Source organism: Ochotona princeps, chromosome 2 (genome assembly GCF_030435755.1).
Source record: "Ochotona princeps isolate mOchPri1 chromosome 2, mOchPri1.hap1, whole genome shotgun sequence".
In the NCBI taxonomy this organism is placed as follows: domain Eukaryota; kingdom Metazoa; phylum Chordata; class Mammalia; order Lagomorpha; family Ochotonidae; genus Ochotona; species Ochotona princeps.
Window position 1 is genome coordinate 8,217,935 of NC_080833.1, and position 141,535 is coordinate 8,359,469.

Consider the following 141,535-nt stretch of genomic DNA (forward strand, 5'->3'; position numbering starts at 1 on the left):
GTGGAGGATCAATGAGAGTCCATGAGATATACCTAGAATCCCAGAACCCAGCAGGAAGTAGGGCCTCCTACCATTCAGGGAATTTGGAATCTGATAGAGGCAAGGAGGGAGAGAGGCTGACGTCCAAGGCCTCTGCGTTCTCCTCAAGCCCCCACTGCTTTTTGCGCTCTGAGAACTGCTGTTTCAGCAAAACTGCTGCCCAGTGAGTGTTGGCTGAAACCACCGAACAGGCTGTGGCCTGTGGCCTGTGATGATGTCATTACAATAAAATGACCATGACTGATGCTCCCGCTGTGGTTGTGCACCTGATGCCAGGATACCTCTGAGACTTCCAAAGAAACTATAAGCAGTATTCAAACCCCACCTTTGATGAATATTCAATTAAACTCCATCCCAGACACCAGCCCCCCATGCCTTCAGCTCTCATAAAGAGATGATCTCAGACTTGTTGGGTAAGTTCACTCCCACTTTTCCAATGATGAATCTTAACTCTTCTGGTAATCTTTACCTATGTCTCACCCTTGAACCTTTCTTGCATCAGAGATAAAAATCCAGACCCGCCCATCCCAGAACAAATCTACTTACACTCTCATTGGCAACGCACTGCAAATTCCCTAATCTCAGTTGTGAAATCTTTTATCCTTCGAGTCATCCAGCTGCTATGCCAGTAGAAGCTCTGTGGGTCCGATCACAATCATACACACCACGTCTTGTCCACCACACATCTGCTTATCTATGCATGTGAAGAGAGCCAGGGAGAAGACTTTTTTCCTCCCCATTAAAGCTACCTGCTGAGCGTTGTGCCAGACACCGCTCCGGATGTTGGGATGTTGTGGTTGTAACAGCATTCCTGTGTCTGGGTATAAAACTGGCCAGCTGTCCCAGGCGTAACCATGCAGAGTGCCACCCATGCTGCACAACTAGGCAAACAGCCCATTTCACACTTTCATCTCCTGATGCAGAAATAGCCCTTGAGATGTGATGAAAATGCTTCTAATTTGTCCTCTCATCCTTCAGCAACAGAGTTCACCCTTTCAAAGAAGCGAAACAGTAATATTTAGCATACCATGCAGATAATAAACTCTCATGGAATGGCACTGTAGTCTTGATGGTTCTTGTATATATTTTAAAAAGACGAATGCACTTATTTATTGGAAAGGCAGAGCTGCAGAGAGGTAGAACAAGAGGCTGTCCATCTGATGGTTCACTCCCTCAAGTGCCCAGATCACTCCCCAACAGCCAGATCTGGGTCAGTCTGACGTCGGGAGACAGGAGCTTCTTCTGGGTTTCCCATGCAGCTGCAGGGTCCCAAGGGCTTGAGCCATCTTCCTCTGCTTTCCCAGGCCATAAGCAGAGGGTTGGATTGAAAGTGAAGCAGCCAGAACGTAACCCTGAGCCCAAATGGGATGCTGGTGGCACAAGCCAGAGGATCAGCCCGCTGCACCACCATATCAGTCACTTTTTAAAGGCTTGATAAAACCTACTCTGAAGAGGATGCTTGCATTTGCTCACTAGTTTACCGTCTCTTTGCATAACATGCTGATATAACCTCTTTTAGAGTAAACTATATTTGCATACACATATACTTCCGGTCCTTCCTAAGGACCAGTATACACCATCTACTTGTTGGGGTATTGGATCCTTTTTATAGGGGGCTGATGGCACCCATTTCATTAAGATACTTCCAGACTCCATTCTTAGAAGATAGCTTTTCTTGATGAGGTCACGGCTTCAGTGGGTGGCAAGGCCACCTTCTCTCATCTCTGGCCTGCACCTGTGGTCCAGTCTCCTCTGCAGTTGGCTTGCTGGTCATCAACGGCCGTTGTTGCCAAAGTCTTCAGGGGGACATCCCCATCACAACGTTTATCTTCCCGTGCTACCCATGGTGGTCCTCACCACCTTTCTGCTCCGCCTTCTGAAGTAGTCCCAGAAGCAAAACTATTCCTGGATACAAATGGCACCATCTATTTCAGGTGTTGCCAGATAACCAGGCTCAAGCCAAACTGCTCAGAGGAAAGCTATAGCTGTAAACGAAAGTGCCCAGGTGCTATTCCCTAAAAGAAGCAGTTTGTCTGGCAAGGGTTAAGAGTGTGTCCAAGATGAAGAAAAAAAGGCCCTTTCTTCTTGTACCCTGCATTTTTACATTGCAGGGTCAAAATTCTGCCTCACAGGGGTCCCTTGCAGCTCGTCTCCAGTGAGGTCGTCTGTCTCCTGTCAGCACAGGTGGCAAGTTGAGCTTTTCTGGACTCTTCTCTGAAAAATCGCACTCAAGCTAATATTGATTCAGATCTGCACACCTGCAGGAGCCTCCTCTGGCCAGAACCCGCTGTCCCCTCAAATCCCCTGCCAGGCTGTCTCCGGGGTGTCACCTGGAGTCCCCCTAGGCACAGCGTGCACAGCCGGTCCAGGTCTCTGGTGGTGAGGCTGCACTGGTCCTTCTGACAGAAGCCAAGAAGGCATAGGTAGGGACTGTATTTATTTACCCGACGGGTCCTTAATGACCTCCACGGTGAGGCCCCTCGCCCCCCTTTTGAAACGCTGAGGACCCTCAGTGGCCGTAAATCCCGCAGGATCACACAGGCGGGCGCCATGGGGTCCGCGAGGGCGACCGCGCGCGGCCCTGTCAGGCCCCCTGGAGGCGCGCCTCTGAGGGGTGACGGCGTCGCCTTGACCCGGGAGACCGCGGCCCTCCGTCAGGGAGGGCCGGCGTTCGGGAAGGCCGCGTTCCTCGGGGTTGTGCCCGGCGGAGGGGCCGGGAGGCCGGGGTCCCGCAAGGCCCACAGGCCGCGGCCGCGCCGCCCGACGTCACTTCCGACCGGAGCCATGATGGCGGCGGCGCGGCCGCGGGCGCCGGGGCGGGCGGAACGGCGGCGGCTCTCGGCGCTGTGAGGCGCGGGGCGCGGCGGGCGCAGGTGAGAAGCGGCGTGGCACGGACGGCCTCGGGGCCGGAGCCGGGACGCTGGGCCCGCCCAGCGAGGAGCGCGGGGCCGCCGGCGGCGGGCGGGCACCGGGCGCCCCGGGGCAGCCCGGCGGGCGCGCCCCCTCAGGGATCCCGGGCGTCGGGGCGGGAGCGGCCGGCGGGGGGCCCGGGGGCGAGGCGACGGTCGCCCAGGAGGTGGTGGCCTCGCGGGTGGGTGTCGGCGCGGGTCCCTCCGTGCCGGCCTTGGGGTCCCCGCGGCGAAGTTTGGGGTTCGCTTTGTGGCCGTGGCGAGCCGGCTACTGGGCCGCCCGGGACCCCACGTGGGCTCCGGGCCGTCACAGGTGTCAAGCCGCCCGTGCCTTTTTTTGTGTGTGTGCTGAGCGTGTCCTGCCCATTTGCCTTCCTGGTTTGTTTTGTGTCTTGAGTCTTTGTGTTTTCTAAATAGTTATTTTTTTTCGTGTGTGTGTGTGTGGTCGAAACCTGGAAATTGTGTCCCCGATGTCCCCATAGACCCTACAGCCCCCAGTGTGTGTGACAGAAGTGCCTGGCTCCCTCGCGAATTTTGCCACTAAAGCCAGCAGGAGCCACGTTTTGACTGGCGAGAGAGATAGGAAGTAACCCTGACAGGTCGGCGTTCCGCCTGGTTCCCTGGGATCCACGCGGGAAGGTCCCACGTATTTGAAGCCCTGAGCTATGGGGCAGCCCGCTCACAGCTGGAAGGAATTTCCAAGCCCCAGAGATGAGCTTCCCACTGGTCCCCTACTTTGCATTTTAGGGATGCGCGGAGGTTTAGGGTTTATTTGAGACCTGCGGTGCCTTTTGCGAAATCTTTAGATCCCTTTAGTCAAACACTGTGAAAGACTGTGCCTGCAGTCATTGTCCCCCCAAGGCTACAAAAACGTGTTTTCAACTTTTGTTTACTCTAGGCTTTGTTGCCAAAAGTGACCGCGGGATTTCACCACAAACAGGTCCTTTTGCTGATTCTTCCACCCAGCAAAGCACGCAGTTGGCTTTATTGTGATCACTTGTGTTCATAGTGTTAGAAAAAAGAAGATGGGGAATTTGGTGTGTGACTGTCGAGGAGGAGGAATGGAGAGGCATCGCTGAATTAAACGTCCTGTTTCAGGTGGGTTCTGTGATTTTGAGGTGGTACCCAGCCGCGTGGTCGCTCTGTCACCGGCTCCTAACACACACTTATTTGGCCCGATTCTCTCCTGTGCAGAAGCACAGTTTAGCCTCAATCTTCCAAGATCATCTAATTAATCCCTCACTCATGTCACCCTATGGCCACTGAGACCAAAATTCGTGGTAGGAACAGGTTCTCAATTCTATTCCTATTATTCAAAGCTCTTTTTAAAAATCGTCTTGTTTTAAGTGCTTAAAGAAGTCCCAGCATGGAATCATAGGGCTTCCTAGATGCTTGCTTTTGTTTATTTTGGAAGTGGTCTCTTTATGTGAAAAGTTGGTATATTCCTCCCCCTGCCCCACCCTCCCCTCCTTTCAAGGACAGCTCCTGAAACAAATCCATTTAAATGTGTAAGAATGTATTAGTTCTGAAAGTACAAGTGTAACAAAGCGAGCTCCACACAGTAGAACAATTGTGGAGTAGAGAAAAGCACAAAGAAGCGATAGAAACGGGTAGACCCTTCCCCGGCTTCACCGCACCATTGTTAACACTGTCAGTCCTCCCCACCCCCCTCGTGTTTCTTCACTTATGTAGCTACGTAGTTGCAGAATGTATTCACTTCTGTGTGTTTGCATTTTGAGCAGGCTTGATGCCACACCGGCTACACTGTTTGCGACCTGTCCTCCCTTGTGATATTCTGGGCGTACCTCTGTGTCCTAACCGTTCTAAGTGATGTTCCATAGCCCTCTGATATGGAGATGTGCTATCCTTTATCAATCATTTCCATATTGATTTCTATGGTTTCTAAACCCTGAGGTTTTTTTTTTACATTAAGATGTGTTTCAGATTTTTTTTTTCTGTCATAAGTATTTAGGTGCTGTAGTCTTTTAAGATATAGGAAAAATGTAAATTCTACTTTTGGGTTTCTAACTATTTATTTTCCTTGCCGACATAGTGGTAAGAAATAACTAGATTTCTCCTCCATTTCAGCTCCTTTCTTCTCAGCCAGGTCCATGCAGTTATGTACACAGATCTGCACACATACGTCTTTGATGATTATTTCACATTAGATGTTTATTTATTCATGGAACTGTTTCCTTAAGCTGCTGATCTCTTTTCAACTTCCGGCTCTGATTTACAAACCTTTTAAGTCCTGCTAAATCATAGACTTTCCGGGCTGGAAAGCACCGTGGGTTATTCACTATCTTCATGGCTTCTGACTAGCCTTTCATGTTATTTTTAGTGCCCAGGCAGAAAGAAAACCAAAAACTGCGGGCTTCCACCAGAAAACACCATGGTGGGGAGTGATAGAGGAGGGTGGATACAATCCGGGGACCTTTGTCACACTTGCATAGTAGTGGGCTTCAGATGCCAGGGGCCCTAACTGATGGTCCCTGTACCATTATGTCTGACAAGTGTCCAGGGCATCGTGGTGGGTGTGCCACCCATCAAGCTTTGGGGCCTGAGTTTGTGTGCCCATGCTCCTTATGCGATTAGCAGTTTAGAGGCAGAGCTGTGGGAAGTTGTCCTGCTGGAGCATCTGAAAGCTATGGGTTCCTTTAATCCTGAAAGTGATATTTCACCTCCCTTAAAACCCCTTCAGCTTGTGGTTGAGTAACTGTGATGCAGGGCTCTCCTGCACACTGCGAGGCATTGAGCAGCAGCCCTGTACCTGTCGGATGCCAGTGTGACGCCCCATGATGTCTCTGGATATTTCCAAATGTCCCATCAGAAGATGGTGTGGTTCTTTACTGCTGCTGTGTTACAGGAAGAAGCCTCATCTCACTGTGTGGTTAAATTACTGGCACCCGAAGTCAAAGCCTCAGAATGGATTATCAGACTTGTGTCTTAAAACCAGGCAGCCGACTCTGTTTTGTCCAGAGGGCCGCTGTGTGACCTCTGGATTTGTTGCCCTCTGTTCTTGTGGCAGTAAAGCAGCGTGAGGTGTTCTGGAGATCGGGAAGTTTTCATGATACGAGATCACCATTCCCAGTATGCAGATTAAGTTATTAAGGAGTTTAAATAAATTTGCATAGAGTTGATTCATGGTGAATAATTAAAGCATGTGGCGCATTATACTGGATAGCATGGAAATAACTGTCTTTTTCTCTCAGAAAATGGGCCTTGGTTGAAGCAACCCCTTGAAGGTTGATGGTAGAAGCCAAACTATAGTTGTCTAAAGATTTTCTTTCTGAAACTAGCAGTTTAGGGTTATGTACAGAAATGATGAATTTCTCTTGAGGTTCGCTTTTTCAGATGCTTACCTAACTTTGAGTCATTGCAGTTTAAAGATAGCTTATTGATCTTTACGGAAAATACGCGTTCTTAATACAATTTTCCCTGGAAGGAAAATATGTATGTTGCTGAATGTTCAGAAGTATAGCTCATGTAGATTGAAGTTTTCTTATGGAGGAATTTAATGATTAATAAAACACAGAGAGACACGTGCTGTTGGTCCCACACTTGGGAGAAGCAGTCTGCATCGTTTCTCTTGGAATGAGTATGTGTGCCAGTGAAATATTCTCTCTCAAGAGAACGCCTCTCCTCATCACCCCTGCCCCCCTGAAACATGACTTAGGAGTTATTGCATGCAGTATATTTAGTTTATTTGGAGTGAAATATGGTTAGAATACTTTTCTTGGTACTCTGTAGTATCTACTGTAGAATCTTTGCTCATGTTCTATCTGCACCGTGTTTTCATTTATTAGTCCTTTGGAACATGCAATAAAGAAAGTTTCACTGAATACTTACACATTGTCCAGCCATTTTGGAGAAAAGAATATTTTGTAGCTCTTGCAATCAATCATAGGCTATGTTGTGCTTTCAAAGAGCTGAATTACTTCTTGGCACAGCTGGCCTGACATATCTAAAGCTAAGTGCAACTGTTGGTTTGATTACAGCTGGCAGCCTGTCTGGAAATGAGGGGAATCCCCATATTTCACATGTGCTTGTGTGTGGTTCTGCTGGGACTGTGTTAGGCTCTGCTGGGACGATCCTGTGCCACTGTCAACTAATTTAAATGATGCCACCGACATTTGAAAAGTGTTGGTAGATTCTCCAAGTCCCTGTACATTTGCGTAGGAATCTTGTGTGAGACACTGCCACTGAGGCCTCATGGGGGTATCAGAGAGAACATTCCATGGGTTCTCACTCTGGGAGACTCCTGCCAGGAACCTGACTCAATTCTGAAAGGTCTAGTTTTTATTTATTTATTTATTTTTATTGGAAAGGCAGGTTTTTAAAAAAATTTTATTGGAAAGGCAGATAATACAGAGAGGAGAAGAGACAGAGAGGAGGATCTTCCATCCAGTGGTTCACTCCCCAAGCAGCCTCAATGGCTGGAGCTGAGCCAATCCGAAGCCAGGAGCCAGGAGCTTCTTCTGGGTCTCCCATGTGGGAGCAGGGTCCCAAAGCTTTGGGCCGTCCTTGACTGATTTCTCAGGCTACAGGCAGGGAGCTGGATGGGAAGTGGGGCTGCTGGAATTAGAACCTGTGCCTATATGGGATCCTGGTGCATTCAAGGTGAGGACTTTAACCCCTATGCTATTGTGCCAGGCCCTGGAAAGGCAGATTTTATAGAGAGAGTGAAAGACAGAAAGATTTTTTCTGTCGGCTGATTTATTCCCCAAATGGCTGTAACGGCCAGAGTTGAGCCATTTTGAAGCCAGGAGCCAGAAGCTTCTTCTGGTTCTCCCACGCAGGTGCAAGTTCCCAAGGCTTTGGGCCATCCTCCACTACTTTCCTAGGCCACAAGCAGGGAGCTGGATGGGAAATGGAGCAGCCAGGACACAAACCAACGTCCACATGGACCCTGGTGCTTGCAAGGCAGAGTTAGCCACTTGAGCCATTGTACCAGACCCATGATTCAGCTTTAAAGTACATCTGAAAGTAGGAATTTTCAGTAAGAGTGTTTTTGGGATAAATTTGTATTATTTGTGGCACAGTCTCACTACTTATGAGGGGCATGGAGCAGGGAGAATGCTACCCGAGAGCAGTGTTGAGTGACTCTCAAGTCTGGGTCAGAGGCAGGGCAGCACAGAATGACCCGGTCTGGTCCAGGCTGGCCACTCACCAAGCTCACCTGCAACGTCAGCATCCCATATGAGTGCCAGTTCGAGTCCTGGTGCCTCAGTTGCCTGTGAATACACCTTGGAAGGCAGTGGAAGGTGGCTTAAGCGTCTGGGTCCCTGACACTCATGTGGGAGACCCAGATGGAGTTCCTGGCTCCTGGCTTCAGCCTGGTCTAGCCTTGGGTATTGTGAGTGAAGCAGAATAGACATTTGTGGGGTGGTGAATCAATATACAGCAAGTCTTTCTCTGTAATTGTGCCTTTCAAATAAGTAAATAAATCAATCTGTAAACAAGGAATTTGCAAGCAGTTTGAAATACTTGAGATTTTTGTACTAGCCCTGCTCAGTTGCTGATAATACTGCAGTCTGGATAAAGTATGAAGAGGGAGGTTGATTTTGGCTTACAGTTCTGGAGCTGCAAGGTGGAGGGGCCTCATCTGGGGGCGTTCTTGCTGGCAGTGCTGTGTGTCACTTGCATATGTGTGTGTTACCTGGTCGGTGTCTCATAAACCCATCAGAGTTCCTTAGGTCCTTTGTGACCTATCTGTTCCTCCACATTCCGGGCACCTGCCTGCGGACTCCACGCCACTGCGTGATACCTGCGTGCTACCTCCCTGCGGTTCTCAAATCCAGTGTGAGTTTCCCAACCGAAGTGGCTTTTCAGAAACATGAATAGCACCTTTGTGGTCTCCCAGTGTGGTGGGTCCTGGGAGATAATGTGGCTCAATTCTTGTTGAAGGAAGCCCAGGTTTGTGACATCATGGTCACCAAGCATGGTGGAGGCAAGGGCGACTTTCCAGCTGCTTCCATGCCTTCCCAGAGCCAGATCCTGGGTCGCTTTCTCTTCTGTCTGGATGTTCCTGCCTGAGCTGCCTTTCCTGAGCTGCCTTTCCTGAGCTACCTCTGGGACTGAGGGCCTCTAACTCTCCATCAGTAACCTCACGGCCTGTCCCGGCTGGAGCCTGCTTTTCCATATTGCTGGCGTAGCTTCAAATAGGCATGTCTGGTCTCTGTTGAGATGCTCCAAAATGGAGCTCACCCCTTTCCTTAAGCTCTGCCCTCACTCCTGCCTGCTGTCTCCGTGCAAATACAGTCAGGCGGTTGTTCTTCCCAAGGTGCCAGCTTTGATGTCGAGCTCATCTTCACCCTCTCTTTGGCCTCCTCTTCACCACTCAGCTCAACCATGCTTCCTCGGTGGTGCCTGTAACATTCTTTGTTTCCTTTCAGCTGCTACCTATGGTTCCGATCCTAATTTTAGGTATCCTGGATTGGCAGCTGGCTTGCCTGCTCCTGCTCTCCAGCTGCCTCCCCTTCTCCCACTCTCTGGTTCTAGCTTTGCTGTCAGTGGAGACACAGAGCACCTGGAGCTGGCCCCATGCGTTCATTTTTGTTCCGTACTGATCCTTGAGCTGCGCTAGTTACAAACGCTGCAGGTGCACTTCGGGAGAGTCTGTTGTCTCTCTCATCCTGTACTTAGACATCTGTCTTTCTACTTTCAAATAAGAAGTGCTAACCCTATAGGTCTGCAGACAGTTGGCGTTGCTTGAGAACAGAAGTAGTTGCCTGTTTAGGGGGCTAAAACCTGGGCCTCAGATTATTTAAGCTAGAAGGGCTGTTATTTAAGCTAGAAGGGCTGTTCCTTGCCAAAATAAACTGCTACCTATAGGATCTGTGGGATGTCAGCGTGCCTGGCACTGCAGTGAATCTGAGTTACAGTTCCTCTGGTGTCACAGTTCCACTGTGAATTCTGGAAGCCTCTCCCTTAGCAGATGAACTGTGTCACAGCGTAGGAGAAGCCAAGCCTCCCAAGCAGCCATTTGTAAGATGGCTACGTTAGTACTTGGCATCTTTATGTCTGAGAAGCGAGTACTCGGTGGCGGGACTGGTATGGCCACTCTGTGGGAGCTTTCCTCCACAATTTAGGAAATGCACAGATAGTTTCCAAAGTTTTCTGAACAGTTTCAACTTTAAAGGTTTGATCACAAGAATAACATTTGCATTGTCAGCCCCCGTGGGAGAGCAGAGACTCACAGCAGTTCAGGAGAGGGCCTTTTCTTTTGAGAATTGTGCAGTGTATCACTTGGCATCTTGCTTTAGAAGTGTTGGGGTGGAAGCTTGGCATTTGAGTGCTAGCAAAGCATTGACTTTTCTTTGTGTAAGCATGTGAAGCTTTAATGTGTCTGACACAGGGGAGGTGTTCGAAAATTGTCTTTGTATCAGGACTTTGATTTCAGTGCTGCTGTGTGGAACAGTCAACAGTTGGTCGCCTAGTATGTTCCATGAGAGCTGTAATGATGACGCGATTCTTTGTAGTTCCCATCAGAGAGCAATACCCAGCCTCCCACCTTCTCCTTTGGTTTCTGCATCTGTAGTTTTGGGCAGTTAGCTTTGACAACAAGGAAAGGAAATTAACTTTTTAATCCAAGGATGTTTTGCTTGGATAGAATTACCTCGTTCAGGAAAACTGACAATGATTCTTGTGTGTTCTGAACCATGGAGAGGAATATTCCTGCCGTAGAGAGAGGTGTAATGCTTTGTTTTAGTTTCTTGGGAGAAACTAGGAATTTTTAATTAGGACATCATAGGCAATTACTGTGAAACCCTAAGCAATGCCTGAGATTGATGATGTAATGAGTTACATATTCATTGCAGTACACCGCAGCACAAGTGTGTAAGTTTAGTCAAAAGAATAAGGTGGAGTATTATATTAATTAAGACCTATCCGTGGCATCGGCCAGGTCAGCAGACGCCATGCAGCTGTTTTTTGAACTAGTTCTTTAGAATCAGATGCTTGGAGCAGTGGCTTTGAAAAATTTCCCCCCTAATTTCTTTCTTTTCTTTCTTTCTTTTTTTTTTTTTAAGAGAAGCAATATGCTGGGGTTGCAAATGCTCCAGAGTGCCAGTGCAAGCGTGTGCTTCCCTAACTTGGCAGCCGGTCTCATTGGACACTTTACCAGGTACTGTTTCAGTGCTCAGGGTTCCTGGGAGCCGCAGGGCTGTTGACTTCAGAGCTCTGTAGCTTACAGGTTTCAGACACAAGCTCTCAGCTCTCCTGGTTTTTTCCTTGGAGCGCTGCACCTCCCATTGCACCACAGCCCCTGTGTTTCTCCAGCCTGTCAAACCGCAGCTGCTGTCACTGTTAGATTCTTCCATCTGGAGCAGAAGTCCTTAGTTAGGTTTGTGCCAAGGCTGTCTCTGCTCCCTGCATCCGGGGACGCAGGAATTGTGGTGGGCCGGGCCTTTTTCATGGGCGAAATGGCTGGTTGGTTTGGAGCAGAGCATCTGGTTGTTTGTATCTCTCCCCGTGGGGAGATTCCCCCAGGTGGGGAGCTCCTCTGCCTTACCACATTGGAGAGAGAGCTTTAGGGATGAGAGAACCCTGAGTGTTTCCAAACAGAAAGAGCCTACACCCTCTGAGTCAGCACTTTGCCAAATCCTTGCTGTATTTCTGGTCTCTCTCCCTCCTTCTCTTCCTTCCCACTGCCACACGCTCTTGCCTTATTCCTAAAATGATGGTCACATCGGTTGGATGTTTCAGTTTAGTTTGGTAATATAGTCTGCATTTTCAAGGGGAGGTTGGGTCGTTAGTGGGAAACTAGACGATAATGCTTTTTCTGTTGCATTATTTTTAGCAAGGGGAAATGGATGATTTTTTTCATTAGCAGATTCAATATTAGTGCTTGTGCTGAAGCTAACAAAGCAGCTTCTCCATGCTTTTTGCATCGATTTTTTTTTTTTTTTGGATTTGCAGATGGCCAGTTTGGCAATTCCACTGTTTTGTTAAGAATTGTAAATGGTAGTTTTCTATGACAATGAGTACCTTAATAGTGATTGTAAAATAATAAAAATTACTGTTTGAGAAGTTGCATAGTTCAGATATTTTTATTTTCTTAGAAGTTTCTGGATTGCAAGAGTCTTTTAGGCATGTGCCGTGCCTAACGCTGGCCTCCGAGCAGTGTCAGGTGTGCCGCATCTACTCTGCAGATCTAGCTGTCCCTGTATTTGCTTCTCTGACATTTATTTTCTCTGAGCACTACTTGATGTGCTGATCAGTTTTCTATATTTTTCTTTTCTTCACCATCAGCTTTTCTAAGAAAATGGAACCTTAAGTTTTTCTTGTACCTACTCTTTATTGCATTTTTGGTCTTTTAAATTTGATATAACCATACTGGTTCCATTACTTTTTTCTGCTTTTACTTTTAGTTTATACAGCTCTTAAGTTTCTGATTTTTGGTGTTACAGTGTGGAACTTTTTGTGATTAAGAAAAGTAGCTATAAAATAATTGCACCATTAATGACCTCTAATTAGCATTGCCAAATTAATCCTTTTTCAGTTAGCCTCCAGATTATAGTATAAACATATATATTATCCTAAAGAATAATTACAAAATGATATCAGTGACTTACAGATGCATTACAAGTCAAGTATTTTTCCAGTTCCATTTTTTCCTGTTCAGACTTAAGCTAATCTTAGGACTCCTCTGAGAAAAAAAAATCAGCTATTTCTTTTACTATGCCTCTGACATAACTTTGTAGATTTTGAAGTAGCATATGTTAGGGTTATTTCATGAACATCTTAAGCTTCAGGGGATTGGTGCTGAAGCTGGGGTTGGGGCTGCAGGGCTGAACCGACTCAGAATAGGCGGCACCTTGGAGGTCGCCTTTCTCATGACCTCTGGCTCCAATGCTTACAGCTCAATTGTCATTGGGGTTGTCTTGACTCTTTAGGGGACCAGCATTTTAATAAATACCCTGATTATTTTATTGTTGCCGTATTGATAGTGATCATTTATAATTAAATCATTCTTATGATATTGATGATTTCTATAGCTTTTAAATTTAATTTAATTTTACTTGAAAGAGTTACAGAGAGAAGCAGCAGCAGCAGAAAGACAGATCTTCCATCCTCTGGTTCATTCCCCAAATAGCCACAACGGCCAGAGCTAGGCTGATCTGAAGCCAGGAGCCAGGAGCTTCTTCTGGGTCTCCCATATAGGTACAGGGGCCTAAGGCTTTGGACCATTCTCTGCTGCTTTGCAAGGCCATTAGCAGGAAGCTGTATTGGAAGTGGAGCAACTGGGACTCACACCAGTTCCCATATGGATTGCCAGCACCACAGGCAGACAATTATAAAAGGATTTGTTTATTTGGAAGGTGGAGTGACAGCGGGAGAGAGAAAAGAAAGAGATCTTTGTTCAGCTGGTTCGTTTCCCAAATGACTGTAAGAGCCAGGTATGGGCTAGGCTGAAGCCAGGAGCCAGGACTTCCGTCTGTAGGTCCCACATGGGCTCAAGTACCTGGGATATCTTCTGTTGTCTTCTGAAGTGCATTAGCAAGAAAGCTAGATGTGAAGTGGAACAGACGGGACTCGGTGCAGTGTTGCAGGCAGCAGCTTTCCACTGCACCACAGTACCAGCCGCTAGACATTATGTATGTAAGGATGATTTATCCTAGAATTTCACAGCGATAGCTTGAAAATGTAAGTGCATATATACTGTTAGCATCATAGACTATTATTATTATTCAGTTCGTTTGAGTATGAATACTTTAAAAATTAATGTAAAAGTAAAATTAAAAGGTGAGTTTATTATCTTGGGAACCTTTGAAGCGCCCTCATGGAGATCAGATTCGCAGGTGGTAATAATGTACGTGCTCGAAGTCCGTATGTTCGACCGACGTACTTTATATCCTGCTTCAAGGACTGAGAAGTATCAGCAAGGTAGAATAGGAAGGCTGTGGAAATCCAGCAAACTGAGGCAGAAGCCAGGGTCAGAGAAGTCCTAAGGGTTTCAAGATTTTCTGTGTCCTACCAAAGACTCTTAATTGCTGAGCATTCTTTAGGAAGCTTTTGGTGGGATTTGGCAAGGCTTCAGTGATGGTCAGGCAAAGATTGTCCCCTGCCTCTGCACTGACAGGATGGGTGCTCGGCTCCTCTCGTTGGACCTGTTGTGTTAAGCTGAGTGTGACAGCAGTGTGGCTGCAGGATGGGAGCTCTGCAGGATCGCCACGGTGTTTCTGCAGCAGTGCGGGGGAGCTCCGAGTCTGTGATGGCTTTAAAACACAAGATCACCTGTAGCTGGTTGCCTGAACAGCGCAGAGGTTCCCAGCTGGGGCTGTGAGCAGAGGTTGCAGGCCTTGTGGCACAGAGTGCTCGGGGCAGCCGTGAGGAACGGGGCAGTCTCATGGAAGAGGACGTGCCCAGCACAAGATGCTGTGTTCCCTGGCAGAGATCACCTGAGCTTTAACCTCCCTTGTTTTTAGCATAGTTTAATAAATAATTTAATTTAAAAAGCATCGCTTGAGGGGTGGTTGGTCAGAAGTCTCCTGGGATATCCGTGCCCGCATGGGAGTGTCTGGGTTTGAGTCCTGGCTCGGCTCCTGACTCTGGCTTCCTGCTGATGTCCACATCCTGGCGGGCACTGGGGATGGCTTAGGTACTCCGGCCCCTGCCAGTGTCTCATGGCGGGGGACCTGAATGAAGTTCCTAATTCGAGTTTTTGGCCTGGCCTAGCCCAGCCTGGCTGGTGTGGGCATTTGGGGGAATCAGTCTGTCATTCTTTGCATTTTAAATACATTTAATTATTATTATTATTAAATTCTATTGGAAAAGAGCAGAGTGAGCCCTGGGATGGCTGCCGACTGAGCTGGAAGGAAGGTAAGGGGGGAGTCAGCGATGGCTCCAGGTCTCTGTCCTCAGTGCTGGGGGATGGAGCTGCTGTTGTCTGAAATGCTGCCTTCTTTCCATCTGCTTTTCATCTGTACTCCCTTCTGTAATTGACACTTTTCGCCTTCCCCTTTCCTCACCCTTTGTAGTTGCCGACTCAAGCTCAGTTCAGATGACTGTGTCATCCCCATGTCTGGTGCCAGATAACCTAACTAGTGCAACGCTGAACAAGGCTCAGCCTTGCTTATCACAGCGGATCTCAGCTTTTTCATGAAGAAAACCACAATATGTTGCAGATTATTGCATGACTGGTAGTGTTGCTTCTACACTACCTGTTGCCTAATTGTACCCATTGGAATACACTCAATGTCCCTTTCCAAAGAAAAGATCCATCTTTCTCGTTTTACGTTCTGGGGTAGGGGCCCTGCACTAATACTGCTTGCCAAATAACCAGCATTTCCTCTCTCCCTCGACTCAGAGGATACAGATCTGATGTTGACTTCTCAAACTAGAAATACGAACAGGGAGAACTCCATCCACTGGTTCACTGCCTTGCAGCGTCCCTACTTGCTTTGCTGCCACCTCTTCCCATTGCCTCTCTGAGCCAGCTGTTGGATCTGCAGGCGTCGAGATAAGAGCCGGTGCTCAGAGTCCCTCTGCCTTGCACCTGTGTGGTTTTCTCGGAAGCACGTTTATTTTATGACGACTGCCCAGCTTGGTTTTGTGGTGTTTTTGTAGGTCTTCTCCTCCAAGAAGGGCAATAGAGTCTTCCTTCTTGTCACTGCCCGGGACCTGAGCTCCAGCGGTAGGAGGTGCTCCAAGCGAGGCAAGGGGACACTTGGTCTAGTTTTTGGAATGAAATGTGGCTTAATCCTAGAATAGAAATTAAAGCCATTTAAGATCCTAAAAGTCAACTGCTATAGTCTTGCTCTTGGGCAAGAGGAAATATTCAGAAGTGGCAGGTCTGTCAAGGCAGAAAGTGGGTTAGTAATGGTCTTGCACTGAGGATGGGTATTAGAAGGGAGTGGAGCATGACTGTTGAAGGTTTCTTATGTGTTGAGAATGTTCTAAAATAAGTGATGATGATAGCTAGCTGCACAAATCTGTGAGTACAGCCTATACTTTTGAATTGTATTCTTAGAATGAGTCAGGTATTGGGGCCGATGTGCAGGTTAGTTCTCCACTGTGTGGCGCCAACATCCCATATGAGCACAGTTGGTGTCTTAGCTGCTCCACATCTGATCCAGCTCTCTGCTTATGGCCTTGGAAAGAGGCCCAAATCCTTGGGCCCCTGCGCTCACATGGGAGACCTGGAAGAAGCTCTTGACTCCAAGCTTTGGATCAGCTCAGCTCTAGCTGTTGAGACCATTTGGAGTGAACCAAGCTGGGAGACCTTCTCTCACTGTCTCTCCTCTCTCTATAAAATCTGCTTTTCAACTAAAAATAAATCTTTTTAAAATGTCAATTGTATGATATATGAATATGTCAATAAAGCTGCTGAAATGTGAAAAAAATCCTCACAAGAACAAAAATGGTGAAATATGGGGGTAAGAGGCAAACCCTGGTCATGAGAGCTTGGCCAAGCTGTCTTTAGCTGCTTGGATCTGTCTTTTGCTTTTGAGGATGCTAGGGCCTGCCTTGGTAGAGATGACTGGGCTAATTCATGTGAGGGCAGCCTAGTGCCCTAGTCCATGGAGGGAGCTTTACAAACAGGAGTTAGACTGGTATTGCTACTGATAGTCCCTGTGAGAGGGAGAAGGCAATGCCAGGAGATGGGGTTGGTGGCCTTTGTTGATATGGTTACTTCTTACTACAAGCTTTTCTTCTGTTTCTCAGTTGTTAATGAATCTACCTAGAAAAGCTTACTAAGAGGACAGGTGAATCCTAACCTCTTATCTACCAGGGGCACAAAGTGTCACGATGGCTCTTGTGGGCAGTTATGATGGGGGAGTTAGGGGTACACACCTTGGGCTCAACTGACTTTATTACTGTTTGACATGCATACTTTTTTCTATTTTAAAAGCTTTATTTATTTCTTATTGGAAATTCAGATATACGGAGAGGAGGAGAGACAGAGGGATAGATGTTCCATCACTGGTCCAGTCCCCAAGTGGCCTCAACAGCCGGAGCTGAGCTGATCCAAAGCCAGGAGCCTCCCCCAGGTCTCCCACATGGATGCAGGCTCCCAAGGCTTTGAACCATCCTCTACTGCTTTCCCAGGCCACAAGCAGGGGGCTGGAAGGGAAGTAGAGCAGCTGGGACATGAACCCGCGCCCATATGGGATGCTGGCAGATGCAAGGCAAGGGCTCTAGCCACCAAGCTGTTGTGTCAGGCCCCATACCTTTTTCTTTTTTAAAGATTTATTTATGTTTAGTTGAAAGGTAGATTTACACAGAGGATGAGGTGGGAGAGAAGGAGAGAGAGAGAGATCTTCCACCTGCTGGTTCATTCCCCAAATCACAATGGTCAGAGCTGAGCCAATCTGAAGCCAGGAGCTTCCTCTGTTTCTTCCATGTGAGTGCAAGGTCCCAAGGATTTGAACCACACTCTGCTGTTCTCCTAGTTCATAAGCAGAGAGCTGGATTGGGAAGTGGGACAGCCAGGATGCAAACCAATGCCCATATGGAATTCTGACATTGCAAGTGGAGGATTAGCCATAGCACCATGCTGAACCGTTCCTTCCCCGCTTCCTCTCTCCCTCCCTCCTTCTTCCTCTGACCTTCCTGCTTCCTCCTTTCTTCTTCTTCTTTAAAGATTTATGTATGTATTCTGAAAGTCAGAGTTACAGAGATGGGGAGAGAGAGAGATGTTCCATTCACTGTTTTGTTTCCCAAGTGGTCACAATGGCTGGGATCGTGTAAAGCCAAGATCAGGAACTTCGTTGGGATTTCCCACCTGAGAGCGAGGGCCCAAAGAGCTGGATCCTCTTCTGCTGTTTTTCTTAGGCACAAAACTGGGAGCTGGGTCAGAAGTGGAACAGCCAGGATGCCAGAATTTCAGGTGGCAGCTTAACCCATGTGCCAGCTACAGTGCTGGCCACCCAAGTATCCCTTTTTTTTTTCTTTTAACATAACGACATCATCCAGATGAACTGATTGTGTTTAACCTATGAGGCAAACAAAGGAAGGACCTGTAAAATTTGTGTGAGAGATAATGTCTGATGTTTATTCACCGAATACCTACCTACTGAGGGTTTATGTTGGTTTGGCAAGCATTGAGCTCTAGCAAGATGCAGTGTTTCAGAATATGTTTTCCGTGCCGGTTATGAGTGAGAAGTACTTGAGCTGCTTGGGCCCTAACTTACGTAGTGCCTTTTTACAGTGAAGAGTGGTTAGATAGTTTAAGTAATGGCAAAAGAAAACACCCAGCAGCCCGTATTAAAAAAAAAAACAAAACGAAAATGGAATGTAAAAGAACATTCTTTATGATGGTGGGTAGGCAATGTGTTCTTCCAGGATGCAGAATACCACTCAATTATGCATTTCTTGAGTCATTAACAATTAAGACATTCAGTTAGAATGTAATCAGAGTCTTGTGGCCCAGGACCGGAAGCAGCGTGCATGGAAAGGTGGAATGGGGCTGACTGGTGTGTGGCTGGCCATGTGCCGGAGACCTTCAGGCTGTTACGGTGGGAATTCTTAAGGTGGTGTGCTTTGTAAATGAGATCTGGTGACTCCTCAGGTGAGCGCTGCAGAAGGCAAAAAGTGAGTCTCCTGTTTTCACAAAAAGGATTTTGTCTTCTCTTTATTTTTCTGTACTGTGAATATATTGAGCACAAATTTTTAAGCAATAATTATAGCTCTTTGCAAACATCTTTTATTAAGCCATTTGCCTTTGATTGCAAGGTTTTTGTTGTGTTCCTTAAAGAAAACTCTCAGTGGCCAATGCTGGCGAATCTACCTTTCTGCTCCAGGAACTTGGAAAACAGCATGATGGAGTGGGGTCGAATTGTGTTGGCATTCTGCACATGGACATAAAAGGAAAGTCTTGATATCATCCGCAGGACACAGCACCATGCGACAAGCCACTCAGCAGCGCTTTGTTTCTGGCTATTAACAAAGCTAATTTGTTTCTTAGCAAAGGAGTAATTCCAAAGCAGAAATTTGATGTCGTTCTAAGGAGTCTGCTTTCACTGTAGTGTACTCATGCCATGAAGCCCTAGTAAGCAATCTGTTTTATTGTAGATAATCAATCCGAGAAGTGGACCATCAGCATAGATGGATCCAGCATGGAGTGGCGTGGTGAACGGCCCTTTGAGCAAATGCTAGGGTTCTGTGTGTGGTTTTAAATCACTGTAAATTTGTAGGCAGGAACATATTACATTTGTCTGTTTTTCTTTTTAGGGCTCATGTAATCAAAGAAGTTTCTTTGTTGTGTGTATCTTTACAGAACACAACAGGAATTGAAAATGAATCAGGTGAGTTTAAAGTAAGAATTTATACCAATACATGGCCTGGATGTCAGAGCGGCTCTTGGCGCGTGGAAGGTAGTACCGCGCGCCTTCATTCTCCCAGTGTTTCATTTTGTTTCCCAGCATCATTTGTGGCTTCACTGCTTTCACAGCGTGCCTCTGTGCGTGGAGTGGAGTGTGTGTGGCTTTGGTGCGGGTGGGCATTTCTGTGCCCCCTCAGTGCAGGTCTCATTATTAGGAGTTTTACCTCAGGCTTGTTTCTGCTCTCTCTCCCCGCCATTCCCTAGAGTGAGAGTTTTCTGGTTTTTTTCCCCCCATGTTTGAAGCTTGTTTTGATGTTTCGTTGTTAATAGGTTTTACTTTGTAATTATCCGTTGGTTGAAAAGGAAGAAGGAAAGTTATTTTTAGAGCCCATGATGATCGAAGGGGAAATGTTAACCATTTTACCTTTGAAAAACTTGCTCACAGAGTAAAACCAAGAGGGCAGATGTGACATGCAGGGTGGAGTTCTCTTTGCAGGAGGGAGTGAGGTCACCTGGAGAGGTAGCTGTTCTGCCAGGAATGTTTCTGTAGCCGTGAGGCTGTTCTGATCAAGAGAAGCAGTTAGGAGTTCGTAACAGATTCTAGAGTAGGGATTCTTATTGTCTGCTGCCAAGATTTTTTTCACTTGCATTTAATAAAAATTTATGGGTATCAGGAAAGTTTTCTCTTTAAAAATCTTCATAATATATATATATTTTAAGCGAACAAAGCCTAAAAATGTGAGGCATGTGATTCAGTTTTTGATTTTTAACTGGAAACTCTGAAACTTGAAAACATTTTACAACTCCCATTAACTGAAATCATGGATGCCTTTTTACCATGTGCTGGTCTTTCTGACCAAGGATCGCAAGTCCAGTTTCATTAGATGGTCACATTTAATAAATTCAGTCCCATGTTGCACTGTGAGCTGTGAAATTTTCGTTATGGATTTTTAATTTCATTTCATTACTTTTTTAAAAATCAGAAATAGGTTTATTTTAATGCAGGGGACTGTACATCATAAAAAGCGAATCTGTTGAACACATGGGACACGTGGTTCCTATTATCCTAAAACTTGTGGATTTACTAACATGCTTTTGAAGGCAAATTATTTTTCAGATGGTGGGGTGGGGGAGGGAGAAGGGAACAGGGCCGGTTTTCGCAGTCCTCGTCCATCAGAGTTCTGCGCACACGTGTGTCGTAGATTGCATTTGTCTTCCTGTTCTGTGACTGTTGGCGTGAAGCCGGTCACCCAAAGGAGCAAGCCTTTCTGTTGCTGGAACCGGTAGAGCCAAGCTCCTGGGTCAGAAGGAACTTGAACGCCTCCGAGGTAGAAGCTAAATATTGACACTGTACTTGCTATTCACCGTTCAGTAATCATTTACTGACATACCTGCCACTTTCCCTTGTGCCTTAATTCCTCTGCCATGGCGGGCTGGGCATATTTCTAATGTGTTTAGACTTGCTTCGCATCTCACCTTTGGCTTTAGTATTTCATTTATATCACACTAACTTATGTCTGCAAAAAAGTCTGTGAGCCATCCAAGAGAACGGTAGTAGTAGTTGTTCTTTTTTTTTTTGGCTCTTTCATAATTTATTTGTGACAATTTTTGATATTAGGTCCATAGAGGGCTGTCTTTGATGCGTCAAGCCAAGTTTTGGCAAGAAAGTGGCCTCTTCTGGGTCTAATGGTTACCACGTTTCTGATTTGGATGGAATTTAAGTGGTCTGGAAGTAATGAAATTTTTATTTGGATTATAAAAATTGTCCACTTTTTATGAGTAAGATTTTTGACATTTTCTTGTTTAAAGGATGGGAAAGGTCTTCTAAAAGTTTATGAAAAGTAGATATTATAAAAAAGCTGTGTGTGAATTTAAGACTTTTCACACCAAAATAAGCTCATCTTTCCATTTTATTTTTCCACAAGCTTTTAGCAGTATTACTTGCTGTTTAGACCTGATTATAAATTCACTGAAACCTGTTGGTATTTTTTTGTTGACAGCCATCCCAATCATTTCAGAAGTTTAGAATTATATAGGATAGTTGGTGGTTTTCCTTTTGTGTTTAGTTCTTTCATTTTTAACCATTGAAAATGGGCAGTAAATGCCTTGGAAACTTCAAAATAGCTCTCTACAACCATTCTGATGTAATAAAAAGTGTTTGAACTTAAACAAAATAGACTTACAGTTAAAATCTGAATGATTATTTTAGCGTTAGCAGTTCTGCCCAGGAGCTGATCAGTATGGCTTCTTCAGGCATCCCTGGCCTGTCTGTTGTGATGGACGTAGTGTCTACTGCAATAACAAGGGACTGTTCAATCCTTTTTTTTTTTAAAAAAAGATTTATTTATTTTATTACAAAGTCAGATATACATAGAGGAGGAGAGACAGAGAGGAAGATCTTCCATCTGATGATTCACTCCCCAAGTGATTGCAACAGCCGGTGCTGCACCGATCCGAAGCCGGGAACCTGGAACCTCTTCCGGGTCTCCCACGCAGGTGCAGGGTCCCAAAGCTTTGGGCCGTCCTCGACTGCTTTTCCCAGGCCACAAGCAGGGAGCTGGATGGGAAGTGGAGCTGCCGGGATTAGAACCGGCGCCCATATGGGATCCCGGGGTGTTCAAGACGAGGACTTTAGCCGCTAGGCCATGCCGCCGGGCCCTGTCCAATCCTTTTTTAAAATTTGTTTATTTATTTGAAAATAAGAGTTACAGGGAGAGAGTGTGAAATGAGGTGCCTATAATTTTTTGAGAGAGGGAGATCTTCCACCAGCTAGCTCACTGCTCAGATGGCCGGGAGTTTCATCAGGGGTCACCATGTAGGTGTCAGGGACACAAGTACTCGGGCCATCTTCCACTGCTTTTCCCAGTTCATTAGCAGGGAGCTGGATTGAAAATAGAGCAGCTGGGACATTAGCAGCATCCATACAGGATGGCCAGCATCCGTACAGGGTGCTGGTCAGCTGCAACACGAACCACTACCCACACGGGATGCTGGTCATCTGGGACACAAACCAGCACCCATATGGAATGCTGGTCAGCTGGGACATGAACCAGTGCCCACATGGGATGCTGTCAGCTGGGACACGAACCAATGCCCACATGGGTTGCTGGTCAGCTGGGACACGAACCAGTGCCCACATGGGATGCTGGTATCGTGGGCAGCTCCTGTTCATTCTTGTACACCTGCATTTAAGTGCTAGCGACTGAGTTTGCAGGTGATTCCTTGTGTGGCAGTGGTGGAGTCCAGGACTTGTTTGGGTCTGGAGAATGACGGTTGAGTGGTTTGAGCTGTCCTGCTCAGGCACGGCCTTGCTTGTGTGGTGGCCAGCTCCAGGGCCCCAGGAAGCCCCCAGACCACACATTCTTGTCCTTTTTCTTCTGTCTGTTCTGTCTCAGCACTCATCCCTCTCTACGCATCTCTTACTCTCTCCATGTAGAGTTTGCTTGCTTTACCTGTGGGTCTTTGTTTCATCTGAGGCTATGGCCAGTTGGGAGCCAGGGGGTAGGGGTAGAGGGTGAGGGATACTCACTGTATCCTCCCCTTCTCCCCTCGCAATTTTCTTCTTTCTCTGCCTTCAGGTCATAAAGAGCTTTTCTTTGCTCCTCAAGTCTTCCACACAATCACAGTATTTAACTTTGAAATGTTCTATTGTTTTTTCCCTCATTTTTGTGCTTTTACCAAGAAAAATCTATAACTCTGTGGCTCTCATTGAATAAAGAGGTTGGGAGGTTTTACTTTATAGAATTTCCACGGCTAGCCAACCTCTGTAAAGCAGATAGGCTCAGAGTAGCTTAGAGTTTACTGTCCCTTGGTACTCACTGAATGGCTTCACCAGGGTGCCGGGCTGAGCATGATGCAAGCATTCTCTCCTTCAGTCTTTCTTGGTCACCACTATGTGGTGATCAGGTGTCATTCACTGTGTACCTGCAGACTTGGAGTCCCAGACAGGTGGCTGTGGCTTTCCGTGATCACTCAGTAAGTGAAAGAGCTCTGGTTCAGACACAGGCCTGTGGGATTCCGTCCCAGTTGCGTATTAATCAAGGTAAGCTGGGTTCTGCTGAAAGAACACCCAGCTCCAGGATTTTACTGGCTTAACACCACAGTTCAGTTATTTGTAAAGATTTATGTATATGAAAGGTGGGGCGGCAGTGAAAGACAGAGATACCTTCCATCTGTTGCTTCACTCCCCTGATGGCCAAATGGCCAGCGCTGGGCCAAGGTGAAGCCAGGAGACCAGAAATCCTGACCTGCCATGTGGGTGGCAGAGGCCCAAGATGCAGACCATCTTGTGATGTTTTCCACTAGGCACATTATGAGGGAGCTTGCGTAGAAGCAGGGCAACTGGGATTTGAACTGCCACTCACATGGGATGCTGTTATCACAGTCAGTGGCTTTACTTACTTTGCTACAATGCCAGGCCTAGCAGTTGATTTCTTGTTCTTTCCGCACAATGGGGACATGTGTGGACCCTGCTGGCATAGGCACTCAGGAGTCAGGCTTGATGGAGGCTTTATCTCAGGACCTGACACTTGTTTGCCTGAAAATGACCTGCCTCACTGACAGTCACATGGAACCTGGAGCCGAAACTGGGATCCGAGAGCAGTGCTGTCCATTAGGATTGGCTGGGGCAGAGGACAATGGAGACAGCTGGGGACAGTTCTCATGACTTGCTACCTATGCCTTGATTACTGATTATTACCTAGATTTTTCTTTGAAAGAGTCTTTTCATAGCTAGAATTGTTGTTAAGGTTTGCAATTTTTTTTTTTTTTTTTTTTTTTTTTTGTCAGTTGAGTAGGTTTTGCTTGCTTGATCTCCTGATCAGCGATCTGTGTCGGTGCAGTTTACTGTAGGCAACCAGTTTAGCCTTTTAAGATTTTTGTTTTATTTTTAAATTTACAGTTAGAGAAAAAGAGAGAGAGAGATCTTTCATCCATTGGTACTCCATCCATTTGTATATCCAGTGTTCCATCTGTTGGTATACTGCCCAGATGATCCTAATGACCAACACTGGGCCATGCTGAAGAGCCTGGAGCTTCATCCTGGTCTCCCATACAGGTGACATGGATTCAGACACTTAGATCATCTTTACTGTTTGATAAGACCATTAACAGGGAGCTGGATTGGAAGTAATGTAGTGATGTGATGAATCGGTACCCATGTGGGATGTTGGCTTAGTAGACCATGGCTTTACCAGGCCACAGTGCTGTCTTCTGCCCTGCACACACCCTCCCACAAGCTTGTTTTAAAGATCAATAAATAACAAAAGAAACTTTGAGATCTTGAGAGTTGCTGGCTACCCGCCCCCCAGCTGTCCTGAAACTCGCAGTTCCCTCACTTGCCCTCTGCCTGCATCGCTTCAGCGTGCTCTCCGTTGTCACTGAACTAGGAGACTGAGAGGACTCGGCACTGTAACATGCCTGTGCAGGAAGACGGGTCACTTCCTGTAGTGAACACTGCTGTCAAGACATCCGTGAAGCCAGGTGCTGTGCTGAGGAGTGGTGGCTGAAGGAGGGGGAGTTTCTCTGGGTTCCCTAGCCAGAAAAGCTGATTCTGAAAAGATGATCAGTAATAGAACTGACTCAGGTTAGAAGCCACACGGATGCAATCTGGGAAAAGGAAGTGTAGGTAGGTGAACATACGCAGTGTAAGAATGGCCGTGACGTAAGAATGAACTTGGTGTTCAAGGATCAGAGAACAAGCCAGAGGTTGGGTGCTGTCACCACCAGCTACTGTGGGACACGATGGTGATCAAGATGGTATGAGGGGCAGTGGACAGATTAGCAGGGCTTCTTGGACCATGGGAAGGTATGTCTGTTTGGTTCCAAGAGCTGGGAGGAGGGAGGAGAGCACTGCCGAGACGGGCACAGTCTGTGGCTTTTATAATCCCACTGTCACGATGCCGTGGGTTGCAGGAAGGGGGCAGGGGTGTGGTATCTGTTCGTTCATGACGGGCACTGCCATCATGTTCAGGACATTTTCTTCAGTTGGGTGATTTAACGGCCTGCTGGCTCTTTGAAAGAGGGAGCTCTTTTGTATTTCAGAACCAGTTTGACTGCTGCTCTTTTCCAAGGTGGTGTGTCAGATCTTCTTGTCCTGTGTCCCCATCTGTTTATTGTTACTGCAATCATACTCATTCCTTAACCCAATACAATTTAAGGCTGTTTTGGTAAGCTGAGGTTTTATATGATTTCGCCCTCCTTGCCGTTTTCTGACCTAGTTTGCAAATATGAAGAAGCAAGAGTTGTTTGTTCAAGTTTAGACTGCTTCAGTACTTTCAGGGTTCTTACATGTCTTTTGCTCGTCACAGTTGTGTGGGTAGTTTTTATTACTCTGTTCTAAGACAGCATACACCTTGGTGTGAGTATTCGGTGGAGTGCTGTTGCGATTCAGTGTTGCTGAATGCTTTACCTACTGTGATCTGCCTCTACTGTTGCTTTCCCGTGTTACCACTGGTCAAGCCATATTTAAGAAACCAGCTGCTCTAATGAAATAGATTAAAACTGTTGTGATAGGGCTGGCAGTGTAATACAGTGGGCTCAGCTTCTGCTTGCTGAATCCCATATGGGCACTGGTTCAAGTCCTGGATACTCTACTTCTGATCCAGCTTCCTGCTTCTGGCCTGGAAAAGCAGAGGAGGATGGCTCAAGTTCTTGGGCCTCTGCACCCATGTGGGAGATGCGCAGGAAGCCGCAGGTTTCTGGCTTTGGATCAGCTCAGCTCCATTGCAACCATTTGGGGGATGAATACAGCAGGTGGAAGATTTCTCTCTTTTTCTCTCCTCTTGGTAATTTTGCATTTCAAATAAAATCTTTGCGTTTGAAAAAAAAATCCTTACACTTATGTCTGATAATTGGGCAAAGTATAGAAAAGGAGGTACTCTTATACGTTTAAATGAAATAACAGTAAAAATTGCATATAATTGTACTTATAAAAAGCTAGCATGTCTTACCTGTGTAAGATGGCCCCTGTAACCTTCAGTGACAGCAGTCATTGCCAGTGTTCGGTTGTGCAGTAGCTCCCTGCCCGGTGCAGGCACAGGTGGTGGCGACAGAGGCTATGGGAAGGAAGCAGAACCAGGAGGGAGGCTGAGCCACAGCAGGTGGAGTCAGTTTCATGGGCGTCTGAGGACCAGAGAAGTCCCTGCCCAGGAATGTGGGGTGAGGTAGGGGTCCTGTGGCAAGTTTTGAGTAGAGGAATGTTTGAATTAGCTAAAAAAAAAAAAAGTAAGAAAAAAGTAAGAAAGGTTGTCGGTTTTTTTTTTTTTAATGTCATAGGTGACTGAGGATTTTTTGAGTGGGGGAGAGAGGGAAAGGACCAAGGTGGAGGGTGGGACAGAGGAAGAGAGAGACTTTCCATCTGTTGGTTCAGCTCCCAAATACCTGCAGCAACTTTCTTGGTCCAGGAGGAAGCCAGGATTCTGGAGCTCTCTCCAGGCTCCCTGCATGGGTGGCAGAGACTCAGCACTTGGACCATCCTCCACTGCTTTCCTAGGTGTGTTAGCAGGGAGTCAGATTGGAAGCAGAGCAGCTGGGGCCTCAAACTGGTACTCATATGAAATGTGGGTGTCACAGGGCACGGCTGAGCTCACCGTACCACAGCGCTGGTTCCTATTCTTAGAGTGCCAAGTTTGATTTTGCAGCAAAGATGTCAATGTAGGATTTATTTATTTAATGTATTTATTGGAGTAGTTGGATGATGTGCTAGCAAGCACCTGCATTCCAACTGGGCACCGGTTCATGTCCCAGCTACTCTACTTCCCATCCAGCTTTCTGCTTGTGGCCTGGGAAAGCAGTAGAGGATGGTCCAAAGTCTTGGGACCCTGCACCCACATAGGAGATCTAGAAGGAACCCGTCTCCTGGCTCCTGGCTGAGGATCGACTCAGCTCTGACAGTTGTAACCATTTAGGAAGTGAAGACAAGTGGATGGATGATCTTTGTGTCTGTGCTCTGGGTCGTGTTTCCCTGAACAAGCCCTGCTGTGGTGGCTATCCCACTGCTCTCCCCTGCAGTGAGCTTGTTGTCCTGGCCTCCTGGCTGTGAGGGACCCAGTGCCGGCTGGCCCCATACCTCTCCTGCTCATGTGAATCTAGCTGCTGTGTTTCTTCATGTGCCAGCTCTGCTCAGTCCAACACTTAGTCCAGTCTCATCTCTCAAGTCCAGGTCCTTGTACACTTTCCTCCTGCTGCTGTCTTGTTTGGACAAGTTATGTTGCTGACACACTGGGGACACTCACAGGCTCCCTGGCCTTTCTGTGGCCGCAGCTGGCCAGGGCCGGCCTCTCCTCCTCGTTGCTGCTGTATGAGGGCAGTGCAATGCTAGCACATGCGGTACCCCCTGCCTACCGCGGAGCCAACAGGGAGCCGTGCCCCAGGCCTCTTGGCAGTTGGCCATCCTGCCAGCAAGGGCTCACACACAGATGCAGGCTGCCACCAGTGCTGAGGCCGAGCCCCAGGTGAGGTCTTGCCAACATGGCCCAGTGGAGACTGCTGGTGGCGCAAGCGCTGGGATGTAAGCGCTGCTTGGCTCTTAGGATCTGCTTTGCCAGGACCAAAATGGAGAGAGACTGTAAGAGGAAGAGAGGCAGAGACAGCAAGAGTGCGCGAGAGTGGGAGATGGAGGGAGGTTGGTTGGTTCTGAGATTCTACCTGCCGAGTTACTGCCCTAGTGCCTGTAACAGCCAGGACTGGCCAGGCCTCAGCTCAAGACGGGAACACCATGCAGGTCCACCATGAGGGTCGTAAGGACCTAAATACTTGGGCCATCTTCTGCTTCTTTCCCAGGCAGTTAGGATAGAGCTGGATGTGCAGCAGAGTAGCCGGGACTCGACACAGCATGCGCGGGATGGCAGCATTGCTGGCAGTAGCTCAGGCCACTGCACCATGAACTTGGCCCTGATACTTTAGAGTTTTAAAGTGAAGGGCAGGCACTCTCTCTGGCTTTTCCTTCCTATCCTTGCACAAGCTCAAACTGGGGCCTTGATGGTAAGTGATTGTCTGTAACTCTGTACTCTGAAGCCGTTGCCACTTATTCCAGTTTATTCTGGTATATGGTGCTTATCTTCCAGAATCTAGCAGGGAAACCTTTCATGTGAAGAAGGCCCTTGTGCCTGTTTTGGGGGCACAGCCTTTGCTATTCTCAGGAAGAGGCTCCGTGGGGGTGCCTGGGCCCCAGTCTCGGTTGGCTTGGTCTCCTGTGTCGTTTGGCCTCTGCTCCTCAGACTGGACTGAGAGGACCAGAGCTGGCCCCGTCTCACCACATTGGCTGCTCTCTCGCTTTTTGGTGGTGCTTGTTCAACTGGGAATGTTGCCATGTTAGAAATGAAGAAACAGTTTTAAGCTTTTTATTTAGAATGAAGGAAGTTGGAGCCATTGCCTAGTCCTGTGTCATCTTCACTCACTTCCCTAGTGGTAGCGTCTCACTTAGCGGTAGCACCAGAGCCAGGCCAGTGACCAGGTGCAGTAATGTCAGGCTACAGGTCTTATTCATATATCAGAAAATGCAGAAAGAGAAAATTAAATGCTGATGTATTTCAGTGGTTGACATCATCACACATCAGAGCCTTCTGGAAAACTGAGTAAGACAGGCCGGTGACATCTCAGTATTGTCATCACGGTATCTCTGGCCTGGTGAATTCCTGAAAGGAGCCTCCCAGCATCAGACTGGGAAGAGGCCCTGCAGGCTGAGGCGTGGCTCCGCTAACTGTCAAGCTTTGTGACTGTTGCCAGCTGCTCTGTGGCTGGTGCTTGGATCCGGAACCTGATGCCCACGGTCTGGCTCATAATCCCGAGCTGAGTTTGTGTGTGAAATGGTGATGATGCAAGCACCTCCAGCGGAGGGCAGTGTGGGTGTTGAAGGAGGTGATGCACAGAGCTTGCAGTGCCACCTGACATGACCTGAACCGCTGTCTGTGCTGGTTATCATTGTCGGTGCTGCTTATGAATTGCTGGTCAGCACTGGGTCCCAGAGGAAGGAGCGTGGGTCAGGCTGCCCACCTGCCTGACACGGGATGGCCGTGCAGAGACCTTGCTGAGGCTCTTCTGCCAGACCAGCGCTATTGAAGCCAGCTCCGTCGAGGTCTCTCTCTTGGGCAGAGGGAACAGAGGGGTTTGTCTGATGCCTGGGTTTCCTGAGGGGACTCATCACCTTCAGTGGCTGTTGTGTCCACACCCCCTGGCACAGGGCTGGCAGGAGTGGGCACTTCAGGCTTTGGTTAATGATTGAATGATGTCCTGAGTGGGCAGTGAGGCTAGTGGCCATTAACTGGGAAAGGGAAGGAATATTGATTCTCTTAGAGTTTGAGGAAGTAGGGAACACAAGGTTAGTGAGTAGAATTAATAGTTAATAGTAAGTGAGTTATTAAGCTAAATTAAGCTGTACATATTGAATCCAATGCCTGTCGTTCGAGATCCATGCAAAACCACATTTGGAGATTGTGCTTTGTTAAGCAATGAAATAGGTCTCATGGAGGTGTACATGTAGGAACGCAGAGAAATCCTTGAACATTTCTGAGTTTTATCCAAGTGTTAAAAATCCCTAATAGGCTGGTGTTGTGGGTTAAGCTGCCACCTGTGACACTGGCATCCCAGATGAGCACCAGTTAGAACCCAGATACCATTGCCCCCCCCCCCCCCCATTTAAGGTTCTTGACTTTGACCTCGGCCAGTTTTTGCTGTTGTGGCCATCTGGGGAATGAACTAGCAAATGGAAAAGCTCTTTGTCTCACTTATCAATATGCCTTTCAGACAACTAAAAATAATTATCTTTAAAAAAGTAATAAAAGTCCCTGACATAGGAAAGTGCCTTCCTTCTGGGGACAGCTAGGACAGATGCCAGGGCACAGGTGACCTCCAAGGGCGGGATCCTGGACCCCTCATGGCAGGAGCAGGGTCGGGTTGGGGACAGCTAGGACAGACGCCAGGGCACAGGTGACCTCCAAGAGCGGGATCCTGGACCCCTCATGGCAGGAGCAGGGTCGGGTTGCTTACTGAGCACACATCTGGCCGAGAGGTTGATGGCCTGCAGGACTGTTCCCCTTACCCCCAGCCTCTGCTCACGTGCTTCTCATGTGCCATGCCCTGGACACTCTGAGGCTTTTGTGGGGCAGCTTCCTGGGCACAGGGGCTGCCTCCCATCTCAGGAGGGGTTTCTGTGTTCCTTTCCCCAACGTGTCCCCCTGCCGCCTGCCAGCGTATGGCCCCTGATCCCAGCAGCCCTGAGCATTGACAGCCGCCTGCGCTTGCCTTGCTGCTGGATGTCTCCCCTGCCCGTCACACCCATGTGCCTTTGGCTTGTCTGCCTTCCTCACCAGAGTACGTGTAGGCCTGGGGGATACTCAGCATGTCACGCAGCCCCCCGCCAGGAGGAATTCAGGAATATTCCAGTGCATCACTGCAGAGTGGTTTCTTTTAGACACGCTCAGTGTGGGAAACAACTCCTGGATAAAATGTGATCCTTAAGGTAGAGCTGGTGTGCCCCTGTGTAGAACATGTGTTGCGTCTGGTAACACCACGGTTTGGATGAGCGGGGCAGCAGGGTTGGAAGTGGCCTTTTGAACATTCTCTTGTTGCAAAGATTTCCCTGGCCTGGGCTTGAGAGCCTATCACATTTTCTTAAAAAGATTTGTGTCTGGCAGCCCTCTCAATCCATGTTGTGTCTGTGGATTCAGCCAAGTAGGAATTGAAAATATTGGAACAAAAAATTAGCATCTGTACTGGGCTTGTACAGACTTTTTTTGTTGTTGTTATTTCCTAAACAACGCACCGTGACGGCTGTTGATGCTGCGTTTCCCTTGTGTCAGGTTTGTGAGGGCTCTAGAGGGGAACCCAAGGGTGCCAGTGCGCAGGTTTCATGCAGAGACCGTGTCACGTGGGTGTCTGTGGGGTTCCCGGGATCTGTCCCCCTAGTGCTGAGGGGCACCCATGATCACCCAAAGGAGTGCTTGCCTCCGATTCCAGAACTCCCTGCGCACGTGGAGAAATGATCCTGCCATTTTCTTTGTCTCTCTTTTCTGAAAATAAGTTTCAAGTAGCTTCCAAGGAATCGTGTACCCATTCAAGTATCTGCGTGACAACAGACATTTCAGATCCACTGCCGAGTGCTGGGAGTGCAGCACCGTCTGTCTTCTCTGCAGTCTCACAGGGGAGGCACTGATTCAGCACATAATTGTACAAATAGTTATTAAAGGCCATGGTACAGCTGTGAAGGGAAACAAGGAGGGAGAGGACAGGCCACCCGACACATCTGTGGCTTCTGCTTGTTCAGTGACTAACTTTTGACTGGACAGTAAGATGCTGGACTCTATGTTTGGTATATGCTTGCAATGGGGGAATCTCAACTGAACTTGAACTGTGGTTATGCAACAAGGTGGAGGAATCCACCATGGTGGGAGGGTTTGGGGAGGGGTGGGGAGAATCCAAGTACCTATGAAACTGTGTCACATAATACAATGTAATTAATGAATTAAAAATAATAAATAAACAAACAAACAAATGAATAAATAAATAAAAGTGTCCCAGGTTGCTTGCAGCCAGAGCCGTTGGTGCTCAGACTCCACAGGTAGGACGTGGGAGGAGGGGCTGGGCTGGCCAGTCTGGAATGGCTTGCTGTGCGCTGAGGGCCTCCCTGGCTTAGTTCATCAGAAGATGCAGTAAGAACTTAGCAGAACGGCTCTTCTGTTCTGTGACGGCACCTGCACCTGCATCCCAAATCATGGTCTGATCTGAAGCAGCTCAGCAGTGGCGGAGGGCTTGCTGGCTCTGCTGAGGTCCTTCATGCTCATGTGGACACATCGTGTCTCAGCTTAGTCTCAGGGAGTTCCTGTGGGAGTGGCCTTTGCAGCGCCCTCCTCCCCCCCCCGCCCCCCGTGCCATCTCCTGCCGGTGTGGCTCAGGGCGTCTAGGGCTTTTAGGGCAGAGGCTCTTCTCAGTTGAGGTTCCTGCACAATTTTATCTGGAAGCCACATAGTTATTACATGTGGGGGCTCTGGAGTCAGAAAATCAAGGGTTCAAATCCAGGCTACGAACCACTTGGGCCCCTCCCCTAAGGTATGGTTTCTTCCTGTGTCTGTGTGTGGGGGGAAACTTTAGGGTCAGACACTGACTTAATTCTCTGGCTCTTTGGGGTAACCCTGACCTAGCAGGTAAGATGGGCAACAGCGTTTGTGCCGAGGTGTGTCAGGTGAGGTCAGAGGGCACTGGCTTGCACAGGTGCTCCTGGGCAATAAATGATGTTGAATCCTGGTCCTGGGGTCACAGCTCAGAGAGGGGGAGAAAACTCCATGTGCTGGCGCTGAAAGGACCCCTCTCTCTCTGCTGGCATTTCGACCAGTACTACAGAACAGTCATCATGTAACCTAGGAGACCAACTTCGGAAAAAACTTACATTTTCAAAAATTCAGCTTCTAGAATAAAATTTCAGAAGTGAGTTATATTTAGAAGTGAAAATGTTAAATTTCTTTGCATTGCAGCTAACTCAGAGCCTCCTAAAACCTGGGGTGAATTGATTCTCTTGTGTTTAGGAAGGTGTGTGAGGGATACTGTCTGGAAGCAGCCCAGACCTTGGCAGTGACTGTGGGGTTCCTTTCTCGTGAAGCAGCCTATTGCTTTAAAACAAACAAACAGAAAATGAAATGCTGGGAGTACACACATTTGGATGGCATTCTTCTCTTGGCACTGCCATTCTGAAAAACCACAAGAGCTTCATTGTGTGAAAAATTAATCTTTAGCTTAAAGTTTGCTCTCTGGTTACGTTGTTTCCTTTGAAAGTCCTTGAGCAATGTGTCCATTTGCAGTGAAATGCAGCTTGCTGGGGGCGTTCTCAGAGGTGTTGTGACTCACGCAGCCGTGTCCCCTGGGGACCGGACACCTGGTTTCCTTTGATTCAAGGGTTACTTCTAAAACAGCAGTCACCATTCTACATTCTACATTCTTATCTAATAGTAACCCGGCATGCTAAGATGATGAATCCCAGCCTGTGCTTTGGTCGGGATTGTGTGACATTCTCTCTTTCTTAGTAGCTGCCTTGAGCTGTCGCTGTGACCATTCACGTCAGTTACTTGATAACAAGACCACACGTCTCCCAGTAGGATGCGGTGTACTTCTGGGTAGAATAGTCGAGTCGCGGTCGAGCTAGGAGTGGTTACTGGGTGGATGTGTGGGTGGGGTGGGCCTGGGCAGCGTAGCCTCCACGGTGTGTGCTGCATTCATCTGAATGCCTGCTGTTGGTTTGAAATGTGGTAACCTGCTGTTGGTAGCCTTTGGTGTAAAGGTGAGCCGGAGCCGTACTTTGCTGCCAGATCTTTCAGGCGTTTAAAGCAGTTATGGTGCTAAAGATGGACCTAGTCTGCACATGGTTGCAGGTGGATAGAGCAAAACAGATCATCACCAACGCGCTCCAAGGTCACGGGGTTTTCTTTGGAGTCTTGTCAGCAAGCAGCAGAGCGAGTGGTGAGAGGCTTGACATCAGTTTTTGGTCTGATCTGCCAGCTTCCGGTTTCAGTTACATTTTCTGCATGTTTGTTTATTGAACCAGAAAAACAAAACAAAAAACAAACCACAACTTGGGTTTTCTTCCTTTTGCTCTGATCTGTCTGTTTCCTGACTTGCAGAACACTGCTGAGCCTGTGGCAGCCACGGAGTCCCTGGCTGAGGTGCCGGAACACGTGTTGCGAGGACTTCCTGAGGAAGTGAGGCTCTGCCCATCTGCTGTGGACAAGAGCCGGATTGGTGAGTCTGTGGTCACGGCGCCCAGCAGGTGGTGAGGAGCAGGTGGCAGCGAGGCTCCCTGGGGGGCATGAAGGGTAGGCAGCAGATTGACCCTTGACCAGAAGCCTGTGTGTTTACTGTAAAAGAAGACACACACACACACCCTTCATTGCCCCATGGAGTGGCCTTCCCTGCTCCCCACAGCTCGGCTGATCATGTTCCTCTAGTTGTTGCATTGCTTTGGGGTCATGCTTTCCTTCCCGTTTGTCTTTAAGATTTTGGGGGCCATTGGTAGATAGTTGTACAGGTGATGCCTCCTGAGTGTCTGCGACTTCTGGCTGGAGTTTTGCTGAATGAAAGGCGAGCTTGTGTGTGGGCTTGTTTGGGGGCCTCATCTTTTGACAGAAGGCTGAGAATATAAATTATAAACCTTTGGTCAAAATACAGCCTTGGAATATCTCATGTTTGTGCCCCCCCTTTTTTTAAATGTCCTTCTGATAGTCCAGTTTATAAGGATATGTGTGAATAAATTTCTAAAATAAATTCATTTCCTTATTTCTTTGAAATTATTCTCCTGTTTATTTATATCATTTATCTAAATGTCATTGATTTCGTAGCCCGCCTGAATTGGTTTGTTAGTGGTGTAATCAAATGCAATTCATCACAAGCTTACCAAAATCTAAACAAGACTGGTCCAGTCTTCAATCCCATTCTGTTTGCATGAGGAGCAGGAGGCCAGGAGGGGAGGGACACCATTCCAACTGACCCTATGTGCCGGTTCCCATGGCTCCGGGTGGCGCACCGCACCTGCCCCATTCCTGGCTGCTGCTCCGTCTGCCTGTTTAATTTATAGTCGGTGCATGAGTAATGGAAGCAGTCCTGTGAGTGCCATGGTTGGTCATATCTTCTGGTCATTGTCATCTCTGGAATGTTGAGGACAGGGTTTTCTAACTGGGAGCAAGTGACCTTTAGAAATATTTGTTCACTTGTTCACCCAGCTGTACTCCTTCCGCCTTTTTTTAAAGATTTTTTTTTCTTTCTTTTAATTGGAAAAGTAGATTTACAGAGAGAGGGAGAGAGAGAGAGAGGAAGATCTTATATCTGCTAACTCACTCCCCAAATGGCTGCAATGTTTGGAGCTAAGCTGATCCAAAGTCAAGAGCCAGAATCCCCCTCCAGGTCTCCCAAGCAGATGCAGAATCCCAGGGCTTTTGGATCATCCTCGACTGCCTTCCCAGGCCATAAGCAGGGAGCTAATGGGACATGGTGCAGTCGGGACACGGGCTGGTGCTCATATTGGATGGCAGGCGCTTACAGTAGAATTGGCCAGTTGATCCCTTGTCGGGCCCCCCAACAGTATTCCTAAGGCTCTTTACAAATAGCTCATGTCCACTGGAGACGGGCTGAAGTCTCCAGAAACATGCAACGAGGGGCTTAAAAGTTGTTTGAGCTTCACTTCATTCTGATTTTTTTCTTCAACTATGTGTTTTTCAAATATTTGTGATTATTCAGTATGGATGGTTTTACATGTAGATTTAAAGACAAATGTAGAACTTTATTTTCCAGCCATGGAGTACTAGAATAATATAGGTTGTTTACAGATAATCTGGAAAATACAGAAGTGCATAAAGAGGAAAAGTAAAATTCCTTTGAAGAACCAGGTGGGGTTCGACCTTATCTCATTGATTTAACATCATCTTGCTTTTAGGCAATTTAGTTTTTAAACTATTTTGTGAAACTGCTGATTTTAATGCTTTTAATCCTTCAGGTAAACACAATACGTTGAAATGTTGGTTTTATTTTCTAGGTGTCTGGGCCACTAAGCCAATTTTGAAGGGCAAAAAGTTTGGGCCATTTGTTGGTGATAAGAAAAAAAGATCTCAGGTTAAGAATAATGTATACATGTGGGAGGTAAGAGTGGATCATGGCTTCTTGTTTATTCGAGTTCTGAATAGTTTGAAGAAATTATGATCTTGTTCACTCAGAATTTGACATTTTAAAATAAGCCTCCATTTTGATATGTTCTTTAAAAGCATGGGTCTTTTTTTAGTAAAGGGAAAATGGTTTTGTATTTTCAAACTGTGTGACTACCTCAACAGCGAATGTCAAGTCCATCTTTATGTTGCCATGTCCATGGTGTTTCACTCCACAGCTGAGACCTGGACGCCTGGCTCTCACACTTGCAGTTACTCAGCCTGCAAGCAAGCTGCAGACACAGCTAGGCCCTTCCTTGTGATGATTAAGGCAGTTTCTCTGTGTGTGGAATATTCAGGGTTGGATATATTTAGCACACAGCACACTTCCATGGGACTTTCCATTTTCAGAGGCTTTCCATTCTATGGATTTTACGTTCTCCCAAAGCTCCTGCAGGACGGGCCAGGGCCCTGGCCTCCTCCACTTGGAGGTCAAGTGAGCTGAGCTGGCCTTCCGTGGGCCCTGTTAGAGAGGGGTGCAGGTGCAGGACTGGGATCTGTCACTCTGACAGTTGTGAACCTGTAAGAAACTTCTCACCTCACGCTTCCAACTCTGTGACTGAGCAAGGGCCCCTCTCCCTCCAGGCAATGGAATTCTCAATTTGAAAAATAGGGCTAATGATGATATCTCATTGGAATAGTTGTGAAAATAAGTCATGTTTTTCCCTTCAGCATCCCTTGCTGAATGAGGTTGGTGCCTTCTACAAGTTCCCCATGGTCTTAGAGGAACTCCGAGGTGTGGCCCTCTGAAGGAAGAGCATTCCTGTAAGATGACCTTAAATGACCTTCCATCTGCCCTTCACACATTAACATAGAAAAGCCTAAAAATCAGACGTGGCCGGGCAGCGCAGGGTTCTCTCCATCAGGGAGTTCTGGGGCACTTGTACATTGCAATGACATTGCTGTTTTTGTCAATGCTCGGACCTGTGTTTCTTAACTTGAACATGTTAGGCTAATAGTAATTCGGAACTTCTGTTTCTTGTAACTTTCTAGTAATCCAGGGGGCTTTAGGAAACAAGGATTTACCAGGCAGAGCATTGCACTGTGTTATGTCACTTAGCTGCTTTTGAAGAGAAAGGGCTCTGTATTTGTGGAAAAAGATGATAGAAATTACTGAACAGAATGCCTGCATCGTTAAAAGTGTTGTAACCACAAAATTATGTTCCAAAATAAACAGCATTTTTTGATTCCGTAAGTTTCCCAAGAAAAGTAAATAATATTTTCTATCCGGTTAGCACTAATCTTGGTATAGTAATGTCAAGTGACCAGATAATGCTTACTATAGTTCTGTGTGGTTAATGCTGAGCTTGGCCAAATACCATTAATATTAAAGCTAAATCTGTACTGTGTAAATCTGTACTTTGTCCAGCATAGTCATTGAGCGTTGTTGGGAATATTGTATAAATTATTAATAGCATCTGGAGTCAATTAAGCTTTTCACATTGAAATTTATGCATTGTATGGCTTCATAATAGCTTGTTGAAAAATTATCATTTGAAACTTTGTCATGGGCTTGATTTTCCACTCTTAAGTTTCTTCTCACACAGAAACACACACATGTAGAAAGATTATACTCTATGTGCTGTAGTATATATGCACATGTAACTTACACATTCACATGCATTGCTGCAGTTTACAAATGCTTATGGTGTTGCAAGTTCTTTTTAGTCAGTCTTAAAGGTTCAGTTGCTATCAGAGTTGATTCTTTCTTCCTGTAGTTAGAAAAAAATTCTGCATCTCAGAGTAGTTCTGGATCAATCATTCAATTAATCTAATTGTATGTATGGCAGAGTACAGAAGTTATAAAGTACACATTTCTGCTAAAGAAGAAAATTAAAATCAGTTAGCATTAAGTATGTCATTAATTTATTCCATCCCTGGTCTTCATCCATCGGATTGCTGCAAGAAGGCAAGTGACAGAGCAGGAGTAAAAGAGAGGGCGCACTGAGCGTGTGCCTGTCCCGTCTGCTGGTTCTCTCCTCAGATGCCCAGGGGGCTGGGGCAGGCCAAAGCCTGGGCCACAAGCTCAGTGCCGGTCCTTGCATGTGAGTGCAGGGTCTCAAGTGCTTTGACTATCGTCTGTTGCCTCCCAAGATCCGTTAGCGGGAAACTGGATCCAAAGTGGAGAAGCCAAGACTCCAAGCTGCATTCTGGGAGGGCTGCAGGCCTCCTTAGTGACAGCCTCACCACTTCTACAGTGTTTCCTGTCTGCAGTAATTACTTTGTGGAAGACTGACAGTAACAATTTCCATGTAGCTGTTCCATCCCTCGTACAGCCCAGCCTCTCAGAATCTTGCATCAGAGGAATGAGTTCTGTGTGATCCGCGAACCTGTGCTGACCCATCCTGGTCACCCAAAGGATCTAGTTTTCATCAGTTATTTTTGGTGTTTTCTTGTAGATTCTCACAAATCTCTCTCTCTCTCTCTCTCTCTCTCTCTCGCTCGCTCGCTCTCTCTCCTCCCCCCCCCCACTCTCACTCTCAGTCTCTCTCTTTTTTGTGGGAGAGTCAGGACTCGAATTGGCACCTATATGGGATGCCTATATCGTAGGTAGTGGTTTAACCACTCACCACAATGCCAGTTTTTGGTGTAGAGATCTTTTACCTTTTTATTTATGTTCTTTTTAAAAATATTTTTTATTTTGATAATCTTACATAGTTGATTAGGACACAAAGGGTCAAGGGCTACAAGAAAGTGGGTAAGACCATTGTTTCCACACTAATATCATTTTTCGCCATGTATCTAGAGTCAGGGGAGAAACAAAGGGAGAAGCCCCACCCAGCCTCCCACCCATCCCAGGTCCCCGATCTGAGGCATGCTCCGAGGGTCCTGCTGAAGCAGTTTTGATAGTTCAACAGTTCTGAATTGCTGCCAATATCACCGTTCCAGGCACGATGAAATCTCTTCAGAATGCACTGGCTGACTTAGTCTCTTCATGGTTGGGGTTCTGAGATCAGCAGTACAGTTGGAAGAGCTCCAAAGAAACTTTGTCTGAGGTGATCCCAGACCTGATTCTTGTGTGTGCTTCCCAGTATAAGGTCTGGCACCATCTCTTGCCCCAGTCAGCTTATGCACATGCTGGTTGTTTCAATTGCTCAGTCAGTTCTGTTTCCAGCCCTGTCTTCCACGTGAACTGATGGGTGTTGCTGTCCAGCCCACTTCTGCCCACCTCATACTTGGCCCTCACACAAACCAGGGAGCTGCAGCCTAGTCAGGGTGATTCCGCATAACCCCTACCAGACCTTCCCCCTACCCTGGTTCCCATGCTTGCCAGTATGTACTGCAGACTTGTCCAGTCTGTCCCACATCCCATTTAGCTCTCATACATGTCAATGGGCATTGAAGCCTAGTTCAACCCAACCAGCCCTACTATCCAGTCCACACACATACTGGCAGGTGCCTTTCTGTCTAGCCACCCCTGCCCCTGTCCTGGTTCTCTCTCCCAAGAGAGAGGAGCCCACTATTTCCCTGCTAGGCCACTCCCACTCCTGGATTATGCACTCTCCAGGTGGTTCTGGAGTTTAACTTGACAGATTCAGCCCCCAGTGCCAGCCTCTGCCAGCTAATGGTGTGGTAAAGCCCAACCAACCCTCACCCACTCTAATTTATGCTTGCACCAGTCAGAACAGTCAGCCCAACCTGAGTTTTGCCTGATCTAGCTCACCTGAGGCCCACAGGTGTTGTAGCACTGCCTGGTCTTGTCTGCCCCCATCGCAATTCACTTTCTAGTGGGAGTGGTTGTCCAGCAGGGGAGCCCACATTCCCCCTGCCGGCTTTGCCCCCTCTCTCCCTGGTTCTCACATGTACCGTTTGGGTGCTGCGGCCACATCTGGTACGGCTCACCTCACCTTGGCTTTCCATAATGTGCACTGGTATGTGTTGCAACCGAACCTGGCCTGACCCACACTCTTCTGGTGCTTGGTTTCGCCAGCGGTTGATGTGAATTGATTCAGCCTGGTCTGCGCTGACTTATGTCAAGTGTATGCTAGTGGGTATCTTTCTCTTGCCTGCTTTGGGTTGCTCCCTATCATAGTTCTTGTATTCACTTGCAGGGACTGTGTCCCGACAGATGAGTTTCCCAAGCTCCTGTTGCACATACTGGTGGGTCCATGGACTAGCCCTACTTAGTCCACCTCCTGTCCTGGTAGGAACCATGGCCTTTCCTTGCTGGTGTTCAATTCATTCTTGTTCTTACTATTGGATATTTCAGCCCATCCAGGGCTTGTCCATACCCAGACACTGCTCAACATGGCTCAGTAGGGGCAGAGACCCAGCCTACTCTGTCCTACATCTACCCAGGTTCTCCAGAGCCCCAGATGGTGCTGGAGTCTATCCCGGTTAGGTGCACCCAGCCTCAGTTCACACTTGTGCCAAGGGAGATTGCAGAAATATCCAGACCAGAACACAGCCCCCACTCTGGCCCCCGCACTCACCAGTGGGAACCCCAACCCAACCAGGTCTGTTCCCAGCCCTAGATAATGCACGTGCCAGTGGTTGCTCTGAGCAAGTTGGCTTAGTCCCTCACCTGTCTCAGCCTTTGCTTTGATATTGTGGCCTAGTATCCCTGGCTCATGCAGACTAGTTGGTGTAAGATCCTAGTTCGGCATGACCTGTGCTCCATCCTGATTTCTGTTCTTCCTTATGAGTTAAAGTTTGCTTGGCCCTGCCCAGTCTGCCCCCTTCCAGTTACAGCTTGGCACACCCCACATCCTGTTTTAGGATGCACATTTGGGTACTGCTGCCTTGGCCTGCCCAGATTTGTCAGTTCCTTTACCTGTAAGTGATGGCTGGTTCCATGGTTACACCTGGCTCAGCCCATCACCACCCCAACTTGTGAGCTAACCAGCAGGATTTGTATTTCCACAGGGTTGGGCCCACACTTGCCCCACAGAATCTACCCCCGCACCTGGTTCTCGCGCGTGCCGGTTAGTGCCTTGATCCTGCCTAATGTGACCGGTCCCCTGTTCCACCAGTCAGGTACTGGTAGCTAGCCCTGCCAGACAGGCCTCCAGCCATAGCTTTTCATGTGGACTGACAGTCAGTGATGCTCTACACTAACAGCCCTGTCTCAGGATTCCCATGTGGGCTGGTGAATCAGTCTGGCCCAAACCCCAGGACTCTCCCCTCCAAACCACCAGGTCTCAGTCCCCATGCTTGCCAGAACGTTCCATGACCCCATTGCTGAGATTCACCCAGGATTCATCCTTCACCTACACTCATACTGGCCTTGTCCATGGATGTCCCTAGGCAGCAATTACATACTCTAAAGATCCCAGAGTTCACTACTGGGCTGCCAGCAGGCAGAGCCTGGTGCGAACACCCAAAGCCTAGGACTTGGTCGTCACTTGGCAGCAGTAACCATGGCCCGAATCTCCAACATTGGGTCCAGCCTGGCTCAGACACCCCCTGCAGCAGCCATGCTGCAGGAGGTGCCTTCAACCCAGCCAACTTCTCACACATCTCTTAAAAAAGTTTCAAAGTAATATATACTTATTTAGAGTAATATTATTTATATACAAACACGTGAACAAGAAATTTCAGGATCAAGTAAACGCCTACCATCTGGGCATAACCACTGGGAGTGCCTTTGTCATCTTCATGAACATGCTGTGACCTCATCGTCTCTACCTTTTTCTTCTGTCACCCGCACTAGCACATCTACCGTATAAAGCAATGTGTGCAGTCTGAAAGTATCTGTGCTAACTACTTTTTTACGTCGTCATTCCATATGGCTACGTAGAATTCCATTGTTTGCCAGGCCTCTGTTGCATATTTCAATAGTTTTATCGTGATTATTAATAATTCTTCTAAGTATAAAGCTCACTTTATAGACATAGGTGTCAACTTGTCTGATTTTCCTTTTTTAGATAGGAGGACTTTAGAGGGGTTGTGGAATTGAAGTTAATTTGTTTTTAATTAGCCCTGTGTAATAGAAACTGTTATATCCAGAATTGAAGATACAATGCAATATGCATCTCTAATTCCAAATCAAAGGTGGATTCCCAGTGAAACTGGTAGATAATCTTGACAATAGGATACTGGGCTGTCTGCCATTATCCATACTTATAATCTCAGGATACACTGAAATAGCAAAATGATGGACTTATGGCTGCTTATGAAGGACTAGGTTATTGTAATAATATACGGGAAATAAGTATGGGTAAAGAATTTGGGGAGGAGGTAAGGGAAATCCAGGAGCTATGCAATTGTATCATAAAATTAAAAATAGGGCCAGCGTGATAGGCGAGTGGCTGAATTCCTTGCCTTGCACTCGCCAGGGTCCCATATGGGTTCCAGTTCGTGTCCTGGATGCTCCACTTCCCATCCAGCTCCCTGCTTGTCACCTGGGGAAGCAGTTGAGGATGACCCAAAGTCTTGGGACCCTGCATCTGCCTGAGAAACCTGGAGGAGGCTCCTGTCTCCTGGCTTCGGAACAACTCTGGCTGTTGTGGCCACTTGGGGAGTGAACCAGTGGGTGGAAGATCTTTCTCTCTCTCTTCCTCTCTGTATATCTGATGTTCCAATAAAAATATAAAAAGTTAAAAAAATTTAAAAATTAAAAATAAAATAGAAGATAAAAATTTTAATTAGCACATTGCTTTTTATTATATTTATTTATTTTCCATAAACTTATACCACCTCATATGAATACATTCAAATGTATTTATACCAAAACAATTTGTAATTCCATTTTCCATACAATTCTTTTTTTTTTTTTTTATTAATTTAAGCAGCCACAACTTTTTTAGTTTTTTTTTTTTTAATTGGAAAGTCAGATATCCAGAGAGGAGAGACAGAGAGGAAATTCTTTCATCCGCTGATTCACTCCCGAAGAGGCCCCAACGGCCAGAGCTGAGCCAACCTGGAGCCAGGATCCCAACCTCTTCTGGGTCTCTCACACGGGTACAGGGTCCCAAGGCTTTGGGCTGTCTTCTTCTACTGCTTTCCTGGGCCACAAGCAGGGAGCTGGATGGGAAGTGCAGCAGCTGGGACCAGAACCGGCGCCCATATGGCATTCTGGCTCATACAAGGCTAGATGACTTTAGCCACTAGGCTATTGCACTTGGCCCCATAAAATTCCCTTTCAAGATCTAGTTATTTGAAAGGTAGAGTTACAGAGAGGGGGCAAGACAGAGAGAGAGAAAGGGGCCAAGGAATTAGGTCATCTTCTGCTACTTTTCTCATGCTATTAGGGCACTGGTGGAAGTAAAGTTCCTGGGACACAAAGTGCTACCCGTAAGGGATGTTGGCATCACAGGCAGGCAGTGACTTTACTTGCTATGCCACAACACCAGCTTCCCATAAACTTTATGAAACTCCTTTCTAAATTTTTATTTATTTTTTTCTTTTCTTTTTTTATTATATTTTTGACAATCTTTACATAGTTAATTAGGGTAAAAAGGTTCAAGGGGTATAGGAAAGTGGGTAAGACTATTATTTCCTTATTGTTTCCTTCATGTTTAAAGGGGAATATTAAGGGAGAAGGCCCATTCAGTTTCCCACCCACCCCAGGTCCCGGATGTAGGGCTTGCTCCAAGGTTCTTGCTCAAGTGGTTTTAATGGTTCACCAGTTATGAATCGCTGCCAGTCTTGCCACTCCAAGCACGATGAGGTCTTTGAAGAATCCACTGATTGACGTAGTCCATCATAGAATCTCCGTTTGCCCAGTATTTCGCTGCCAACATATAGATGAGATGGTTGATTGACCTGTTCTGTCCTCTGTCTTGTCTTGGTTAGGGTTCTGAGTCCGGCAGTTCAATTGGGGAGATCGCCAAAGAAACTTTGTCTGAGGTGTTCCTAGACCAGATTCTTGTATGTACTAGCAAGCACAGGGCCCAGCACAGTCCATCACCCTGATGGACTGTGGTTGCAGTTGGTGGGTTGGTTCTGTTTTCAGCCCCAACTTCCACTGGAACCAATGGGTGTTGCAGTCCAGCCTGTTTCTGCCCAGCACATACTTGGCTCTTGCATAAACCAGTGTGGGCTGCAGCCTAGTCGGAGTGGCCCACGATAAACCCCATCAGGCCCGCCCCTACCCTGGTTTGCCAGTATGTATAGCAGTAGTCCAGTCTGTCCCACATCCCATTTGGCTCTCATACATGTCAATGGCTATTAAAGCTTAGTGCCATCTAACCAGCTCCACTATGCAACCCACACAGATGCTGGCAGGTGCCTCACTGTCTAGCCACTCCAGCCCCTGTCCTAGTTTTCATGCCCTCCCATGGGAGTGGTAACCCAAGAGGAAGGAGCCCACTATTTCCCTCCCAGGCCTCTCCCACACCCGGATTATGCACTCTCCAGGTGGTTCTGTGGTTTAACTTGACAGAATTAGCCCCCAGTGCCAGCTTCTGCCAGCTGATGCTGTGGCTAAGCTCAAACAACACTCATCCACTCTAATTTATCCTTGCACCAGCAGGAATAATCAGCCCAGCCTGGCTTTTCCCTGATCCAGTCCACATGAGGCACACAGGTGTTGTAGCCCTGCTTAGTCTGGTCTGCCCCCATCCCAGCTCACGCTCTCCAGTGGGAGTAGTTGTCCAGCAAGGAAATCACCCCTTATTCCCCTGCCGGCTTTGTCCCCTCCCTTCCTGGTTCTCACGCGTGCTGGTTGGGTGCTGTGGTCACATCTGGTACAGGCAACCTCACCTTGGCATTCCATATTGTGCACTGGGTTTTGTCACGACCAAACCTGTCTCAACCCATACTGTTCTGGTGCTTGGATTTGCCAGTGGGTGACAGAAACTGATTCAGCCTGGTCTGCTCCCGACCCATGCCAAATGTATGCCAGTGGGAAACTTTCCATGGCCTGTTCTGGGCTGTTTCCTATCATGGTTCTTGCACTTACCTGCAGGGGCCGTGTCCTGCCAAAGGAGTTGCCCAGGCTCCTCCATCAGAACCTCTCCCAGTGCCAGATTTTGCACATACCAGGGGGGTCCATGAGCCAGCCCTACTCGGTTCACCTCCTGTCCTAGCAGGAACAGTGGCTTTTCGGGATTGGCCTTCAACCCAAACTGGTCCTTGCTATTGGATGTTTCAGCCCAGCCATGGCTCGTCCATACCCACATACGGCTCACATATGGCTCAGTAGGGGTTGAGACCTTGCCTAGTCCATGCCACATCTACCCTGGTCCTCCAGGACACCAGACGGTGTTGGAGTCTGACCCGGCTCAGTGCATCCAGTCCCAGTCCACACTTGTGCCAAGGGAGACTACAACCGTATCCTGATCAGAACACAGTCCCCATTCCAGCCCATGCGCCCCTTGGTGGGAACCTCAACCCAGCTAGGGTTGTCCCCTTAGCTCCCCAACCAGGCCTATTCTCAGCCCTAGATCACGCGCATGGCAGTGGTTGCTCTGACTCAACTTGGCTCAGTTCCTCACCTGTCCTGACCTCTGCCTTAAACACTGTGGCTTAGCGTTCCTGACTCATGCAGACCAGTAGGTGCAAGAGCCTAGCTCGGTATGACCTGTGCTCCATGCTGGTCTCTAGTTTCACTTGTGGGCTAAGGTTTGCTCAGTCCTGCCCAGTACATCCCGTTCCATTACCAATTCACACATTGGCCAGCCGTTGGAGCTACTTTGTCCAGCTTGTCTGACCCCCAGGTCTGGACCATATGTTCACCAGTGGGAGCTATGACTTGCCAGGGGAGTTTCCCAAGTTCCTCCGTTTAATCTACTCCCAGACCCAGTTCTCATACATGCCAATGGGTTTAGCCCAGGTTCTGGCGGAGTCTGGCCTTCCGTTTGGCCTTGTATGAGCTGGTGGACATTACAGCCCGGCCCACCCCACACCCTATTCAGGATGCACATTGGGTGCTGCTGCCTTGACCAGTCCAGACTGTTGTGGGTTCCTTTACTTGTGATTGATGGCAGGCTCCTTGGTCACACCTAGCTTAGTCCATCACCACCCCAACTCTTGAGCTAGACAGTGGGGCTAGAATTTCCGCAGGGTGTGGCCCACAAATCCTCCACAGAATATACCCCCAGATATGGTTCTCAAGTGCTAGTTAATGTAATAGCCCTGCATAATGTAACCCTTCTGCTGATCCATCATCATGTCCAGTAACAGGATATGATTCAGCTGGATAAGCCCTGAGCATTGTTCAGTGATTACAAGTTCTTCAAAGGAAGAGTTACTGTCATTGGGAATCTTTAGGATTGATTCATATCCCAGGAGCACAGTAGATTCAATCTGGAGCTATCTAAGCACTGATTCAAAGACGCAAAACCCCAGAGCTCCCTGGTGGGGCAGCCAGCAGGTGAAACCTGGTGCCAAATGGTGCACAGGGAGGCCCAGGGAGAGCTCACCACGTGCACATGGTGGCTGGCGTCAGGGATCCGGGCATGAGATGCCCCATCCTGAGTCCCCCCAGCAGGCGGGCGGGTTTTGGAAGTTTAAACCCCCAGGCCCAAGGTTGCGCCCCTCCCCAATCCCATTCACCACCCAATGAGGGCGGTGGGTGGGCCTTGGACCTACCCAGTCACAGAGACCTCCCCCCTCAGTGTACTTACCCCCGAAGGGAGCAGCCCCCGGAGCCCAGGCAGGCCCGGGGATAGCTCACCATGTGCACATGGTGGCTGTCGTCTGAGATCCAGGCATGAGACACCCCATCCTGAGACCCACCTATGAAACTCCCTGCTAAATTTTTAGAAATGGAAATATTAAGTCAAGAAATTAGGCATATTTCAAGCTTTGATAGGTTTTGTCCTCCTTTCTAGACTTTCAACACTTTCCCAGTGTTGGGTTTTTGTTTTGTCTTTTTTTTTTTTTAAATTAGTTTTAGAATATCTATGCCTATCACTGAAAACTGCTAGTTTACTGCTTCTGTTTGTGTTTTTGTGCACTGAGACACATGTGCGTCAGAAGGAGGAAGGATAGAGAATTGTGTATCGGATAAAGTTGATAGAGATCTGTCTCTGTGTAAATGGAAGACATTCATGTAATATAAGGTTCGAAAGAAGTGAAAATGATTTGAGTCAGCACTATTGCTAAATACTAACAAGTCTAGTATTCCTTGCTTTCTCAGATCGTGTAAGTCAAATAATTTCTAAGTTAAAATTGCAGTCATAGCACAAAGGCCAAGCTGCTCATTTTGCAGACCCTTCTTCCAGAAAGTGCTACTTTGCCTCACTGTTGACTGTGAGCAGCACTGGGAGAGAGGTCTTGAGGAAGTGCAGAGCCAGCATACCACCTGCTCCAGGTTGTCCTGGCATGGAGATCAAGTCTCACATTTTAATTTATCAGTTTATTTTAAAGTTTGATTAAAGTTTGAAGGACAGAGGGACAGGACGAAGGCAAGCGAGAAAGAGAGAGGAATCTTTCATCTGTGGGTTCACTTCCCACATGCTCACGGCTGTTGAGTTTAGGGCATGCCAAGCCCAGGAGCCAGTCCAGGAGCCTGGAGCTCCATCTGGGTCTGCCCCATGGGTCACAGGGAGCCAAGGACATGACCCATCATCTGCCACTTCTCAGACACATTAGCAGAGAGCTGGGCTGAAAGTGGGATAGCTGGGACTGGAACTGGCACTCTGACATGGGATAAAAGTATCCAAGTGGAAGCTTGACCCACTGTGCTACGAAATCTACCCTAGTTTTGTTGGTTCTTTGCATACTTTTGTCCATGAGGCTTGAAGATTTAGTTTTGAATGCGTATTTACATGGTCATATGTGCTACAAATTTAATTTAGATTGCTTTAGAACCGTTTCATAACAGCTTGGCTAACTTCAGTGGGAAGTGGGTGTTGTGAGACTGCATTCGGTTTGGCCAGGAGTTATGCACAGTTTCTAGATAGTGGTAGAGAGAAGGGAGCTCAGGCGAAGACAGCTCGCAAGTCCGAACCTCCTGCTCCACTCGGGCTGCTGCTCTTACGTCAGTGATGGCGGACATGAGGGGACCAGATTTGGATCTGCTTCCAGTTTTTGGTGACTTGACTCTTACTAAAGCTCTGCACCTTGTCTAGGCGTCCTCTTTTTTGAAATGGGCCTAATAATATTTCAGAGTCACTTTGTAGATCCTTAGGCTAAATGAGTCAGAGATCAGGCACCTGCCCAGTGCTCAGCAGGGTGGGACTTGTTTCACAGCTCTTTCTGTCCCAAATGTAGAATTGCAATCTGAAGTGAGTTCACTGAAAGTGAGTTCACTGAAAGTGATCTTATAGCACTGTGTGGGCACCAGCCGTCCTTGCTTCGTTAGATTGGGCCGGAAGGCAAGACCTTGACCCAGTGACAGTGTTTCTAGACTGAGCATCGCTTGATCCTCCTGAAGGGCTCCAGATGGATTGCTCCGTGTGCTCAGGGTTGTGCTCAGGTCAGAGGTAGCTGCCTGTGCCTCCTTCCAAAGAGGAAGGTTGTGACTGGCTTGTCCCGGCTCTCCTCTGCCATTGCAAATGTGTGTATGGAACCTTTGTGGTAAATTTTCTTTTTAAAAAGATTTATTTATTTTTATTGCAAAGTGTGATATGTATATAGAGGAGGAGAAACAGAGAAGAAGATCTTCCATCCGATGATTCACTCCCCAAGTGACCACATTGACCGGAGCTACTCCGATCAGGAGCCAGGAGCTTTTCCATGTCTCCATGTGCGTGCAGGGTCCCAAGGCCTTGGGCCGTCCTTGACTGCTTTCTCAGGCCACAAGCAGGGAGCTGGATGGGAAGTGGGGCTGCCAGGATTAGAACCGGCACCCATATGGGATCCTGGTTAATTCAAGGCAAGGACTTTAGCTGCTAGGCCACCGCACCAGGCCCCATAAATTTTCTTATAATATCCAAAATGTTGTCACATTTGGAGAAGGTTCTGTATGTCTCTGAAATTAATTTGAGTAGAAACCAAGGTTAGACAACCTATGAAGGGATGGGACTTGTGCTAAATCACATTCCCATCGGAGTTCCTGGATTTAGATTGTACTCAGGGTGAAGATGAGGAAGCGATGTTGTTGCCTAAGGTGCGCACACGTGATGGGGAGGGCGTGTTACTCCAGCAGACTGTGGCTGCCGTCATCCCAACTTCAGTTTTCACTCCAGAGACTAACTGCTCTCACAGCAACATGCTTTGTTTGCTGTGGATTATCCTACATCAGTGCAAGAAAGTGGGAGGTTCAGACAAGTAAAGGGAAAAGCATTCCAGATTACCTTACTTCTCAGAGAAAAGAGTTGTTGACATTTTTGCCTTTTTACTTTCAGATTGTGTTTCTTTTTAATATTGCTGTGTGTGAAGCAAAATGATATCATACCCATCCTTTCTATAAATGGCTTTGTGAGTCATTCATACATTACGAATATCTTTAATGTCTTAAACATATTTCACATCTGGTTGTCTTTTTCTCCTAATTGTAGAAAGAAAATTCTCGGGTGATAGCGAAGAATGTTGCAGAAGAGAAAAGTCTCCCAGGCAGCGGTGTGGGTGGCTGGCGCACACAGCAGCACTTTCCAGCATCTTGTGCGGTGCTGCCTGGACAGGCTGTCATTTACTGGGCTGGCCCTGTGTTGTTTCCGTTTAGACATGGATCAGAACTGGGGTAAACCCCACCACTTCTGTGAACATCTTGGTCCACACATCTAGGTATAATTACTAAGTTATCTCATCAGAATAAATTCCTATAAGGAACTGGCTAAAGTATACACATGGGTTTAGAGACTTACTTTCTTGGTCAAATTCTGCTAAATTTCATCTGAAAACATGTATGCTGATTTGTTCTCTGATCACAGTATTTATGGAAAGTCTTGTCTCCCACAACTTTTTTTTTTTTTTTAAAGATTTATTTTATTTTTATTACAAAGTCAGATATACTGAGAGGAGGAGAGATAGAGAGGAAGTGGAGCTGCCGGGATTAGAACCAGCAGCCATATGGGATCAAGGCAAGGACCTTAGCCACTAGGCCACGCTGCCAAGCCCTCCCACAACTTTTCCAATTATTTTTCTTGACTGACTGCCTTTTTTTTTTTCTAATTTAGTAGGTAAAAGTAGATTTAGTTTGAAATTTTTTTTTTTTTTTTTTTTTTTTTTTTAGTTCAGCTGAGTATTTAAGCAGTTATTTTCGGTCCATTTGAAAGACAGAGAGAATGAGTCAGAGAGACGGACCCTCCATCTTCTAGTTCACTCTGAATCAATGCTTGCAGCAGGGCTCGAGTGAGCTCGGAGCCTGGACGCCAGTCAGGGGCCCAAGAGTCTGAGCTGTCGTCCCAAATCCCTCCCGAGACTGCGAACAACAAGCAGGAAGCTCCATCTGAAGCCTAGTGGTTGGGTTCAAACCGGACACTCCGTTATGGGATGTGGGCTTCCCAAGGAGTGGTGTAACTGCCACCTCGACTCTCTCTCTCTTTATATGTATATATTATAAAGATATATATAATATCATATATATATTATGAGGTTTCGCAAATGTATATTCCTCTGTGGTTAATTACTTTTTCATCTATAAAAAGTGTTTATCTTTACAAAACAAATCAGTATTTTCTGCATGTGGGTCAGTGTGACTTACATTCCTCCAGCCCTTTGAAGCACAGTGAGCTGTGCAGAAATGAACTGGCTTGACTGGAATGCTGTAGCTGGCACGCCTTGCTTTCTGCAAAGTTTAGGTTGACCTGAGCATCAGGAAGTCCCCGCACAGGCTGCTGCTCTGAGGCCGGTGGGTGGGCGTAGGCTGCTGACATCCGTATGTGTTGGGCCATGCTCTCTAACCTTGGTCAGTATGTGGATGGGAAGCAGGTGAGACCCTGCAGCCACAGGTGGCTTGCTAACCCAGAGCCAGGAGCAGTTTCTACTGGGAGCAACCCCCTAACCCCTGTGGCAGGGGCATCCCACATGGGCACCAGTTCGGATCCTGGCTGTGCCTCTTCTGATCCAGCTCCCTGCTAGTGTGCCTGGGAAAGCAGCGAAAGATGGCCCAAGTCTTTGGACTCTGCACACTTGTGGGAGATCCAGAAGAAGCTCCAGGCTCCTGGCTTTGGACCTGCCCAGCAGTTCTGGCCGTTGCAGCTGCTTGCGGGGTTGAACCAGTAGATGGAGTATCTCACACTCTCTGTAAATCTGTCTTTCAAATTAAAAACTAAATGTTTAAATATATATACTGGGTGTGGGGAAGTAATGCCTATATAAGAAAAAGTAGGGACTATGGGTGGGCAGTGTTCCAGGACTATGTAGTTCACTTTCTTTATTTTGTTATGCTACAAACATGACAAAAATAGCCTGTAAACATTCTGTTTTATTTTTAAATTGAGAGGGAGACAGAGAAAGTGTAGGAGCATGCTCTAGTCTGCTGATTAATTCACCAAATGCCTGCAGTAGTTAGGGTGGGCCAGGTTGAAGCCAGAAACCAGTTCAGTCTCGGTGTCCCATGTGGATGGCAGGGCCCCAGGGCTCCTAGCATGTGCCTTAGCTGGGAGCTGGAGTCTGATGCTGGGCATTGAATCTACGCAGTCCGATATGAGCTGCAGCTTCTTCAGCATTAAGCCAAATGCCTATTGCTAACCACTTACTAACTAAATCCCTCATAGATACTAGCACAGTAGTGAAAATACTCTTTGGTGTTTGTGTGTACCTGTGACACAGTGGGTGCTCTTCAGCTGCTGATTTTCCTTCATTCATCCCATAGTTGTTTGTTGTTAACTTACTTTATACCAGGCACCGGCAAGGTGCTGGAGGTGGGCAGTACATGAAAAGGCCAGCCTGTTTCCTGGTGGAGCTATAATGGATGAAGCTGCGTGAAGCGACACAAGGAGGAGGTCAGTTGGTGAGACCACATGTTACAATAGCCCCAGTGCTGTGTGCTGGGCACTCAGGGAAGAAGAGGGTTTGCCAGTTTTGCTAGAATGGTCAAGAGGGACTGAGGAGCAGAGAAGTCAAGCAGACCTGGAGCCCAGGCCATCTTGACTACAACAAAGCAGGTGGAAAGTTTGCCTGTGCTGAAGGAGATGGAGTAAGCAACCTGCCGCTTAGGATTGCATGAACTCACTTATAAAGCCTGCAGCATTATACCCCAAAGCTCCCAGAAGAGAACAGTGGTAGTGCCCAGGAAGGCAGAGGCCACACCGGGTGCTCGCTGGCCTGGGGAACGTGTGTGCCCATGGAGGAGCATGCTCACCCTGAGCGGGGAGTGAGAGCTTGTTCTTCAGGAAAGGTGCGGTGAAGGCAGGTGACTGTGGGTCTAAAAGGTCTGTGAGTGCTGGGAGCCAGGCTGTGTTTGGGTAGTGGTGGTCGATTTTCTGAAACAGAAAGTAGGAGGCTCACTTCTTTGCTCAGCACATCTTCACCAATTGGTTTTGGAGTGCTGTTTCAACACCTCCTTGGGTGTTCTGTAGTTTAGTTTTGGGAAAATAAATCCTGTATATGTGCACACAAAGCTCAAGTTACACCCCTGTGTTAACTGGATATTGTTCAAATGCAAGGGTGATAAATCAGGAATGGCCGCATGGGGGAGGGCACAGGAAGGAACTGAGTTTGGGTGACCAGGGACAGCTTCTTGCAGGGGTGGGTTTGTCTGATTCCAGAAAGAGGGGCTGGGTTTTGATCTTTTCTTAGGAACTATTCTGATGTTTCTGATTGTGTCCATGGCACCTTAGTCTTGCAAGTATTAAGAATCAGCCAGGTTTGCAAAAGCATCACATCCTGCCCCCCCCCCCCCATAGCCAGGCTCAGGACACTGGGCGCAGCACATATCCTAGTGGACCAAGTCCCTGGACTCCGCTGGTGGAACCCCCACAGGAAGCTCCTGGGATTTCCCTGCTGCCACACTGCGAGTGGTTTCCCTTGGGTCATACCTCAGACTGTGGTTGTCATCTTTTCAATGTTCACAGCAGCAGAGCATTCAGGGACATTATGCATGTTAACTGTAATTCTGTGTGTGTCAGGGGAAAAGGACACACGCTCAGACCACAGGGTCACAGGCGTCACACAGCTTGGCATGTGAGCTCGCACGCCATGTTTGGCCTCTCCATCGCACATTTTGTTTCTGTGAAATGCTTTGAAGAGTGTTTGCAGGGATTGAGCATTGCCTTAAAAGCTGAAGATGGAAGCCGTTTTCAGATGCTCTTCTTTTAACCCAGCTGTTTTCCCCTCCCAAGGTCTATTACCCGAATCTGGGCTGGATGTGCATCGACGCCACTGACCCGGAGAAGGGGAACTGGCTGCGCTATGTGAACTGGGCTTGCTCAGGAGAAGAGCAGAATTTGTTCCCACTGGAGATCAACAGAGCCATCTACTATAAGACTTTGAAGGTAACGGAGCAGGGCTGACCTGCTGGCTGCCCTGTACACCTTGCCCTTGTCGCTGATCTCAGGGTGAGCAGCAGGGACCACTCCACAGATGGAAGGGGTGATCTGCGATGAGCTGTATCCACACACCCAAGCTTCTGGGTTTTAAATACACGCTTGCCACTGCTGTGCGTGTGTTGGGACTGCAAGGTGCGAAGGTGGTGCTGGGTAATTACAGACCGTGTCTTGGTAGTTGCTGATGAGCTGAGTGTGTGGCAGCTGCCTCCCTCCGCCTGCATCCGGGGCATGAGAGGTTGCTTGGCAGCAAATTTTTCCATAGCTGTGGCAGTTCTGCGTCAGCTGACAACAGGCCTGGTCGTCAGAGCAAATGTTGCTTTGACTTAGATTTTCTTTTCTCTCAGTTTTATTCAGGACATGTTTCTTCCTTCAGCAAAGTTTCATGTGGAGGCATTGTGTGTTGAGAAGGAAGAGGGGAAAGTTAGCTTAGGGCTGGCTGTGAGGAGTGCATTCAGGGCCATGGGGGTTAGGCACCCTGGAGGGCTGCGTTTCTGCCACAGGTAAGACTGGCTTCCCTTGCAGGGGGCATATTTTCTTGGGAGATTAATCTATTTATCATGCATAATAGTATTCTAAGGAACATTTTAAAAATTTCTCCCTCCCTCTCTCTCCGTTCACTCCCCAAATGCCCATAGTGGTTGGGACTGGGCTGAGCTGATGCCGAAAGCCAGGAGCTCAGGCCGGGTCCCCCGTGTGGCTTCCAGTGATACAACTACTTGACCTGTCACCTGTCACTAGGAAGCTAAGTCAGGAACCAGGGCTAGGAATTGAACCCAGGTTGCTCCGATGTGGAATGTGCTGTCCTCAGTTGACGTCTTAACCCCTAGGTCAGACCCATGCTAAGTCCTAAGGCTGTGTACATAGATGGCTTTTCTTGCCTTGAGTGGATAACTGCTTGCATTGCCTTAAGGCAAATTTCTGTTTATTTACTCATTTCCATTAAATAATGCCATAGATTTAGGGATAGTTGTGAAAAAAAAAATGTCTCTATGCAGATGAAAATGCTTGATGAGCCAGCATTTAAAGTAGTGGCCTACTCTGCAATGTGTTGTGGTAATGTCTTAGCACTAGGCCTTTGCAAGTTCAGTTCACATGTAGCTGCCAATCAGACTGCCTTTTCCCTTATATACACACACATTCTATATAGAAAACAGTCTATATAGGGAACCTGTCTCTGGGGTAGTTTTCTCCTGTAAGACATCAGACACCTTGTCTCCCATCGTCTCACGCTTTTCTAATAGATGCTGCTACTAGGCTTGTCAACTGGAGTTTAAAATTGGATTCAAAGTGTGATTCAAGAATTCATTCTGTTTCCAGTTAATTTAAATTGAGAGTGACATCTAATTGAATCTATGATGTAGAATTATGGTGGAGACCAAAACATGAAGAAGAGGCAGCTAGGGTGGAATGAGTCAAGTTCTTTTTTTTTTTTAAGATTTATTTATTTTTATTGGAAATTCAAATCTGTAGAGAAGAGAGAGAAAGATGTTCCATCTGCTGATTCACTCCCCAAGTGGCCGCAACGGCTGGAGCTGACCTAGTCTGAAGCCAGGAGCCAAGAACAACTTCTGGGGCTTTCACGTGAGTGCAGGGTCCCAAGGCTTTGGGCCATCCTCTGCTGCTTTCCCAGGCTACAGGCAGGGAGCTGCATGGGAAGTGGAGCAGCCGGGATGTGAACCAACACCCATATGGGATCCCGGCGGATAGAAGGCGAGGATTCTAGCCACTGAGCCTTCACACTGGGTTCATGGGTCAAGTTCTGAAGGAGCGTGTGCCCAGAGAGATTCTAGGATAGCTTATTAGACTCAAATGTGTGCCTGCCTGACAACAAAATCACAGGAATGTCAGGAAGAAGGGTGTGGAGTAGTGGTGGTGGGAATTCTGAAGTCAGAAGGCCTGGGTTGAATCCTGCCCATCCCATGACCCAAGGCAGATCTGTGTGACCTCAGGCAGGGCCTTTGTCTGGACCTCAGCTCACTTTATACTGACCTCAGGTCAGTACAGTGTTGACCTGGGTGGATATGGATAGAGCACTTATACCCAACAGGTGCTGGACTTCCTGGTCAGTAGTGTTGACTTCCAGGTGTTATGGCTGGCCAGGCAAAGGGCCTTCCTCCCTGTGTTTGAGTTTTCTTACCTGAAAGGATGGAGGCAGTGTGAAATGTATGTCATGCAGGTATGAACATTGATGAGCCGGTGTGTCCAGGGTTCTGTGCTAGGTCTTCGGCAGCCCGAGGAGTCAGAGGGACAAGTTGCAGTGCTGCTGCTGCTGCTGTTACCTTTCCCTTTCCCTTTGTTTGATCCTTGTGGATTTCCTCCATTTCTGATCCTCAATGTTGGCCCAGTGTACGCATGGTCTTCCTCGCTAGAGATCACCTACCTGTCCTCACAGATTAGCATCCTGTGGGTTTTGATTTTTGTTGATGAGCTACCTAGGGAGTACTGTGGTTTCTGGACCATTTTCTCAACTTATTATTCACCCCAATCACTGGGAGAATCTTAACGCTAGTTTCATTTCTAATGTGGTTAATTGTTGTTTGCAGTATGGTTAGAATTCCAGAAAAGTAACGGTAACTGTCCTGTCCATTCATTTATGTCCTCATCAGTTTGATGAATATTTACTGTCTACTCTGCACCAAGTACTGTCCTTTGGTAGCAAACAGGACATATAAGGTTCACCATCTTTTGGAACTTCTATCGTAAGCCAAGAACAGACCACATGTATGGTTCTGGAAGACTGTATGGCTTGTGACACCAGAGCTGAATCAGTTTGTGTTACTTTGTGTTGTATTTTCCACGACAAAATCATCTACGCAGGCTGTTCTCAGGACCAATCCCCACCCTTGTGCAGCACCTTCTTCTGGTATGTATAAAAAGAGGTGGCTTGGTCTTTTACTCTTTTTTTTTTTAGGTTTATTTATGTTTATTTGAAAGGTAGGTTTATAGAGAGAAGGAAAGACAGAGGGATCTTCTGTCCCATGGCTCCAAATGTCTGCAGTGACCAGATGTGAGCCGATCTGAAGCCCTGAGCCTGGAGCTGCTTCCAGGTCTCCCACGTGGGTGCAGGGACCCAGGGACTTGGGCCTTGTCGGCTGCTTTCCCAGGCCACAGCAGGGAGCTGGATGGGAAGTGGAGCAGCCAGGACACATGAACTGCATCCATTTGGTATTCCAGCACCACAGATGGAGAATTAACCTGCACCAACCTTCTCTGTAACTTATTTCAATGAAGATTTCCATTTCCTTTATTTACGGACATAGTTTTCCTTGTAAAATTCCATGTGAGCAACTGTAGAAATGCTATGCGTGCAGAAGAAAAAAAAGAGCAATACAGAAGAAACTCCTTGATTTTAAAAAATGCTATTTTCTTCTTGAGGGTCTGATTTTTGTGTTACTGTTTCAGTGCAAGGTTGGGATGCATACATCTCTGTAATAGAATAACTCACAGTTGCTAACACTGTGGGAAGCTGCTTAGCAGCCAGCAAGTGAAGTTCCTCCTGGCATATTGCTGCTTCATCAGCCCATGAGCCTGTTGGCATGCTTTACATTAGATTTATGATGCAGACAGACTCTGCTGTGTTTTCATAGCATGTACTTAGCAGCAGCCCGAGAGTAGCCTGGGACAGGAAGCCTCTCCTCGGTGTCCATGTAGGTCTTGACTTAAGCAGGCTGCTGTACAGTTAGCGCGGCTCGGATGACGGCAGAGGCCTGCCTGCGGAGACCTCAGCTCTTCATCTTCCGAACGTTCCGTGCTGTCTTCTCACTGGTGTCCTGGGTACACTTCTTGAATTGGGAATAAATTTGGAATATATTTGTCCTCATGACTGTGCACCTTCTTTCTTGCTTGGCCTTCATTTCAGACTACATATTTCTGAGGACTCCAATAACTTCTAATATTACTTGATACCACTGTTTCATAAATATGTGTCTTACAGCAAACAGTGTATGTTTCAAATTTATATACCCTAGAAATAGCTTGCTTTTCGAAGTCTGTTCTGTCATCAAAATGACAAAGGGCTACTTTAACCACTAATATCATGTTGAATTATTGATTTAGGTTTAACTGACTCAAGAAGGGACTATATTGGTTCAAAGATAAACAAATGGCAAATTTTGTCCAGTCTTGGGGAGCAAAGGAAACTGACTTTTTACATTTTGAAACAATAAAGATTATTTTGAAGTCTGGACTATATGAACAGTTCTGCAGAGAATGGAGTGTAGGGAGCGTATTATATCAGAAGGAAGCCAAGAACACATTTGATTTCTTTGTTTTTGTTTTTAGTTCTTTTTAAATTATCATTTTATGATATAGTTCCATAGGCCCTGGGATTTCCCTTCCTCCCTCCACAAGTTCCCACCTGCCCACAGAGTTCCCCTATTTTATTGCAATAGTACAGTTCTTCAAAAACAGTCATGTGTCCATCATTATGGCATGGACAATGGCAGTCCAGCATCTTATTGTCAAGATATAGTTAATGGTTTCATTGGGAGTCCATCTTTAATCTGGAAGTAAAGATGCATACTACATTGTATCCTCACATCTGGATATGATAGTCTCCATTACACAGTTACTACAGATCCCCTTAAATGAAAAGCCACAATACAAAAACACCAACAGGAAGAAAAAAGAAATGAACAACACCATGAAGTCAAATATGCTATTGAATGACTAATGTGTCGCTGAAGAAATGAAAATCAAGAGCCTTCTTGATGAAAATGATGCTACTGTATGATCTATGAGTCATTGAATGATTTAAGCAGAAGCAAGTGTTTGAAGAGATGAAACTAACAAAAATTAAAATCCATGAGATAACAGTTTCCGCTGATCTTTGTTGATGAGATATGTCTCCTGCAGGCAACAAATAGATAGGTTTGGTTTTTAATCCAGTCTACTAATCTATCACATTTGATTGATGAGCTTAAGCCATTCAGATTCAGGATTAACATGAGTGAGTGGCAATTTAGTCCTGCCATTTTAGCAATGAGTTATTAACTGATTTAGTCTTCTGTTGTTCTTTTACTGGGATGTTCTTCGTTTTGGTGGGTGCTATTCCTCTTCTCTGTCAAGAGAACATCTTAAAGTGTCCTTTGTAGGGCAGGTTTGGAACAGGCATATTCTTTTAACTTTTTTTTTAACTGTGGAAGAATTTTATTTCATTTTCAAAGACAAAGAAAAATCCATGTTGGGAGTTCTGTATCCCTTCTGGATGTTTTTTCCCAATTCTTTCTCTAGATTAGGGAAATCTTCCTTATTATTTCATTGAATACACCTCTAGTCCAAGCTTCTCTTTCTGCACCTTCTGGGACTCCCATAACTCTTGTATTTGGCATTTTAATAGTGCCTTTCAGTTCTTGAACACTTCTTTTAGCTTGACTCAGCTCTGTTTCCAGCTGTTTTTTTGTTTCCCCCTGCTTACAGGGAATATCTTCCAGTTCTGAGATTCTTTCTTCTGCCTCCTTTATTCTATTTTGGAGAGTCTCCACTGTACTTTAAATTTGCTCCAGTATGTTCTTCATTTCTGATGTATCAGTTTTCATTGGATTCATTTTCTGTGTGACATATTTCTTAAATTCCTTAAACTCCTGTATGACGTGCTTCTTGTTAAGAAGCTTGTTATAAAAAGTGTTTTGAATTCTGTATCCCCCATTTTCTCGATGTCTTCCTCAGTTAATTCTGACGTTGGCAAAGGTTTTTGCTCCTTTGCAGGGGAGTCTTCAGTAATGTTCATTGTGCCTTTGTCTCCTCTTTTGCTTTTGGTCATTGTACTTCTGGTTAGCAGAGTCTTCTCCTTGGGGCAGGTTGCTAAGCTGTGTCAGCCACAGGTCTACAATTTGATTTTACTTATTGCAGTTGGTACATGGCTCTTTGTTTGCAGTCAGTTGTGCCACTCCCTCCAGCGAGTTCCAGGTCTGGGTTCTTATGTTAGATTTCCACCGTGGTCTCCGTAGCCCCAGCTCCTGGCTCACCACTCTCCACCTCATGTGATACTGTGCTGAGGCTGCACTGTTGTCTGTACAACCTTTCTACTGCTTCCAGTTTGAGCAGTTCCCAGAATTAGGGGGATATCAGGAGTCCTACACAGTGAGGTTGTTGGTGGTGCTGATCTTGCCAGAACCTGTTGGCCATTAGGTCGGGGTGCCTCACGGACCTATTTTGACCCGTATTTACTGAACTCAGTATTATTTTCCTTGTGGGACCAGGGCAATGCACAGAGCTCAGTGAATTCTCGCGAGCTCAGTGCGTGCACAGCTCATTAGTGTCCCTGCAGTCTTAAAGTTTTTTCCACACCGTACAAAGTGGTTCCTGATGTGCCACTACTAGAGTTCTTGATCTGCTGACTGTCAGGTCTGAGGGTTACCCGGACCTATCTTGGGTGGAACCTGTAGAATGCCACGCTGTTGCAGTTCACTGAGTCAGAAATGAGTTCACTCGCAGCTCAGTGCATGCGCAGTATTGTCCATAGCCTTTGTCTCCATACACAAAACAGTGCCTGATTTGGCTCTAGGGGTTGGACTGGGCTGTGAAATCCACTCTGTTCTTGCCCCGCTGTGTCGGTGCTTCCCTGTGTCTGTCAGTCTCCTGTCCGTTGTTCTGTCTTCTGCTTTCTGTCCTCTCCTGTTTCCTGGAATATGCCGTCTGTGCTGCACATTGGCTAATGTTCCTCTGTCTGTTAAAGGCGTCCTTACCCAATTCCCCCATCTTGATTCTCTCAGGTTTCTATGTTGGCATGTTAGGTGGTCTTTCAACCTCTCCCCAAACAGGATCAGACTTATGTAAACACAGTGTGGATGATTGAAATCAGGAAGCAGACAGTAATTTATCAGCTGATTTCTGCTCTTCTTGCTGGTTCTGTTGGCTACCACCCTGTCCTTAGGCTAGGAAAACTAAAGCATTTGCATTCAGTTCTTTCTGGTTTTGCTTTGTTTTTTGTTTGTTTTTGTTTTTGCATTCAGTTCTTAAGTGTCCTAAGTTAGGATAGTACCTTGGCCTTTGTCTTTCGTAGCCTTTCGGTTTTCAAAACTCATTCGTTGTTGTTTTGCTCTAAAGATCCCCTGGGTTGGGCTTCTTTTGTGCTCCTTCCGGATTCAACTCAGCAGCAGGCTTCCCTAAGTGCTGCCCTGTGGATCTCTGTGCTTTGTCACATTACAGTCTTTTTCTCTGTGAGTAGTGTTTGTTTCATTCTGAGACTGCAGATAGTCACCAGGTTGGTGCTGTGATTGCCCAGGGCCCGCAGTCCTTCTCCCTGGTCGGCTGGGGTCTTCATTCAAGACCTTTGCTTTTCACTGACTGACAAGTTCACCCAGGTTTTACATCAGTGTGGACGCACAGATAAGTACTTTATTCAGTGGGTTTCAGCTGGAATGTTCCTGGCCTTAGGACCCTTGCTACTTTGTAAATAGATGCGTCCTCCCGAGTAATGCTAAAAAGCTGTTTCCCCGCGTGGTGTCGGGGTAGAGGCAGCTCCCACCTGCCCATGGGGAAGGCATGGGAGCGCTAATGCCCTGGGGTCTGCAGGCTGCGGGGCAGAAAGCAGCGAGTTTGCCACAAGTTGCACGGGACTGAGCTTGTTCGTGGCCATCACTGCGCGGGCCAGCCCGCGGCTCGCCGCCAGCGCCCTAGCTCGCGCTCTCCGGCTGCCGGCTCGGTGGGCCCGGGCGTGGGGGGCAGTGGGCGGGAAGCTGGGCCGGGCCCGTCCCCGCCGTGCGGTCCTCCGTCCAGCAGAGGGGCCTGCGAGGCGGCGGTGGCGCCCACAGCTGTTTGCCGTCGGCGCGCCGCGCCCGGCCTTGCGGCCGCCCTGGCGGCACCCCGCCCCTCCCAACAACCTGCGCGCTGATTGGCTGAGTGCTTGTCTCTTCTCTCCCCGCAGCCAATCGCGCCGGGCGAGGAGCTCCTGGTCTGGTACAATGGGGAAGACAACCCCGAGATAGCAGCTGCGATTGAGGAAGAGCGAGCCAGCGCCCGGAGCAAGCGGAGCTCGCCCAAGAGCCGCAAAGGTAGGACCCGCCGGCCGCGACCCGAGCCGGCCGGCCCGCCGCCTGGCCCGCCGCCGTCTGGGGGCCGGGGAGCGGCTCGGCGGCCGGCCCCGGCGTCTCCGTGACCTTCTCCGGGCTCGGCCGGCCCGCCGCGGCCCCGCTGCTGAATCACCGCCGCGCGCCGGGCTGTGTCCTAACTGGAGCCCGAGCGCCCGGGTGGCCGAGTGCGCGGCCGCCGCCCGGACGGCCCCTTGCCCGCGGAGCCCCGGCTCGGGCCGCGGGTGACAGCTCGGCCGAGCCGGGCCCGCGGCCGGAGGGGGACGGCTGAGCGGGCTGGACGCGGGCGGAGGGCCGCGCGAGGGAGAGGACAGAGGCGGAGAGTGACGAGGTGGGCAGTGTGGGTGGACGGGGCAGCCGGAGACGTGTGTGGGGGAGGACAGGGACCGAGGGACAGGTGGGGGAGGGAGGCCGGCGGGGGAGGCGCGGGGCTCGGGAGGGACACGGGCTCGGGAGCCCAGACACCTGGATGGGGCTGGGGAGTGAGGGGGCAGGGACAGGAAGGGACAGCGTGGGAGGGACTGACAGCGTGGGAGAGCCTGGGGGCACCTGGCCGCTGCCGGCCTCTGCGCGGGCCGAGGGGCCAGGGAAGTGGGCGCTACTTTTGTGGACTAAGTTCTCAATTTTCTGACACGGTGGAAAGTGCAATCACACAAAGAAAGGGAGAGGATAGTTTTGGGTAGGAGAATAATTTGGGTGGCTTGATTGTATTTCCATCTGGCATATGGACGGGTTGGGGGTGTTTTTTATGAAGGATTTTAGTGTGAATTCAGGAATCTTTCTTAGAGCCCAATTTGAATATATGCCAAGACACAGTGTGCTTTTAAAAATTAATATACATGCTTGCTTTTTAAATGCCTGCCTCAGGTCTAAGTAAATCTTTGCAGATCTCAGAAAAACAAGTTTATCTTTCTCTAGAACATTGCAAATTGAGCGGTGGAAGTCATAAAATAAAATCATTACGTAAATTGATTTGGGGACTTTTTTTTAATTGGAAAGTCCGGAACACAGAGAGGAGGAGAGACAGAAAGGAATATCTTCCCTCTGTTAATTCACTCCCCAAGTGGCCGCCATGTCCTGTGCTGCGCAGATCCGAAGCCAGAAGCCAGGAGCTCTTCTGGGTCTCCCACACGGGTGCAGGGTCCCAAGGCTTTGGGCCGTCCTCGACTGCTTTCCCAAGCCCCAAGCAGGGAGCTGCATGGGAAGTAGGGCTGCCAGGGTTAGAATCAGCACCCATATGGCATCCTGGTGCGTGCAGGGTGAGGACTTTAGCCGCTAGGCTACCGTGTTATACCCGATTTGGGGACATTTTAAAACAGTGTTTAGAACTGTAGGCAAGAAATCTTGATTTTTTTTTTTTTCAATTCCCTATTTGTGTTTCACGGTATAATGGAAGTGCAGCTCGCCTAGGCAGCTGGTAGGTATCTTACTGAACACAAGTTGTTCTATTACTGAGTTGACTTAGTTCCCGCTGTGCTTGGTCACTAACTGCTTTCTGGGTGAGAGGATCAGAGTCTGAAAGATTTCCTGGTTATTTTTTTTTTTTTAATTCCTTAACTGAGTTTTGTGTGTATGTGTGTATGTATAATATATATGTGTATACATGCGTTTATTTATTTGAGAGAGAGAGAGAGCTTCCATGCACTGGCTTACTTCCCAAGTGACCCTGCCATCCAGGGCTGAGCCAGGCCAGAGACAGGACTTCATCCCTGTCTCCCACATGGGGATCAGGGCTCCACACACTTGAACCATTCTCTGCTGCTTTCCCAGGCCATTAGCAGGGAGTTGGATTAGAAGTAGAGCAGCTGGGCCAAGAACCAGCGGCATGCGGGCTCCTGGTGTCACAGCTGGTGCTGGTACTGCGGAGCCGCTGTGCCAGCCCCTTGGGGGTGACGTTACATTCAGTGCTGACTTGTTTGCACTCTTCGTTCCTGTGTGTGTCTTTGTATTTTGGGAGTCAGTCCTTCAGGTGTGTTGTGACACGTGGAGACTCTTCACCATGCCATTAGGCACTTACCTCGTCCACGGGGGGACTCAGACACCTGTGGGAGGATCATGGCAGCTCAGAAAGCCTTGGAAGTCAGCACATCGCTCTCTGCTCATAGTCGTTTTGCCGGGGACCCTAGCCGTCTAGCAGCAGCTTCACCCCGAGACGCAGCTGTGTTCTGACAGGCCTTGGGTGCCTATGTGAAATGGACTGCACTCCCTTCTTTTGAAAACATGGGTGAGTGTTCTGTTGCGTACTAGGCACATCTATAATTTCATAGCTGCCTGCATCGCCGGGTTGAGCTAAGCAGCTGGCAATGCACCTGGCCCCTCGCTAGTGCCATAGCTGTGGAGCACAGAGCCCTGCTGGGCCGAGGCTTTAATCAAATACTTGGGTGAAGCACCTCTTGGAACTGAATTTTTTTTAAGATTTTATTTTTCTTACAAAATCAGGTATGCAGAGAGGAGGAGAGACAGGGAGGAAGATCTTCTGTTTATTGATTCACTCCCCAAGTGGCCACAATGGCCGGAGCTGCACTGATCTGAAGCCAGGAGTCCAGAACCTGTTCCAGGTCTCCAAAGTGGATGCAAGGTCCCAGGGCTTTGGGCTGTCCTCTGCTGCTTTCCCAGGCCACAAGCAGGGAGCTGGATGGGAAGCGGGGCCTCTGGGACTACAACTGTCTCACTCATATGGGATCCCAGTTCATGCAAGGCGAGGACTTTAGCTGCTAGGCTACTGCGCTGGGACCTGGAACTGAATTTTGAAAAGCTTAGTAGTGAGGAGGCATGCTTTCAGTCCGTGATCTAGTTTGCAGGGTTTAAATAATGAGCTAAAACTTTATTTTTAAATCAGTTACACTGTGAACACTGATTTATAAGCTTGTAAATACCCGAAATATTCAGCTTTGTGTGTTAACTCTGCTCTATTTAGATCTTAAATATGACCTCAGATGTTTAAGTAATATCTTTTCAAGCAGTGATGTCAGAGACTGAATCACCGTAAACTTCATTCAGCGTTGCTGGTAATGTGGTGTGTCTGAGAGCCAGATGTTGAAGACACAGAGCTGACTGACTCGCAGCCACTTCGTTTCGGTTATGGGGCAAAGGGCCGAGCTCTTCCTGGTTTTTGGCCTCAGCTCCCTTGTGGCACAGCTGCAGGGCGTGCAGCTGGGTGGTGCCATCGGAAGTAGCCAGAGCCCGGGGGCTGGGGGGCCCTGCAGCCTGCTCAGGCACTGGAAGCCCTGGTTCTCCAACACAGGACGTAGCTCTGCCTCTCTCCATCCTTCTCTGTGTGTCATAACTCAAGGGGTTAAGGTGCTGTGCTAGAGGTGAGCAGAACAGACCGTGATTCCTCAGGCTTGGTTAGAGACCTACACCGGGGGTGGGGCGGGCACTCAGCAGGGCCCTCTGTGGGTGCTGGATGGGTGCTGGATGGGTGCTGGATGACGGCGAAGACTCGCACAGTGTGAATGGAAGGAAGGGAATGTGGTGCCGTGGGGACACAGTGCTTACCTGGCCACAGAGCGCACAGCTCGGCTTCACTGTGGGCCGAGCGTCTGACACACAGGTGTTTCTCGCTGGAGCTTATTGGGATCCTCAGCTTGGAACTCGGCTGATGTTTCTGCGTGTCCCAGCAGCCACCGTAAGGTTGCACTTCTTGGATGGGGCAGGTCGAGATGAGAGGAGGGAGCTCAGTGTCCGGCATTTCGGGTATTTTATGAGCCTTAGGAAGATTATGATCTGTGCAGTGACGCAGCAAAGGCTCTGCTCAGAAGCATACATCTTCATTGGCCGTCCCTGCTCACTGCTGTGAGACCCGGGAGATTGAGGTTGCTCACTGGAGTCAGCCATGCCTGTTGGCATGTGCTGTGCTAACATGCAGAGAGTGGCCCTGCCCTCTCCTAGTCACGGGAGAGGCTGTGCTGATGGCCGTTCACCTGAGGAAGCACAGTGGCTGTATACACACAGGCTCCGTGGCAGTGCGCGATAGGATGCTCGGTACTTATCAGCTGTGTGACTTTGGGCAAGCTATGGCACCTTCCTGAGGCAGGCACAGTCCCCCTGGCTTTGAAAGTGGGTGTTCTGGTACCTCTCAGGGTGACTGTGGGACAAGGGGGTGTGTTTTCTGTCACTCAGTAACTGGAAGTAACCCTGGTCTGGCCTAGAAACTGCGGAATTGGTGACTTAGTATTAGCAGCTGCTTGGTGTGAGCTCAGAATAAGCACCGAGGGACAGGGTTTGGCTTGGTGGGTGATGTGCCTGGGAACCTGGGTGTGACCCGCGCTTTCTGTCCTCGCAGCCCCTGGGAGGTAGCCCGGAGGGCTCCAGGGCTTGGTTCTTGCCATCCAGCCACTAGCTTGGTTGAGTTTCCGTCTTGCAGTTTTGGGTCGGAGCTCTTTCTATTTCTGTTTCAGATAAATAAATTGAAAAATTCAAAAAACCCTGGATCCCTTTTCCCCTCTTCCCATGTGGACGCCTCATTCCGATCTCTGTAACCGTAAGGCCGGTTCTGGCCCGCTGACCTCACTGCTCCCAGCAAATCAGAGCAGGCGCGGTTATTTATAGCAGCGATTGCTTGTACCTGATAGCTAGATGGTTGAGAAGACAGAAAACTAGTAAGAAACCAGCAGTGACCTGAGAAGAGGATCGTTGTTTAACACCACTTAATAGCTTCAGTTAATCCTTACCAGGAACCCTGGGTAGTGCTTGGGAATATCAGCTGGTCTGTAAATCTTTACTTTCTACAAAATGCATTTTCCCCATTTCTTCAGTCCGAAGTGTTCCAGTAAACTGTGCGGAGCGCTCCAGTTTTATGAAATTGCACATATTTGAAATTCTTCTCTAACTGTGCTGAAAAACTGCAGTTTGTAGAAACTTAGTCACTGAAGGGGGAGGGGGGCTAGAGATGATTCACTGTGGGACAGTGCTCAGTGAATGGCACTGGCCATGAAATTGCTGTCTTAGGAGGCGAGGAGGAGGGGTCTATAGGCTGGCCCGGCTGCCTGGGAAACGGAGCTAGTAGGGCCTCTCCGAGTGGGGGCTCAGGAGCTGTGCTGTGCTGAGTACTCCCCCAAAGCTTTTCTCTTTAGCACTGCCTTGTGGCTTTTACTTATTCCAAGATTGTACAACTTGTCCCACATCACTCTGCCAGTGTGACACTCAGAACTTGAACCTGATTTTCTGTCCCTTTTCCCTAGTTTGCGGTTTTTGTCTCTTGCCTGCAGTGGGTAAGAGCAGGACCAGGGACAGTACTGGTTCATCTTAGAATTATGGAGAGATGGGCATCCTGGGGTTGGAGCTCCTGAACAGCCTCAGCAGCTGGTTGCTGTTTCAGAAAGCTCTGCCCTGCTGTGGCATCTGTCCGGTGCCCTGTCCTGCTCTGCTCAGCTGTGGTGTCTGTCCGGTGCCCTGTCCTGCTGTGCCCAGCTGTGGTGTCTGTCCAGTGCCCTGTCCTGTGCCCAGCTGTGGTGTCTGTCCGGTGCCCAGTCCTGCTGTGCCCAGCTGTGGTGTCTGTCCGGTGCCCAGTCCTGCTGTGCCCAGCTGTGGTGTCTGTCCGGTGCCCAGTCCTGCTCTGCCCAGCTGTGGTGTCTGTCCGGTGCCCTGTCCTGTGCCCAGCTGTGGTGTCTGTCCGGTGCCCTGTCCTGTGGCCACCGGCTTGTAGGACTCTTGCCTGTGCTTCTCATTGGCAGTGGTCAGAGCAAGGTGTCAGGCAGTCAGGTAAGGTGTTTCTTGGCCTGCGTTGTCGCTGGCGTGCCTGTGTCCAGGGAGGGGAGAGCTTCATGTGATTGGGCAGCTTTGGTGGGGCCTCTCTGTCTTTCAGGGGAACAGAGCACGTTTAAAGTGAATCAGTATTTTTGCTTTGTGCCTTTGAATTTTTGCTTACATGTAACCCTGTTCACAGGGTTTAATTTAAATTATCCAAAGCCTTTCGCAGAAATTTTCGGCTGTATTTGAGTAGAAAAATTTACAAAACCTTCACATACGGGTTGAAAACTTTCAGACATATTGGGGTCTGTAGGAGCTGGTCTGTGCTCTGTTCTCAGGGAGGTGTGGTTCTGCCGTGTGTGAATTGGAAGGTGAGACTTTGCCAGTAGAAAAGAGGTCTGGATTCGTATTAAATGTTTGTAAGGTTGATTTATTTTACTGGAAAGTTAGATTTACAGAGAGAAGTGGCTGCCACGGCCAGCTCTGAGCTGATTGGATCTGAAGCCAGGAGTCTCTTCCTGGTCTCCCACATGGGTGCAGGATCCCAAGGCTTCCAGCTGGCCTCTGCTGCTTTCCCAGGCCACAGGCAGGGAATTGGAACAGAAGTGGAGCACTCGGGTTATGAACCGGTGCGCATAAGGGATCCCAGCGTGTGCAAGGCAAGGGCTTTAGCTACTGGGCTACTGCACTGGGCCCTATGATTAAGTTTTAAGGTAAAATAGAGGTGAATTGAAAGCAGTGTAGTTGAGTCTTCAAAATCCATGTGTCACATGAAAATTTAAAAAAAAATTATGTCCTATGCTGTCCACAAACATGGACACTAAGTTCTTGTTTCAGATTACAGATTTAATTGCTTTTTAAATTCCTGTGGTAGTTCCTTTTTTTAGGCAGTTGTCTTCTTCGCAGATTACAGATGGCTGTTGCAGTCATGAACTTGGTGTTCTTGGTACTGCAGAGAAGGCTGGAGTTTTATGTTTGAAGTGCCTCTGAAGGATGACGGGGAAGGGACCCCAGGAGCACCAGGGTGGAGGTGCAGGCTCGGAGACCCTGCTTTCAGTGGGGGGGAATGGTGGTCTGCAGAGGGCAGGCTCAGGGAGAAGGGCCAGGTGTGCCCTCAGCCTGCAGGCTTCATGTTTGTAGGAGCAGCTCCAACATGTGGCCTTATGACTGCTAACAGTTTGTTTGGAATGATGTTTGGCTGCTGAAGATGGGAGAAGCAGGAGCTCTCTGGAAACGCCGCCGTCGTTGCTCTGCGTGAGCCAGGAGTGCAGTGGCTGGCTGTTGTCTTACCCCTCACGGTCAAGCAGCTTCGTACGGTCCAGGAGTCCTTGGCCAGACTCACTCATCCTGGTGCCTTTTGACACGATTTGCTGCTTGTCTGCCCATCACACAGACAGGCATTATGCGATGAGTCACTGCTCTGTACTGATGGCCCCAATGCTGGGGGCTGCCTGCTTGTAACCCTGGGCGCAGGGTGGGAGGACCGACCCTGCACAGTGGGGCTCGCCTGTTTGAGGAAGAGGAGGTGACGTGCCAGGGCACAAGGGGAGCGAGTATGCTGTGCCTCGGTCTCATTTTTGTTTGTCATACATCTAGTGGGGGCAGTCACCGCGTGTCAGTAGCCATGTTTTCTAGGCATTCTAATTGGCCAAGTGAATTTCACTACTCATGGTAGAATTGCCGACTTGAAGTCCGTTCAGAGCTGCTGCCTTCCGCGGTGACTGCTCTCTGTTTATTGGTAGCTGTATGTGACATTCCTGTGTGCCCCAACAAACAGATGTTAAAAACACATTGTCTTTCCTTGCTACCTGCTGTCTGTCAGTTTGTTTTTTTTTTTCTAATGTTTTTGACAGTTTGGGTTCTGTATGGGATATTCCTGTGCCCCCCTCAGCAGGGCTGTCCCCCCTCAGCAGGGCTGTCCCCCCTCAGCAGGGCTGTGCCCCCTCAGCAGCGCTGTGCCCCCTCAGCAGGGCTGTCCCCCTCAGCAGGGCTGACCCCCCTCAGCAGGGCTGACCCCCCTCAGCAGGGCTGTGCCCCCTCAGCAGGGCTGACCCCCCTCAGCAGGGCTGTGCCCCCGCAGCAGGGCTGACCCCCTCAGCAGGGCTGACCCCCCTCAGCAGGGCTGTGCCCCCTCAGCAGGGCTGTGCCCCCTCAGCAGGGCTGGCCCCCTCAGCAGGGCTGACCCCCCTCAGCAGGGCTGGCCCCCTCAGCAGGGCTGTGCCCCCTCAGCAGGGCTGTGCTCCCTCAGCAGGGCTGGCCCCCTCAGCAGGGCTGTGCTGAGACTGAGAGCCCTGGAGTGCTAGCCCTGGTGTACTATGGGCTATGGTTGTGTATGTTTTAATTCATGTGGAATTCTAACTTACTGGTGGATGTGATGGAATTAAAGCCTTGATGCTTTTGCTATTTTTAGATTGTAGCAGCAAAGATGAGGATTTTAAGGATTCTGTTTTGTTTTATTGGAATGTTTATTTGTGGGCATCTGCTTTTTATGGTTGCTGTTGAGCTTCCCAGAGCACCTCTGGATTTGCAGCACCACCTTCTCAGGAAGTTTGATTTAGTGACAGAGCTGCCGTGTTCTAGCCACTTTGTACCTGACAGCTGCAAGCCTGGGTGTTCTCAGGAGAAGCGGGGTTGGTTACTTGTGCCCAGTTCTTTGGAACCCATATAACATTTTGATAAAATCACCTTGAAATTGTGTGAACTGTGAATGCTTTCTCTGCTCCACGTTGGACTGAGGGTGCTTCATTCACTGGTCCTTGAGGGCGTGGTGGGCAGTTAGCGCCCCACCCAACACACTTGCAGCCCATTCGCCCTTGGTTCAAAAACCAGAGGAAGTGATCTTGTTCTAAAGTTAAAACTTCATGCATATCTTAGAAATAGTCCCCAGGGATTCTGGGTAGGAGACCAGAAAATTCCATGTTCAAGCTTTCGTTTGAAGCTGGTTGCAGCCCCATTTGTGTGACAGTGATCCTGAATTTAAAAATATCTTTGATGGAAGTTTTTAATATATTGGAAAATGTCTTTAAATGGTCTATGTTAAAGTACCAACACATTGATTTTAATAGAAAGTGTTTGAATCACATGTGTTTTAATAGTACAGTGATGATTCTGTGTGTGTGTTGCTTATTAAAGTAACCATGGTTTCTAAAATAAGATTATGACATCTAAAAATAAGTTTCAGTTTAATGCAGTCTTGTCTGTTTTGTCAGTATCTAAACGACTGAATGCTAATTTTATCCTTAATGAATTGGTTCCATGTTAGCGATGGTATATAGTTGCAAAGAATAAAAAGAAATAAAACACATAGTTTAGACTAAAATCCCTTCTTCCCCCTTTTTCCTCCTAAAGCTACAGTGATAAAGGATCTTTTTGTCTTGTTTATAATCCTGCCTCTGGTGCAGTCTTTTGTAGCTTTCCTCAGATACCACATGCCACAAAAATGAAGGCAAACTGGTTTGTTCACCCATATTTAGACCCACAAAACAGAATTTGTGTGTCATGCTGCAGTTCTGTTTAGAATGGGCAACAAGGCAATTTCAAAGCTTTTTTTTTTTTTTTAGCTGTTCAGCTTCCCATCCAGTTTCATTCTCTTGCTGGTTGTGGATATGGAATATGCCTTTCTGGTTCTCTGTCTTGTTCGTGATGTGTGGGATTTGGAGCTTGTTTCTTTGGGGCATGAAGTGAGGGCTAGTTTTCTGCACTGTCTGAGGTCCCTGTGAGAGCCTTCTTGGGCTGGTGTTGACAGTGGCAGGGCCACGTGTCGCTGCGCCAGGCTCCTGCTGCCTGCCGTGAGGGGGTGGGGGCGGCTGCCAGCGTTTGATGTGGCTGTTAACACTTGACCAGAAATCAGTTGCCTTGCTGGTCTCCACGAAATTGACAATCTGGGTCTCAGTTGGATTTTTTTCTTAGGATTTCATGTTTGTTTGCTTGTAGGGATTTTGCTGGATCTTGAGTGTATCATTCGATGAACTATCCTTTCCTTCTGAGGTGGACCATAGGAGTGTTTGGTTAAGTTTAACTTGAGAAAGATCTTTAAGGTAGGATTCATCTTTCAAAATGATACATTTAGGAATTCCAAATAGAAAAATATGCAAATTATACAAAATATACAAATTACTGTCTCTATGCCAAGATAAATTCATGATCACAGTGCAGTTATCACTGTATAAGGCATTAGATCAGAAGCAATAGTGTGTGCTGCTGTCAGCTTTTGAGTCAGATGTTATCAGTCCTTGAGTCAGTGTAGCGGAGATGCCAATGCCGGTTCCTGTCTCCCGCAGCACAGTGCCTGGGCTCACTGCTGGCCGCAGCTCTCCATGGCAGTTGGCTGCTGGCGCAGACCCTGTGTGCTGGTGGGGACGGCTCCAGTGGTTGGCTTCCTGCCACCTGCATGGTGGGCAGGAGACCTTTGTCTCCGCCCAGCTCCTGGCTTCCGCCTGGCCCGGTCTGCCTGCTGTGAAAGTGGTTGGTGAGCCGGCTAGCAGGAGCGTGCGCTGCCTCTGTGGAAAATACATTAGGATTTTGATTTTAACAAGTGTGTGGAGTTGGTGAGCTTTGCTTTTAATGAATGATGATTGAAAACTACTTAAGATTATGTTCAGCATGTTGGGAGCCCACTGCCTGGGTATCTGTCACTGTTGCCTGTGTGTACAGTCCCAGTAGATGTCTGCCCCTTGAACAGACGCCTTGTTAAAATGACCCCGTGGTGTACGTGTGTGTTGGGTGGAAGAGAGGAGTTGCACACTGCAGGCCCGGCTACATCGCTAGCCGGAGGTGTGCAGCGGGGGCTGGTGTTGGTGGGCTAGCATTAGCCTTGGAGTGAAGAGGCTGCTCTGACATCCTGGGTCCCTCCACACCATTTGAACTGCCTTTTACCAGCCTGTAAAGTTAGGCATGAAACGTGCAGCGCTGCTGGGAGCCTGGGGGAGTGTCAGCGTACACCTTGGTCTGTGCCATAGGACAGTGTGTTCTGTGGGGATTCTGTCATCCTTTGGCTTAACACAATTCCAGAAACACAAAGGTGAAAATACCTGCTGCTGTTTTACAGCCCTGTGTTTTGCTTGGATGATGTGGAGTGAATTATGTAGATTTCAGTGAGGGATGTACATTGCTGGAGTGAAGGGTTCACTCATTTCCTGTCTCGGGCTGCGTGCGGTTCCCGACTCGGGCTCACCGGTAGTGTTAGCACCAGCTTCTGTGTGGGTGACCTTTCAGGTGAAATCCTGATACGTTCTCGTAGACAACCTTGACGGTGACTGCGAGCGTCTTCAGGGCTGCCTTTGTAGACGGATTTCTTCACAGTGTTTTCTTGACATGAAATTGGGAGAAAAGTAAAGTGTGAAAGAATCCTTTTCTGAGAAAAAAATGGCTGATGAAGTTGATGCAGTCAGTCTTAGGAAGTGGATGTCTTGATTCTCTGTGCGGCATCTTTCTTGCTCATTTGGAGTCCTTTTCGGGGACCCCCTGGGGCTGGGCCCCCTGCCCCAGTGCTCAGGGCTCAGCTCCTTCAGAGGCCCCTCTCTGCCACATGCCACACTGTGTCCTTTGGTGACTCACTGCAGAAGAGGGACCTTAAATGTTAACCAACTCTCAAGGACCTAAGGTGTCCTTCTCATAAGGTTGGGCCACCACAATGAAATAGTATATTTAATTTTAAAACCTAAGTAGACACATTTGATAAGGAACAGTATAGTGTTGGGGTTACACCTGACTTTCCTTGCCACTGACCTCCGGGTGGGTGGCTCTCCTGTGCTGCTGTGCTCACTGTGAGATCCGGGTGGGACCCTGTGAGTCGGTGTAGGACAGATGGCTGCGTCAGAGATTGTTCGTGGAAGCAGCACAGAACTGTTCTGAGAAGGAACATACGCTGACAGTTTAGCCTTGTAGCCGTGGGGTTTCTGTTGTTTGTTCAGTTGAACCTACTGGTGGCACTCCTTACAATCGACATGATTTATTGAGTCTGTACCAGACCCTGCGTGGCATTCTTGACATGCCCTGACGACCGTGGCAGGTCGCTGTTGCTGCTGGCTGCCATCTGCTGGGACAGGATTCTTTTGCGTCCATCTGATCATGGCCCATGGCTGTGCTGTAGTCCCAGGTGTGTGAATGTCTGAACCTGCTTTATTCGGAGGGCTGCTAGGTACCGGGCAGTACTGAGCACCCAGTCCACGTCTGACTTGGGGGTCTGTGAGTCCTGCTCCCATGGGCTTCATGTGTTCCCACTGGGCATTCTGCCACCCCAGGATTGACAAAAAAGTGTCACCAGGTGGTGGCATGAGTGAGTGAGGCTCAGGGCTGGAGCTTGTGAGAATTGTGTCCTGGTCCTTGACATCACTGCTGTTTTCCGCGGGCGCTCCTTCCCTGCGGCTGCCCTCCCTTCACTTCCCAAGTTCTCTGGAATAGCTTCCAGCACAGCCTGTTCCTGCTGCACAGTGGGACCGTCCGCACAGGGCGTGGTCTTCCAAGTCGCGTTCTCTGCAGCAGCACCTCCGTAGTCACTTGTTCCTGTTCCTGTAGCTCACAAACAGAACGTCCTGTAGCTGAGGAGCATCCAGGAGAAGCAGTCAGAATGCTTGTTTCCTTCACTGTCTCAGAAACCTCACAGCGTGTTCATCTTTTTCCATTCTGGCTGAATAATGGGCTTGGCTTATTTTGCATTTTTATTTGTTTTTGTTTTATTTGAAAAGGAGAGAGCGACAGGCAAGAGATCTCTCATCCCCCAAGTGCCTGCAGCAGCCGGACGGGCCCGGATGGCCAGGGGAACTGAACTGGGCACCCTGACATGTAATGTCGGTGCCTGAGACTACATGTTCGTCATCACACCCAGTGCCCACTTGTGCTAAAGGAATCCGAGACAAGCAGACGTGTCTGAGGGTGAGGTTGGCTGTTGAGTAGGCTGGAAGTGTTTGAAGCGGACATCTGTTAGGAAAAAATGGAGAATTGATTGTAAATATAGTTTGTGATTTAAAAAATAAATAGGGGAGAATGCGCTCAAGTTTCATCTCTGCTTGAATGTTGTCAGAGCGGGTAAGCCTGTTAGTCTGTGTGCCCCAGAGTGCTCCCCGAAGCTGTGGAGTTGGGGAGCTGAGACCACAGGTCCTGTCAGAGCCTCAGTAATGATGCTTTTCAAGGAAGGTCAAGCGACCAGTGTCTCCTGCACATCCTCCTGCTTCTGGAAGCTTCTTCCAGAATGTCTTTGCCCCGTGTTCCTGTATTTATGAGGAACCCAGTCAAAGCTGGTGGGCAACACCCGCGATTATTCCCACCTGCTGCCAAACCCTCAGGTTACTAAGGGTGGGTTTGCAGTAAGCCTGTGTAACTCATTTAAATAATAAGGAGTGTAATGACAGAGGACAGTGAGACCAGAAAAAGGTTGGAACTGTTTTGTAACTGGATTTTACTCATTGCAGATTTGATGTTTCTGGGGCCGGGGGCGCCTTATTTAGGGCAGTGCTGGGGAGGGGGGGTTGTGGTGGCAGAGAGACACTGACGTGCTTTCCCCTGGACAGGAAGGCAGGAAGCGGGCATCTGCCAAGTTGGGCTACTGTAACCTCACATATGAATAGCAGACTCTAGAAATACTTCTAATTCTCATTATTTGTACTTCTGTAGGTATTTGTTTAAGAAAAATCATTTACTCATTCTTGGTTTAATACAACCTAATATTTACCTTTAGAAACATATTATCAGGGCCCGGCGGCGTGGCCTAGTGGCTAAAGTCCTCACCTTGAATGCCCCGGGATCCCATAGGGACGCCGGTTCTAAACCCGGCAGCTCCACTTCCCATCCAGCTCCCTGCTTGTGGCCTGGGAGAGCAGTCGAGGACGGCCCAATGCACTGGGACCCTGCACCCATGTGGGAGACCCAGAAGAGGTTCCAGGTTCCCGGCTTCAGATCAGCACAGCACTGGCTGTTGCGCTCACTTGGGGAGTGAATCATCGGATGGAAGATCTTCCTCTCTGTCTCTCCTCCTCTCTGTGTATCTGACTTTGTAATAAAATAAATAAATCTTTAAAAAAAAAAGAAACATCATCTTGGGGATGATGCTGTTAGCATCCTTATCAGTAATTGTGTGGGAAGGTGAAACTTACCTTCTCTTGATTTTCTGTAAGATTCATCCCGGGGTGTTTTGCAGTCTGATGTTACCAACTCCTGATTGTGCCTGAGTGTTGCTCAAGTGTTTCTCTTTTGTTTTTGTTTTTTTCTTAAACATTATTTACTTATTTAACTTGAGTTGAGAGGGAAGGACAGAGCTTTCATGTGCTGGTTCACTCCAAGTGGCTGTAATTGCTGAAGCTGGGCAGGTCTGCAGTCAGGAGCCAGGAGCCTCTCTCACATCTCCCAAATGGATGCAGGGGCCCAAGGCTTGGGCCAACCTCTGCTGCCCTCCCAAGTTGTCAGCGGAGAGCTGGATTGAAGTGGAGCAGGGAGTGGCTGGAGCTGTGTGTTTGCTGAAGTGTGCATGCAGATCCTCTGTGGGGTTTGGAGTTCTCTGAAGGAAAAGCCAGCACTCCTCCAGCTCTGCCAGTCTGCTCTCTGCTGGGGCATGGGTGGCAGCAGCAGCAGGGGCGGGTGGCAACCCCTGGCAGGAGGCAGGCATGTCAGGAGTTTACACTGAGACCTGCACAATGGTAGAGTCGGAACTTCTCTGTTGTTTCTGTTGGGAGGAAGGTCTGGAGTTGTCAGAATACCATGAGCTACTTTTAATCAGAGTTTGATTTTCCTGAGCCACCTCCAGAATGACATAAAACTCCTGCACGAAAAGATTTGAACTTGTGCCAGATTTGAACTTACTACTGTCAACTAAATGAAATTATTTTGGGCAAGTGAAATAGTGGTGTGTAGAAAATGCACAGTGCTCAGCAGGGCGGGCCTCCAGGACCCAGCCCCCGATGCCAGCCTGGCCACCCTGGGCATGACGCTGCTGACCCTGCAGCTCTGCCCGTGACTGTTGATGACTTTGGACACTCGTGTCACTGTGTTCTTTCTCTAAAGTATACACTCATAGCTGTTGAAATACATCATTAATTTCTTGTAGAAAATTCAGTTTTCTATCCATTCTAGCCTTCTCTTCCTCATCACACCAAATACAGAACCTCCAGCCACACTAAATTCAGGGTGGCTGAAGTCTGACTCCATCTGCTCCCTTACCAGTTTTCCAGTGATATTGTCGGACTGTCCTTCTGGGTGACAACTCTGCTATTACCACAAGTCCCCCTTGCTTTCTAGTGCCATCTATGAGATTTTAGTTGTTTGTCTTTATTCTCTTTAGTTACGAAGTAGGTATTGTGACACATCCTGGATCCTGGTGCCTGGGTTTGAGACCTACCTGCTTTTCACTAGCTTGTTGCTGCTACACATCCTGGGGTTCAGCATACAGTGACCCAAGTTCTTAGGTCCCTGCCACCCGCATGGGAGACCCTCATGGATTTCTGGGCTTCAGGCTGGCCCAGCTCCAGCTGTTGTTAGCATTTCAGGAATGAACCAGCAATTGAAGATCCACTCTGTCCCTCTGTGCATGTGTACGTGTGAGTGTGTCTCAAAGAAAGCCCTGTGAAGAGGTCACTTAACACAGCCTTCTCTGCTGCTTCCCTGGCTGGGCCTCTTGCCCAAAGCCTGGTGTCCTGAGTGCGGATCCCAGGCCAGGGCTGTGTGTGGGCTGTGTGTGGGGTTGGCCATCTCCCCGGTGGGGAGACAGCATCCATGCACTTCCCCAAGATGCTAAATTCAACTCATTTAAATTGCCCTGCACATAGATTTTTTACTGTTGGGGTGAATTTTTAGTGGAGCTTAAGCAGCCTCTTAGTATTTTTCATTCTGTGTACTGTATGAGCATGTTCGCATGCAGCGTTGATTTGCTAGGATGCCCTAATGTTTGTGCATTTGTTGGAAGAGGAGGACCTGGTGTAAACCTGGGTTGAATTGTTCACATGAAGACAGTTTTGCTTTTGCAGTCGGCTTTGTAGGCACTAGCTGTACGATGCCGTCGTCTCAGGGAGCAGTTGCGCTGGCCACTGAGGGAGTGGTGGGGATCGCACTGACACTGCTGAGTGGTGAATCCTGTTCGTTCGGGTCAAGGTTCTGTGCTGCTGACTGGAAATGGGAAGAAGCTGCCTTCTGATTTGATTGTGGTTCCTTTGCTATAAACCTAGTCACTGTTCACCTAAGTGGTTTTCTAAGTAAGCATGGGTATCAGATGCTTTGTAGAAGAAGGTGTGTCTTCAGCAGTAACTGCAGGAGCAAGAGTACCCTGGCTGCTTATAACTGCTCCACAGCTGCCGCCATGTGACTGTGCTCAACTGATGCCAGTTCTGGCCCCGCAGTGTGTCCTGTGAAGAGAGACATAGGTTGGGTCTTGGCCCTTGCATTGTAAGGGCGTCAGGCCACTGGGCTCGGTGTTGGCCACTGGGCTCGGTGCTGGCCACTGGGCTCCGTGTTGGCCACTGGGCTCGGTGTTGGCCCCGAGCACAGTTCAATGCTGCGTTCCTCATGTAAGGGCACCTGGTGATGGCTGTTTCCTTCTGTTTCACTTGCATTTCCTTGACTTTATATGGTGCGTTCTTGTCTGTAGATCCAGAGCTGTCCTGCTAGCTGCTGTCATCACTTCCCATTTCATTCAGTTGTGTTTCATTGCTGAGTCTCTCGTCTAGACCGGGTGGAGCAGCCAGCTGGTGGTAATGCCGTGTGGGGTTCTGCAAGAGCCGGATGGTCAGTGCACGCATGTACGTCCCAGGCGCCCAGTGGTCTCCCGTGTGTCGGAGTCCTCAGACATTTCTTTCAGTCTGTTGGTGGATGGCAGTCAGAGAGCAGGCTGGTGGGAGGAATGCAGCAGTGCCCGCTGCCAGTTGTATTTCTTGGCATTGCGAGTGCTGCCAAGCGAGCATGAGTAGGAGCAGGAGCCCTGGTTCTAACTTTGTCCTTCCCTGGGCTGAAGGTGGCCCTGGGCTTCTGTCACCCCTACAGCGTAACAGGTAGGGCAGGAGACTAGGACAGCCCTTTCCTGTCTAGCCTAAGGCCCGCGTTAGTGAGAGGTAGCTTGATGCGGATTCTAGTCGACAATGAGAACTTTGTTTTGGGAGTCAAATCATCTGAGTTCATGAGTGAAAGGTGCCAGTCACAGTAGGCAGAGCCGCTGGGAACAGTCTGTCATTCACCAGGTGCTTCGGTGGCAGGTTGATTGTTTGAGTCCTCTGGTCTGGAGTGCGTGTTTGGTGTTATTCAGGTGCTTTGTGTCATTTTTAATGAACACGTGCACTCCTGGGTTCCTGGTGACCCAGAGTTGCAGTACACCAGTCCAGCCAGGTGGTCTTCTCCTGGGGAGGTGGGGGCCTCGCTCCCATCTTGGGGGGACTGCTGGCATCCTGTGGGTCAAGCCCTGGGTTTTGCTGGATAGCCTTCTCCCAGGGAGTGAGCTGACACTGGATGTCGCTTGTACAGCTGCCTAGGGTGGGACTCTCCCGGCGGTCTCCTGAACATGGCGCCTGCTGCATCTGGCATCTCTGGCTGAGGGGAGTGACGGGACCTAACTGCTGGATGGCTCTGAGGCGCTGACAGATGTTGATGCTGGTACCAACGAGGTGTTCCTGGATTCTTGGGGGCCATGTCATTAGGAGTGTGCCCCGAGGGTGACATTTAGGTAGTGCTTTGCGTGGTGGTGTGGCAGACACTGTCATCTGACTGGTTGCAGAAAAGCTTTGTGTTAGCTTCACGGAGGATTGACAGTGAGCCTGAAAGCAGATGTGTGTAAAGTTCATGTAATGTGGGGTTGGCATGATGGCTCGTTCGGCTCACCTTCTGCCTGCAAGCACTGGCATCCCATGTAGGTGTCGGTTCGTGTCCCAGCTGCTGCACTTCCCATCCAGCTCTCTGCTCATGGCCTGGGAAGGCAGGGGAGGATGGCCCAAGTCTTTGGGCCTTTGTACCCATGTGGGAGACCTGAAGGGCCTCCCTGCTCTTGGTTTCAGATCAGCTAAACTCCTTCCAATGCGGCCATTTGGAGAGTGACCCAGCAGGTTGAAGATCTTTGTCTATCTCTTGTTCTCTCTGTAAATCTGCCTTTCCAGTGAAAATATGCAAGTCTTTTTTTTTTTTGAAGTTTATGTAATGAGGCATGGTGTAGACCCTTGCTTTCCTTTTCATTTATCTTAAGAATTCATACAAAATGGAAAGTAAAAAGTAGAGAGTGAGTGATCAGTAAGAAACCATCCTTGACTTGTTTGGGGCACTGTGAGGGTGGAAATGACAACTTGGAAAAATTGTGTGGTTTTGATTGAGGGCAAGTCTTGGCTGAGCACAACTTCCGAGTCAAGGTTCTGAGGGTTCTCTTGGGAGCCCTTCTCGTGCTGAAGGAAGCAGCTGGCTGGGGTTCCCCCAGGTGCAGTCCTGGAGTAGTCACCTTAGGTGAGCAGGTGTCAGGACAGGCACTGTGTTTAATGTAGGACTCAGACATGAGCCTTTCCAGTGAAAATAGGCACCCACATAGGGACATGAAACAGCCCAATCTTGGTTCCGTCAGCACAGCTGGGCCCCTCAAGAGCCTCTGTGTGGTCAGAAGTAGGCCAAGTGGTGTTGCTGATGGAGATAGGATTGTGGGGGCAGGGGTACCCCGCACAGGGTCATAGGTCAGTCTTGGTCCTATGGAGGGTGTGGTTTAACGTTCTCCCCCCAGAGATCTGACCCACAGCTTCTGTTCCTACCACAGTGTGGTCCCAGCCCAGAATATGTCTGTGGTCTGAACCTGGGGAGCTGCCCCTGGGAAGGACTAGCAGATGTGTGGTTTAGGGAACCCTTAGAGGCAGTCGGGAGGATTAGACACCTACAGTAGTGTTTCAGGGTCAACTGTTTAAGATAGACTAAGTGACTAACTGATGATTAAGTATTCTCAGTTTTTTGTTGCATCTTAAATTGTTATCGAAGTTGGTATTTGGGGATTAGTGTTTGCTTTGCGTTGTGATTACTGTTCCTATTTGGGCCTGGATCCCTTCAGTGGTGCTGTTTGGTACAAACCCTGGCCTCGTTTCCTCTCCTGTGTGCACCGGGGCTAATAACGCTGCCTTCTTGCAGTTCTCTAGTGTGCACAAAGCAGTTTTCCGTCATTTTAGCAGTGCAGCAATGCAGGTGCTAGGAGGCTGGCTCTGGAAGGGACGGGAGAGCTCTGGAGGTTCTGAGGGGAGAGCAGAGGAAGTTGTGTGCCTGAAGCCACCCCCGGGAAGGGAGAGGAGGGCCGTCTGCTGCTGGCCCTGGCGCCAGTGCCCCTGTGGGACTCGTTTTCGCTGTATCCTCCATAGCTTTCTGATGTCAGTCAGTAGCTCATGAAATACTGAACCTTCTGCACCAAGGATCGGACCCTACCAGCCACAGTGAATTAGTGCAGGAGCCACTATGCACGGGCGTCCCTTGTCACCCAATGGACTCCAAGTTTCTGTTTCCATGGGCCATGGTGGGCAGTCGCACCTCAGCCGAGGGCCTGTACCTCCCTCTGAGGAACTTGTTAGAAATGGCCAGTGTTGTCTACAGCCATACCACCCTGAATGCGCCCGATCTCATCTGATCTCGGACGCTAAGCAGGGCCGGGCCTGGTTAGAACTTGGATGGGAGAAATGGCCAGTGTTGCGGCTTCTCCTTGGTCATCGCTGTTCACTTACCTGTTACAAGAATGAAGGGAACGGAAGCACAGAGTTCTCCAAAATGTGGAGATCGTCGATTTCTGGTTTTTTGTGCTTGTCTTCATTCTCCGTTCCCGACGTCAGGGAGACTGAGGGGGTCATTGCCTGGCGGCTCCCTGCCAGCTGGGCCCGGGTTCTTCCTTGTCTCCCTCAGGAACTTGGAATGATGGTGAGTGGATGACAGAATAAATAAATGCATACTCTATTTCAGGGAAGAAAAAGTACCAGGAAGGTAGAAACAAAGGCAGCAAAGGCCAGGACGTGGAACTGAAGACGAGCGAGCCAGACCCCAGCTCTGCAAGTATGAGAGATCGCACAGAAGGTAAGCCTGTGGCACCAGTGTGCCCGCCGGGCTGTGCCTGCAGAGCCCGCTGTGTGGCCCCTGGGTGCCCCCGGGGATCAGCCCAGGTCAGGGTGCTGAAGGGAGCCGCCCACATCCTACTTTCCCTTCAGGAAATTATTAAAGAACTCTTGTTAAAAATAAAATAATCCTATTGTTAAAATAGATGGGCGCATACTGTACTTTTGCATTTGTAAGTTAATATGGAGTTCAAGACTGTGGAAAGCAATCTGATGATTACGACCGCTGGGTGCCAGTGATGCTGGCACCTGGTGTTTGTGGTATGTTCAGCCTGGGCAGATTCTACCGTGTTTACGATGTGTACACGTTCATATATGGTTTTATACTTCAGTATTTACTTGATACCAAACTTTTTTTATTTTGTAGGGCAGATGATTAGGGTCTGAAGTGTTCTTTGTTAGAATTGAAATTCTGACTTACCTGTTGGTGTTTTGTGTCGTTCCTGTAAGGGTCAGCATGCCTCACAGTGTGAAATGGGAGTGCGGCAGCAGGCGCTGGGCGGTGGTCAGAGGCACAGCTCACGGGGGGCTCCTTGACTGTTTTTCAAAATCTGGGGTGTCCTCATGTTTCCAGGGCATCACCAGGCCACACTGCTGAGAGCTGTTCATAGTAACTCAAGTGGGCAACTTCCAGAAGACTAACCAGAGGCACCTGTAGAGAAAAAGAAGCCAATATTCTGAATTTCTTTATAGCTGTTGCTAGCCCTGTTTGTGAAGGTGACATTCACAAAGGAGCATTACAGTAGTTTTCTGAACCCTTTGATGAAGTGAGAACAGACATGTTTGTGTCCTAGAACCTCGGGAAGCTACGTTCAGCATCACAGTATCTGCTTGACCCACAGTGATGGTGGTCACTCCAGAACAGAGTCCTGCCCCTTCCGCCATGCAGGGCACTGAGGGGTCCTGATTCCCTCCCGAATCTGTGAGGCAGTGGGTCTGGGCACCAACTTCTCAGCTGTGCCACAGCTGGTCCTGGTGCTGCAGGGAAGCATCTGAGTGTTCCTGCGTGTTGTGACTCCTGTTTACGTGCGGACATGTGTGGGTGTGTGTGACTGGCTGGACAGTGGAGGTGTGCACATTGTGCATGGATAACTTTGGACAGTTTAAATCCGGGTTTCTCACCAGCCACAGAGATGTTTTTCCCCTATCGAAGAAAACCACAGATTCTGACAGAAATTTCTGAGTCTTAGGCATTTTCTGTTTCTTTTCTTCAGCTTGTGTGGCAGGGTTCTGATTGTTGAAAATAGAATTGGCTCCTCATTGGAAATCCCTCCTCCCCTACACCCCAGACTGATGACTCGCTTCCCAATTTGTGGACAGTTTGGGGAAGAGACATTTGTTTCTCATGGGATCAGGGGCCTGGCTGGGTGCAGGTCGTGGCAGCCAGAGAGGGGAGGGCATGTATGCTCAGAGACATTACCGGGCCTGGGTGCCTGGGTGCCTGGGTCACTGCTGCTGCCTTGCGTCTCCGCACGCAGTGGTCCCACACCTGCCTGCCTGCAGGGTCATGCCTCTGCTGCTGCTTGCCATGTCCACCACACAGTGTGGAGAGCCATTAGCTGTGTTCTGTAAATGGGTCTTGCATCAGCCTTCAGCCAAGTGCTCTGTCCCACGCTGACCCACCCAGTGGGCAAATCTCCCAAGCTGGTGCGCCTATAATCAGATGCCTAGCAGGCCCCCCCATAGTCCCCAGAGAGGGGCACGTGAATGCTCAGTGTCCTGCGGGCTTTGCGTCCTCCCTGCTGGCTTTTCCTCTTGTGTCCTTGATTCTTGGCATCTTTCAGGTTCGGCCCACTGAGTTCCTTCTCCAACAGGCAGGCCATGCAAGATGTTCTCTGTGTGCTTTGGCCTCATGCAAGCTTCCAGAAGCATGGCCAGCCACTGACAGGCTCTCAGCCATCTGTCTGGTCTGCCTCATGCTGCACATTAGGTATCTGTCTGGTGATGCTGGGACCAAGTGGCTAGTGCGGCCTAGAGGCGTGGTAGCTTGGCTTCTGCCACAGAGCCTTTGGAGCTGTGTGTGGCTCTACCAGTGTCCCCAGCAATAGGGACCCAATGTCCCCTAAGCCTTACACAGGCTCAGACAGCTCCTGTCCTGGAGGCCCCAACCTGTTTGTTCTGCTCCTGCCTTTCAGCAATGGGTCCAGCCTGGAAGTGTGGCTTTCAGACCCTGTCTTTCACCACGTCCCCATTCCACCCCCCCCCCCCGTGACTTGTTAGGTGCTTGTCCCCCCCGGTCCCTAGCAGCTTGTCATGGGCACTGGGGCAGCACCTTGGTGAGTGGGCGTGTCCCCTTCTCAGTGCTCACCTTACCGTTGGTGTGGGCTCAGGTGCCCCCTCTCCCACCTGCCCCATCCATTACTCTCGGTGTTTCTCTGTTTAAGGGCTTCGCCATTTCTAGGCTAAAGTTCTTGATTGATGCATTGGGATTCATGTAGGACAGTCCTTCTGCTTGCCACCGTCCCTGCAGTCTCTGTACTGGGCATCTTAGCAGTAGCTATGTGCCCAGGGTGGGCTCTGTTTCCCCTAGACCACCCACCTCTCTTGTGGCCTGCCATGCTCGTGGCACTAGGCATTCCTGTCAGTCTCATCTCCCCCACATCACCCGTGTTGCCCCTTGCCCTTCTGCTCTCCGTCCATTTGCCACCACCCTTGTCCTGCAAGGCTGTGCTGCCTGCTTTCTAGCAATGCAAGAACTCTGGTATAAGCTTCTGTTCAAATTTAACAGGCAGCTCCTGGTTGTTCTCAGAATAAAGGCCGGCAGCAGTGAGGAGGCAGATTTCAGGTTTTGTGGTCTTGCCTCAGGCCCCTTCCGCCAGCCTTGCCCAGCACTCTCACCTGGAGCTCTCTGCAGAGGCTCCCTCCCCAGGCGTGGTCCTTGGGCAGCTGAGCTCTCTGCTCGCTCTGCCTGGCTCGGGCTGGGCTGGAGCCTGAGCTGTGAGCTGAGACCTTGTTTCCTTCTGTGTGGGTGGAGCTCCTGAGATGGTGCTGCTTTGTTTAGGCTTGGGAGAGACCATCTCCCCCTTTGGTAGACTTGAAAAGCTGTTGTATAGCTTCCAAATGGATAGTTTCAGGCAGGAGACCAAAACAGACAACCAAGCTGGTTGCAGTAGGGTCCCAGGGTCCGTAGGGTCATAGGATGGGCAAGGTCGTAGGGCTGTAAGGTGGGCAGGGTCGGTAGGGTCATAGGGTGGGCGGGGTCGGTAGGGTCCTAGGGTGGGTGGGGTCGGTAGGGTAGTAGGGTGGGCGGGGTCGGTAGGGCTGTAAGGTGGATGGGGTCGGTAGGGCTGTAGATCGGCAGTCTCTTGCTCCAGTTTGGACTCCCGAGGAGTTGGAGTTGACAGCTGGTCTCCTGAGACTTGGGATCACTGCTCAGCCAGTGCACTGTGCTTAAAAACGGATACATAGCTTGTAAATTCCCACACCAGAGCCCAACTGCTGTGGGCATTTCTGTCCATTGTGTTGGTGAAGCCCAGGATGCAGAAGGCTCTCTGAACACTGAATGAATGCGGGAGCGAAGGACTGGATGAAGCAGGTTCCTCCCCAGGTCAGCCTTGTGTGTGAGGCGCGTGAAGCCAAGGTGCACACTGCTCGTGCTGGCTCCCTTAGGCGTTTGCTGACGGAAGTAGCGAGCCATAGGAGTTGATGACAGTGGGCGATTGCTGCCCTCACACCCACGCCTCTGCTTCTGTGTCCTTCTAGGCCCAAAGGAAGAGGAAGAGAAGCCCTCGGCCTCGGCACCTGAGCCCCCGGCCATCCTTGTGGAGGTGGCTTGTCTCGATGTGCTTCCAGAACAAGCCGTCCCTCCCCCCGCCTGTGAGCCACAGCCAGAGCCAGTCAAGAAGCTAGAAGCCACAAACTGTGATGTGCAGGATTTGGAAGAAGAGGAGGAGGAAGAAGAGGAAGAAGAGGAGGATGAGGAGTTGGAGGAAGAGGGGGAGGAAGAAGCTGACCTGCCAAATGAAAGTTCTGGGCAAGAGCCAGAGATACGGTGTGATGAGAAGCCCGAAGATTTATTAGAAGAACCAAAACACAGTTCAAAAGAAACTCTTGGAGACGCTGCAGAGGCAGCACCTGTTAGCAGAGCCCCCCAGGCCAGGGAAGAGGTGGACGGCGAGGTGCTGGGGGTGTTCATGTTCCCGTGCCAGCACTGTGAGCGCAAGTTCACGACCAAGCAGGGCCTTGAGCGGCACATGCATATCCACCTGGCTGCAGTCAGCCATACCTTCAAGTGCAAGTACTGTGGCAAAGCCTTTGGCACCCAGATCAACCGGCGGCGGCATGAGCGGCGGCATGAGGCGGGACTCAAGCGGAAGCCCAGCCTGACACAGCGGCCACCGGAGGACCTGGCTGACGGCAGAGGGGCTGGAGATGGTGCTGCCCCCACGCAAGAGGCACAGCCTCCCAGACTGGGGCAGGACGGGCTGTCCCTGAACGCGGAGAAGGCTGCTCAAGAGACAGTGAACTCCTCCGCAGTAGAAGAAAACGGGGAGGTCAGAGAGCTGCATCCGTGCCAGTATTGCAAGAAAGTCTTTGGAACTCACACCAACATGCGGCGGCACCAACGCCGGGTCCATGAGCGGCACCTGATTCCCAAAGGGGTGCGCCGGAAAGGAGGCCTCCTGGAGGAACCCCAGCCTCCGGCTGAGCCGGCCCCGCCCCAGGCGGCCGTCTACGTCCCCAGCACAGAGCCCGAGGAGGACGGGGAGGCGGACGACGTGTACATCATGGATGTTTCCAGCAACATCTCGGAGAACCTGAACTACTACATCGATGGGAAGATCCAGACCACCAGCAGCACCAGCAACTGTGATGTGATCGAGATGGAGTCCAACTCGGCAGAGCTGTTTGGTATCAACTGCCTACTCACGCCGGTCACGGTGGAGATCACGCAGAACATAAAGCCCACGCAGGTCTCTGTGACGGACGACCTTCCTAAAGAGCCTTCCGGCAGCACCAACTGTGAAGCCAAGAAGCGCAGGACGGCAAGTCCTCCTGCGCTACCCAAAATCAAAGCCGAAGTGGACGCCGAGCCCGTGGCACCCTCATGCTCTCTGTCTCTGCCTCTTGGTGTGTCAACCACAGAGGCAGTGTCTTTCCAGAAAGAGAGAAGTGTGTACTTACCGTCTAAGCTCAGACAGCTGCTTCAGACCCAGGAGGAGCTGACCCCCACCTCCGGGCTGTCAGCCACAGAAATCCCCCAGTTTGGCCCCGTCTGTGTGTCTGCCCCTGCGTCCATGCTGCCTGTGACCTCGAGCAGGTTCAAGCGGCGGACCAGTTCTCCTCCCAGCTCCCCACAGCACAGCCCTGCCCTGCGAGACTTTGGAAAGCCAGGTGATGGCAAAACGGTGTGGACGGACGCGGTTCTCACTGCCAAGAAAGCCAAACTGGAAAGTTGCAGCGACTCACCCGTGTGGAGTGTGTCCACAAGAGAGGAGAGGGAGGCTGGGACACCTCCGTGCTTTGAGGAGTACAAAATCCCCAAAGAATGGGCAGCCAGCTCCACTTTCAGCAGTGTGTGCAACCAGCAGCCCCTGGACTTATCCAGTGGCATCAAACAGAAGGCTGATGGGGCGGGCAAGACCCTCGTGCCGTGGGAGTCTGTTTTAGATCTCAGTGTGCATAAAAAGCCTTGTGACCCCGAAGGCAAGGGACCCAAAGAAAATCACACAGCGCAGCCCATGTGTAGTGCCAGCAAGAAAAAGAAGCCGACCACCCGCATGTTGCAGAGGGTACTTCTCAACGAATACAGTGGCGAGGACTCAGCGGCCGACGGTACTGCCAGTGCTGCCGGTGCTGCCAGCGCTGCCAGTGCTGCCGGGAGCCTGAATCCCTGTGGGTCCCTCGGGGCCCAGCCAGAGCCCGAGCTGGGCCCCGACTCTGGCTTCTCTACGCCTCCTGCTGAGCCCCCACCTGATGTGTGCCCGTCATCGCCAGCCCCACAGGCATCTTCTGTCCCCTCGGGTCAGCTGCCTCCTCTGCTGACGCCCACAGACCCCTCGTCCCCTCCGGCCTGCCCTCCTGTGCTGACTGTCGCCACTCCGCCCCCTCCCCTACTTCCTACGGTTCCCCTGCCAGCTGCCCCTTCCGGCGCATCCCCTCATCCTTGTCCCTCTCCACTCTCGAGTGCCACCACACAATCTCCACTTCCTGTTCTGTCCCCGACAGTGTCCCCCTCGCCTTCCCCTGTCCCTCCCACAGAACCTCTCATGACTGCCGCTTCGCCTGGGCCTCCGACGCTTTCCTCCTCCTCCTCGTCCTCCTCTTCCTCGTCCTCCTCCTCTTTCTCTTCCTCATCTTCCTCCTCTTCCCCTTCCCCGCCCCCTCTCTCGGCTGTGTCATCTGTCGTATCCTCTGGTGACAACCTGGAGGCTTCCCTCCCCCTGATAACTTTCAAACAGGAGGACCTGGAGGGTGCTGGGCCAAAGACCAGGGACGAGCCGCCGGCCACGCCAGAGCAGACATTCAGCAAGAACTTTGTTTGCAATGTCTGTGGGTCGCCTTTCCTTTCCATCAAGGACCTCACCAAACACTTATCTGTTCACGCTGAAGAGTGGCCCTTCAAATGTGAATTTTGTGTGCAGCTTTTTAAGGACAAAACAGATCTATCAGAACACCGCTTTCTGCTTCACGGAGTAGGGAATATCTTCGTGTGTTCCGTTTGTAAAAAAGAGTTTGCTTTCCTGTGCAATTTGCAGCAGCACCAGCGGGACTTGCACCCGGATGAGGTGTGCACACACCATGAGTTTGAGAGTGGGACCCTGCGACCGCACAACTTCACAGACCCAAGCAAGGCCCACGCCGAGCACATGCGGAGCCTGCCGGAGGAGCCCTTAGAAGCCACTAAAGACGAGGAGGAGGAGCTGAACGATTCCTCTGAAGAGCTTTATACCACCATAAAAATCATGGCCTCTGGGATCAAGTCGAAAGATCCAGACGTGCGGTTGGGCCTCAATCAGCATTACCCCAGCTTTAAGCCGCCTCCCTTCCAGTACCATCACCGCAGCCCCATGGGCATCGGCGTGACAGCCACCAGCTTCACCACCCACAACATCCCGCAGACGTTCACCACCGCCATCCGCTGCACCAAGTGCGGCAAAGGGGTCGACAACATGCCTGAACTCCACAAGCACATCCTGGCCTGCGCCTCTGCAAGTGACAAGAAGAGGTACACCCCAAAGAAAAACCCGGTGCCGCTGAGGCAGACCATGCAGCCCAAGAACGGCGTGGTGGTGCTGGACCCCCCTGGGAAAAATGCCTTCCGACGAATGGGGCAGCCCAAGAGGCTCAACTTCAGCGTGGAGCTCAGCAAGGTGTCGTCTAGTAAGCTCAAGCTGAACGCTCTGAAGAAGAAGAACCAGCTGGTGCACAAGGCCATCCTGCAGAAGAACAAGTCGGCCAGGCGGAAGGCCGACCTGAAGGGCGCTGCCGAAGCATCCCCACACATCTGCCCGTACTGCAGCCGGGAGTTCACCTACGTGGGAAGCCTCAACAAGCATGCTGCCTTCAGCTGCCCCAAAAAACCCCTCTCTCCTTCCAAAAAAAAAGCTTCCCATTCCGCCAAGAAGAGTGGACATTCATCGCCTGCAGGGAGCGACAAGAACAGCAGCAACCACCGCCGACGGACAGCCGACGCCGAGATCAAGATGCAGAGCACGCAGGCTCCGCTGGGCAAGACCCGCGCTCGCAGCTCGGGTCCCACCCAGGTACCGCTACCCTCCTCCTCCTCCTCCTTCAGGTCCAAGCAGAATGTCAAGTTCGCCGCTTCTGTGAAGTCTAAGAAACCAACCTCATCGTCTTTAAGGAACTCCAGCCCAATCAGGATGGGTAAAATAAGCCACGCGGAGGCCAAAAAGCCCAGGGCTGTGGCCAAGAGTCACTCTGCGCAGCTCTCCAGCAAGGCGTCCCGCAGTCTGCACGCAAGGGCGCAGAAGAGCAGAGCTGTGTTACAGAGCGAGGCCGCCCTGGCGAGTAAGAAGCGAACAGATCGCTTCACCGTGAGATGCAGGGAGCGCAGCGGTGGGCCCGTCACCAGGAGCCTTCAGCTGGCAGCTGCTGCCGACTCGGGTGACAGCAGCAGAGAGGACGGCAGTGCCAGGCAGGAGCTGAAGGACTTCAGGTAAGCTCAGGAGCGTGGGGGAGGCCAGCCCAGGGAAGACCGCTCTAGACACGCCCCTGGAGCCTTTGTTTTCCTTTCCTGTCAAGTGTTCACCTAAGTGCTCAGGAATTAGCTGCTCTGTAAGTGGTAGGCAAGCTGGGTCACTGCTTTGGCTGCTGTGAAGAGAAATAAATGTGTTTATTTGAGACTTGGCGCTCACCGCGTGTACCATTTCTTGAATAGGGCCAGGCATAGCCTAACTTGAAACCTTGGTAAAGTGCTCCGAGGTGCCCTGCTTAGGATGGGCTGCTCTGCAGCCCTCTTGCTCCCTTGGCGCTGTCCCAGGGTCATTTGCAGGGTTTCCTCATCACAGGCCGCTTCTCGGGCCGAGCAGGCTCGCTGAGCACGGCAGTAGTGCAGGGGGCGGCCATCGTTGCAGTCAGCCGGACTGCTCTGCGCCTTCCCGGCGCCGCCTGTTGTGGACGGTGAGTTTTAGCACTTGGCACACTGACTCAGACAAAGCAGGACAGACACCACATTCCCTTCAGGTGTTGTAGGGCCCTCCCCGCACAGCCATCTGCAGGGCTAGGTGCTCCGTCAGAAGCCCGGTTCTGGTGGAGGAGCAAGAGATAGGCCCCCGAGGGTCTATGCCCACCTCCGATGTCAGGCCACTGCCACCCCGGTGTGAGCTTTGAGGGAGCTGTACCACTTGCCCTCGTGTCCCCCGTTCAGGGCTGCTCCTGGTGACAGAGGAAGGGGTAGAGCAGAAGTTAGAGTTCCTGTGTTGGCTTCTCCTGCTCTGCATCCTCAACCTGAGTTGCTGTGTGTGCGTTCTTGGAACTTGTGAGCAATGCCTGTGTCCGTCTCAGGGATTGCTCACCGCTAGGTAGCATTTCTGCAAACAGAACGTGCTGTTGGCCCTGATTTGGCTCTCCTGGCTGTGGCTTAGGGTGTCTGATGATCCTTTAATGTTTCAAGGAAGCAGATCGAGGGTCGCTGAGGTGTGGCTGCTGCTGGGAGATGCTCTGAGGACATGTAGGTGCAGTTACTGCTGCATGATGGAGCAGGTGCTCCGTGTGCCTTCACCGTGGCTCCAGGAAGAGGGAGGAGTCCTTAGCCAAGGCTGATGGCAATGGCTGACTTTAGGATTAAAGGATCTGATTTGCAAAAAGCCGTTCTTGGAGGCGTGTTGGCCCACAGGAGATCTGGTCAGTGCCTGGTGCACACAGGCGTGTAGTATCAGAGCTTGGCCTGGGTGCGAAACGTCACCCTGCCCTGTGTGCTTCTCCCAGGCTGAGGAGGCACCATCCCATCAGGGCCTTCTTGGACAGAGTCCCTAGGTTGTCTCTGTCCAGGCTACGTTCTGTCATGTGGATTGTGCTAACAAACGCCTCTCAGAATGTACTTTGCCTGGCTTTGTCTCCGATGTTATCTGGGAGGATTTCTTATTTTACCCTGAGTCCCATTTGTACAATTGGAGGGTAAAGTCAGTATGAGAAGGTCAAGTGCGTCCCAAAGAGCTCCGAGGCAGCATGCGTTTATTGTCCGTTCAGCCAGGCTATTCACCAGCTGTGATATTTGAGGAACCCTGAAGTCTACAGAGAACTGTGACGATAGTTCAGGGAGTTTCTTTGATAGTTAGCAGGGAGTTAATTTCCTGGCAGCGGGAGCGGCATCAGGCAGCTTGGCTGTTGTCCTGACATCCAGTGAAACTGGCACTGGGCTGTGGTCTGCAGGGTATTCGTGTTGTCCAGGGCTTGACTTGCCAGGTGACCGTAACCGTGTATTCTGGGGAATTGAAGGCAGATGTACGTCAGGCCCTCCTCCGTTGACTAGCCACAAGGGTGACCATTTCTGCAGCATCGGTTTTGGTCTCCTTGGAGCAGAGCCAGCATTCCTGAGCTTGCATGATAGCGGACGGGCTCTGAGCCTGGGCCCTCGGCCTCGCCACCCATGCACACGTTAGGTTCTGTTGAGCCCTTTGGCCGCTCGTGTGTTGCAGCTTGTGAGCTTTGCTTCGAGCTGATCCGGTGACGGAGACTTGGGCTGTGGGTAGTCTTTTGCTTTTCTTACCTTGGCCTGCTCACAGCCTGTGCCCTGGCTGCTCCTGCACGCCGGCTTGGTTCCAGTGTTTCAGACAAGTCTCTGAGCTGCTGTGCCATCAGAACGGGCAGTTTTCTGTTGTGCCAGTGAGGATGCAGAAATACCTCGCATCACCCCGAGGACAGAGCCGACAGGGAAGCCAGGTGTGCCAGGCATGTGCAGCACCTGCCAGCGGGCCTTCACTGCTGCGACTCCGCTCAGCTCTGTTGCCGAGGTTGTTGCTGTGGGTTCCAGTGAGACCAGAGGCCAGAGAGAGATGCTCCCCTGTCCTCTCGGAGCCTGCTGGGGTGTGTTCACCAAGTTCCTTAATCTTGTTCTTAGAGCAGTTCTTTCTGTGCTGAGTTCCCCGCCCCCTGCCCCCTGAAGTCAGTCAAGAAAACCTAAGGGTAGGACAGTTACCTGAAATCCCAGACTAGGTTTTTCCTCATTTCCCAGGCACTGAGTCAGCATACCTCCTCTGTGCCGTGGCCCTGCTGGGGCCGCCCCGCCTGAGCTCCTCAACACCTTCACCGTCCCGTATGTGTCGCTGTCTTGGTGACGTCTGTCCTTTGGTCTCCTTACCTTTTCTTTAACATGGTCAATTCATACAAGGTTTTGTTACATTGTCATTTATCTTCAGTTTTCTTATTTTCTAGGAACTTCCTGTAGAAAAGCCCCCAAAACAAAACAAACCTTAACTGACTAAAAGCTATTGCATGCTCAACTTAGGATAAGCACTACGGCAAGGACGCGGACCCAGCTTGCAAGACCAGCGGAAGCTGCCTCAGAAGCCTGGCGTGGCCCAGGCCTGCAGGCTGCTGGTCGCCTGCTAGGGCCAGGCTCCGCTGCTTCGGTGGCGCGCAGCCCACGGGGCTTCGAGACCCAAAGAGGTGGGCACTGGCCATGAGCCGCCGGGCTCACCGCTGCGCTCCTCGTCTCGGGACTGCTGAGATCTGAGTGTGGCCCTTGTTTTTGGCACACAGCAGAGAAAGGAAGATTGGGACTAACCTTACAGAGCAAGCTCTCAGTTTTGTCGGTAGTTTGTCGTAGATTTCAGGGATGACATTCGGATGCACTCATTTTAAAATGTTTTGGTCACACACCAGCTCTTGATGCCTTTCTTTTAAATGACTTATAGACAGAGAGAAGCGTTTAGCTGACCTCCGGCCCGGTTGCTTTTTTATCACGAGCAGATTGCCAGCGTCGCGGAGAGGGACCCAGGCGGGCTCCCTGGACCGTTTTTACGCCTCTTCTCCAAGCGTCCTGTCGGTATGTCCACAGGGACCGCTGTAGCCTCTCAGCTGTTACCTGGCACTGATCTGTAACTATGATATTATCAGAGACTATGTAGCAATATATCAATGCACAAGACGTGCCCCAGGCTGTGCAGCAGCTGTGTGTCTACACGGGAGTACAAGTGCATTTACACAGCAGGTTTTACACTTCACTCTTAGCACGAGGTGAAAACCAACCAGCCGTTGGCCTCTTGCTAAGGGCCGAGTCTCCTTCCTTCATGCGCTTTGATGCCTCTCCCCTGGCCCCTCCATGACTGAGTTGGTGAGAAATGGCTAGGTTTTATTCATGTTCTTTGTTCTCAACTCTAAAAGTAATCTACCTCTTGAAATTTGTAGTTTAATATTTGTTTGGTGAGTTTGTGCCACTTTAACCCTTTCACTGTCATTCCCATTTTGTTACATTTCTGTTATGGGGACTTTATGTTGAAATACTGTATAAAACATTTGTAGCCGTTTAAAAATAAAATATTTAAAATTATTTAAATTGTTTTGGACGCTTCAATTGTATGTGATTTACATTCTGCATTTTTTGTTGGCGTTGTTAACCTGGAGTGTTTCTGTATCAAAGTTTGCTGTCAGTTATTTTATTGCTTCTTGTTGGAGAGTGCTCTAAAAGACTATTCTAATGAAAACATTAAAATTTACAATTGACATACAAAAGGGGTTGTCCGTTGATTTTAACCAATGTAGCCTTAGGGAGGGAGAGAGAGAGAGAGAGAAAGAATTAACAATATAGACAAGAGTGCTTGGCTCTTTTTCCCATTTTGGCAGGAAATAAATTAGCAGAGCTTGTCAGATGTATTTTTTAAAAAGATTTTTTATGCTGTTGCTGCAAACAATAACTAGAGGAGAACTTAAACGATCCATTTTCTATATTGTAACCAATAAAATCTTTCTAAACTCTCGTGAAAGGACTGCGTTTTGTACCTAACTGGGAGCAGCTAGGGGAGGAGTCCCGGGCACAGGGGACTGGCGCGTGTGTAGGAAGTGCTGCGTGCCCTCTGCCCCCTGCACGTGGCGCAGCCGCCTGTGGGCGCATGCCCGTGCAGGGGCAGCTAGGCAGGCAGTGCTGCTCCCAAGCACTGGAAGACTCGCTGGGGTCAGAGTGATGAAATAAAAAATCCCATGGCTCGGCTTCCTCAGTGCTTGCTAACAGTTCTGACTGTGAGTTGGTTTTCCCTTTTTCATGGATCTCCAGGGAACGGAACAAACTGTAACGTCTGTATTTGTATTGCGTTGATGTGAAAGTGCATTAAAAATGCTTGACTCGGCAGTTTCTTACAGTCCAGTGTCATAGCCGTTGCTGTGTGTGTCATTCCTTCTTAGGACAAGGATTTCTTTGCCAAGCGTTCCCTTCTGGGCAGGGCGCCAGCATGTCCCCCGAGTCCCAGCCCGAAGCAGCCCACAACCCGCTGCTGGGGAGGAGGGCTGGGATCCCTTCCTAACCCCTCTGCTGCCACTTCCCTCCCCTTGGGCCTTCAGGCTGACGAGGCACCAGTGTCCTTGGCACTTCCGCCTCTGCATCTCGGCTCCCCCTCCGCTGCTGCTGGGGGGCCAGACATTTCCGCATGTCCTCCTCCTCTACACCGTGCACACACGGCTGCTGCCAAACCCGCACTGGCTGCAGGCGAGGACAGACACCCCACGTGTATGCGGAGTCTGGGGTCCCGGAAAAGTCACTTAGCATCCACCTCCCAGAGAAGAGCTGCCCTGTCGGGGATTCTTGTTTATTGTACTTTTTATTCTTTGCAAAAACTAGGTAAACTTTCTTTAAAAATTTTTTTAATTTATTTAAAAATCAAAATTACTTGGAAAGGGGGAAGAGGCAATAAAAGCTTCTGTCTGCTGGCTCGCTTTCCACATGGCCACCAATAGACAAACCTGGGCCAGGCCGGAGTCAGGAGCCAGGAACTTCCTCTGGGTCTCCCATGTGGGTGCAGGGGCCCAGATGCTTGGGCCATCTTTTGCTGCTTTTCCCAGGCCATCATCAGCAGGGAGCTGGATTGTCAGTAGAGAAGCCGGGACTTGAATGTGTAAGTGGGATTGCTGTGTCACAGGCAGAGGCTTAACTTGCTGCACTACAATGCCGACTCCCCCAGAGCAAAGCTAGCAATTAAAACCTGTATGTCTGCTGCCGAACCTGCTTGCCTCAGGCAACTGCAGCCTGGTGGCCTCCAGGACCTTCTAACAGGACGTTTTGTGGACACGTCCATTGGGTCTTGCTGTGTGCCAGACTGTGTTCTTGGTGACAAATTCAGCAGTGAGCAAGTCCTGGCTCCTACGGAATTTGTATTGGTTTGGTGGATTTTTTCCTTTGTTGTTGTTTTTGCAAAACGTAATTCGTGTTGTATTTATGTGAAAGGCCAGGTTAGGAGAAGCGAGCAGTTTCCATCTGCTGGTTTCATTTCCAGATGACGCAACGGTCAGGAGCTGAAACCATGAGCTCAAAACTTTTTCCCGATCTCCCCTGTGAGAGGCGGGAGCCAAGCCCTTGAGCCATCCTCTGCTGCTTTCGCAGGCATATAAGCAAGAGGCTGGATGGAAATTGGAGCAGGTAGGACTCAAACTGCCCTTAGGGATGCCAGCATCACAGGCGGAGGCTTAGCAGGCTCTACCACAGTGCTGGTCCTTTTTTGATGTAGAACTGCACAGTAGCCAAGAGGCTAAATCCTCGCCTTACAGACGCTGGGATCCTATTTGGGTGGTGGTTCATGTCCCAGCTGCTCCACTTGTCATCCAGCTCCATGCTTGTGGCCTGGGAAAGCAGTCGAGGATGTCCTAAAGCCTTGTGATCATGCACCTGTATGGGAGACCTGGAGGAGGTTCCTGGCACCTGGCTTTGGATTGGCTCAGCTCTGGTGGTTGTGGCCACTCGGGGAGTGAACCAGCGGAAGAGGATCTAATCTTTCTGTCTTTCCTCTCTGCAAATCTGCCTGAAAGGCAGTGTGTTACAGGGGGCCAGAGACTGGTCTCTTTCCATCCTGTGGTTCATTGTCCATGTGGCCACAAGGGCCAGGACTGGGCCAGGCTGAAGCAAGAAGCCTGGAACTCTATACAGCTCTTCCACTTGGGTCCCGAGTACTTGGAGCATACTGTACTCTTTCCCAGGCACATGAACAGAGAGCTGAATTGGAAGCCAAGCATCCAGGGCATGAACCTGTGTCCAAGTGGGGTGCAACTTAATAGGTGGCAGTTTAATCTACTGTGCCACGTATTGATCTCTTTCCCCCTCCCTCTCCCTGTTTTAAAATGTGTTTTTGATGCCCAGAACCACTGCATTCTTCCCTAAACCTCTGGAAGCGGTCGGGGAGGACAGGCTTCCAGGTTAAAATAAGCTGCTAAAATCACAGCTCATTTAACACTGTGATACCTTATCCATGGAGATTTTGGGGATGGCCCCCCTTTCCCCCATACACATACACACGAATAGATTGTCTTTTGTTCATGAGGAGTTGTTTGGAGACATTTTGCCCTGGAAGCAGGTTAGAGCGCAGGTGTACAGAGGTCACCTTAATAGAGTGTTCGAGGACCAGGCTGGCCCAGCCCTGAGTTGGTTGCGCTGTCTGCTTGCCCGGGCCCTGCAGCCCAAGGTTTCTCCCTGGTGGCGGCAGCTGTATTACTGCTTGAGGATCCGGGTGAGTGACATGGTCAGGTGCTGTTAAACATGGGTCCCAGAGTGGATGAACCATGCTGAGACCTCCTAGCCCAAGAGTACCAGCCCTGCGTTGGGCACAGAGCTTGTCTGGACTACTGGTTTCAAGGCCTGCGGCCAGTCTCTTAAATAAGCCCCCAGGGATGGGACCTGGGCAGCCAGGGTTGTGCAGTTGCCAGGCAAACTCAGTGACAGACATCCCTGCATACATGCTGGGAAAACAAGTGGGTGTAACTGAATGCAGGAGGACCCGTGCCTTCTGGAGCCTTCCAGAACACAATACAATCTGATCCTTTCCCTTACCAAGCAGAGCAGACCCTGTCCTCCCAGCCATCGGCCCAAGGCTGTGGAGTTGATGGCAGGCGTGGGCAATGGGCAGGGCAGAGTCAGTTTGGAGCCCTGGGCTACACTGAGGGCAGGGTTGGAGGGCCCCCAGGGTGAAAGAGAAGCGGCCATGCAGCTGGTTTCTCTGTGTGTATGCAATGCCCTGGCCCACCAAGTCACTCCCTTCCCCTATCTTGACCTTCCCATGGTCTGTGCTTCCCAAGTAGGACCTTAAAAACATCTGGTGGAGATGATGATGGCATGTACTGCCGTTAGAACTGGAGGGGGGAAAATACTGGGAAAAAATGTTTTTCAGTGGGTGCAATGCAAGGGGGGAATTGTCAGACACCTGCTGTTGGGGCCATGTGCCCCAAGCTCACCCTGCCCGCTCAGCCGATCAGCTTCCATTCTTCCTCTCCCTGTCCCACCCATGTCACTTCCTCTCCAGGCCGTCACGCTGGCAGTGATCTCATGACGCTGCTGTCACGTGCAGATGAGGGGACAGGACACACAACTCAAGTGGCAGCTTGGGATTGGCACTGCCTCCATGCCATACTGTGTGGAGTTCGTTCTTGTAGGATCTCTTCCTGATGAGGGCAGAGCACAGGCCTGGACAGCATTGCTGGGGAGCTTGTCCCCTTTCCCCCGTGTTTGTCTCAGGCGCAGCTGCATGCCCACTGCTGAGCTTCCCCCTGGCTGACTTGAGTCCAATTTCATGCTCTGGTCTGTACAGTTGCCCCTCCTGGGACCCAGCTGTTTGGCCGAGCACACTGGCTTTGTAGAGCCATCATTTTTCGTCACTCTGCTTGTTGGAACACCTCCATGAGACACCGGGGTTGCTGGGGGGACCTTGACCCTGACCTCCAAGGAATGCCGATGGCAACGGCAGCCAGGGCCATTAGATCTACAGGTCTGACACTGACACACACATACATACATACATATACATATATGTTTTTTTCTTACTTGAAAGTTAGAGTTTCCAAAAGAGAAGGTCCTCAATTTGCTGGTTCCCTCCCCAAATGGCTTCAGTGGCTGGAGCTGGGCCGTTTTGGATCCAAGAGCCGGGAGCTAGGAGCTTCTTCCAGATCTCCTGTGTATGTAGGGGCCCAAGGACTCAGGCCATCCTCTGCTGCTTTCCCAGGCCATGAGCAGGGAGCTGGATGGGAAGTGAAAAAGCCAGGACTAGAGCTGATGCCCATAATGGATACTGGTGCCACAGGCGGAGGCTTGGACTGCAGTCACAATGCCAGACCCCAACAATTTCAATTTTTAAAGCAACTCAGTTTGTTGTTGTATTGCCGCCCAGACAGTTAAGTATTCTCTGTGGAAATCAAATTATTTAAAACTCACTGTGGGTCCAGTTTTCTCTGCATTCTCTGGATTGCCTTTGGTAACCGTACCCAGCTCTGTCCATGCAGGCAGAGTAGGGGATGTGTGCACACAGTATCTGCTCTACGGCTGTTGGGCTGACCCAGCCAAGCTCCTTCTCCCGCAGAGCGCCTTCTGGAAATGCTCCAGCTGGGCTCTGGAGGTGGCAGGCTTGGATCTGGACCTGCGGACTGGCCGGGGGCCACCCTGCAGCCCACTCCCTGGAAGGAGCTCAATTTGTGCCTGGCTCTGTTCTGAGCACGTTACAGGGCTCGGTGCGCTGCAGCCCTGGTTCACTCACAGAGCATCCGGTAGCGCTAATGGTGGCAGGCGGGGAAACCCAAACCTGGCCTTGGGATTGCAGGATTGCAGAGTCATCAGATTCTCAGTGCCTTGGCTTCAGAGTGGCTTCTGTTGACAAGCCCACCACGCACATTGCGTCCCTATTGCAGACCGATGCTAGTCCGGTTGTGCGGTGCCATGGGGAGAAGCGGTGACTCCTGCCCAACAGGGTGCCCTGTGCTAACCTAGCCTCAGCTCCCTGGCTGACAGTGGAGTTGGGCGTTCCCTCTCAGGAGTCCTCAGGCAGCGGGTGGTCCTGGGAAGGCTTCAGTCCACGTGATGTGCTTGGCTGGTGACGACAGCAGACGCCTGCTCACAGTCAGTGCTGGAGTCCTTTGTAACAGACACCCGTTAGTGCCCTGCCCTGGGAGGAGGGGGACCAGGGAAAGGCAGTTCACTGGAGGGTGGTGAACTTGAGCTCCTGGTGCAGGAAGGGACAGGGCAGTAAACCTGGTGCTGCAGGCAGCAGCGCCTGCTTTTCAGAAGCGCTGGGAGTCGGGAGTCGGGGAACACTTCCTCCCTGCACACAGAGCGGCGGACATCCATTCTCAGGCGTCTCCCCAAACGGGCAGGTGCACCCTCTGGGGAGGCTGCACTGTTACCGTTTTGTCTTTGAAAGATTTGTTTTATACATTTGAGAGACACAAGTCAGAGAAATATGTCTGCACTCACTGGGGCTGGGCCTAGCTGAAACTGGGAGGCGGGAACTCCGGCTGGGTCTCCCACAAGACCTTAGCCTACCATCCACTGTCTTCCAGGCACATTAGCAGGGTGCCTGGTAAGTGCATGACCAAGGCTCGAACCCATGCTCCTGGATGGGCTGTAAGTTCTGCCACACAGCCATTGCATCTTGTCGTAATTGTGGCTCCTGGGGTGACTTGTTCTTTTTCCCTGGGTTGGTACAAAGGAGCGGAGGTGACCCTGGACTCTGACCTACAAGCGGCCTGAAAGTCTTTGTCAGTCAGAGGTAGGGCGTATGAGGCTGGCTATCTCGGCCACGCCAGAGTGGAAATTCGAGCCTAGGAATTCCCCCAGGGCCTCTTGACTCCCACCCAGAGTTGGTGAGCAGTAGGCCAGCACTGGCCCAGTCTTGATATCCTGCTGTGACTTTGTGGAATGGACCTGGGGCAGCCTTTCTGTCACCTCCTCCAGGAAGCCTGCACTGACCAACCCCGCTCTTGAAATCCCGCCCTTGGCGGTCACTAAAGCATCTGCATGTGGTTGGGTTTGTTGATGGATGACAGCTCTGTCTGCTCTTGCTGCAGTGAGGACTGCGCCCAGGTGGGAACTTTGCCCTCGCCTGCATTGTCAGTATCTAGAGTGGAGCCAGACAGTTGGAAGTTGTTCAATAAGTGTTTGTTCCAAATGACATATTTGAACCCTGACATGCTCACATACTCGCTCTCTGTGACCTCGACAGGCTACTGAACCCTTCCAAGACTCAGTTTTTCCTTCCTCTAAGGGGGTAGCATGACCACAGAGGGGCGTGGTGACATCAGCAGTTTGGCCTGGAAGGACTCTGTGGTCATTGGTCCCACATCTCCCACTCCAGCCAAGAAGGCTTCTGGGGCTGCTGGCACAGCAGGGCCCTTTGCCAGGTCTTAGCGGGGCCCGACTGCTGTCTTCCTGTAGCAGGTGTTCACCACCACCCCCATCAGCAGTATAACATGAACGGAAGATGCGAGTTTGTTTTCCATTTGAAGGTGTGTTTATTTTTATTGGAAAGGCAGATTTTACAAAGAGAAGGAAAGATAGATCTTCAACCTGCTGCTTCGCTACCCAAATGGCTATACCGGCTGGAGCTGAGCTGATCCAAAGTCAGGAGCTGCTTCCAAGTCTCCCACGTGGGTATAGGGTTCCAAGGACTTGGGCCAACCTCTGCTGCTTTCCCAGGCCATAAGCAGAGAGCTGGGATGGGAAGTGGAGCAGCCCAGGTCTCAAACTTCTGCCCATATGGGATGCCAGCACTGCAGGCGGAGGTCTAGCCTACAGCACTACAGCACCGACCCCTCATTTTCCGTTTAAAGGGCAGAGAAAGCTAGCTCATTTTTCTGCCACCCCTCCGTGTTACTTCTGCTTGTAAGTATCAAAGCCAAATGTAGGTCCCAAAGAAAACATTTTGTAAGTCCCGTTAAAACTATGTGAACTTTTCCCTCAGAACCCCCGAGTCAGAACCAGCACCCCACTGGTCGTGGTGTGTGCTTAGCAGCTGCCATTTTGAGAGCTTTACATGTGTGACCCAGTTTCATCGTCAGCGCTGTAAGTACTTCGCTGTCCTCCCAGTTCACTGAGTGGAGGATGGAAGCGGTTTACTACAGTCCCTGTTCTTGGGAGGTGGAGCTGAGAATCCAGTCCAGGCAGTCTGGCCCAGCTCCTGAGTCACAAGCCTGCTCTGGAGGGTGAGTCGGGACCTGCAGGAAGGCCCTGGCAAGCTCCTGTCTCTTCTGCCCTGTGCCACTTGTCTTTAAGAATCAAGGAGATCTGGCTGGTGTATCGAGAGGCATCTGTCCGAGCACGGATGGGCAATGCCGGCTAATTTGAAGGAGCTGAAAGGCACTGATAGCCGGCAGCTACTTTGGTCTTTCCTGGGGCCAGTCCATTTTGTATGTTCCTGGGAAACCAGCTATGAGTGGCTCCAGCTGGGCCCGTGTGTTTACTTACAGGGGAGCTACCTCTGGCTTGCTCCCTTGCTCCGTGTCTGTGTCCATCCAGATGTGTCCAGACCACTACTGGCAAGCAGGCTTACACCTGTGCAGGGGGCGTGGCACTGGGGGGGTGATGCACAGGAGGGGAGTGCCGGCCCCCACATAGCAGGTGCAGCCTATGGTCTAACATGTCTGCCGCTTCCTTGAATTTTAAGGCTACCCCACATGGCATTTGTCATTTCCTCGAAGTTTCAAGGTAGCTGTCGATGAATGCTTTGTTGTGAACAGTGGTGATGTCTGAGATACCTGTGGCCCGTGGGACGTCCTAACCCCATACATTCTCTGGCAGCTCAGCGTGTGCATCTGGGAGCTGTCTCTGGGCATGGCCAAGCATGACCGGGTGGCACCGCATGGGAAGAAAGTGCAGGCGTGTATTGCAGGGATCCCCCCTGTCTGCCGCCAGTTGCACTCAGGCCAGAAGCAGATGGGCTGTCCACCCGAAACGTCTCCTTGTGGTCCTGACACTTGGTTACTTGTTCTTTGAGTGACAGCCAGACAGGCGACCCCTGCATGGCAAGGTGTTGCCTGTAACAAACAGTGAACACATACGGGTGGCTGCTTCCCGGGGCAACTCCACAAGCACATGTGTTAAGCGAATGGTGTGTGGGTGAACTGACGGGGAAAAGTGAAAGTGGAGTCCTGGCCTTTCTCAGCCCAGGTTTGCACCATGTTCTGGTGTTTTTCTATTGTTTATTCCTGGACCCTGTGGTCTCCTTGTGGGGCAAGCAGACTGTGGTGTCTGTTGCTAACGAGCAGCTGAGTCTTGATGGCGTGGGGGCACGTGGCCCTGAGACCATGGCAGCACCAGCATGCAGGTTCCTGGTAAACCCGCCCACTGATTGATTTCCTGATCCGGGACTTCCCTCAGGACATCTATCAGAGTTTGGTGAACAGGTGGTGTAGAGATGGATTAGGTGGGAGTTTTACGCTCTGTCTTCATTCACAGAGTAGGTTCCTCTGTGGAGTCCTAAGAGCGAGTGTGGTGAACGCAGGCCCACAGTGACCGCCAACACCCGGCAACCATCCATCTCCAGGGATGACATCAGATCCTGTCGTTGAAGTCCTGTGCTGAGTGACCATTAATTCCTTTATGTCCTTTAAAAAATAACTCTGCAGACCTAGCCAGTTGGTGGCATGCTAGGAGTGGTGGATGAAGTGTGGTCCGGGGAGGGGGCGGGCCTTTTCTGGGTGGCTGAGCAGACAGCCCTGTCCTGCTGGGCTCTAGTTACATGTGTGTGGGTAGGGAAGAGGGTGGTTCCCATCTGTCAGTTCCTCATTCATGCAGGACGTTGCTGGCACCCCAGTCACCTGGGTTGCTTGGCTTCAGAGCCACAAAGCCTCAGCCTCAGGGGCTGGCTGTGTGTGGATCAGCGTCTCCAGCAAGGGGCACCCAGACCTCAGAGTTTTCCTCGCTCTTGGGAGAAAGAAAGGGCCGTGGTGTCACCCACCCCATCTCACATTCTCTGATCGCGCTGTCCAGATCTCAGCTCTCTTGCTCAGATGTTGCTTCAATCCTTCCAGCCCCCCAGGTGCCGGGGCGGCCGCAGCGTGCGCCGTCACTCGTCTGTGACTGCCCTTTGAAAAAAAAATGCACTTATTTATATGCAAGAGTGAGCCAGAGAGAGCACGCGGAGCATGTATCTGCTGGTTTATTCCCCATGGCTGGGGCTGCGCCAAGGCTGCATCTTGGCCCCTAGAACGCCCTCCAGGACTCCCATGTAGGTGGCCAGAGTCCAAGGACTTGGACCGTGTGCGTCAACGGGCGTCTGTATCCGATGTAGAACAGCTGGGACTCGAACTGGCATCCCTCTGGGGGATACCAGCATTACAGGTGGCTGTTTAGGTTGTTACGTCTTTTTGAGCGGAGCCTTTGAGCCCAGGTCATCATCCAGGCAGCACGGTGCCCCGCCGGTATGTCCTCAGCACACTGGCATGGCACCTCCAGCAGCACCGAGCAAGCACAGCGTCCTTAGGGATCCCAGAGCTAGGGCTGCCAGTTACCTCCTCATGTGACTCAGGGATTTTCAATTTGTTGTTGTTATTATTATTACTCTTGGTTCTAAGATGTGAGTCTCAGGGAGAAAAATCAATTCTTCAGATGTCCTTCAATAAATAAATGATCAACTAAAGTCAAATCAAAGGAAAGGGAGCTGGTGTTTTGGTGTGAGTCAATGGGCATTAGAGGTTCCTACGTCAAGGTGCAGGACGCCAGGATGCAGCTGTGTGCTTGGAGACCTGAGGTCTCGCAGGCTGCTGCTGACTACCTGGGCGCCCGGGACCTGGTGGAGTGCAACTCTTTAAATTCTTTCAGGTTTTTAGGTTCTTCTCCCCTCCACGCACACACTTTTGGATGTGAAAATGGGCCCACCGGCCCTCTGACAGCAGCTTTGATTCTGTATCCCGACAGCAGTGTCTCCCGAGGGGGTTCCTCTCTGGTAGAGACCCCTAGGATCCCAGGCAATGGGCGATTTCCTCTCTGTGGTTTCCTCTTTTTGTTCAAAGCAATGAGCCCCCTTTGCTGAAACTTAAAACGCCACCTGGTTTCACAGGGCGTGTGCACCTGCCTAGGCTGTGCAGAGCACGACCCTCCCTGGAGCAGCTGAGGGCCGTTTCCATCCCGCTTGGCAGCAGGCTGAGTCGGAGGGGGACAAACATGAGGACCCTTCTCTGTCATCTCTTGGTCATCACTGGTAGTGATGACATTTTGCAAAGCCCATGGCCAGGGAGGTGGATCCAGAGCTCTTCGTGAAACTTTGGTGGTAGACGGTGGATAAAATGGGACGCAGGTTGGTCCCCTTGTTGCGTTTCCACCCACTGGCTGGAGCCCTCTGGGAATCCTGACCGCCTCTGGTGACGCAGTCCCCACGTCAAGTACAGTGCAAGGACAGAGGAAATCCCCTCCCCTCGTGGAGCTGACACTGCACGGGGCGGGGGGGCTGGCAGAGCAGCAGGGGTTGAGAGTTGTGGATGGTGAAGCCTCTGGAGAGAACTAAAGCAAGGCAAGCGAATAGGAAATGCAGAGTGCAGTGGGATGCCCCATTTTAAACGCAGGCGTCAGGGAAAGCCTGACCCAAGAGGGGACCCAACCATTTAAGCAAAGACTTGGAAGTGTCCAAATCGGGACCCCTGGCCAAGGGAAGAGCTGCTGCAGAGCTGGTGAAAGCTGGGAGGAGGCGGGTGTGGCTGGAGTCCTGCCGGGAGTGCTAGGGTCTGAGGGTTAGTATCAGATACTGCACCATGGCTTCTGCTTTGCGTGAGTGGGGGTCATTGGGGGGTTGGAGAGTGGGACTGATAAGCATGGGTTGTGTTTTAAAGGATTTGCTGGTTTGTTGAGAAAGATGGGAAGGAGGCCCGAGCAGGAAGGGAGGCCAACTGGGAAGCTGGGGTGGGGAGCAGCAGGATCCGGAATACACGAGCATGGGTTTACTTATTGGCACTTTATCCAAAAGGCAGAGAGAGGAAGACAGAGAAACAGAGAGACACCTTCCAGCCACTGGTTTACTCCACACACACCCACAGCAGGAGGGGTGGATTGGGCCACAGCCAACAGGAAGGAATATCCAGATCTCTCTCGTGGATGGCAAGGAAAGCCCGACTACTGGGGCCATTTCCTGCTGCCCCCCAGGGTACGTGTTAGCAGAAAGCTGGATGTGACAGAGAGGAGCTGGAAGTAACCCGGGCATTAGAGAAGCAGGGAAGGCAAGCAGCATCTGCCCCAAGAGAAAGCAAGAGAACTTTCCCGTAGGGAGCATCCAGCACTCAAAGATCCAGGAAGGATGTGGGATCAGGGGTAGGTTTTTCTCACTTGGAGATGGAGGAGACAGGAGAGACCTTGCAGAGGAGCTGATGGCCAGGGGAAAGGAAATCAAGAATGAGGCCCTGGACAGGTCTGAGAGCTGGTGTCCCTGGAGAGGTTGGACTCAGGCCAAAGGAGTCCCCCACCCCCACTCCAGTCCCCCAGGAAGAGAGGTGGGAGGGAAGCCGGGCACCGTGAGTGAGACCAACAGGAGGCTGGGGAGAGTAGTAGAGGTGGCGGCCATTTGGGTCAGTGGGAGGACCACTGTGCAGAGGAGAGTGGGTCTCCAGACGTCGGGGTCCATCTGAGTTGGCTCTGCATGCCTCCCAGTAGTGGGGCTGTGTGTTTCTATGTCATGGAGTTTGGCGATCCATGTTCCTACATGAACTTTGCTGAAGGAAGGTCTGTGTCTGTGTTGATCCTGGTGTCAGGGGACCCAGTGCTGGGCTGTCAGATCCTCTGCTTGGACAGCTCCTGTTCTGCCCCAAACACTGAGCTGATCAGGACCCAGGGCCTCCCCCGTGGCCTCGGCTTGTTTGCAGTTCCTGTCCAGAGACAGGGCTGATGTGGGCGCTGCCCATGGTAGGTGGGGCTAGGATGCTGCTCCAAGCACATGCTCTGTGTTCCCCAGGAGCACAAAGCCACCAGACACCTTGCAGGGTCGGGGGTGTATTCAAGGAGACCACTGGGACCAGCAGGTCTGCCGAGGTGGTTGAGGGTGGCAGTGACAGGTGACAGGGCTCAGGCTGGGCCTGGGCATACGGGAGGGCTGCTGACTGGGGTCGGGTAGGGTGCTGTGTGTGTGGCATTTCTGAGTCCTAGAGTGTCACCGCCCACCCAGTAGGTGGAGCAGGCTGGGACATCCCCAGCACTGTGACCATGCGGGGTGGGGCTAGGGGCAGGCTTCAGCAAGCCAAGTGGCCCTCCCTAAGGTGTACACAGACCCTTGGCCGTGCTGGTTGTGAAAGGCGGAAGACCCCATACAGCCAAATGTGCTGTTCCTGGCTCAGAGAGAGCAGCCAGGAAGAGCCTGGATGGATTCCTCACCCTGTTATCCTTCTGCTTTGTCAGCTCCCAGAGTCCCCTGGTAGAAAGATGGTTTGGAGGCTGAGATACAAAAGGAGTGTAGGAGAGAGCTGGGTTGAGGATGGGGCAGCAATCACACGTCCCCTCTGTGCCCTCTGGCCACCAGGGTAGAAGGCACCCTCCTGGATGCCTCCCGTGTAGGAAGGAAGTCACCCATGGCCTAGTCGCTGCCCTTTTCTTAGGTCAGAGGGCGGCTCGGTGCAGGGAAGGACCCCCTCCGCCCCGTGGCTCCTGAGCCTCTGGATGTATTAAGCTCCGGTGACTCTCAGTCACCCTGTATGTGCTACACAAGCAAGCAGCCTGTGCTTCTGGAATCTGCACCCCAGGAGGGCAGAGACGACCCCCCAACAGGCCCCCGGCACTCTGCTCCCCAGCACCCAGCACAAAGGCAGTCACCCAGCCTCGGGTGAGGCTCACAACCCTTGGTTCTGTTTTGCCCACAGAGAGGAAGGCCCCCAGGGGACTCTGCACTGCGGCAGCTCCGGGCATGTGCAGGCTTGGAAATCAGACTCAGAAGACTCAAGTTCAGGACATGTCGCTTCCTGTGCCTAATTTAAGAAAAAACCCAGAAACATTAAGTTGAAATAAAGGTGGTGGGTTTTTTTGTTTTTTTGTGTGTGTGGTTTTTTTTTTTTTTTTTTTTTTTTTTTTTTTGAATATCGTAAGAGCTGGTCGTGGGCACAAAGCAGAACCCTTGTGGTGCACCCATTGCTTGCCTGCTGGGCTGGCCCCTCTGACCTCCAGGTAGGGGCAGTCGGGAGAAATGGAGAGGACAAGCAGTGAGGGCTGAGGGGCACGCTGTCTCCTCCTGCTAGGAGCCTGCGCTGCACCCCGAGAGCCTAGAAACCCTGCAGGCTCTCCTTCTGCCCCCACAAAAGCCCGGGCTTACAGACAAATGGCTTGGCTTTCGATCCCAGCTGGCAAGTGGCCTAACCTTTCTGTACCTTAGTTCCTTGTCAATCAAATTCAGATTAGATGCGTGATCCCGTGCCACGCGCCTGGCGCGGAGTCGGACGCAATGGTTGCTGGGCTGCACATGACTCATGGATGCGTCTTGTTTACATTTTCTGGGAAACCAGCTCCCCAGATCCCCAGTCCTACACATGCTAGTGTCTCTGCTGGTGCTGGGAGGGAGTGGTGGTTTCATTCCATGTCTGGCCGTGTGTGCTGGGCCGGGGCTCTGTCCCTGCTGGCAGGGAGTGCAGGTGCGCGTGAGATCCCAGCTGCCCAGAGCCAGGGCAGCCAGCCTGGGTCCAGGTCATCCAGTGTCTACAGGCTGCCTTGGCTGAAGTGTACCAGTCCTGGCCACTCTCCAAACTGTCTGAGGTCAACTGGGAGACAGGGAGGAAGAGCACGTGCTGGGGTGAGGCCCGAGGTGCCCTTGCCCTGAGGGCAGCATTAGCCTGCCCTCACCCCATTGGCTGACTTTTGTCCAGGTGCACAGGGAGTGGGCGGGCCTTTCCTGTGACTGACCATGCCAATCTGACACGTGCCATGTTTGAACCTTGGGCACCAGAGGAGTCCCTGAGCTCCCAGAGGGGCGCCCACTGAGGCAGGAGCCCTGCAGGGGGCACTGTTCTAGGAACCCTGGGACCAGGACCCATGGCGCCACACCAGGCTCAGTGGCAACCGAGGTCCAGCTCGTGGCTTAGCGGATGCTGAGCTCTGCTCTGTCCTTGGCATGCCTCTCGCCTCTAGCCAAAAACACCCCCATTTATTTATTTTTAAAGCTTTATTTTTATTTGAAAGACAAAGTTACAGCAAGAAGGAGCAACAGAGAGAGCTCTTCCCTCTGCTAGTTAACTCCCCCCATAACAGCCAGAGCTGTGCTGATCTGAAGCCAGGAGCCCGGAGCCTCTTCCAGATCTCCCACATGGGTGTAGGGTCCCAAGGCTTTGGGCCATCCTCAACTGCTTTCCCAGGCCACAAGCAGGGAGCTGGATGGAAAGTGGAGCTGTCAGGATTAGAACCGGTGCCCATATGGGACTTTAGCCACTAGGCTGCCACACCAAGTCCTCTGCCCTCATTTCTGGGTGGTGTCCCCGGCCGGCCCCTGTTGTTCCCCAGCGGGGGGTCTGCCCCACCTGCATGCTCCAGTCTGGATGCGCTTGGATTTGTTCAGGGTTTCTTCTTGGCTTTACTCCCATCCTGAGAAGTTTCCTTTGAAAGGAAACTTAGGGCTCAGCTGGCAGAGAGAAAAGGGATGTGATTTGGGATCTGCTGGGACTGTGATTGTCAGAAAGGTGAGATGAACGGGGGGGGGGGTGATGAGGGAGTTAGGAGGGGAGCCAGGATACAGAGGAGCTGCTCCACCCCTCCCCGACCCTGGGGGTGACAGTGTCCCGTAGGGGTGACACCCCCACCGTGCCCCGGTGCTGGGCAGAGCAGGGACTGTCTGGGTAGGGTGGTGCAGCATTGTGGACTGGGAAGTTGAGATGCCATGGTTGGGCCAGGATCTTGGCAGTGTGAGCAGCCTAACATGCGCCCCACTGCTCGGAGGTTCCGTGGGCTCTAGCCAGCACACTAGGGGGTTGGCCTGCACTGCAGGGCCCTGCTCAGAGTTTACCTGGGGAACGTTCACTGAGCACCTGTTTGTGCCAGGCCAGGTGCAGGCTCGCTGGTCCAGAACACCTAGACTTGGGCTGGGACTCCCTGTTTTCCCACATGGTGGGAGGGCAGGAAGAGGCTGTCACAGGCGCCCAGTGCCCTACCCAGGTGTGACACAGAAAAGCCCCTCCCCTGTACCCTTTATCCCATCAAGTCCCCACAGAGGCAGTGAGCTGCTACATCCCCACGTTCCTTCCCAGGAACTCGCTGTGTCAGTTTCTTCATCTGAACACGATCTCTAGGCTCTCTTGCAACTTTCCAGCCCTGGCAGGCAGGCAGGCAGGCAGGCAGGCAGACCAGCAGGCAGGCATTTCCTGGCTGCCAGCTTCCGTGGCTGAGGTCACCGCAGGCCGGCTGGGCAGGCTCACCAGGGTCTGTAACTGGGTCAGGCATTCCCTGCGCGTCCCACACTCCCTCTGTGCCGCTCTGGCCAAACAGGTCTGGGGAACTCCAGGCCGCTGGAGGTGAGGACCTGGCTGAGAAGCCCCACGAGGCCCAGGGCGTGCTTGGTGTGCTGGCTGCACTGAGTCCACGGCCTCCCTCCTAGCTGCTGAGCCACAGGGAGAGTGCTCCTGGGGTCAGCTCTGGGTGGGGTTGCTACATTCCCCTTCGCCCTCTTTTCCCCACTCCCTGTGGCCTTCAACCACATGCCCAGGCTCTCCGTGTTGCATGTCAACATCCTCTCCTCCACCACACACATATGATGGAAGGGACTGCCAGGTGGAGACTGGTCAACACTCCTTGAGGGCTGTCTCCACCTGAAGGGGTCTCAAGGTTGGCCATGGTGTTGACCCTGTGGCCCTTGCCCTCAAGCCTGCCTTTTCCTGCCCCAGCCCCCCACACAGGAGCCTCTGTGGAGATCAGTGGCTCCCTTGCCCTTGTCTCCTGCTGGGTCTCTCCAGTGCAGGCCCGCATCTGCCTCTGCCAGGAATCTCATCAGATGCGGGTTCTGACCTGGACAGGCTGGACAGCTCTTACGTACTTCTGTCTGCCGAGCAGAAGGTTCTGGACCTGTGACTCATGGCCCAGGCTCCACCTCGGACCATGAACAAGTGCATCTGGGGGTTGGGGTGGGGCAGCAGCGTTGTGCTTCCCGCACCTTGGTAGGCTTGGAAGGATGGCCGAGAGCTTCTGTTCCTGGGCCCTTCCTGGTTTCCTGGCTGTCTGGGCAGCTGTGCTGTGGCCCAGGGATCAAGGCCCCTTTTTGCAAAGAGCTCCTTCCATCCCTATGGGCTGAGTTATCCAGGGGTCCTAGATTCGAGTCTTGGCTGTTCCCCTTCTTGCTTTGCCACCTCTGTGTAACCGGCCCCCTCCCAGGCCTGGTCCCCCATGGCTGCAGGATCTGAGGTGTTCCCACGAGTGGTGCATGGGGCCAATTGATTCCCAGTGGAGTGACAGTAGGGCATTCCCTGGCTGGTCCTCTTTCTGTTCCCGGTGAAACCTCTGTGGCTCAGGAAAGAGGGGGGCCACAGTGGGGGTAGGACTGGAACTGGCGCCCCTCCACTGCCTGTCCCACTCTTCCTTCTCTTTCCACGCCCGGCTCCCAGCACTAGGGGCTGCATGCTTGGGAGAAGACTTCCACTGGGTGCATTGCTCACCATTCCTGGAAGTGCCTGGTGGCATCTCTGCCCTTGGGCCACCAGCCAGGCTTCTCTGAGCTCACTGCCAACTCTCCCTCACCTCTGCCTCTCCCTGACCTTCTGGCGCAATTGTGTAGGTCAGCCGTGTTCTCCCAGTGAGAACTTGGAGTTGCATAAGGCCATGCAGCCCAACCAGCCTCTGGCTTGCTGTTTCCAAGATCCTGGAGGAGGAAGAGGCGCAAGGTGGGACCGGGGCCAGCAGTTGCAACCCAGAATAACCCCTGCTGCCCGGGAGCCGGCACGAAGGAGTGTCGTGGCCCACCCTATTTTTCTTCCATCTGGTTCCGCTTGGCATGCCTCTCCCTGCAGTCCCCAGTCACCTGAACTCACTTCTGGGTGCTTGTCCCTGTGATGCCATTGCCCGGGCTGTTACCAAGGTTATGGGCAGCCTGCATGATGTCCAAGGCAGTGGGCTGCTCCTCCATCACCATGGGTACCATCAGTCCTCCCCCTTGACATCCCTGTACTCCTTCCTCCTGGCTCACCTGTGCTCCTTGCGGATCAGGTCCTTAGCGTGTTCCTTTCATCTTGCCCTGCCAGGCACTGACCCATCCAAGAGCCCGTTCTCTTCCGTCTACTTTAGACACACTCCTGCCTTGTCCCCGGGCTGTCCAGTGGGCCCTTCCAGGCGGGTTCTCCCCCAAGCCCAATGGCACTGTGGGGAGTGTCCCCTGCTGGCTCAGCCTCAGATGCCACCATGTTCTTTCCCACACACTGCGTCTGGCTCATGAGCCCCGCATCCCGGAATGTAGCCGCCCAGGGGGACCACGTCACTAAGAGCTCTCCTTGGAGGGCGACCATCTCCTCCCACCGGGTCTCCCTAGGCATCCTCTGACCTCTCAACCTCTACCCAGCCCAGGACCATATCAGATCATTCCAGGTGTGTCTGACCACAGGGCCTTGCCCTTGCTGCCCCCACCACCTGGTACATGCAAGGCCTGGGCGTCCAAGCCAGCCAACCCCCTTCCCCTTCAGGTCTTGGAGGCTGTTTTTGTCCACTTCTTGCTCCTGAACAACGCTGTGGTGTGGCCTCTGAATTTGTGTCTTTCTAGCTGCTGGGACAGAGGCCCAAGAGGACCAGGTTGCAGTCTGTCCAGGGTACCCCTGTGCTGACTGCCGGCTAGAGGTGGGAGTGGGGCCCTGAAGCAGTCCTCACCCAGCCTGGCCATCCTTCCTCCCCTGTGTCATGCAGCAACACAGAGCCGGGCACGGCTGCCATAGTCGTTGGCGTCAGTTCCTCTCTGGATGACCACTTCCTGTCGTTAAACCACTGGCTCAATGATGGATATTTCATTACTTCTTTGTTTTGTTCCGGTTGTTTCCATTTATTGTCCTTGACTTCAGCTGGGCTCCAGTGCTGGCACCACCCTGTCATTTTCCCAGTTCCCAAAGCCTGGTGGCCTCTGAGTTCTGTGTGGGGTGCTTCCTGGCCCATGGCCTTCATTCACCCATGGGAGATGCCAAGGAGAAGCAGCCGACCCGACTCAGTTCCTACAGGTCCCTGGATCGCACTGGAGGCGTTCTTGCCCCGGGTCCTGTCCTTCATTTTCCCAGCAGCCCCACCCTGGCTTCCCTCTGGTTTCTCCGATTTCCGGTTCCTGTCTGTCTCAGTGTGTCTGGGTAGCTTCTGTTGCGGACCCCAACCACCAGGGCTAAGCCAGTGCATGGCTGTTTGGGAGCCGGGGCATAAGCCTGGATCCCCCAGTGGCATCAGACTGAGCCTGTGTCCTCTGCAGGCCACTCCAACTGAGTTTCCAGAGTCGCTGGCACACAGTAGATGCCGTGTTTACCCCCACGAGGTGTTGGGAGCAGACTGCATGTGCAGGATACCCCATGACCAATGACCTGCCTGTGTGGGGCCAAGCAACTGAGTGAGTGCAGGGCAGGGCCATGGCCGAGGGGTGGACTTGATGCAGGCTTTGGCAAGGGAGGTTCAAGGGAAGGAGCTGTTTGTGCAGAAACCTGGAGGACGGGGAAGGGGACAGCTATGCCACATGTGGAGCAGGTGTTGGAGGGAGAGAGGGTGGGAGTGTACCAGAGATAGAACGGACACTGCCCTGTGTAGCCTTCAGATCTCGGGGATCCTGACTGAGAGGAAATGCCATCACGGTGGAGGGGCTGTGGATGGAGGTGACCCTGAGGTTACCCCTGGCATCAAGGCCCACCCACTGGTGCAGATGCATGCTGATACATGGTTCAGATTGGGGGGTGCGTTAGATGGTGCGTGTGTCGCTGTTTGTGAACCATCCAGTGATTCCAGGTGTAGACTGTGGGGTCCCACTGCCCTGGGCCTGCCTGGGGCCAATTGCACTAAATCGGCTGCGAGGAGCATCTGCCACCTGCCTGTCTGCCATCCATAGGCAGCTCCCAAGCATCTGTGCTGTCAGCTGCAATCCAGTGGGGTCTCCCCAGGAGCCGCGAGAGCCGGGACAGCAGCACTTGGCTGTCCTGCACTGACCACCGAGACCTCAGCATCTTTGTATTGAGTAAACAGAATGGGTGGAGAAATGAGGGGTTCTACATGCCACACCCTTACGGTGGTGAGTGAGCAGACAGACCGCGGCTCCTGGGGATGACCCTCCTGCTATGAGGCACAAGGCTGATAAGCTCGAGGCCCACAGACCCAGGAGCTGCGCGAGTTGAGTAACTACTATGTTCAGAAAGCAGGGAAAACTCTGAGCTCCCAGAGTCGCCTGTCAGAGCCAGGGCTGTGCTCTGCCCACCCAGGCTTAGCTCAGAGTGGCCAGGGCCCCAGCCTCCCCAAGAACCCCCTGTGCACCACCTTCCTGGGGGGAACACAGAATCACAGATGAGAAAGGCAGGCAGGGAGTGGGACGTCACGCACCATCTAACGCACCCAGTCAGGATCCCCGAGATCTGACACCACATAGTGATCAAGGGATCCGTTCAGCAAGAAGAGATCACCTTGCTAGCTTCTTAGGATGTTTGGTTTTTCGTCTCTCTATTTACTTGGTTTTTCTCTCACTTTTCTCTGCTGGCATATCTAAGTTTGTTTTGCTCATCTTCTTAAAAAAAAAAAAAAAAGCAGCTCTTGTTGCAATTTGTATTTTTTTTCTAGTTTTAATTATATTTATTTTTGCTGTGATTTTTTGCATTTCTTGCTTCCTGTTCATTTTCTTCTGTTTTAGTAAGTCCTTGAGATGCATTATTAGATCATTTGAGATATTTCCATTATTTTTGTAAGTAAAAACTCCATGTGAACAACCCATGTCCCTTTCAGTGCTGTTTTTACCATAGTTCATGGATGCTGGGCTGTCTGCCGTTGTCCATGCCCACAATGTCAAGATACACTTAAACTGCAGAATAATGGACTATGACTGTTGATGAAGGACTGGACTATTGTAATAATAGAGAGGAAATCATTGGCAGGGGAGGGGAAATAGGGAAGGGAGAGGGGAAACCCCAGAGCAAATGGAACTGTATCATAAAATAATAAAATTAATTAATCCATTGATGAATCAATTAATTAATTAAAGAAACTGGCTTGGTACAGTACTACCACCACTGACCAGCAAGGGGCACCTGTCATGACTGCGCTTGGCCTGTTGGCTGCTGGAGCCCCTGCCACTAAGAGGAGACTTTGTGTTGGGAGCACACAAAGGTTGTGGGCTGAGTCTCTGAGTTCTGCTGGACTGGATGCTGAACCTGGCCTGGAAGTGGCGTGGCCCCCACCAGCAGCAGCCCAGAGGTGCCCAGGAGGGGGACATCCATTTTAGAGTCACCCGGTCATCCTTCCATCTGGGCATTCATCATTCCCCCCCGGCCCCAGGACTGGCTGTGCCCAGAACTGCCTGCCATGCCTCATCCCTGTTGCCTCCATCACCAGCCAACATGCCCTGTGTTGATTTCTCTTAAGATGTTCTCTTTTAGTGATGGGGACTGACAGTTTTAAGAAATGCATAATGCAACAGGCAAAGGAGTTGCTGTGGAAGATCCAAAAAGGTCCGGAAGCCTGCAGGAGGGATACAGAAAGGAAAATGCAGAGGGTGGTGGAACTGGAACAGATCAGAGCCAAGTTAGGGAGGACAGGGAAGGCCTCCCAAGACAGGGAGACTTAGACTGTGACATGACTTAAAAGAGGAGAAGGGGGAGCCGTGGGAAAAGGCACCAGGGCAGGGAAAGTCAGGGCCCCCGGGTCAGCAGGGCTTGGCCTGGCCCAGAAGCACAAATGTGCAGGAGCTGGAGCAGGGCGCCCTGGATCCTAACCGCCAGAAAGCCCGAGGCTGCAGGGCAGTGACGCAGGCCCTCCTCACTGTCACACCCAGTGCTCCTGAGCAAACCCATACTTCTTGCTCAGCCAGGAATGGTTCGAGGAGGCCAGTGTGATGCCTCTTGCTGTGGTGCCATGGACATGGTGGCTGTGCAGTGGGGACAATGGAGGGAGCCCACTGTGCTGACCCCCCTGGTGGGTGAGGCAGCCCGCAGGCCCCGGGCTCAGTGGCACTGCTCGTGCAGCATGCACAGTCCCCTGTTGGATCTCCAAGTCCACTGTCAACCACATAGAAGAGGATGAGAAAGCCTGTCTGGCCCCAGTTGAGACAGCTGCCTATTCAGTGATGCTCTTTCCTGGGGCGGAAGCCTGTCTGGGGAGGGAGTAGGGCAGGCTGGGGCCACATGCTGGCCCACTTGGGCTGTGTTCAAGTTGACTCCGTGAGACAGCCAGGAGGGGTGCCTCAGGGCAACCAGATAGGTGAAGATGGGAACACGTACAGGGATTAGGGCCCAAAGCCTGGTTCAGACCTTGAGTTTCAGGCTCTGAGGCCCAGGTGGAGTCCTGACCCACCTCTTGCATGGATGTTACACCTGCCAGCTGTACCTTCCAGAAGGTAGCTTGGTGCTCCCACATCCCAGGACTCTTCCCAGTCCTGCTCTGGGTCAGCAGGCCCTCCGGGGACCAGTGCATTTCCACAGAGCCGAAATGGAGGCTGCAAGGACAGAAGGCAGAGAAGAACCTGCTGTGCTCTAACAGCAAGCAGCGTGAGGGGCAGTGCTCACCCCACCCCATCTCCACCAGCCACGCCCTTCCTGGGGTCACATCAGTCCCACCTGGACAGCCAGCACTTGTGCTGCCAAGCATGGCATGGTCAGGGCATGCCGGCCTGAGCGCTCTCCCCAAACCTTATCCCTGCCACCTGGACATTTGTCTTGCAGAGGGTGTGCCCAGTAGGGGCAGGGGACCACAGCTTGCACAGCCAGTGAACAGGGGCCAAGAACTGTAGGGGGAGGAGGGGGAGTTCTCTGACCCATGAAGGCTCCGCAACCAGGAAGGAGACTGCTCTGCAGCAGATCCCTGTCCTGCACCCCCATCTAGGGGGAAACCCTCTGTACTTCCCCACTCCCCCCACAGTCTCCCGCCACCATGACGGTCCTGCAAGGAGCTGAGTGGCTTGGGCTTTGCTGCCCCAGGGCAATCTCTGCACCTGCCCCAGCTTCAGTTTCTCCCTCTGGGAAATGGCAACAAAAGCTCGGAGTGCAGGAAGGGAACAGGGGGGCAGCTGAAAAAGAACCAGGCAAATGATAGCCGCTGTCCTGCGTCAGGCCAGACGCTGTGCGGAGGGACCTTCCACGGGCACTCTGTCCCCGACCACCAGCCAGCCACCCGGTGCTTGCTGTGGCAGCAGGGCCAGCCAGTGGGGCCGCGGAGGGCTGGGAGACTGGGGTATGGCCTTGGTGGATGATCAGCTTGCTTCTGCCCAACCAGAGCGGAAGGGAAGTTCATGATGCTGGGCGAGTCGGAGTCCAAGGCGGCTGCTGGTCGTGCCTGCGCTCCCAGCTGGCCGTCTCCTCCGCGGTCAGGTCTCCTGGCAGAGGGACACTGCTCGCCTGGAGCCAGCTGGGGGCTTCTCTCCAGCAGCAGCTTCTCTGGTCTGCTGTTGCATCCACGTGTATGAATAGAAACCTACTGTGGGCTGCCTCGTCTACTTTACTAGCAGTTTCCCTCTTTCGCTTTCTGCATTTCTGGTGACCCACAACCCCACCATGGTATGAAAATATTAAATGGGAAAATCTCAGAAAAAAAGCCATGTGTCGTTTTTCAGTTGTGTGACATGCTGAGCCTCCTGGTGGGGTGGTGCACTGTCCCTCCGTCCAGTACAGCCACACAGTGCATACCACTTGTCCATCCAGGTCATCTGGTCAGCATCCCTGTACAATGGTGCTTGTGTCGAAGTGACTTGCTTTGCTCCCAAAGGCCCAAAGCTCAGGAGCAGTGATGGTGGCATTTCAGGTCTGGCAGAGGGAAACCTCTGTAGGTGAAGGTGCAGGATGCAGGGAAAGAGAAAGAGAGAGAGAGAGAGAGAGAGAGAGAGAGAGAGAGAAGATTCATACAGCTTCTATTGCAGTATTTTACTGTTATTCTTTATTGGTTGTTGTTGTTACTCTCTGGCTGTCTGATAAACTGACCTTCCTTGGTGTGGTTGGATATGTAGACGCAGTAGACAGGGGCTGGAAAGCAGCCATGATTTCAGGCACCAAATGGGAGCCCTGGATGACTCTGTTACTGGGGAGGGGAGACTGTCCTTCCATCTCAGGACATTTGGCGGCACCCCAGTCACACCCACAGGTGCCAGGAGCAGCAACTCTCCCTTCCGTTGTGACAGGCAATGTCTCCAGACACTGCCACATGTGGGTGCTGCTGTGCTTCCATTTGAAGCTCAAGAGCCCCTCCTTCCCTGGGCAGAGATGACACCGGGTAAACCTGGAGCAGGTCAAGGTCGCGGGAGTGTTGGCCTGCCCACTTCCACCTGCCTCACCGTACACCTCTCCTGACCCGGGCTTAGGGGCTCAGTTTCCCCCTCGGTTCACAGTACGAGGAGGACCTTGGACACAGGGTCTTGCCAGCACTTTCTGCCCTGTGGGAGCTGGGGCCTGGCAGGAGGGAGGGGCAGGGAGGCAGGGCAGGGCTCGTGCTATGATGCTGAGTTCCTCCCAGCTCACCTGTGAGGTCCACTGGGGGCCTGAGGACAGTGGTGGCCAGCGTGTTGCCTCAGAACCAGGCCAGCAGACACTTCTCTTCACTGGTACTGCCTTGACTGCCTCCGAAGGAGACAGAACCTGCTGGACGGAACCTGGCCAAGTACATCTGTATTAAAACTCACCTCCAGTTGGTTGAGGCTTGGAGGGGTCCTGCCCAAACCTGAGAGGTGTGGTCGGCGCTGAGCGCCTAGCGTCCAGGCTTCCGGTGACAGCTGTATCATTTGTCTTTCCCTGCAGTTATAGCCTCCGCCTGGCATCCCGGTGCGCCCCGCCTGCAGCCCCCTACGTCACCAGGCAGTGTAGGAAGGTCAAGGCCCCAGCTGCAGCCCAGCTCCAGGGACACTTCTTCAAGGAGTAGATGCTGCATGTGTGCCCTGACAGGTAGGAGCCTGGGCAACAGCACCTTGGCACTTTGGGGGGGCTTGGGCCTGGGGGAGTGGGTGGGAGGCAGGGACTCTGCTCAGGTTGGGGGACAGGAAGGAAAGAAAGGCATGATTACCCCATACTCGTGGTGTGCCCTGCTCACAGGGTCTTCCTACAGCGGTCAAGCCTGTGGACTCCTGGACCAACGGTGAGCTTAAGCCCAGTTCTGCCACCCACTGGACCTCAAGCGAGTCCCTTCCCACCCCTGCCCTGTCCTGCTGAGCCTCAGTTTAGACATCTGTAAAAGCAGGGCTAGAGTAGCACTGTTTGCTAGAACAGCAGAGAGTTACCAGTGTTGAATGCCAGCAGCACGCTGGGAACAGTGCATAGCCCAGGGCAGGCGCAGGCATTGCTGCTCTCTGAGTGGTAACAGTAGCTATTGGTTCTCAGTGCTTCCAGCCTCAAACCCCAAAAAGATTGTAGGGTTCCTACTCTCACACTGCCTGTGGAATCAAAGAATCCTGAGCCACTAAGAATGAAACTCAACATTTACACTGAGACCACACAGTCTCTTTTTAGATTTTCTGATGGCAAAAGCAGATGGCGTTCCCATTCCAGGGCAGGGGAAGTGCTTTGGGCTCTGCCAGTGCCCTAGGGGAAGGCACAGACACTCCCTCTTGGTGACACCGTCACCTGCACTCATCATCCCCAAAAGCAATACCCCAAAACAGCGCTTCCCCCTAAACTAGGACAACAGGAATCCCCAGGTATGGATGCAGACCGAGGATTCTGCTCTGTCCTCACAAACCAAATGTCCTGGCTGGCGTGGCCTGGGAATCTGTGTGGCCAGATGGCCTCTCAGCTTGGGATGCATCTTCATTGCAAGGCACGGATCAGACTGCTAGGTCAGGGGCATTTGGGATGAGAATTTAGTGGTCCAAGGCATGGATGGCTGGATTCGGAAGAAACTCTAGGGTCTCCTTTGCTTTAGCAGGAAGCAGAGACCCCATCCCTTTCTGCTGTCCCTCTCGCGCCTAGAGCCTCTCACGCCTGCCTCCCATGAGCAGGGTGGGGTGGCGTGGGGTCTGCGCCTGGCCTTGTTCCTCTCCAAGGCTGAGGAACGGAGTGACAGCACAGTTCCCCTGCCCTGGACCCGAGTCCCTCCCTGGAAGCAGCGGCCCCGCCACAGGGGACATGACGCTGGCCTGGAGTCTTGGACTCTGATGAAGCTGATGCATACCTCTTGCCCTCCCACTGTACAGATGGAAAAAGTGAGGCTCGGAGAGGAGAGAACAGGGGAGGCAGAACAGAGCCAAACAGGTCTTCTCCTGAGGGTGGCGGCTGCAATGCCAACCTTTGAGGGGAGTAGCCTAGGGGCAGGTGTCCTTTGCAGCCTGAGGGAGACTCAGGGGCAACAAAGAGGAGGGCTGCTTCTGTTGGCGTGGCCGCCGTCTGGACAGTGACATTGGAGTGACACACATTGCGACTGGACATACTCAGTCTGGGTGGCGATGATGGCCTGACGCACCTGGGTGATGTGACACAGTGATACTCCTACCCCCTGGGTGGTGATGACAGTGACGCCCCAGGGCTCTGACACACACAGCGTCTGCCAGTGTGCGCCAGCCGAGTCTCGAGGATTCAGGCCTGGGGAGCCATCCTTGGTGGGGTGGGTAGCCGGCTCCCCAGGGCCAGATGGCCAACCTCACGGAGGCTTGACTAGCTTTGCTCTGGAGATAAGCAAAATAGAATGTTCTTGACGCAAGTTTAACTTTTTAGTGACCTGGGATGTCTGCTGAAACTCTTGCTGAACTTTGTTCTGTTCTCAGTATCTGTATTTGCATCAAGCATATGCGCAGAGCTTTGTAAATGTCTGTGTTTGTTTTGGGTTGCGGGCGTGGGAAGTGACAGAGGTGAAGAGTTCAGGTGTTGGAGTCGATCCCGGCTCGGTTCACCCATCTGTTGGATCGGTCAGTGGTGCCGCTGTCTCATGGCTGTGTTGCAGGGTTAGACCAGGCTCCGAGGAGGGCACCTGGTGTCCAGTAAGCCCTCCACTAGCCGGAGCTGCTAGTATCGTTAGACCGCAGTCACGATGGCAGTAACCATCATTAGTATTAACAGTGACCAGGGGCAGCAGGTGGGCTGCGGGAACCTGCTCTTTCCCCGTCCAGGGTGACAGGTGTCACTCAGCCCCACACACTGTGTTGAGGAAGCAGGTGGTGGAGCTCTCCCTGAAGAACAGGAAGAGCGCAGGGGTGAACTCCAGGGGGCTCCAGGTCTACACCTGCCGCTCTCCTCTCTGAGCCCGTGTGTCTCAGGTTGCCGTGAGCATCAGCTGGAAGAAGAGCCGGCAGGATCAGCTGACTCAGGCCCCAGCAGTCCCGTGGCTGGTGAGGCGCACGGCCAAGGTGGCCACACACGGCCCTGAGCATTTACATGTGGACTGCATTCCCACTTGGCAGGAACTTGTGTCTGCACACAGCCAGCTAGGTTCTGGCAGCTTTACTCAGCATGGCCCCACACCGGGAACTCCCTGGTTTGGATGCATACACGTGGCGTGTGCCCAACAATGGAATACGCAACAGCCACAAGCTCGTGAAAAGTCAAACTGTGCACTCTGGCTGGTGACACTTGTAAACACACTGAATGAAAGTAGCCACACACAGGGCTGTGTACTGGATGATTCTAAGCAGTTGTTTGTTTGTTTGTTTGTTTTAGAAGGTGATGGCAGGGTCGTGGTTATTCTGGGGAACAGTGTGGGCTGGTGGCCATCCTAACGGTGGGGAGGTGTGGGCTGGGGCCGGTGGTGGCTGGTGCGCTTGCGTGCTTCCATGCAGGCCTGATGATGCAGCTGTGTTTGGGTGAGCTCTCTCGTGTAGGTTGGTACGCCTACTGAATCCAAGCAGGTCATGCATGAACAGCCCCGAGCAGGTGCGGACCATGTGACTACCATTGTTACTTTTATTTTCTTTTTCTCCTCAGCACCTGAAGTGACCTGGAACCAGTGAAGCCAAAGGGACTGGCAGTCTGCCCTGCAGGGAGTACCGACCTATCCCAGCTCTGTGTGTGCGTGTGTTTGTGTGTGTGTGTGTGTGTGCGCGCGCGCGTGCGCACGCGTGGGCGAGCAGGTATATGTATGCAGTGTGCGTGGTCTTCAGACCAAGAGTCCTGAGCCCTGGGAGGCAGGAAGGTGACTGACCCCTCTGGTGGCCCCCACCCCAGGACTGTGAGCTGTAGCTCTTCCTCCTGCCTGGACAGGGCCTCTCCTACTATGCAATTTTTCAAGAGCTCCTTTAACCTGCTTTTTGCTTCTCAAGTTGTCTTTCGCCACTGCAGGGACTTTGTCTGGCCCTGGGGGTCAGCTTGGGTTCCACACATCCCAGGAAGACCTTCCAGAGGGGGCCAAGTTCCCCTTCAGTGCCACCCACGTGACCCACCCTCCCACTCTTTGCAACCTCCTGGGGAGGCACTGTTGGCCTGAGCACTTGGAAAACCCCTTTCCTGCTCAAGCAATTTGAGCTGATAGCTCTTGATCCATTTTTAAATTTGAAATTCTAGTCGGTTCCTCGCTCTTGAATCATTGCAGAGAACCCCCAAGTGAACAGGTGCGTCCAGGAACAAGCCCTTGTTTCTGTGTTTATCTCAGTCTGTTGCCTCTTCTGGGAGGTGAGGGGGCGGGGGTAGGCAGCATCTCCTGGGCCATTCCTCACCTCTCTGGGTGGGACACCTCTAAATGTCTGAGCTTCCCAAATCATCCACCTGGGGAGGCAAAGAAAACAACAGTGAAAGGAGAAACGAACTGGAAAGGACCAGGAGAAAGTAACAGCTCGCAGTGGCAGTGCAGCCTGTGGCGCAGGAACAGGTGCCAGGTGCGCCGAGCTCAGACCCCGGAGCAGTTTGCTGAGGTCCTTGGCTTTGTGCCTTGGAGGCAGACCCGGGCGGGGAGGTCCAAAACTTCCATGGGGCTGACCCCAGTGTCAGTCTACCAGTCCCACAGTGGGAAGAGGGAACTGGAGGCGAGCAGGAGGGATATTTTTCTTTCTTTTTCTTTTTTTTCTTTTTCAGGGCTACTATGTGGCTGATTTCACAACTCTGTAAATATGTATGTAGACACTTTTAAAAGCACGTATTTATGTCGTCCACTGTAAATGCCCCCTTTTTAAAGTTGTATAACTTGTGCTATTTAATGAAGCAGCCGACTGGCTGCAGAGCAGGTTGTGGCCCAGGAGAAGGGGTCCAAGGGACCCCACGCAGGCAGAAAGGTGTGCCGATCCCTGACCAGTGTCACAGCCTTCTGGGGTCCCGCTCAGCTCAGAACCACTGCTTGTCTTCAACTGTCCTGAATTGGAAAACCATAGGGGCCCCCTCCTCCAGGCAGCCCTCCGTGGACCATTGTGGCTATTCCTCGCCCTCCTGATGCACTTCCGTCTTGCGCACATCAACGCTCTTGAGTGACAACCTGCCCCTTCAGTCTTCTCCCGTCTCAGCTGCCCGGACAGGACCCTAAGCCACAGAGGTCACCTCCAGCCAGCGGCAAATCCAGGAAGATGGGGCACGGTGTCCTGAATGTGCTACTGGCCACCCTATGCTCACCCGGCCTGGGCCGTGAGGTCGGCGACAAAAGATGATGGTGCCCCTGGTCACTGCATGTGGGTTGGGATCATGGGAGAAGACAGTTCTGTGTCTGCCACATGAAGAGAATGAGCAATAAAAGCGTGGAGAGAGATGGCAAGCAGTGTGCGCGGGTATGATCATCTGGGTGTCCCTGATTGGTCTTCTGAGTTGACGGGGCAGGTACTGAGCCAGGGGGACACAGGATGGGGTGGGGCCTCCCCAGTGCTGCCTCTCAGCTGTGGCAGAAGCCAGAGGCTCCCAGGAGGCTCCCCGAGGAGATGTCTTACCTTGTGGGCAGATCCCTTATGATGACAGATTTTTGGCTTGGCACAGTAAGTGTATAAACTGAAGGCCCTGTGCGATGGCCTAGTGGCTAAAGGCTTCGCCTTGCACACACCAGGATCCCACATGGGCGTGGGTTCATGTCCCGGCAGCTCCACTTCCCATCCAGCTCCCTGCTTGTGACCTGGGAAGGCAGTAGAGGACGGCCCAAGGCCTTGGGACCCTGCACGTGCATGGGAGACCAAGAAGAAGAAGCTCCTGGCTTCTAGCTTTGGATCAGCTCATCTCTGGCTGTTGCGGCCACTTGGGGCACGAACCAGCAGATGGAAGATGTTGTTTATCTTCTTTGTAAAATCTGACTTTCCAATAAAAATAAATCTTTTAAAAAGGAGTATAAATTGATGTTTTTTTTTAAAGGAGACTTGTTTATTTGTAAGGTAGAGAGAGAGAATCGTCCATGCTCTAATTCAAACATGCCACAGCCGGTCTGGGTCAGGATGAAACTACAAACCAGGAACTCTGTCCCTGTCTCCGACCTGGTTACACAAGGACCCGCACGGCTGGGCCATCACCTGCTTCCTTCCCAAACACATTAGCTGGGATCTGGATCAGAATCTGGGACTAGAACCAGCGCGGTAATACGGATGGCGCTCTTGCAGGCAGCAGCTTAGTGTGCTAAGCTACAGCGATGGGTGTGTGCAGTTCCTTGCCTTTGGTGGACCCTCAGCTGGATACTGCCAAGAGTAACTGCACAGAGGGTTTGCCACGGGAGCTCGGGGGTGGCGTCGGTGGGTAGGAGGAGATAAGGTGACTCGACAGTCTCAGAGAAGGAAGAGTCCTGCGTGCGCTGAGAGCTGTCAGTAAGGAAGGGCTTCCTGGAAGAAGAGACCAGGAGTCTTTGCCCAGTCTCTACGTCAGGCCTCAGAAACAGAGGCGTTCTCCTAGTGCCACGAGTAGTCCGGAGTCAAAATGGAAACAATAGCGGCCACTGACACATGGCTTTTCAGCTGCACCACACTCATCCACAGCAAGCTCTGCAGAGGGCGAGGCAGGCCTGTCCCTGAGCACCCGGGGAGGCTCGCTGAGTTTTCCCGGGTCATGCCTTGTCACAGCCACCATTCCCCAGGGAGAATCTGAGGCCCAGAGATGTTCAGAAGCCCAGCCAGGTCACACAGCTGCCAGATATGGACGAGGAATTGGGCATGACCAGGACTCCCTCCTGGCTGCTCCCTCCCGCCCTCTGCCATCTGTTCCTCCTCGCTTCTGGCCCAGGACACAGCTCAGCTCCAGGATTTTGGCTCTGCCCCAGATCTGGTCCCGCAGCCAATGCACAGGCTGCAGGGGCAGCAGCCCCAGGTGGAATTTCAGCCACAGGTGGTGGGGAGGGTGATTGGTCACTGTCCTTGGTTCCTTGTTGCTAGAAGGACTTACAGTCATATTCAGCTTGCTATACTCTGGGGAGGGCTCGGGTTAGCAAGCTCCGCATTTCCTAGGGCAAGTTAACTCATCCAGCTCTGGGGTCACTTGCTCTTTCGCACCTTTGCCCCTGTTGTATTAAAGGGAAGGGCCACAGATGTCCTGGACTTGGACCCCCGGGCTACCTGTGTTGCCCACCAGCTCTGCATGTGCCCTTAGGTTTAATGGTGGCTGAGTCGAGAGTTGTGGTGACGGCACTCCTGGCCTGAGCCTGACCCTGGGTCAAGGGTGCTGCCCAGACTTGGAGCTGCCATTCAACGGCATCTCTGAGCCCTTCAAGCATCCTTCAGGCTTGGTACCTGATCTCTGCTGGGAGAGAGGAGGTGGACTCCAAGAATGCACCTTTCGGCTGCTTCACCAAGCCTGTGGACCTGGCAGTCTGGGTCTGGGGAGACGAGAGTGGCACCCTAGACGGGGCTTTGCGACAGCGGCACAAGTAGAGATGCTGGGACAAGGTGGGGAACCCAGGACTTTGATGAGATCTGGCGCTTAACGAATTGCAGAGTGACTAGGTCTGTGTGTGTGACACAAAGGGCATCAGAGGAGCGGATTCGCACTTTGCCCTGAGAACAGCTTGGCTTGCCTTCCTTGCCCAACAGACATGATGATGGTGCTGGCCGAGGGGGAAGAGCCTCACCCGAGGCTGTGATGTTGCTTCTGGCCAGCAGATGGAGCCCTCCCTCGAGTCTGGGTCCCAGGATGCCCAGCTACCCTAGCCTCGCTGCAGGGCGGTGGGTGAGCCCTGGGGCCCCTCAGGAAGGCTTTGAGGTCAAAAGGAGCACAGGGGGTGGGCAGGGGAAGCAGGTGGCACCTAGGGTGGAGTCCCTGAACTCCTGGTTCTGCAGCAGTGGGCTGGGGACCCCTCAGGTGTGAGACACAGCAGCGTGGGGGCTCTTTCCCACCTGCTGAGGATGTCTACAGGATGCCTGGTCCCCTGGGAAGACAGAACTGCCAAGCTCCAGCCTCAGGGAACCTGTACTCTGACAGGGGTGCCCCCCCGTCCCCTCCTGGCCCTTTGCCACAGTAGGGCTGGCGAGGAGCTGGTGCTGCACCAAGCCCAGGACCAGAATGAGATTGTAGGCGGGCCCTGTGGCGGAGTGCAAAGTGGAGCTCTCTCCCCAGGTGCCTCCAGCAGCCAGACTCTGGAGGCAGACGAGCTAACTGGCTGAGGCAGGTGGGAGGCTGGGGATGGGACCAGCCAGGCAGGTGCAGGGCCTAGAAGTGAAGGGGCTAGGCCTAGTGTGAGTTAGCCTAGGCTGAGGGCCTCCTCCAGCAGTGAGGATGCTGTGTGCTCCCCGGGGCTGTGTACCTCTGAATCTGATTATGTCATTCTGAAGCCTTCCCCAGCCCCCATCCCCCGCACCACACCCCCATGCACCTGGAATAAGTTCATGTCCTGTTCCTGGTTTAGAAGACCCTCTGACTCTAGCCGCACCTTGCACAGCACCCCCGCCCCTCCCGTGTCCTCTCTGCTCCAGCCACGGCCATTGTGTCTCCACTCCTGGGTTTCAGAAGCTCTCTCCTGCCACAGGACCTTTGCACAGACTAACCCTCTGCTCGCAATGTTCCACACAGGCGCACAGTGCTGACTTCAACATTGTCTCCTTAGCAGCCTGCCCTGACCACTCAGGCAGATGGAGCTTCCAGCTGCCTCGCTCGCTCAGGTCTGCTTCATTCTGAGCACTGACCATTCACTGAGATGCTTCTAGAACATCAAGCCCCGGGAAGGCAGGAGGACCCTGGCTGTGGCTGAGGGCTCTAGCCAGTCCCCATGACAGTACCCACCACACAGATCCTCAGGCTCTGCTGTAGGATGCATGGGGCCTCCCACGGGGGCACTCAGCCTCAGAGGAGCCCCGGCAGGGTGGAGACTTCATGTGGCTGAGTGAAGAGGCTGGGCAGCCGTGTCCAGGCCAGGTACAATGCCTCACCCCATTCTCACCTGATTCTGTGTGGGGGTTGTTCCGTAACCATCTTGGGAGCCGAGGCAGAAATGAAGGGGTTTTTCATGCTTTCTTTTTTTAAGATTTAGTTTTATTGGAAAGGCAGATTTACAGAGAGAGACAGAAAGCTCTTCTACACACTGGTCCACTCCCTAAAGGGCTGCAATGGCTGGAGCTGAATTGGTCAGGAGCTGGGAGCTTCTTCCGGGTCTCCCATGTGGATGCAAGGTCCTAAAGATGTGGGCTGCCCTCCACTGCTTCCCAAGGTCTTAAGCAAGGAGCTGGATGGGAAGTGGAGCGGCCAAGACACAAACCAGCACCCGTGTGGGATGCAGGCGCTCCAGGTGGGGGATTAGCTCATTGAGCCATCACTCTAGCCCTGAGTTTTCACTTTAATTATTGCTGCTTTGGTAGCTGGGTTGTCAGCAAAGACACAGGACATGCCTACTTCCTTTTGCGTTTTAGACAAATAATTGTTCTTAAAGATCTATTTATTTATTTGAAAGGCAGAGTGGTGGAAAGAGAGGGAGAAACAGAAAAGGAGAAAGAGATGTTCACTGATTCACTCCCCAAATGGCTGCGAGTACTGGGGCTGGAGCAGGCTGAAGCTGGGAGCCTGGAACTCCTGGGTCTCTCATGTGAGCCCCTGGGGCCTGAGTACGCGGACCATCACCTGCTACCCTCACAGGTGCACTAGCAGGGAGCCGCACCGTAAGTGCAGCAGCTCACACTTGAATCGGCACCCACGTGGGACGCCGGCGTTGCAGGTGGGGTTGAACTTGTTATGTCATCACGCTGCTCCCAAAATTGCCTGGGGCATGCTTATCCTAAAACTCTTGCCATCACTTGAAATTCAGCAGTAACTGAGCACCCAGTTGTCATTTGCTAGACCTGGCAAGCCTTGTCAGCAAGTCCCTCCAGCCAGGTCACCTTGAGGGCCTCCAGCTGGGCACTGTTATGCTCAGCGTCCCAGGCTGGCCCCGGGCCCAGTGGTCAGGCAGTGGTTCCGCCCACTCTCAGCAGCAGTGAGTGCCTGGACTGCGCAGGTCACCAGATGTCAAGTGGGCCCCCCGAGGACTCTGCAGAGAACTCAAGTGGCTCTCAGCGCCCGCCTACGTCTGAGAACCGCAGCCATGACCTCTATGTCATGCACTAGATCAAAGCTGGCTGTTGATCCTGTTCTGAAGCATCTGCCTGCCCCTCCCTGCTGAGGAAGTCAAAGATTGCAATACAGAGGGCCACACTGGTGGGCCAGGGGAGCACCGGCTGGTGGGGGATGGTACAGAATGGTGTCGTTCTTGGACAAGGGAAGGCTTCTGGGGCTGCAAGCCCCCTGGCCCTTCCCTGGGCCACGTGGAGGTGAATGCTGTCGCAGCAGCTGTCACCATGGCCTGTGTGGCATGGTCTTCAGCAGCTGAGTTCGGTAGGCTGTCCTTAGCTAACAGCAGCTCCATGTTGGTGCTTAAACAGCACGTGTTTTGTGCTTTAACTAGAAAGCAAACATTGTTAGTGATCCTGCCAAAAACCAAACTAGACACAATCTGAAGACATCTCTGGTTGGGGCTGGACTTTTCTGGCGACCTGGTGATGCTATTGCCACTCTCAGATCTCTGTTTTGTGATCTGAAAAGTGGGTGTGATCATAGTCTGTTCCTCATGGAGTCGCTGGAAAAATTGGGTTGCTTGTTTAATCAAAAAGCACCTAGGACCTGGCTTCAGGCATGGACAGGAAGTACAGTGAAGGGGTCATTCATACCTGGCTCTGCTCAGCTTCCGGGTCACCGTTATTTCTGCATCTGCTTGAAGCACAGGGCCAGTAGGGGTGTGTGGTGTGACCAGCGGTTAGATGCTTCTGTTTGCCCTGTGGATGCTGGACCGGCACCATCGCGCCTGGCCTCCATCCTCCTGACATGAGGCCTGCTCTCTGGCATGGCTCCTCAGAAAACCAGCCTTACAGAGGTGCCCAGTGAGTGATGTCAGTCCATGCGAAGGACAGCCATGGAGGGAAGAGCCCTGTCCTTATAGGACCGAGTGGGGCTTTTTAATCTGGTGAGCAGGAGGGAGGGGGCGTGCCAAGGAGAGTGTCACCTCCTCCAGATGTTTAAGGCACCTTCCGCTGATACCCACCCTCAGGTCAGCGCCAGCGCCTGCAGTGTAGACAATGCAAAGGGGACAGTTTGCTTAACGGGAAGCCTTCTTTGCTTTTTAATTGAAACATGTATCAGAGCCGTGCCTCAACTGTGGACTCCACCCCAGTGTGGAAATCCTTGATGAGGGCCTCATGGTCTCAGGGTTCTAGAAAGTTCTCCAGAGTCCTCCGAAGAGCCCAGGACCCTGTAGTCATCCTGGGAGACCCCCACACTAGGAGTGTGTCCTGGAGTCGAGTCTATTGGCAGGTACTGACTGCACCACCGTGGGAAGTGGCCGCCTCCCCATAGCAGGTCCGGGAGCCTGGACAGAGCGGGAACACGTGTGCTGTGCCAGGAATGGTCACTGCCTTGCCAATCCCTGGTCCTGCAGGCAGTTGTAAAAAATGTCTTTGATTTCTTTGCCTATATTCTATTTACTTATTTTAAAGATTTATTTATTTGTATTAGAAAGTCAGATTTACAGAGAGAAAAGAGTCCCAGAGAAAGATCTTTCGTCCGCTGGTTCACTCCCCAAGTGGCTGCAATGGCCAGAGTTGAGCCGACCTGAAGCCAGAAGCTAAGAGCTTCCCACGCGGGTGCAGAGTCCCAAGGCCTTGGGCCATCCTCCGCTGCTTTCCCAGCCCACAAGCAGGGAGCAGCAGAAGTGGAACAGTGAGACTTGAACTGGTGCCCATATGGGATCCTGGTGCTTACAAGGTTAGGATTTAGCCATTGAGCCATTGTACTGGGTCCTTGCCCATGTTTTAAATGGGGTTGTTCATGTGGAGTTGTAAGAAATATGAAAGATGTTCGAGATGTTCATAGAAATTAGATGTAAATTATTTATTTTGGTGTAAAACGTTTTGGAATCCATGCATGCGAGGGGCCTTCAAAAGGTACATGGAATTGTGTGGGATGAAAACACTGCGCGGCTTTCAAATTTCCCAGATAAACACTTCTTAATTTCCCTTTTCACATGAACTTGTGAAGTTCCATCCACAATACACGAAGGTCCGCTTCAGTTTCCCCTCGGCGGCCAGGTGCGCCTCAAGTAGGATGCAGGTGGGCGGGGCCAGGTGCGCCTCAAGTAGGATGCAGGTGGGCGGGGCCAGGTGCGCCTCAAGCAGGATGCAGGTGGGCGGGGCCAGGTGCGCCTCAAGTAGGATGCAGGTGGGCGGGGCCAGACGTCCTATGCAGATGCGCCCGTTCATAGCCACTCCCACTTCCCTCCGACCCCACCTCCTCCTTTTTCCTTTTTATTTTTTATTTTTAATTGTTTTGTAATTGTTTTATTTTGACAATCTTTACATAGTTGATTAGGGCACAAAGGGTCAAGGGTTACAGGAAAGTGGGTAAGATCTTTGTTATTTATTTTTTCTTTTTTTTTGTATCTGATGTAAGGGGAAAGAAAAGTGAGAAGCCCGGCCCAGTCTCCCACCCACCCCACGTCCCCGATGTGGGGCATGCTCCGAGGGTCCTGCTCAGGTGGTTTTGATAATCAACAGTTCTGAATTGCTGCCAATTGGCCATTCCAAACGTGTTGAAATCTCTCCAGAATCCACTGGCTGACATAGTCCACCTTAGAGTCTCCGTTTGCCCAGATTTTCACTGCCAACACTTGGCTGGAGTAGTTGATTAATTTGCTCTGTCCTCCGTCCTCTGTTGTGGTACCAGGCATCCTCTGCAGGTTCCAATGGACTGCCGTATCCTCCATGTGCACCTGGGTATGCTGTCCACTGCTCGTGTGAACCTCCGAGGAGGCTCAGCTTCGACACTTGCGCTCCATGGTCAGACCAGGGAACCTGCAATTTATTTCTTTATTTGAATGGCAGAGTTGTGTGTGAGAGAGAGATCATTCCTCGGCTGACTCACTCTCCAAATGGCCACCCCGCCCAGGACTGTGCCAGGTCCAAACGGGAGACAGGAATTCCATCTGGGTTTCCCACTTGAGTGGCAGGGGCCCTCGCCCTTGGACCATCTTTGGCTCCTCCTCCTCCCTGCCCCCAACAGCTGCCAAGCAGTTCTCTATTTCTACAATTTTGTTATTTCAAGAATGTCATCTAAATGGAATCAGGCAGCGTGAAACATTTCAAAGACGGCTTTCTCCCGCCACCCAGCATGGCTCTCTGGAGAGTCATCCTGGTGGCGGCGTGTTTCAGTAGCTTGTTATAGACATGGTTTGGCCAGAGAACACATTCTATATGGTTTCAGATTTTCCGAGCTTTATTTTATGGCCTAATAAAGGAGCAGTGCTAGCTCACAATAGCTCACAACAGCATCCTGCTGTTGAACCTGGAGCATAACCAAGATTTTCAGAGGACACCCTCTGGACATTGCTGGTCACCATGGCAGAGGGTTCAGAGACTGAAGGATCTTCTGCCTGCGATTCAATGCTGTGTCGTGGAGTGACCGCACTCCTACCCATTAACAATCGGCTAGGAGTCGTCGCAAGGCATTTTTCCACACGTAAGGAGGTCCGAGGACTGTGCTCCTACTGCAGGTCTGGGAAGCCAACAATGAGAACATTTGAGTCGGCGTCGGTCCCTGTGTGGGAAACCCATGTGCGGCCTAATCAAGTCAACTAGACATATTGAGTCAGGATTTAGAAAATGAGACGACTCCGGACCGGAAATACTGGGGACAGGCACAGTCTTGGGGTCACACCTGTGAACTCTGTTTCCGTGCTACCTGGGACAAACTTCTTCCCTCAAACACAGATGACTGTGTCTATTTTGAGGGATCATTTTTAAAGGATTTATTTATTTTTATTGCAAAGTCAGAAATATAGAGGGGAGGAGAGACAGAGAAGATCCTCCGTCCGATGGTTCACTCCCCAAGTGACCGCGATGGCCGGAGCTGAGCCAGCAGTGTGGGTTCAGCTTCCTGCTGACTGCCGCCGTGTCCTCGGAGAGCCCGCGGCAGGCTCTGCACCCGGCACGCTCAGCTCTCCCTGCTGTCCTGGGGACGCGGCCTTGGGGCTTCCACAGCCAGCTCACCTTCCCAGCTTCTGTCTTTCCTCTTGTCTCCATTGCCACAGTGGTTCTCTCTCTCTCAAGAAATCACCATTGTGTTGGAGTTTTGGGGAAGGAGTTCATCTGAATGCTTGTGAAGTCTGTACCATGTAAACATTTTTTTTTTTTTAAAAAATGAGGTTTGGAGCAGATTTTTTAAAAAAGATTTATTATTTATTTGAAAGAAAAAGTTATATATATATATATATATATATATATATATATAGAGAGAGAGAGAGAGAGAGAGAGAGAGAGAGAGAGAGAAGGAGAGACACACACACACAGAACTTCTGTTTGCTGGTTCACTCCCCAGATGACCACAGTGGCAGGCGCTGTGCCATACCAAAGCCAGGAGCCAGGAGTTTTTTCTAGGTCTCCCATATGGGCACAGGGGCCCAAGGACTTGAATTATATTTCGATGCCTTCCCAGGCCTTTAGCAGGGAACTGGATCAGAAGTAGAGCAGCTGGGGTTCACACTGGCCCCCATGTGGGATGCCAGCCCTGGAGGTGGAGGCTTAGTGCGCGGTGCTACAATGGAGGCCTCCCACGCAAACTTTGAAACAAAGGAAACCCTTCATCCTTACATTGATGCCAGCCTAAGCCAGCAGGTGGAACTGCCTTGAACCAGAAGGCATGATGGGAATGAGGCACCTGGGCATGTGGTACCTGGTTCCTGAGAGCAAGCCACACTTCTCTGGCAAGGAGGCATCACGCTTGTTAGGGAGGGGTCAGAGAAAGATCCGGAGACACCTTGACCTTTGAGAAACAAAAGCTGAGATGAGGGCAAATTACAGAGCTCCATTGCCTGTAGGCTCCATCTATGGCCGGGACAGGACGTGCCAGGTGCCTGGAGTCCTCTTGGCCTGTGCTGTCAGTTGCCGTGTGCTGTGGCCGCTGAAGCACATTGTCAGCGCAGAGGGGCCTGGCAGGTGCAGCAGCTGTGTGTCCTTGGAGAGGAGTGGCTTCGCAGTCTCCGAAGACTCAACCTTCTTCCGGCATCAGGGTGTAAAAGGGTTTCCAGCTCGGCGCTCCTCTTGCCCTTCATAACTGCATTCCAAGATTTGAGGGTTTGCTTCCGGTGCTGTGTGGGTGGCTGAAGACAAGCAGAACCAGTCGCCGGCCTTCTATGGTTCTGGGCAACGTCCTTCCAAGGCTATTTGAAATAGCCTGGAAGCAGACAGGGGACCCACGCTCTGCAGTATAGTGTCCCTGTCTGAGGCTGTGGATACACACACACACACACACACACACACACACACACCAGAACCAAGTGCTCAGCCATCGAGTGTCTCAGCTGTTGCTCCCTGCTTCTCCTGGCCTCCAAGTCCCCTGCGGCAGCTTGCATGGTCTGGTCTCATGTCGGGTTCTGGTTATGAGCTGTAGAACTGACTGCGGCTTTCTTAGGGAAAGACCAGGAATGAATTGGAGAGATGTGGAAACCAGAAGTCAGTGGAGGTTGAAGGCCCAGACATAGTAGGTGAGCATAGAATTCCAGGAAACGGAAAGCACCCAGGCTGTATTTTTGTCAAACAGGCCACCAGAACAAATGGGCAGCTGCCAGCATGCATGGCTGCATCATCAAGCCGCCGCTAAAACTGTCCTGTAGGCGATCCCAAATCCCCTTTGTCCCCTGTCACTCTGTCCAGGTTCAGAGTCTCAGTGGGGTTTGCCAAGTCTGGGTCACAGCCCACCCACTGATTGCCACGGGTGGATGGAGAGACAGAAAGACCCACCCGCTCCCTGCCCGCCTTGGCTTCCATTGCTAAAGGTGCTAGTGCCAATTCCATGTGTAATAGAAGACCCCCCCACACACACACACACACGCAAAAAGGACAGGATGCTGGACGGTCTGTCACAGGGCTAGTTCCCATCCCCAGATCCCTGTTTTCATTTGAATTCTGCAAAATCCCCCCCACCTCTGCCCAGGTTCTTTTTTCTTAGGAGCCAGTCTCCTGTGCCTCCCACCAAGACAGCCCTGGCTGGAGTGTTCCTCTCGCTCCGGTGTCACCTCTGCGGACTGGCAGCCCTTCGCAATCCCAGAATCGGGTCCTGATTCTCAGCTGGCCCCGTCCTATCCCTTAATCATGCTGTGCAGGGAAGCTAGTGACCTGCACGCCTCTTGTTGACAGCAGCTTAGCCAGGACTGGCCCCGCAGAGCAGTTTGCACATTCCTGGCCCGGGGCCCAGCCTCAGCGATTGTGCAGAAACCCCTGTGCTTGGATCGGGGCTGGGAAGTGAGCCACCACGGCCAAATCCATCCTAACCCGGCATATTCAGGCCTGAGCACTCCTTGCTGTGTATTCGGAGGCACCTAGCTGTGCAAATGGACACAAAACCACTTTGTCCAGTGCTGCAATGTGGAGAAGGAGATTTGGTCAGCTCTGGGGGCTCAGAGGCCCCTGCAGCTGTGTGGGAAGCATCCCTGTGTGAAGAGCTACAGACCAGCTTTTAGCAGAGAAAGGTCAGTGGGTTTCAGGAACCAGCAGGTGCACCACCACCAGAGGTGAGTGTGGTTGACTTGTGTTGCGCATTCTAAGCTTCTTAAAAATGACCTTTTTGTGATGCAGTGACGGTAGCCAGACTCTGCACTCGCTGAGAGTCGGGGGATTGTACACTCTGACGGCAGAGTCTGTGAATTTTGGAAGATAGAAAGGGAGTCTACAGTTCCCAAGTTGTGGACTCACGTCCTGTATTCTGAGTTTGGGAGAAGTGAGCTTTCAGAAGGTGCTGGTGGTAACAAGCCACATGGAGCCCAAACCATCATTCCGTGTGCACTTGAGGTGGGTGGCCCGGATGGTACATGCACAAACTCCCAGAGAAGCTGCTGAAGCTGGCCTTTTGGTGCCCAGTCTCTCTTACAGCTGGAAATGGCCGGGACAGTGAACGTCTTGGGGACTCTCTGCGACACGCGGTATCTGCAGGCTGGCTTGTGTGGAACTGCCTGTCTCTAGGGTACACACTGGCGACACACCAGTAGTGTCACTGTGTGGAGGTTCTAAGTGGGTTATTTGGCCCCTAGTCCTATACTGATGCATGTGTCTCAGGAGCAGAAACAGCAACACTGGTTCACCCACTGCCCACAGGCCCTGGTGGCTCTGGCTTGCTCAGCAGGTAGGAGCAGGCTGGCCTAGCGGCTAAAGTCCTCGCCTTGAAAGCCCCGGGGTCCCCTGTGGGCGCCGGTTCTAATCCTGGCAGCTCCACTTCCCATCCAGCTCCCTGCTTGTGGCCTGGGAAAGCAGGAGAGGATGGCCCAAAGCTTTGGGACCCTGCACCCATGTGGGAGACCCGGAAGAGGTTCCTGGTCCCGGCATCAGATTGGTGCGTACCGGCCCGTTGAGGCGCACTTGGGGAGTGAATCAGTGGATGGAAGATCTTCCTCTCTGTCTCTCCTCCTCTCAGTATATCTGACTTTCCAATGAAAATAAATGAATCTTTTTTTAAAAAAGAGACAGTTATTTTCCCCAAACCTGACTAGGCACAAAGCAGGCCCTCAGATAACTAAAGAATGATCTGTTAACTCTGTGGCAGATAGGAGAGGGAAGTCATGGCCAAGATGAGTTCACCGAAACACCTGATCTTGTGCCCTGTGTCTACAAGGAACACAGTTTGAGACAAGTTATCCATACCTCCATGGAGCTCACAGGCCCCGAGGGTGGATATGCCTCAAGCAGGCAGTCACTGACTGTAAGGGTCGGATGCCAACACAGCCACAAGGGCATGAAGGGATCAACCAGGGCATGGCATTCACATAAAGGGGAATCATTGAAATGAGAAAGCAACATTTAGGTAGATATTCACTGCAGCAGTGAGCTGGTAAAGGGGCCGAAGTGTGGGATGAGCGGATGGATGGGACATCTGCTAAGGAAGGAACACGGCAGACATGTTCTAGGTTTGAGGAGGTCATTGCTGGGACTAGGGCACAGCCCAGACTGGAGCCGTGAGAGGTGCTGTGACCCGCAGGAGGGCCATCAGGGCATCTCAGGCTGAGTCTTTGGGATTGCCTCGTATGCACGATTGACAGGCTTTGGAGAGGTTCAACCTGGGCAGTGTCCTAAGTTGCAGAGAAATCTTCCTGCTGCAGACAGGAGGGCAGGTCCCAGGAGAGCAGAAAGGCCCTAGGGCTGTGATGGCAGCTGGGACCAGGGTGGTCAGAAGGGAGGCAGACAGGCAGACATGGCGGGGGGAGGGCTTGGGAGCCAGAGAGGAACCAAACAAGAGCCTGCAGAATAACTTCAAGGCTGGCACACGAGCCTGTGAGAAGATGCCTCACGCAGTGAGGTGGGAGCATTCAAAGAGCTCCTCAACTCAGCTCCACATCTCCCGCAATGTTTCTGTCCATCTCCCAAAGGTTCGAGTACTGGGATCTTTGTACTGATCTGATGACACTGGGAGATTGTTCCTTTAAGAGGTTAGGTCCGGTGGGAGGTCCTTAGTTCAGTTGGGGGTGTGGCTTAGAAAGGAAGACTGTGAACCCCCAGCCTCTGTTGGCTGCAGGTTTTGTGAGGGAATCTCTTTCTGTCACACGTGTTCCCACCATCCCTGTCCACAGTGAGGTGACACAGTCAAGGGGGGGTCTTCGCACGCCCCCGCGCCTTATTTGGATTTCCAGCATCCACAGTGGGAAGCTAAAGAACCTCTTTTATTTGTTTGTTTGAAAGAGTTACAGAGAGACAGAGAAAGTTTGATCTTGTATCTGCTGGTACAATGGCTGCAACAGCTGAAGCTAAGCTGGTCCAAAGCCAGGAGCCAGGAGCTTCCTCAGGGTGTCTCGCATTGCTGTCACGCTTGTCCCCTGGACCTTGCTCCCCTGAAGGGCATTTGTCAGGATGTGGCAGCTGTCACTCAGCCCTTGGTGCAAACAGATCAAAGCAGTACCGCTGGCGGGAAGGTTCCTCCCCATGAGCCAACGAGGAACAGCCCTGATCAGGGTTCTGTCTGCAGTGGGTACGGAAGGGCCCTGGTGAGGGGTGGCTCGATTCTGAGGGCACAGTCCATGAGTTGTAAGCAGCGGTAGCCGGTTCTGGCTGGAGGCCGAGGCTTGAAGGGAAGCAGAGCAGCCGAGCCTGTAAGGCACAGGAGCGGATGATGGCAGTGCGACTCCCAGGGGCGAGGGGATGGGACAGGCAATGTCTTCTGCAGTCCTTGCCTTGGGTCAAGTGCGTTCTCCCCATGTTCCTGGAGCAATGCCAGCCTGGCTCAGCAGGAAGATTGGACTTAACGATGGTCCTGTGTCCACTGTTTTGGCTCCAAACCAACAGCACTCTTGGTTAACAGTTTCTGCCTGTGGTGTTCTGTTGCGGTGAGAAGGGTAAGCGTCGTCAGGCAGGCTTCCTGTGTGCTGTGGGAACACAGGGGAGAATGCCCAACCCAGCCCCAGGAGACTTCCTGGAGGAAGAAACAGCTCATCTACAACCAGGATGCAAACTATGACCGACTAAGAGAAGTGCAGGTGCAAAGCCCCCAGGCTGGCGCTCTCTGGAAGTGACAGATCACTTGGCTGAAGGACTTGTTCTCTCCTTCTTCTTCTTCCTAAGTTGATTGATTGATTGATTGATTGATACATTTCAAAGACAGAGTTGCAGAGTGAGAAGGTGACACACAGAAAGATCTTCCATCTGCTGATTCACTCCCCTAATGGCCAAACGGCCAGAGCTGGGCTGGTCTGAAGCTAGGAGCCAGAGCTTCTTCTAGATTTCCCACATTGTTCAGAGTCCCAAGGCCTTGGCCCATCCTCCACTGCTCTCCCAGGCCATAAACAGGAGATGGATGGGAAGTGGAACAGCTGGGTCTCCAACCAGTGCCCATACAGGATGCTAGCACCACAGGCGGAGGCTTAAGCTGCCATGCCATGGCACTGACTTGAAAGACTTGCTCTTCTGAAAATTTGCAGCCCATGTTCTCACCGTTCCCCTGGAGTCCATGAGCTTCTGTTGAATGCCACAGACTCCCTCCTGTGGTAGTCGTCCATGGATCTGAGCCTTACTGGTCTATGCCAGAGCCTCGGGGGTCTTCTGTCCAGCAGGCCCCAAGACCACTGAAGGGTGAGGCGACAGCGCTCTTTCTGCAGCAGAAACATTGGATATAAACTGATGGTGAAGGATGTCCATTTATTTGAGAGAAGTCACAAGCTTATATAGGAGAAGGGGCAGGCAAAAGGGCGGTCCCGACAGTATTTCCACCCAACAACAACATTGTGACTGGCTAACAGATATGTCTAACTCTCTGAACCCTCCAATGAAGTTAAAGGTCAGGAAGCACAGGAAATTGTATCTCAGGGCAGACTCTCTACCTGCTGAAAAGCAGGGTGAATGTAACATTTGACTTGCTAGAGTTGTTTACAACCAACCTCCAAGCAGACACGGGGTACAGTCCATTGCTCTTGTTGGATGATCAGTGAACAGGTCATGTTGGAGGTCTGTTAGCCAAGTGTGCCATGTGCCTATGGCCTCCCATAAGGGCTAGGCAGGTGGGGACCCAGGGGCGTTCTCCCACACCAGAGGTCATCAGGACTCAGTATCCCGTGCCCCCAGGAGACTGGTCGGGGGGAGGTTGGCAAACTGAGACCTCACTTTGACCTCTTGGCTGACAGGTGCCCTTGGACAGGATATATGTATCCTGCTTCCTCTGCGTGAAGGTCCTCAGCTTGCAGCGGGGAAATGAGGGAACCAATTAGGGGCTGCTGCAGTCAGGTTTTGGATGCTCTCATCAGGAATGATCGAACCTGTAAGTTGATTGGTGGTTGTGGGGGGTGGAGGGACCAATTAGTTTGCTGTTACTTGTGCTCTGGGCCTATATAAGCCTCACTGTTAGACTTAATAAATGGGTTGGTTGGCTAACTCCTGGTCTCCTCTCTCCAATGGTCTTCGGCGGGGCTTCTGTCGCCTCACCTTTGGACCTTCCCGGAGGACTGTGGAGAGCAGCCTCACCTCCCTCCTCCTCTGGCAGGGAGTCTGAAGGAGTTGTGTGCAGTCGGGAACCTCCTGCATGGAGAGCAGATGCACAGACGAATGCCCCTGCAGCCCGGGAGCTGCTCTATTTGTCTCTGCCACTCTGCGGGAGGCCTTGGTCTCCAGCCACCCAGACTCACGTGCACTGGGAGTTACGCACAAATTGTGGCTTGGCGCTTAGGGCAGCTGCAAGCCCTGCTTTTTCCATTATTTAGGGAAAGGAATGAAGCTGAGGGGCTGAGGAGTTGCGTTCCTAAACATCTACCCTTGTTGCCATGTGTCCTGAGGGAAGAAGGTCCTGCCACCTGGATGGGGGGTGGGGGAGCCTCAGCCGCTCTGCATCTGGCTGTGGCTCAGGGGTGGGCAGCCTTTCAAACTCACCGTCTCCTCTCTGTTGCTGCATAACAGCCACGACCTCCCAGAGCACTGAGGGCTTGGCCTCTGTGCCTCTGTGCCATGCCCCCGCCACCCCCCCCCCCCCCGGGTTGATGAGGCTGGAGCCAATGCATCTCCAGCCAGGTCTTTCTCTGATGAAGCCTCTTTCCTCCCGCCCTGCACCCTGGCCATCATGAGGCAGGTGGCCTTGCTTGTGTGTCCGGAGCACCTGCTGGTTCGTTACAGTGCACTCTCAGACTGAGCCCAGAGAGTGAGTGCGCGAGCCATGGCAGTGCTGGCACCTTGGTTGGCCACACCCACAGCTGATGCCCTGAGTGGTGTCAGGGCTGCCCGTGGCTGTCCTTGAGCAGCCTGCAGACACAGACAGAGCCTAGCCTAGATGGCCCCAGGCTGAGCTCTGTTCTGCCTTGGGCAGGCTGCTGGTTCCCAGGGATGGAGCTGCTTTCTGCAGAGTGAAGGCATTGAACCACATGGCTGTATTAGTACCGGTCTGTGCCTTATGGGACTGCTGGCAGGGAGAGGGGAGGCTCTGTCCTAGTCTGCATTCAGGCCTCTTTGTGGTTGGCCACCTTGGCACCTCTCCTTCTCGCAGAGACACGGATGCTATCAGATTCCCTTACAACTGCATGGAAACTTTGTGAACTCATCACAGACCCTCCTTTCAAATACAGCCCCCACAGCAGGAAAGGGCTCAGGGTGTAGTTCAGTCGCTAGCAATGAGAACTTGGCAAACCCCAAAAGTTTGGGTTTGGGGGAGAGATGGGGAGGGATGGGACGGGAACAGTCTTGACCCCTATATGGACAGCATCCATCCCTGGGCAAGAAAAGACTTTCCCAGCTGCACAATCACCCCCAGACCCATTCCTGCTTGGAAAATGCGCACCCCAAAGATCCAGCCCTGTGGTCACTGCCAGGAGCAGGTGCTGCCACAGCTCTGGGCTGCAGCGCAGTCGCCAGATTGCCTTTTGTGCCCTCTCCTTGGCTGGCAGGCGTGCCTGCCCAGGGTGCCTCATGATGCTCTGAGTCCTTGGCACCTTGGATTTTTTTTTTTTTTGGCAGGGGACACCTTCTCTGTTCAATAGCTCCTAAATTGTTGGGGTTTTTTTTTACATTTTATTATTATTATTATCATCTTATGATACAAATCCATAGGCTCCTGGCATTTCCCTTATCCCCTCCCCAACTCCCTCCCCCCCACCTAGTTCCTCTATATCATTACTAAAATATAGTTCTTCATACTCAATCATATGTCCATCATTGTGGGCATGGACAATGGCAGAGAGTCTAGAATCCTATTGTCAAGATATAGTCAACAGTTTCATTGTAAGTCCATCTTTGTCTGGAAGCAGAAATGCATACCACACTGCATCCTCACATCTGGATGTTAGTCTCCATTTCACAGCTACTGTACATCCCTTCAAATGAAAAGTCATGATACAAAATCAACAATAGAAAGAAAAATATAAATTTACAATGCCATGAAGTTAAATCACATTTTACTAGATATGACAGTCTCCATTACACAGCTACTATACAACCCCTTAAATGAAAAACCACAAAACGAAATCATCATCAGGAAGAAAAAAGAAATTAACAACACTATGAAGTTAAATAACAGGCTACTAAATGACTAACGTGTAACTGAAGAAATGAAAATCAAGAACCTTCTTCCAGAAAATGATGCTACTGTATGATCTAAGAGTCATTGAATGATTTAATCAGAAGAAACTGTTTTAAAGAGATGAAACTAACAGAAAACAACAAAACCCATGCGATATAGTTTCCACTGATTTTTGTTGGTGAAGTGTGTCTCTTCTAGACAATAAATAAATAGGTTTTGTTTTTTAATCCAGTCTACTAATCTATGACGTTTGATTGAGCTTAAGCCATTTACATTCAGGGTTAATATGTATGGATGGTACTTTGGTCCTGTCATTTTAGGAATGGGTTGTTCATTGGTTTAGTTTTCTGTTGTCATTTTATGGGGATGTTCTTCCCATTTGCCTTTGGTTTTGGTAGGTGCTATTCCTCTTTGTCAAGAGAACATCTTGAAGTATCATTTGTAGGGCAGGTTTGGAAGAGGCAAATTCTTTTAGCTTTTCTTTACTGTGGAAGAATTGTATTTCATTTTCAAAGACAAGAAAACTTTGCTGGATATGTTATCCTAGGCCGACAATTTTTTTCTTTTAGAATCTGGAATCTGTCACTCCATTCTCTTCTTGCCTGTAGAGTTTCCTGTGAGAGATCTCCTGTGAGTTTAATTGGCATTCCTTTATATGTCAGCTGATTTTTTTCACGTGCACATTTAAGGATCTTTTCCTTATGTTCAATTGAAGAGAGCTTGATGATCATGTGTCTTGGTGAAGATCGCTTTTGATCAAGCCTGTTTGGAATTCTGTGCCTCTCCTGGATCTTGTTTCCCAATTCTTTCTCCAGATTAGGGAAAGTTTCCTTTATTATTTCATTAAATAGATTTGCAAACTCAGCTTCTCTTTCTGCACCTTCGGGGACTCCCATAACTCTTAGATTTGGCCTCTTCATAGTGTCTTTCAATTCTTGAATACTTGTTTTGGCCTGATCCAGCTCTGCTTCCAGCTTTTTGTTTGCTTCCCCCTGATGACAGGAAATATCTTCCAATTCTGAGATTCTTTCTTCTGCTTGCTTCATTCTATTTTGGAGACTCTCCATTGTACTTTTAATTTGCTCTACTGTGTTCTTAATTTCTGATATATCAGCCTTGGTTTGTTTTATTGCTTCCTTAAATTCTTTGAACTCTTGTATGTGTTTCTCATTGTTGATCAGAATCTTTAAAATGAGTTTTATGAATTCTGTGTGCCCTATTTTCTCGATGTCTTCCTCAGTTAACTCTGAGATTGGCATAGGGTTTTGCTCCTTTGTAGCGGAGTTTTCGGCAATATTCATTGTGTCTTTGTCTCTTTCTTTGCTCTTGATCATTGTACTTCTGTTTAGCAGAGTCTTCTCCTTGGGGCAGGTTGCTAAGCTGTGTCACCCACAGGTCTACAATGCGATTTTACTTATTGCAGTTGGTACACAACTCTGCTTGCAGCCATTTGTGCCACAACCTCCAGCAAGTTCCAGGTCTGGGTTCGTATGTTAGATTTCCACCATGGTCTCCACAGCCCCAGCTCCTGGCTCACCACTCTCCACCTCCTGTGATACCGTGCTGAGGCTGCACCATTGTCTCTGCAACCTTTCTCCCACTTTCGGTTGGAGCAGGTACCAGGATTAGTGAGACACCTGGCGTCCTATATAGTTAGATTGTTGGTGGCACTGATCTTTTCGGAACCTGTTGGATGTTAGGTCTGGGTGCCACACGGACCTATTTTGACTGGTATGATGCCACAGTCGGTATTATTTTCCTGTGGGACCAGTGCAATCCACGGAACTCAGCGAGATCTCACGAGCTCAGCACATGCGCAGTTCACTATTGTCCCCTGCAGTCCTAAAGCTATTGCCACA

At 51.0% G+C, this 141,535-nt stretch overlaps 1 protein-coding gene across 5 annotated transcripts; it reads left to right on the forward strand.

Moving 5' to 3' along the window:
* The first annotated feature begins 2,827 nt into the window (after positions 1-2,827).
* PRDM2 (PR/SET domain 2) lies at positions 2,828-117,267 on the forward strand. Of its 5 annotated transcripts, none has more exons than XM_058675458.1 (9): positions 2,828-2,912; positions 19,125-19,198; positions 33,822-33,939; positions 35,726-35,829; positions 52,949-53,101; positions 61,023-61,149; positions 80,752-80,862; positions 84,603-89,019; positions 117,132-117,267. In XM_058675458.1, exons 2-9 carry the CDS (start codon positions 19,190-19,192, stop codon positions 117,250-117,252), a joined length of 5,160 nt encoding a protein of 1,719 aa, XP_058531441.1. In that variant the 5' UTR covers positions 2,828-2,912; positions 19,125-19,189; the 3' UTR covers positions 117,253-117,267. The 5 variants fall into 5 exon arrangements, with proteins under 5 accessions (XP_058531441.1, XP_058531440.1, XP_058531459.1 ...); XM_058675457.1 differs by lacking the exon at positions 2,828-2,912 and adding an exon at positions 8,704-8,898; XM_058675476.1 differs by lacking the exons at positions 2,828-2,912; positions 117,132-117,267 and adding exons at positions 8,704-8,898; positions 91,737-93,187.
* The last annotated feature ends 24,268 nt before the right edge of the window (positions 117,268-141,535 follow it).

Bases quoted from the DNA above. Each gene is read 5' to 3' on its own strand.
- PRDM2 (XM_058675458.1), top strand. The intron at 33,940-35,725 runs GTGAGTCTGTGG...TTTATTTTCTAG, and splicing joins TGTGGACAAGAGCCGGATTG to GTGTCTGGGCCACTAAGCCA. The intron at 35,830-52,948 runs GTAAGAGTGGAT...TCCCCTCCCAAG, and splicing joins ATAATGTATACATGTGGGAG to GTCTATTACCCGAATCTGGG.